The sequence below is a fragment of the Corythoichthys intestinalis genome, chromosome 9 (genome assembly GCF_030265065.1).
Source record: "Corythoichthys intestinalis isolate RoL2023-P3 chromosome 9, ASM3026506v1, whole genome shotgun sequence".
Taxonomy (NCBI): Eukaryota; Metazoa; Chordata; class Actinopteri; order Syngnathiformes; family Syngnathidae; genus Corythoichthys; species Corythoichthys intestinalis.
The window spans coordinates 23,971,102-24,102,201 of NC_080403.1; the positions used below are offsets into that span (position 1 = coordinate 23,971,102).

Sequence of the window (131,100 nt, forward strand, 5' to 3'; positions counted from 1 at the left end):
GTGGCGGGGTGTGTTCCTCATTTCCCTGCCATTGTTTTGACTTCCTGCCTTTTGCTGATGTCACGTTCGGGAAGCGGAGGTCAAAAGAGGAGGCGGAGACCCCTGAGGTGGCGGTGGAGACTTGGGGGAACAGCAAAGCATTGCTGCTTTGTTCACTGTTCCCATCCCTCTTCCATTGATACAGACACTTTCCTAAAGCGCACTTGGGAGGGTACCAGTTGATGAGTCAGCGAAGGTTTGGAAACAAACGGCGGAAAACGGTTTGCTTCCACCTCATGTGCACTCTGAAAAAGTCTCAACGGGCAATGGTTTTAATTAATGATGACTGAGAACATTGTCCAACAACACTGATAACAGTTTGCAGTAGAAATGCAAAACTTGTTAAAAAAAAAAAAAAAAAAAAGTAAGACAAGGATAAAATAAACACCAAATTACACAATATTAAATTGTTTAAATGTTTTTTTTAATTCCCTTACTTAATTAAAAAAACAAAACAAAAACACACACTTAAAATTGCCGTTAATTTACTAAACAAAAAAGTCCATGAAATAAATGACTAAAAATTGTTTATATAATTATTGATCAATTTTAAGTATTCATTTGTTGAATTAAGTTATTTAAAGAATGAGGAAAACCAGTACAAATTTTAAGTAACACATAAATGACAAAACAGTCAATTCAATTAAACTAAAAAGGTCGTTAAATAATTTTTAAAGTTTCTATCTAATAACAGTTCAATCGAATAAACAGAAATTACATTATTGGAAAATTTATCAAATAACTACAAGATAAGATACATTAAAGTAGCATGAATACGAATTCAAATTAATAGTAAATACAGGGAACCCTCACTTATTGCTGTTCATGGGGACCAGAACCAACCGTGTAAAAAATTCAACCCCCCCTTTTAACATACATTTTCTTTGGTGTATACACTATATAATATAATTAGTGTCTATAAAACACGATAAATGCATCTTTACAAAATTAAAGTATGTAGTTTGAAAGATGTAAAAACACCAATAATATAAATAACATAAAATGATGTATAAATAATATAAATAATACATACTGTACACTCATTCTTTCACTATCATATGATACTTTTGTGTCAGTGTACATACATACGTAGATGTTAATGAAGTGTAAATAAATATGTTTTTAGAACTCTTTTACTCATATAGCAAGATACCTATGACAAGATTTTAAAATCCACGATGCGCCGAGTGCGCGAAAGTTGAGCTGCGAAGTCACGAGGGATCACTCTACATTAAATGCAGCCACTAATTAAAACCATCATTCAATATGTGTAAAATCAATATATATCGATTCAACAAGTAGCTCATGAAAAAATGCTGATTTAACTGATGCCACATAAAGAGTGAATATATGTAGAAATCAATTCATTATTTTGAACTTATTTCCTCATCTATGGAGCCATTGTTTTTGTTGCATCTAACTGGGCAAATCAACTTTTTGTCATCGCGCTGGAAAATATTGCCACGATGTGTTCTTCATTTGGACCAATTTTCTCCCTAGCAGTGTGACACCCAATACACACTACACTTGTTATCTGCTGCAATGGTAGTGTCATGCTAGCGGCTGTCAACAGCCTCTGGGTGTTAAGGACATGTGCGTAACACATGCCCGCTGTCTCAAACCAAAGGTGGCAAAACGGTTAACAATCAAGTCACCACCATGGAAAAATCCATTAAAAGTAGAAAACAAACCTAATTATAGAGTAATAAAACATTGGAAGGAAATCCAAAAACAGGAGCTCATTTTCTCATTTCTTAACCGTATTCCTGTCGTGTTTTTGCAGGGAAACCAAAGTGTTTTTGCACTTCACTTCTTCTTTGTGCCTCTTTTCGGTTGATAGAATCCCAATTCTCTTACCTCACGTCGTTGCGCTTAAGTGAGGCCCTGCTTTTCGCCACTAATTGTAGACAGTCAGGAGATGTTCAACAGAGCGTGCAGCTCAGTAGCAATCAAGAGAGAACTAGGCATTAGAGCAGGGGTGTGTAGACTTTTTATATCCAATGTATATATGATTAAATGTAATTTCCATTAACCAACTATGTAGGGCACTCATTGAACTTATAGGCTGCCATTGACGGCGCTTGACGTCTAATCCATTTTGACTAGAGCGGAAAAAGGTTTATTCATCCCTCCCAGTCAAAATGGATTGGACGTGTAGCGACGTCAATGGCCTAGTAACATGAGGATTCACAGCCGACCCTCCCAATTTAAATGAGTTGGACGTCTATCGCTGTCAGTGCTAGGAAATGCATTAAATACATGGAAAAAAACCCAACAACTTTAGAGTGTTATCGAGCGCCATGAATAGGAGTGGGAATGTCTTGTTACCTCACGATACGATACGATTTGCGATACAAAGCTCACAATAACGATGATCTGACGATATGGCGATACAACGATTATCGATACATTGGTGAGGAAATCATTCTAGGATATTCTACAAACAACTAATAAACAGAAAAACAGGCTTCTGCTGCGAATTGGAATGAGTTTATCACTAGTACACGTCCAATCCATTTGAACTGGGAGGGTGGCAGCGAATGAACCTTCGTTCATTCGCTGCCATCCCTCCCACTTCAAACGGATTGAACGTCTATGGCCGTCAGTAGCAGCCAATGCCAGGCAATGAGGTAATTTTGGGCCATTTAAGGTAATTTACATGTTGATTTTGAGTTACTTACTGTTGATTTTGGGGTATTTTATGGGTCACTTCCTGTTTATTTTGAGTTACAGAACAGGAAGCGACCTGGAAATCACCCAAATGATTAGGCAGTGACTTAAACTCAACAAGGAATGACCTGTAAATGAACAGCGAGTGACCTGTAAATGCCCCGAAAATCAGACAGAATGACTGCGAATGCTCTGGTTTCGAATGAACGAGCGTTCCCAGTCTAAATGGATTGGGCGTCAAGGACCGTCAATGGCAGCCTTACAGTTACCTGAGACATCATCATGGTGGAAGATTTTGCTAGCAACTTATTGGTTGCTTTTTTTTTTAAACATTGACACCTTTTAAAAACGATATCTCGAGTCTTGATACAAAGTATCACGATATATCACCATTTCGATATTTTGTCACAACCCTAGCCATGAACATGGTGTATTTTTGCTTTTATTGATTTTGATTGACCTATTTTGCTTCTATTAACATTTTATTAATTGTTATCAATTTATGGCATTAAAAAAAACTACTTTAGAACGTTTTAGCTGGTTGTAATCAGAGTGTGTTAGTTTTTATTAATTTTCATTTTATTTATATTTATTTTATTAACGTTATATACATGTATTTATTTCAGAAATGACAAAAACATATATATAACAAATTATAATAATAATAATAATTGATAATTTATAAATCAAGTGTCTTTAAATGACCGATATAAATCACCTACCGTGTAGAGGTTTAGGTCACTGACTGCCGTCGACGGCGGTAGACGTCCAAATCCATTTCCACATTAGCAAAAGAGTGAAAACCATTTTAAAATGTAAATGCATTACAATCAAATCACCGAATAATTTTCTTTGAATGAGTGTGCTTATCCGCAAGCTAATGGGAAATGCATGAATGAATTGTCAAAGGTCTCCGTGGGAAGTTTCAACCAAATTGCCGTATATTTATCTAACTGTAAATGATTATACTTAAAAGCCAGCGTGGAGTAAGTGCTCATTAGTGTCCCTGCTTTTTTATTTTTAGGGAAGAGACTGTGTGGCTGTGACCTTGCATGAATCGTTACTGTACAGTATCTGCTTCTCATGGATCATGACAAACTTTTTGGAGCGGCTCACTCTGCGGAGGGGAGACGGGTGAATTATTTTATGTGATTATAGTAGCAGTGCAGAGGAAAAATTCAAAACACATAGGATTTGAGTAGTCTACTTGGAAAATTTGGTTGATTTTCGACTGAAGATTGTCGCCCCACTCTCCATCACTTTAGGAAGTCCGGTATGCTATGGTGCACCCCCTTTTTATGCAGCTGAGTGGAACCGCCCAGTGGTGGTTCTTTGTATCATCGCAGGGGGGCTGCTGCTCGTGTCTTCAGCCCGCTAGGAGTCCATCAGTCAGCCTCTTTCTCTGGCAGGACGAAACTGCTGCAAACCGCTAACATACACAAGACAGAAGAGCAGTAATGTGCACGGTTGACTGTTTTTTGCGTTGATGTATTAACAACAAAAAACGGCGGCGTCAATTGTCGTCGGGAACTTTGGAGGGAATGGTTGTCCACAACGCCGGGAAAGGTAAGCGAACCCCGGCGATGAGTTCATTTGGAATTGACTTTTTTACGAGTTTTTGTGTACAAATATTATTTTTATTATAACGCCATTTAAATTACATTAGTTTTGTATTTGTGTAAAACGTCTAATGTGTTATAGTTGTCTGTAATAAATATTATGACCCCTTTATAGGGCGAGTGACTATTTTTGGTAATTAACTCAATGACTACCATTGACAGCGACAGACGTCGTGCCCATTTGAACTGGGAGGGATGGTTACTGTGGTAGCGAATGAACGACGTTCTACTGGTGATAAATTCACAGCAAAATGATTAATACACATAATTGGACGTCATTCATTCATCTTCCGTGCCGCTTATCCGCACAAGGGTCGCGGGGGTGCTGGAGTCTATACTGTACCACCTAACAATGGGCATTGGGCACTGGGGCAGTGGGCGGGGAATACTCTGAATTGCTCAATTGCAGATTATTTTATCTATGCGGTTAATTACTATTTTTATTATTATCATTAAAAAATATATTTCATAGTATTTAACGCATTGACTGCCATTGACAGCGCTACCTGTCCAATCTATTTTGAGGTGGGATGCCAAGTTCTCCCAGAAAAAAATGGTTTGGATCGAGTGCTGTCAATAGCACCCAAAGAGCTAAATGCATAGGCGGAGTTTGACTTTTGGAGCAGGGGGGCCAACATGTTGATGACCCCGAAACGCAGTGTCAGCAATAAAATTAACTTACACGAATATTTATTATAATATATTCAAAATTAGCGTTTTTTTTGTTTCCCATCATTCTTGAGGGGAATTCTAAATCAGGCTGCTTAGGACAGCTATACTTTTCGCCAAGATCGCCATCCATTGAATATGGTATACCCGCTGGTGTCGTGCCAATGTAGTTACCCCCGTCAAAAATTGTATCCCCTGGGCGGAACTAACGCGCTGCACTGATTTGCTTGATTTTTGTATTTTGGTTATGTAGTTATCTCCGAGGTTTTTAAACATTGCCCATCCATCACAAAAACAAAACAAAACTTTTTTTCTGTCGTATAACATAACATACGCACTGAACGTAAAGAAGGCAATGCTTTATTGTTATACTCATAGGATGACCTATAACTGTTATTACTGTAATTCAAGTCCTGTATGGAGTTTCTCCAGTTTAATAAACGTCAATGTCCAAAATATATAACTGTGGTTCTTGTTTGGCGTAAATTAATTGTTTAAGTCTACATAACTCATAACTAATATGTGTGTGTGCACTCCCGCGGCCAGGGGATACAATTTTTGACCGGGGTAACTACATTGGCAAGACACCGGTGGTGGCACTGTTGTACGATTAGCGTCTTTAGTGGGGCAAATTGAAACTGCTCACCATTTTGGCGGTGCTGTCTGGCGTTTCATGGTCCACATTTTCAATGCTTGGTTCATGCTCAATAGTTTTTGTCGCTTTTGAAAGCTTAGGTTTGAAAAAATTACGTATATCTATCTTGCCTCTTCGGTCCTCGGTGGTTTTGGCTAAGCAAAGCAAATGCCCGTCTAAGGTGCTAGTCAAAAATAATTTTGACCCATTATAAAATATCTTTTTTTTTGTTCATTTGATTCATTTTTGTTGTTTGTTTTTTTTGGTTTACAACCTCTATAGACAATATTTTACCGGAAAACTCTTAATTTTAAAATCATATACAGTATAGGAAAGTCAATTACATGCAATGACACTTTTCGGCCCCCAGGGTGGCCTGGCCCCCTGGCACCCTCTTAAAGTCCGCGTATGGTTAAATGAGTACCCTCTGAAGGGTTAAATAAAGAATCAATAGAACAAGTTAGCCAATTTCTTTCCAACTCTATTAAAGTGATGCCTTAGGATACGACTTGAATTAGCAAACTGATGTTAAGTATGATCATTATGCCGGGTAACAGATAGTAAGGAATCAGTGCAGGAAAGTAAAGGGGCATTTGTAGTTGAGAAAATTCCCAAAATTAGTGCTGAATGTGTCAGAAAATTTGCCATTCCAAGTTACATCACTATCAGCCTTGCCAACATCAGGTTAAAAAAAATATGTGTGAGTCGCGTTTGGCATAATCACAGAAAAAAAAAAAAAATTATAATAATATGTGTTTGAAAATTTCGACTTGAGTGTAAATCTATATGACATTTTTAGTGCATGCAGGACGTCACAAAAATGGTCAAGTTTAGCTAATCAACGAAATGTTTTGTAATTCATCAGCAATGAGTATAGTGTGTTTTTAATACAAATATGCACTGTAATTATGACTTTCCTGCCAGCCAACTGTAGGTGAGTGAAAGTCCCGCAGGAACAGTATGACTGTGACGGAAAAACTCCAAACCAATAAAGAACTGCAATAATAAACCTCTCTGACAGCACTTTGGTGAAACATGGTCTTAGTAGCTTGTGCAGGTGTGCCTAATGGTTTGATTATTGACTACACTCCATATACAGTGCCTTGCAAAAGTATTTGGCCCCCTTGAATCTTGCAACCTTTCGCCACATTTCAGGCTTCAAACACAAAGATATGAAATTTAATTTTTTTGTCAAGAATCAACAACAAGTGGGACACAATCGTGAAGTGGAACAACATTTATTGGATAATTTAAACTTTTTTAACAAATAAAAAACTGAAAAGCGGGGCGTGCAATATTATTCGGCCCCTTTACTTTCAGTGCAGCAAACTCACTCCAGATGTTCAGTGAGGATCTCTGAATGATCCAATGTTGTCCTAAATGACCGATGATGATAAATAGAATCCACATGTGTGTAATCAAGTCTCCGTATAAATGCACCTGCTCTGTGATAGTCTCAGGGTTCTGTTTAAAGTGCAGAGAGCATTATGAAAACCAATGAACACACCAGGCAGGTCCGAGATACTGTTGTGGAGAAGTTTAAAGCCGGATTTGGATACAAAAAGATTTCCCAAGCTTTAAACATCTCAAGGAGCACTGTGCAAGCCATCATATTGAAATGGAAGGAGCATCAGACCACTGCAAATCTACCAAGACCCGGCCGTCCTTCCAAACTTTCTTCTCAAACAAGGAGAAAACTGATCAGAGATGCAGCCAAGAGGCCCATGATCACTCTGGATGAACTGCAGAGATCTACAGCTGAGGTGGGAGAGTCTGTCCATAGGACAACAATCATTCGTATACTGCACAAATCTGGCCTTTATGGAAGAGTGGCAAGAAGAAAGCCATTTCTCAAAGATATCCATAAAAAGTCTCGTTTAATGTTTGCCACAAGCCACCTGGGAGAAACACCAAACATGTGGAAGAAGGTGCTCTGGTCAGATGAAACCAAAATTGAACTTTTTGGCCACAATGCAAAACGATATGTTTGGCGTAAAAGCAACACAGCTCATCACCCTGAACACACCATCCCCACTGTCAAACATGGTGGTGGCAGCATCATGGTTTGGGCCTGCTTTTCTTCAGCAAGGACAGGGAAGATGGTTAAAATTGACGGGAAGATGGATGCAGCCAAATACAGGAACATTCTGGAAGAAAACCTGTTGGTATCTGCACAAGACCTGAGACTGGGACGGAGATTTATCTTCCAACAGGACAATGATCCAAAACATAAAGCCAAATCTACAATGGAATGGTTAAAAAATAAACGTATCCAGGTGTTAGAATGGCCAAGTCAAAGTCCAGACCTGAATCCAATCGAGAATCTGTGGAAAGAGCTGAAGACTGCTGTACACAAACACTCTCCATCCAACCTCACTGAGCTCGAGCTGTTTTGCAAAGAAGAATGGGCAAGAATGTCAGTCTCTCGATGTGCAAAACTGATAGAAACATACCCCAAGCGACTTGCAGCTGTAATTGGAGCAAAAGGTGGCGCTACAAAGTATTAACGCAAGGGGGCCGAATAATATTGCACGCCCCACTTTTCAGTTTTTTATTTGTTAAAAAAGTTTAAATTATCCAATCAATTTTGTTCCACTTCACGATTGTGTCCCACTTGTTGTTGATTCTTGACAAAAAAATCAAAATTTTATATCTTTATGTTTGAAGCCTGAAATGTGGTGAAAGGTTGCAAGGTTCAAGGGGGCCGAATACTTTTGCAAGGCACTGTATGTAGTGCAAAGGTAAAGTTAAAACAGGCTCATGTAGGTGACTTGTGCTAATTGCAGAGCAAAGAGAGACAGTCAATTCTGTCCATTCCCATCTGGAGACATGCACTGGACAGCGGTTGGTTGCAAAGTCCTGCTGCTGCTGATTGCTCTACTGCGGGATGTAACCAGAGCTTCGGAACCGAAAGCCACAGTATGGCCGCTGTACTCCCATAAACCTCTGCTTCTGGCATGGAACGCCCCGACGGAGGACTGCTTCCCGCGTCACCGCGTCTCGCTCCAGCTGGACCAGTTCCAGATCGTTGCCTCCCCCAATGAGGGCTTCGTGAAGCAGAACCTCACCATATTTTACAATGACCGACTTGGCCTGTACCCCCACTTTGAGCCAGATGGAACGCCCATCAATGGGGGTCTGCCACAAGTCGCTAGTCTGGCGCAGCATCTCGCCAAGATGCCGGAGGGTTTGGAGAAATACATCCGCGAGCCCAGTGCCAAAGGTCTGGCGGTTATTGACTGGGAAGAATGGCGCCCTCTTTGGATCCGCAACTGGGAGGCTAAGGACATTTACCGCAGGCATTCCCGTGAGCTGGTGCGCCAGAAGAACCCCACCTGGCCACCGGAGCGGGTGTCCAAAGTGGCCCTGCAGGAGTTTGAGCTGTCCGCCAAGAGGTTCATGCTGGAGACGCTGAAGCTGGCCAAGCACCTGCGACCCAACCAGCTATGGGGCTTTTACCTGTTCCCAGACTGCTACAACCATGACTACAGGCGAACTCTGGAGAGCTACACAGGCCGGTGCCCAGACGTGGAGGTGGCTCGCAATGAGCTGCTCAATTGGCTGTGGACAGAGAGCACCGCGCTCTTCCCATCCATCTACATGGGCACGGTGTTGCGCTCCTCAGCCTCTGGACGCCAGTTTGTGAGAAATCGCGTTAAGGAGGGCCTGCGTCTGGCTTCGGCGGGCGACGGTCTGGCACGACCCGTCTTTGTGTACACTCGACCAACGTACATGAACTCTCTGGAGAAGTTGACGGAGGTGAGACATTTTTCACATCATCCAAATTGCCTTGCACTTATCCTTATAAACGTCACTGCTCCTTCCTATCGCTTCTGAACTATGTGTTAACTCTTTCTGACCTTCTGGACAAACAAAACCCGTCTTTCTCTTACTCAGTTTTTCTGTGACCATTTTAAATCTCAGCACTTCATAGAGTCGTATCTTATCAGCAAGTGCAGTCCTTTCCTGTGCTGATATGACAAATTTGTGTGCGGATGGGTGTTGTTCCATTTTAAAAGCTCGCTAACACCATGTTGATGGTTTCCTTATGATCAGGGAATAAATACAGGAACGTCACTTGCGGTAGCAGGTGAAATTTTTTAAATCCCTTGGATTAGGGATGGCTTGTGGGTGAGGGCGATTAATCTGACGTTTGCTTTTTTAACCCTTTCATGTACGAACGATGCTTTTTTTTTGCCACTACAGGGCACCCATTTAAATCATTTGCTGCCATTTTCGGTGCTAGACGTCCAATCCATTAAGATTGGAACGTTCGTTCATTCGCCCCCCCCCAGTCAAAATACATTGGATGTCTAGCGCCGTCAATGGCACTGAAACATGAGCATTCACAGCCAGTCTTCCCGGTTTAAATGAATCACTATCAGTTACATGCAATGTGTTAAATACTACTACTAAAAAAAATCTACTTTAGAGTGTTACTTGGAGCTGTAACTAGTAGGGATGTCCCGATCCAGGTTTTTGCACTTCCAATCCGATACCGATACCGATACCGGCCTGTCTGAGCATGTGTTAAAGTTTAAAGTTATTTAGCCTCCTTACTTAGTTGTCAGACTCATGTTGAAAAAGGTTTTAGTACTCTTGATAACAACTAGCCAGCTGAATTAGGTGAGTTTGAATAACACACAACGGTTGGTAACAAGAAACTGACCTGTTTATTCAGTGACAAACACAAAACATTATAAATAACAAACAGAAATGGCATAGTCCAGGGGTCCCCAACCTATTCCACAAAGGCCCACTGTGGGTGCAGGATTTCATTCCTACCAAACAAGATGACAACAATTTTTTTCCAATCTGGTGTTTTACAAGTGCAATCAGTTGATTGCAGTCAGGTGTGGCTTGTTTTAGCAGAAGCCTCATTGGTTCAACTGTCTCTGCTGGATCAGCTGGAACAAAAACCAGGACCCACAGTGGTCCTTGAGGACTGGGTTGGAGACCCCTGGCATAGTCAATCAGTAAAACGTGCAAATAATATTGTAAACTGTCTTAAAAAAGCAAAACACACAAACAACTTCAATGGAAAATCCCACAAACCCCCCAAGCTATTAGATGCTTTTAATGTTTCGTGCATTAGTTACAAAAATTGTATAAAAAGCCTCTCAGGTTTAAATAAACGACTATTTCAGTATCAAGTTAACATTTTAAAACAGTAAATAAGATACTCAAGTTCCCATTCTGTATCAGCAGCTTTAAACTACATTCAATTCATTTAATTTTGCGAATCAACTGTTAAAGTTGTTAGAATTGCTTTCGTTATTCCATAATTTCCCTTCTGTCTACTTTCGACATGTGAAAGTTTTAAAACTGTTTTGAAGATAGATTCAAGTCATGATTTTGCCGATTTAGGAGTATTTTAGATAAAAAGTTCATTAGGTTCGCTTGGAAGGTTCACAACAGCCTACTAGGGAAGTCTCCTACTTTAAGATGGCGGCTGTTTACTAACGCAACTAGTTTTCAGTCCTTCAATGTTATTTACGCCGTCGAGTCTCCCATCTTGCATCTAGTTCTATATACATATAATATCTATTATCTACAGTAAAACGATGTTGACGTCGTTTGTAGCGGCTGTCAGTAGCAGTCAGGTCTTGTTGTGTTTTTTATCCAGCGGCATGAGTTGAGCTAAAGCCGTGAGTTGAGCATTGACATTACCCGGGTCTATGACAAGCATGTTTACTCTCGGGATGCAATGTGGTCCCTTTCTCATTGCGTCCCGAAGACCGCGCTGTGTATTAGTTCCGCTTTACTTGACATACTGTGTTTCAATAATCGGATTTTGGATGTTTGTGAATCGTTCTCGAATCTTCCACGGCCGAATCGATCGAGGATGTAATGACGGCTGGGCATGTTGTACCGTTGTTCCAAGTGTTGGATGGTGCGTCTTTACTCACGAGAGATACAGTAATTGCTCGTCATCCAGAATGAATTCTTCGGCAATGACTTGTTATTCCCTGGGCTTTGGGACTGTCGAGGGCCAGTTTGTCACGCATAGCAAAAGTTTCTGCCAGTGTTAGTTGCGTAGGACCTTTCTTTTTGTCTTCGGTTTTCTTAACATACTCCTCATATTGTTTGTCGTGGTATTTCGTGAAATGCTTGATTAGGTTGGTTGTATTAAAACTTCTTACAGCTTTACCACCACGCTTGACTTTATTGTGGCATATGTTGCACTCTGCCTCTTCGTCTTTGTCGTCCTTTAAGGTGAAATGATCCCACACAGCTGACATTTTTACCGATGAAGTCTCTCGGTAATTTGGGAGACGGTAATGTAAATGTAGTGTGTTGAAGGTGTGCCGTAAAATGCGGACTGGATTTTAGGGAAACCGGAGCAAAAACTGGAATTGATTTTGTAAATTGGTGCACTGGAAGACCCGGACTGGACTTTGAAAAAACTGGATCGGAAGTCTGGATCGGAATTTTTCCGTGTTGGCCGATCAGATACCGATGTGCATTTTTTTGCCCATATCAGCGTCCGATCCGATCCAAATATCGGATCCGGACATCTCTAGTAACTAGTATATATTTCAGTTTTATTCATTTTAATTGTAATTGTATATAGCGGAAAACACTCAGGTGACTTGAAGTTCCGCTCTGAGACACCCAACTTGGCCAAATTTCAAAATTGTCTTGTATACAAATTACATATGTGATACATCATTGGAAAGTTTAAAATCTCAATTTTTGGGGGAAGAAAATTTTTGAACATGAGGGCATTTAAAAAAAAAAATTAAACAGCAAAACCGTAACTGAAGGTGAGAGCATGAGAAAGCATAATTAAAGACACCATGATTTTAATGAGATATTATCGCGTACTTGCCTTTTTTCAATCCAAAAACTCCATGTAGCATGTATCACCAAGTATCAAGACACAGCTGTGAATGGGCACAGACGGATGTTTGGGGGATTTTATGGGTGAAACATGGTAGTATAACAAGGTTTTTTTTTTTTTTTTTTTTTAAATGTTCTTTGTTTGGATTGATTATTTATCATCTAATATATTGGGGAAAATGTGACAGTAACAAATAAATACAATTAAGCAATAGTATCAGGTAGAAATCCGTGACTTATTTACAGACACCGTTTTTTTCATTGTGACGTAATTTGTTTAAAAGTTGCGAGTGAATAATTTTTTAAAGTCCTTTTTTTTAAAACTAGATATTAGACATCAATTAATGATTCTAAGCTAAAATGACAGACATTTTGAATAATAAATATAATTACTTACCTACTTTTTATGGCTGGGTTGAAACAAAAGCGGTTGCACAACGTCTGTAAACGGGGGTCTCCAGGGTAAAACGGACTTATTAAAAATAATTCGGGGGCTTAATGCGCCATGAATCTGCGATGGCAGCATATACCAATAGACATATTGTTCTAACAAACACAAAAGTTATTTTGGCTTAAATTATAGCAGTTTATTTTAAAGAGGGGTGGAAGAGCAGAAACTGCTTTTTCAGCCTTGTCTGTGTTTTCCGCCATATATATATATATACATATATATATATTATTTATAATAGCGTAGTTATGATATATTTATATCAATTTTAAGCAACTTAATCATTGCTAACATTTAAGTAGTTTTTATAAATGACCGAAAATAGTCACTTGCTCCATAAAGGGTTAAAGGTCTTCAGTGTTATCTTTTGAATAGCTGTCCACTGACCTCTGTCCTTAAAAGAATTAAGGATATAACGTGACACCACATCTATGCAAAGTTTCGCTACAATTATCGAGATCGGCCAATAAAATTGATTCAAATGTCCAAAACTCACCTATACAGTGTAAATTCCATTCTCTTTCATTACACAAAAACAGTTGTCTCTCTACTGAACTGGCAGGGAGCCTGGAAAAAAGAGGAAATTAAAAAAAGCAACAGGAACCACCACCTGCTGGTACTTGATATCAGAGGGTGAGGTCGGATGAAACAAGTATCCACAGGCAAAATAGGAATGGCATATGCGAGTATGTTAATAGAGGAAAGCGGGACAACATGCAACAATAACTTTCCGGCCTTCCACCACATACAATCCCCCCCAAATCTGGATTTTTAAAACTCTTTCACTGACACTAGTGGCTATAGTTGTTCAATCAATTTGAAATTATTTTCATTTTATTTTTTCATTTCGAATAAATTGCACATCCATCGCCATCAATGGGAGCCATTGAAGTAATAAAGAAAGTGCTGCTCTGATATGTGAGCTGTTTTACTAGATGCAGACACTTCTTACACAGTGTCACAATAAAAATATGATTCAATAGCAATGTATTTTATTAACAAAAAATTGAGCGCTTTTAAAATAAATGACTCATGAATAAACTCTCACCTCTGAAACGTTCACAGCGTGTTTTTATAACAGACCTGTCATGATATCTTAAAAGAAATTCCTATATTTGCCTTTTTTGAGCTTTTACCATTTGATTAAGATCAGCTCCTAAATGTAACACATGCATCCGGGTGGCAGGGTGGTGGCGTCCACTTTCCCTAAATGGTCAAAATGAGGGTCAGAAGCAATAGTGATAATGTTTAATAATAGTAATGATAATAGTTTTGGATTTTTCATCGTGTACTTTGATTTTGATTTTTTGTCTCAATTTAAGCTAGTTTTGTGAGTTTTTACAGTAATTTGTTGGTTTTTATTAGTTTTAATTTTTCTTGAAATGACTAGTTTTACTGTTGTTTTCATTAAATTAGTATTACTTTTAGTTTTCATACAATGGGTTATTTTTAGGGTGCAGGATTAAAAAAAAAAAAAAAAAAAGCTTAACTGAAGCTTTAGATTTATTCAGTTATTTTGAATTTTGTCATTTTAACAAAAATAATTAAAAGATATTAAATAAAATACAAAAACAAATTAATCTTTCTTTTCAATCCGTTTTAGTTACCGTAATTTTAACACTATAAGGCGCACAGGATTATGAGCCGCCACCCACCAAATTTGACGTTAAAACGGAATTTGTTCATAGATAAGCCCCACTGAACTATAAACTGCAGGTGTCCTCACTATATTGTAGGTGTCTGTCATAAGACCAAATGAACCACCATGAAGCTTTGAACCAATTAGCTGCAACACTTCATTTCTTCTAGAAGCTTCATTTGGCCATAACTGCTCCCTTGGGGGAAACAGTCAACCTCTGCTGCCACCCGCTGTCAATACTGTTGTTGTCCAGCATGCCTCTTAGCATGCTTTGCAGAGCTACAAATGTAAGCAACAATCCAAATTCATGTTCTGTACTAATTATTTCTTCAGTTACTGTTCTAGTTGTTTCATTAAGTGCTAGGTATGGTATTTGGTAACACTTTATTTGACAGTGGCGCTAAAAGACTGTCATTAGGCATCATAATTATGACATGACACAGTCATGAGCATTAATGAATGCTTATAACAGATATCATTTGGTGTTAACCGGCAAATTATCTTACTTTTGAATGGATGTAAAAGATCCGAGCTGGACATAAATGGATTTAGTGATATCCGTCATAAGCAATCAGTAATGCCTATGATCGTGTCATGTCATAATTATGATGGTCTTATGGCGCCGCTTTCAAATAAAGTGTTACCTATTAACCCAAATAAATCAACAAATAAGCCGCAATGGACTATCAGAAGCAGGATTTAAGATGAAGGAAAAAAGTAGCGTTTTATGGTCCGAAAATTACGATAAATGTGAACACAATAAACTTTAAGTTATTTTTTAACTTTATATCAAAGCATTTATTTATTTCCGTTTTTGTCATTTTGTTAATTTTCATTAACGATAATATCCTTGGTCAGACTCTATTTATTTGAATAAAGGATGATTGATAAAGATTTTTGAAAGGCAAAGCCATTTCCACATCATCGTTTGTTTAACATTTTAATCTGAACATTTTGCCTGTGAAGCCCTTTTGAATATTTTCATGATTTATGGCTATATACTGTAAATAAACCTGATTTGACATAAAAAAGAATCAATTACATCATCATTGCTAATCTGACTGACCTCAAATGTCTTTCCATTTTTGGAAATCATCAAAGCTGAATAAGGACAGCTGGCCACTCATTTGTCAGTTTCTGTAATAACAAAATTGAATTTGATTAATTTACTTAGTGCACACCCATATGTTCCAGAGGGACCTGGTGTCCACCATCGGGGAAAGTGTGGCTTTGGGAGCAGCGGGCATCATCCTGTGGGGAGACGTCGCCTACGCCAGCAACAAAGTGAGCCTCAACCACGCCAACCACGATGCGTGTGCGCTGTGTAAATGCGACATTTGCACAAAATGACGTGATCACTTTCAAGCAGCTGCTCTCGTCAGACGGCTTTCTTCTTCTTTCTCCGGGCGCCACTTCAAAGATGAGCGTCATATGCTAACACAGAACAAGTCTTTGATGGTTGGGGCTTCGCTTGTTTGTTTGGGAGTAAAACCAATGTTCAACCAATCTTGGCAGGACACTTGAAACGGAGAAGGAATCAAACAAAGTTAATCCCACTAGTGGCGTAACTACTCTAATTGTGCTTTGATTTGTTTGGGTATGCGTGAGTCAGTCCTGAATGAATTTTGCCGAGAAGCACTTCTCATCTGTTATCGGCTTTTTTGTGCTCAGAGCGAAGGAATTCATCACGTATTACTTTTTTGTCATCTTCTGGGATATATGGTATGTTTAAATACGTTAAATAGTTACATTTATTCAAAAATTGTGCTCTATGTTAGCCTCTTCAGGCAATTATGATCCTTTTTTGGTAGTGCTTGTGAATAGTGGGGAATACTGTACTGTACTCTGAATATCTTGCAACTTAAAGCATGTCATGTTTCAATGTGAATAACCTATAATTAGGACTGGGCAAAGTTAACAAATTTTAAAATCACGATTAACAGCATGAGCTCCTTGCGATTAATCACGATTGATCACACTACCATACGCTAAGTCTGATAATACATTCAAAAGTCGTATTCAGTATAGCAGAATTTTGTTTTAAATGTATTGCCATACTAGTGAAAATTCCATAGCATTCATTTGTTTTTATTCTTTTATATACCGAATGCATAGGAGGCAAGCCTGCATGTTTAGACCGATTAAAATAATTAACTGTGTTAACTCATAGTTAACTCATAGTTAACTCATTAACTTGCCCAGTCTTATGATTTATCACACCTGGTCTGATACAGTGATGCACTTCCATAATATTCAGTATTAGTAAATTTACGACAAAATAAAAAGCCTCGACATTAAAAAGCAGGAAGGAAGAATAAATAAACTGTATTAGTCTTTATTTTATATTATTTTTCTTCAATGCCAATGATTACTTCCCAGTGTGTAAATCCGCCCCTATGTCCACAAGCAATAACTCTTGTCTTTGGTCTCTTTGCTCTTTTCCAGACCACCTGCTCGGAGCTGGATGCTTATCTCCGGGGTCCACTTGGCAAATATCTCCTCAACGTCTCCACGGCAGCAGAGTTATGCAGCCAGGCTCTGTGCTCTTCCCATGGCCGCTGTCTACGCCGGGACCCCGATGCCGACGTCTACCTGCACCTGAATCCCCTTACGCACAGCTTGCGGGTCGGACCCGGTGGAAAAATGGAGATGGTCGGCGAGCCGGGCCAGACGGACTTTGATGCCGAGTTTCAATGCCAGTGCTACAGCGGCTACGAGGGGGAGCGCTGTCAGAAAATGGACCCTCTGTACCAGAAAGGAGCAGCTTATCGGATCTCAGCGTCAACGCTTCTGGGTGTTTTTTTATTTCTTTTATATGTTGGGGTGCAACATATACTGTAAAATAGGGTTCTCGAAATTTTAGGGGAAAATATTCCAAATTGGAAATGTTACCATTTGATTTAAATCATATTGAATCTTAAATACAGTTGATTTAAAAAAAGTCTATACACCCCTGATCAAATGCCAGGTCTTCTGTACAACTCAATTGATTTTTTTTTTAAAGCGGGGGGATTAAAAATGAATGCATGAGAAGTGGTTGCACAAGTGTGCACACCCTTTATTTTATTTTATTGTAAATCATATTATGGACCCCAAGGTTTGCGAACTACTGCTGTAGACCTACACACCCACACACCTGTGTAGTGCCTTTCAAATGCTGTAAAACACCCAATGACACAAAGTGAATTTTTTTGTGGAGAAACACTGTTGTAAGTCGCGGAGGAAAAAAAGTTATTTTTCTAACTTTTTCACCTAGCAAGAGCTTGCAGGAATGATGGTGTTTACGTTTTGCTCAGTTTCCTGGACCTTGCTGTTTCTCCCAAAGGTGTCAGATTCCCCATTTCTCACGGCGATGAGGATGTTTGCCAAAGGAAGTGTGAGCAGTCGGTGCGTGGACGTCAGTAGCTGTGCTGACTCAAGGCTATCATGTTTTTTGATGAAGGCCATTTCAGTATTTATTTGAATGTACTTGAGCTGTTTTCATGTGACATTTTTGTGCCCTGAATGCCACAACGACTACTAATTTCTTACTTGAGTGAATGAATACCTTGTGAAAAAAATATTCAATACAAGCACAAGTGATGTAACGAGCAAATACAATTAGAATAAATAGATTCACTGACAGAACTGGCTCTTATTTATTCTGCTCTTTATCATTAATTTACATTTTCAAAACTCACAGAAATAAAGATGCAGCACAATTATTATTGTTTATTTTAATGGGTTGTATAATTGTTGAAAAGGTATATCTACAATTATAGCATACATGTAGAGTATATAGCCCTTCAACATTACTGTGACATAAGGTAATAAATTTGAATTTTTATGTTAAAATTCATCTTTTAAAAAAAGTATTTGCGTATATAAGATTTAATTATTAACTCATGATTGAATTATTATAATGGCTGTTGTAGTGTACTGTTTTGAAGAACTTTAACATTTAAAATAATTTTTTAATGAATGAAAGTTTGGTCAAATGAACTATACTAATTATATTTATTATTTTATATATTGTACATGTAAGTTTATCCCCGATACACAATAACATAATAATCTTTTTTTTTAATTTCATCGTAATATTAAAACATATATGTTTGTTTTCTATATGATATAAAATGCTCAAAATGAAAGCAATGGTATTGGTACTGCCAGTGGTATTAGTATAATTGTGACAATCATATAAGAAATACGACCGCAGGAGGGCACTGTTTTTGCACATGGTTTGGCCCCGCCCGTTAGTGTTTTGAATAGCTCCACTGTTATTTTATTTACGTTATATATATGTGGTTGTATATATACACGCATATTAATATCCATTTTAGCATTATTTGATGAATGTACTATTTTACTTCACAATATAATGTACAACCTATTCGATTAATGGAAACCTACCTTGATTCCACTATGTCCGCCCTCTGAAATCCAAAAGACGTTTCCTATTGGCTGTGGCGGCGAAATGTCCAAGAAGGATTTTGATTGGTTGTGCCAAATCCCACAAACTCGCATGTTTTTATTCCGCTTCCCCTTTCCAGTCACAAGACTTTTTTTATTTTTTTTTATTGTTGTTTTCCTTTCCCACAATTTGCCGTGTCAAAGCTCTTAATTTGGTCAATTCCAGGCAGGTAAGTTGGACTTTTAATAAAACTAATAATAGTTTGCTTTGCACTTCGACTACGTTGCTTTTTGACAGCATAAGTGAAATGTCAAAACGACGTGAAAACCTCAACTAAACACTGCAAACGGATGCTTAAATGTTTAAATTCGAGTTTGTATTTCTTGAAATTGAGTTCAGAACTAGAATTAAGTGACAACATGCACTACTGTTGCAACGTACTGTCTTGTGGAAGCCTGGTGAAGCAAGAAACCTCAGTCAAGGCTTCTGTGATTTACAAACTTAGTTTAAGTACAGACTTTTGTCGTATGCTGTGTGAAAATACCACTAAGTCTTGTAATTGGGACGCAGTTTGTAAATTACAACACAAGGCATTTCAGTGATATGGTGATAATATTTAATAAAATTACGATATAAATGATATCACTAAATGACGTGTTGATTTGACTTCCTCATAGACATGAGTGGCCTCCATCCCATCCTGCTGCTGTTCTTCAGCATCCTGGGTCACCTTCTGGGTGTCACCATGTCACTCTCATCCTTCTCCCAGTTGCCCTTTGCGAGCGTGTGGAATGCTCCCTCTTCAGCCTGCCTCTTGAAGTATGGTGTGGATCTGGACTTGGGCACGTTCAGCATCGCCCAGAACCAAAACCAGACCTTCATGGGCGACGACATAACTGTCTTCTACACGGACAAGTTGGGAGCATACCCATATTACAGCCAAGGGAAAGCGGTCAACGGCGGCGTACCTCAAAACACTAGCCTCGACGAGCACCTTAACATGTCTAGAGATGATATCTGCCATTACATACCTGACAGGGACTTTCAAGGATTGGCTGTGATAGACTGGGAGAGCTGGAGGCCCTTGTGGGAGAGGAACTGGGACACCAAGCAGGTGTACCAGGAAGGATCACGGGCGCTGGTCCGATCCAAGCATACTGACTTAAAACCCGCGCAGGTGGACGCGTTGGCACATGATGAGTTTGAAGCAGCTGCCAGGAAGTTCATGGCGGAGACACTGAAATTAGGCCAGAAGGAGAGACCTGGTGGATTGTGGGGGTTCTATGGGTTCCCCAACTGCTACAACTACTATAAAAGTGGCAACTATTCGGGCCAGTGTCCTGCCGCTGAGTCAGAGAAGAACAACAAGCTGGCATGGCTGTGGAACGTGTCATCTGCACTCTACCCTGACATCTACCTCAGCCAGGAGCTGAGAGGACTCAGTGAAGAGGTTTCGCTTTACGCTCGCCACCGCATTTTGGAGGCCCTCAGGGTGGTGTTGCCAGCTCGGCTCGTCATACCCTACGCCACCATTGTCTACACTTACTCGTTCCAGTTTCTCTCACAGGTCAGTAAAAGTCCTTGTATAGGTTTTTCATGGAGTATGTGATTTGACATTTAGCAAAAAAGAAGCAATATTGAAAAATTCCATTATCACAATGGGTGTTGAAGATTTTACAGACTACACTATGCTATTTTTAACAATGCAGGAGCATCTTGTGTACACCGTGGGGGAGAGCGCCGCCTTGGGTTCAGCAGGAGTTGTGCTCTGGGGAGACAACAATTTCTCCAAATCCAAGGTACAACAGTTTCTACTGTATCTGTCCATTCATTTTCTATATCACTTATCCTCATCAGGATGGCAAGTCCCTAAGTGACACCTATATACAGTAGATCAGGGGTCCCCAACTTTTTTGCACCACGGACCGGTGTTATTTGGGTCTTATTTTTTCACGGACCGGTGTTCTGACAAATTTTGCAACCCATCAAAAATTGCAACGATGCGGTTCTGCGCATGCACGTAACGTTAAACATAGCCGCAAAATGCGCAAATGCAGCGATTCCAAAGTAAACACTACAAACTTTCTTGAAAGAAAGGAATATTAACTTACGTTTGATCATGTAGAAAAGTTCTCCTCAGATTCATCCTGCCATGTAAGCTTCACACGACAGCTGCACACCGCGCTCACCATTAACGACTTCGCCTTGTCGTTAAACATTAATGAAGAAGCCCCCTTCACAAAGATACGATGTTGGAAATTGTAGCAAGGTTTTCAACGCTCTTGTCGCGATGTCAGGATATTCCAGAATGACTTTAATCCAGAACCTCGGTAGAGTTGTTGTCTCAAATGTACGTTTAATAAGGTCGCCGTCATTTGCGATCTCTCTGTTTATTCACAAACGGGTCACAAATCCACTCCTTCGCAGTTCTTGGGTCTTCGAGGTTGTAGGCTCATCAGGTGCCCTTTTTGCCGTAAAAATATCCTTTTCGGCGTAAAAATATTTCCAAAGACGTCTGTTTTCCTGTTATCTTCGCTCGTGTGGGGGCTAATTATTTCCGGGAACAAATGTGCTGCGCCGCGGCCTAGTAATACGCTATTATTATGGAGGACAAGCACACATAGATATATTATATTCACAAACAAGATGTACAGGTAGCAGTCCAATCAATGGACTTCTATGACATCATTGTAATCTATCCCGTAGTATTATATCTAGAGTAGACAGAGATATTGGTGTGTTAAGCAGGGGCACAGGGTTAATTCGGCCAGAATGCGGTCGTTATTAAATTATTTTTTTCTTTGCGGCCCGGTCGCAAATGCGCCACGGACCGGTACCGGTCCGCGGCCCGGCAGATGGGGACCCCTGCACTAGATGACCTTTGGCAAGGATACATCCTGAACTAGTCACAATAAAGCACATAAGTACTAACACAAAGAAGTCTTGGATGCTTTTTGAAGAATGAAAATGACAAATTATAAAGAGTAAATTCAGCAAATATACTACCACCCAAGCTTTTTTTAGGGTGGCATCAAACCATTATATACTGTATATATGTATGTATATATGTGAAGAAATGGGACAACTTTACTATCTAAGAATAACTAGTGCTAATATGCTTCTCCAAAATACAATAAAAACGGACTCTTAAGACACTGATTAGCATAATCGCTAACTAGCTTAGCGCTGACTCCGTGCTAAGTAGTAACATCAACAAAACTACAAACAATACAGTTGGCTTCATTTACTCACCTCTGACGGAGGCACACTGGATCTAACACCACAAAAGACAATCCAACTCTCGACACTTGTAATGTTATCGATTCAGCAACCAAACCTGAGTGTAGCGGTGAACTCTCTCACTCTAATCACTGGCACGCGTGCGCGTGCAGCCTCACGTGACACACAAACAAGGACCCAAACGGGACTGCTCATAGCTACCAGCAAAAATCGATTATCAAATTCGTTGGCAACTAATTTATTAATCGATTTATTCGATTAGGTGTTGCAGCCTTAAATATAAGCTAAATATTAGGGCTGTCAAACGATTAAAATTTTTAATCGAGTTAATTACAGCTTAAAAATTAATTAATCGTAATTAATCGCAATTAATCGCAATTCAAACCATCTATAAAATATGCCATATATTTCTGTAAATTATTGTTGGAATGGAAAGATAAGACACAAGATGGATATATACATTCAACATACGGTACATAAGGACTATTTGTTTATTATAACAATAAATCAACAAGATGGCATTAACATTATTAACATTCTGTTAAAGCGATCCATGGATAGAAAGACTTGTTGTTCTTAAAAGAAAAATGTTAGTACAAGTTAGAGAAATTTTATATTAAAACCCCTCTTAATGTTTTCGTTTTAATAAAATGTGTAAAATTTTCAATCAAAAAATAAACTAGTAGCCCGCCATTGTTGCTGACAATAATTACTTACACAATGCTCATGGGTCATGCTCAGCCTATAAAATCAGTCGCACCCAAATGCCAGCAGAGGGCGGCAAAACTCCATAAAACACAACAAGTGAGCGTTTCACTGTGTACTGCCATTTAAATCTCTCTGAGCGGGGCATCTGCGTTAAATGCGTCAAATATTTTAACGTGATTAAATTAAAAAATTAATTAACGCCCGTTAACGCGATAATTTTGACAGCCCTACTAAATATCCCAGTTGACATTTTTTGTTGTCAATGGCAATGAATGAGTTAATATTATGTACGTTTTAATGCACAATAAAAATTAATGTAAGCAATATTTTCGGGTGAGTTTGTGCTGGAGTTATTGTGAATTTTTTTGTTTTGTTTTTCCATTTGGAGGGGGGTTGGAATTTACTAAATAGATTTTAAATAAACATGCTTCTTGGTGTGAGAACATTAAAAAAAAAAAAAAAAAAAATATATATATATATATATATATATATATATATATATATATATATATATATATATATATATATATTGGAAAATATTTTAATAAAGGGCAGAAAGAGATTTTAAAAAGGCACTGCAATGATTTTCTTAAATGATTTTAATGAAAATGTACAATAAATAACAAAATACTGTATGGTAAAATAAAATCATATAAAATATTTATGCTAAACATATTAACATCAGACATACAGTACTGTGCAAAAGTTTTAGGCAGGACACCTGCCTAAAACTTTTGCACAGTACTGTATATATATTTTTTTAATTATTAAATTTCTTAGGATCATGGAAGCTTCCACTTGGGGAAAATATATACATACAGTACATCCTGTATATACATAATATAATAAAAATATACAGTACTGTGCAAAAGTTTTAGGCAGGTGTCCTGCCTAAAACTTTTGCACATTACTGTATATATACTGTAGATATAGATTATTTGAATAGCACATCAAAAAACCTTACCTATCATAGTTATTTATTTTTATGATTATTATTATTTTTATAATTTCTTTATAGACAGATATGCTATCATTGATGAAACATAATAATAAATATTTATATTATGAATTGTAATCTCATACATTGCTTTACATGATATATTAATATGGAAAAAAAAAAAATCACATGAAATATGATGGCCCGCCACTGAGACAAGATTTAACACAATATTGCCATATTTTAGATAATTGGAGTAGCTACAGTACACAACAATTCAGCAATTAATCAATCTAATTAATTAATCGGCAAAAAAAAAAAAAAATCAGAAAAAGAAAAATCGGGCTAAGAGCATCCTTATAACATACCTACCAAATTTCCTTCTGATCTGTGCACAAATAACCGAGAATTAGCCATTTTAATTAGTGTCCTCACCATGAAGATGAGCAAAGCGAGTGACTTTTTGAGCCCTCCCTCTTGGCAGTATATTGATATTTCAATGACATTTTATGGGCCTAAAGGTCCAGTTGTCTGAATTACACGATTACAAAATTGAATTCTAAACTGCTGACCAATGGATTACTCCGGCCAACACCTGCATTGACAGTCACCATTCCGATCAATACTTCATTCCTTCCCCTCAGGCTTCTTGCAATGCTGTCAAGTGGTATATCGACAAGACCCTCGGTCCTTATTTGGTCAACGTGACGTCGGCGGCCGTCCTCTGCAGCCGGGCCATGTGCTCGGCCAAAGGCAGGTGCGCCAGGCGAGACCCCCAGTCACGAGCCTATCTCCACCTTCCTGCCACCCACTGGAAAGTGGTGGCAGAGGAGAGGCCGCAAGGCGGGCGCCGCTACACTGTACTGGGACAACTCAAAGAGGAGGAGGTGACGTTTATGAGGTCCAAGTTTGAGTGCAAGTGTTACTCGGGGTGGGTGGGCGACAGTTGTTCCACGCCCCGGCGTGAGTGAATGCCTATCCAGTAAGCAACGACGCACGTGTGCGCGCGCGCGCGTGTGTGTGTGTGTGTGTCTGTGGATGATCAATTTTCAGTGCCACTTATGGCGGTAGATGTCTATAGACGTCAATGGCAGACAATGTTTTAAATACTTTATAGGGCAGCAATTAATCAAGTATGTACTTTTTTGTCCCCCTGCTCAAGACCTTTGTGTAGAATTGTCCTTGACCAGCAGGTGGTAATGTAGTACAATTTTAGGGAATTGAGTAGAGTCGGAGACTATTTTCAATTTAAGACGTGCAAAAATGGGACACTAGCAATTTTTTTTTTTCACCTTTATGGAACATGAGTATCTGTTGCAGCTGATTTTACTGAGCTAAAGTAACATATTATTCAAGAAGATGAGTGAAAATGAAGTTAGATTCCCTAGTTTAATCAAGTTGTTTATACTCTCGCTCACACAAACACATGTACTTAGTGTTCCCGCAGGTCCTTAAAATGTCTTAACTTCAAAATCTGGATAATCGAGGTCTTAAATTGTCTGAATTTTAATGTAATTGCAGTAGGTACTAAATTTCCAGATGATGCGTTTAATGCCAGGAAAATCCTGTAGTCTGCCGTAAAACTTCTAATGGTGTGTATTTGTTTTGTTAATGGCCATGTACTAAATATGAGAGTTTGGGATTAATATACGTTATACAGCACGTTGCCAGCAACCTCAGTGTACGTCAGCGACTTGATTTGTCGCTATCACGCCATTTCCTGGTTATTAGCAGTTGTAGAGGTGAGCAGGAATATGCAGAGATTGGGAAGTGAATTTAATCAAACATGGATAGGAGATGGTTTATTTTAGAGGTAGTTGTGTTAAGGCAGGATAGGCAAAGCCAGTGCGGACCAAAATGCGACCCTGACGCAGACGAAGTGTGAAGTGATATTTATTTAGCACAGGCAAGGTGTTGTGTGGCTGGCAGGGGAAGTGAGTTTGTGAATGGCTGTGGCAGGTGGCTTCATTCACACAGGAGGCCTGGCTGGGTGGGTGCGTGTCCTGAAGGCGAAGAATGCAATAGTCAATTGTTCAACAACGAGAGTCAAAACTACAGGCTTATTTGACCGATGTACCAATGTTGCTTGATGCCCAGGCCGCTCCTTAAAAGCAGTGGTGATTGCGGACGAGCTGACAGTACACCACACCCAGCCAGCCAAGCTCTAATCATTGCCACAGGTCAAAACAGAAAGTCTTACAATAATAAAAGCCAAAGTAGAGGGGAGTGGGGGCAAGGACCACCACAGGTTGGCCCTTGGTGTCAATAACAACAGTGCCCGAGGGCAGTCGGGATATAACAATATATCGAAAAGGTGATCTATCGCAGTACTTTTTAGCTAGTTGTCAATATTTTCCCACCATTAATCAATATCTCGTTTTAAAAAGGTAGTATCGTTTAAAAATGAATAAATACACAAACAAACTAACCAATGTTTTTTTTACCAAAATCTGCCATTAGAATAGTGTTAGCTCACTAGCTCACATCCAATTCATTTTGACTGAGACTTTTGTGGGAAGTTACTGGTCGTGTTCTGTTCATTTTAGGGAATTTACAGGTTGCTTCCTGTTGATTTTGTCTCTTCCTATTCATTTGGTTACACTCTTGACTCTTGAGTCACTTCCTTTTCAGTACTCAAAATAAAGAGGAAGTGATCTGTAAAGGCCCCAAAAGGAAAAGGAAGTGACCAAAAATCAACAGGAAATGACGTGAAATGCCCCAAAATTAACTCGTTGCCTGGCATTGGCTACCACTGACGGCCATAGACGTCCAATCCGTTTGAAGTGGGAGGGATGCCAGATAATGTTCATTCGCCGGACCAATGGATTACTCCGGCCAACGCCTGGATTGACAGTCACCAGTCCGAACAATACTGGATGTCTACTTGTGAAAAACTCATTCCAATTCACAGCAGAAGAATGAAAATAGTTTTTCTGTTTATTAGTTGTTTTGTTGCATATCCTAGAATGATTTCCTGACAATGTATTGATAATTGTTGTAACGCCATATCGTGAGATCGTTATCGTGAGCAAATTGTATCTTATCATGAGGAACCCAGAGGTTCCGACCCCTTGCAAAAAGACTTTTTCGTTCGGAACAATGGGGGTCTAAGCCGTCGAGTCGCACATGAGAGGTGCAATGAAAGCAGTTTTTTTCATCAGCAGAAATTTATGCGACATGTTTCAGTAAAAGGCTTAAAAAGCATTAAATTTGACTTTTAGAAATGGTGCAAGAACCCTGGTACTGGATTGTACTACAATAGTAAAACCCACTAAAGTGTTAAAAGCCTATGGTTAAAGTATGGAGTTTCCCACTACTTAAAAGTGTTTTTTTTAGCAATTTTAAATTGTTGCATTCTTTTTTTTATGACTGGAAAATGTATACAGCATTTTGCACAATATGTTATTAAGTCAAATTGGCATTTATGCAACTAATGTTAGTACAAAGCGCTGACAAAATGGACTTATTCGGTCAATGTCAATATTTTGATATGTATGATACTTTATTAAATATTAAATATAATATTGAATAGGTGTCCTTGTGAAAGCACCTTCCACAATTTTCAAATGTCTGTAAGCCAATTAGATAGATATTTTTCAAGTGCACAGCTAAAACGATCGGTATCATTGTTGGTATCAAGCTGCTTAGTTGGTTGCTTGCTCACGCCTCGCCGGAACATCACACTGGGCGTGCGTCAAAGTATGACGCTTGTGTTTGCAGGTACTGCTACACATGAATCTTACCAATTATCCCATCCTTTTTCTCCCGCTGTCATGAGTCAGTTAAATTTATTTATTATTTGTGTGCCTGCACCGTTGCAATTGTGTAAATAAAATAATGAAGCAAAATCTGATCATCTTAAATTGGCTGTTATTAACAACAAGCACAATTCCAGAATTTAATGTTCTATTTCATCAATCAATCTGACAAGCAAAGTGTTTGGGAAAGGCAAGGAAATGCATTTTGTATTATAAAATCATTAAATCAATCCTTAAATTAGTATTTGAAATACCAATTACTCATTTGCTGCCATTGACGGCGATGGACATCAAATCCCAGCCCACACAGTTATAATAGATTTGACGTTATCTGCCATCAGTGGCTTCAAATTAGTTAAAAAGTCACTGAAATCTATAGAATGTTGTTTGAATAATTGTAAATTAATCAACCAATATACTAATGAAAAAAAAAATCCATTAAAAATGAAAAATTAAATCACATCAGTACTATAACATCAACGAAAATGTCATCAAGTAAGTAGCGGTTTAATAGTTAATTAAGACTTTCATAAATAATTGTTTAAATATGTGTCTTAGTAGTATTTTTTTCTAGTTAGTGGGTAAAAAAATATATAAATAAACAAAAAATTTTAAATGAATAAAAATAACACAAAACAAAAAAGTAATTTATATTAGATAGTGGGAATTTGAAAGTGCAAAAATAAGTCCAGTCAAACTAAAAAACATACAAAATATAATGTAAAAATAATCATTATAATAAAAATAATAATAATGATAAGAACAAATGAATGTGCTTCATATTTTAAGCAAAAAACGATCCTAAAAAAATATAAATCAATGTGCTTATTATTACTTAAAATTATAAACTCACATTCATTATTGATATTTATTAAATGGTAGCGCCCCAAGCCTCTATGCCAAATGTATGATTGATGTATGATGATGAATGATTTCAAAAATTAATATATTAATAATAGCCCGCAAAAACTCTTTGTCCAATATAACAATAATGAGCCACGTTATCCAGTTTGCACATTTTTCTGCCATTTCTATTCAACCTGGACAGCAACTACGCGGTCATTTGTTACGATTTAGTAGGAATTTAATATCTACACCGAGGTACAGTCAAGCTCCTATCTTACCTGCACTTATCTTTTATGATTTGGTCCTGTGAGTCAGCATTGATGTTATTATGAGGATTTATGTATTAGCATCAAGAAGATTTCTTTGCGTTTGCAGTAAAATGAATACAAATGAATCTCACATCTTTAATATCGTATCAGGGGAAATTAGAATGCCATTTCACGCAAAGGTTTATGATCTTTATTGAAAATCATAAATTGGTGAAGGTAAGCTGTTAAGACTTCGACAGTGTGTATATGCTTTTGTGTGTGTTTATGTTAAGCCGATTGTCACCCATTAAACCTGTTGACGTCAAGCATGTGCCCTGTGGGAATTAATTACTGCGTACACAATAAACACAATAATTCCAACAAATATGATATAAGATTCCTTTACTTTCTTAAGCTTTCTCAACATCCATAGAATATTGTTTTTTTTTCTCTGAGTATGTATACTCCAAATATACTAAATGAAAAAAATGCAGTCTTTATTCATCCGGGGAAAAACGTTATAACCCTTTACCCTTTTTTTTAGTAATCTGCAATAAAATGTGGAATTAAAAAGCAGCAATTTCCTTGCCTGGCACCGCCAGACTATTCTCCCTGTATTTTTCAAGAACTGTGAGAAGAGTCTGGGACCCATCTTCTTTTTGGCCTTTCGAGCCAGAACGAAATAATCCATGCAATCAGATTCATTTATTTGCGTGACGTGTTCTTAACGAGCAACGTCACTCTTGCCCGTTGGAAGTCGTCCCCACAGCAACACCGATGGCGAACGGGAGAGCCCAGACTATGTTCCAATCCACGGTAAATTCAGTTTTAAATGACCACAACACATCGAGACGCTAAAACCAACAGTCGGTCTCGCGCTAGCCATGTTGAATAAACTTCTCCGTTCTCCCCTCTCCTCGTATGTTTATGCCCTCGCGCTAGAGTTTCTTGTCGCTTTATCAACGGCACGTCCGCCCGTCGCTGATTGGTCCACTCCGCTGTCTGTTTGTGTGGCTTGCTCCGCCCTGGGAATTTGATCCGCCAAACGGTCGACAGACTCTGTTGCTGGAACAGCGGTGAGTATGGTGTACCCAGTGGTGGACTTGGCAATTTAGGGGCCTCAGGCGAACATATCCAGGGGCCCTCTTCATGGGTCAGGGGTTAAAAAGGTGAGAAGGGTGTGGAGGAAATATGTTCCGGTACTCTAGGGCTGTCCTAAACGACAAATATTCTCCTGATTATTCAGCCGACTAGTTTTACGATTAGTCAACTAATCTAATAATTTTCTTTTTTTTTTTTTTACTAATTTAGCAATTAAATTTTTGTTGATGCTTATTAATTCACAAAACCATTTTGGAACACTTAAATTTTTTATTAAAGTACAAATAATCATGTAAATAACAATAATTAATCACTAATAAAAAAAAAATGAGGTCAAATGCTGATAGCATTAAGAGAAGAATGGAAAGTAAACAGATTCAGAACACTGACTTTGCCTTTCCAACATTATTCAAAACAATTCTTTAAAAAAAAAAAAAAATCTATCACTATTATTATTAGAGCTGGGAATCTTTGGGCACCTAACGATTCGATTACGATTACGATTCAGATGGTACGATTCGATTCTAAAACGATTATTGATGTACCCCCCCCCCCCCCCTTTTTTTTTTTTTTTTTTTTTTTTAATATTTTGTACATTTGTTCCAAAATTGTTCAAAAATACTCTCAGGCTAAACCAAACTACTATTTCAGTATCAAGTTAACATATAGCAGTAAACAAATATACAAAAATAACAGTAAATAAAAAACTCCAGTCCCCATTCTGTATCAGCAGCTTTAAACTACATTCAATTAATTTAATGTTGTGAATCAACCGTTAAAGTTGTTAAAATTGCTCCCGTTAATCCATAATTTCCCTTTTGTCAACTTTCGACATGTGAAAGTTTTAAAACTATTTTAAAGATAGATTCAAGTCAATATTTTACCGATTTAGGAGTATTTTAGATAAAAAGTTAATTAGGTTTGCTTGGAAGGTTCGCTACAACAGCCTTGCAGAGAAGTGTACTGCTTTAAGATGGCGGCCGTTTACTACGTCTGCATCTAGCTTTTTGTAGATGTGCTGCAAACGCTACCGCTACCGTAGTGCATCTAGTCTTATATAAATGATATCTACCATAACATTATGTGGATGATGTACTTTTGTAGCAGCTTCAGGTATGTTGTTGTATTTTTTTTTTTATCTCGTGGCATGAGTTAAGCTAAAGCCGTGAGTTGAGCATTGGCATTACCCGAGGGGCCGGGTAATGAGAAGCATGATGTTTAGCTACTCTCGCTCCGTTGCTCATTGACTGTGCGGCGCGCTGAGTGTGTTGTACTTCCGCTTTACTTGGCATATTTCAATAATCGGAATTTGGATGTTTGTGAATCGTTCTCGAATCTTCCACGGCCGAATCGCGAATAATCTAAGAATCGGAAATTTTGCACACCTCTAATTATTATAGTATACTACAGTATATAATAGTAGTATAATAATTATAATAATTATTCATTGCCAATCATATTTGTCATAAAGAGTGTCATTTGAAAGCTATTCTTAGTGTAGAATCTGTATTGTGTATTATTTACTCAACATATTATAATATTAATTCTGAAGTATGTTGGATTAACTCCAGAAATCGTTATTTATATGACGAACATGACGTGCTTTTTTTTTTTTTTTTTTTTTAATTTTCACCGGAGGTAAGCTTTACACTCCGTAAAAAAACATTCTTTGTCATTGCTTGTGGTGTCACTAGTAGATTTAAAATTTTTTTCGTTAGCAAATGCTGTTAACCAGCTGTTGAGTGTTATTGTATGACTGATTGGAACTGTACTGCATTGTTTCGCCACAGGGTGTGCTGTCGTGTAAGAAGAAGAAAGTTTAAAGAGGCATTAGCGGCCTGTTCTCAACTTCTCCCTCACTGCACTTTGGCTCTCATCGAGAGCACGTTTGCTCATGTGTTCGAAATAAACGATAGCCGACGTGCAAAGCAGCAAGTCAGCTGTAAAAATAGCGAGCTTAGTGGTGTGAAAAATGCACGAGAGCTAAGTGAAGCTAACGAACAGCTAAGCGGAGCTAAGCGATGCTAAACGGGGCTAAGCGAAGCTAAACGGCGCTAAATGAAGCTAAGCGACTGATACCCAGTCCGTCGTCGGGGAACAGTCCATTGTGTGTGTGTGTGTGTGGGTGGGGGATAATATAAATGCAGCATTCAAATGGCTTTCTTTTTTGTTTTGTTATTTGTTTGTTTGGTATGCTGACATAATTGTACATGATGAATAGTTGGGGGTGCTGCTGGCTCCGGTGGCCCAAGCACTTACTCGTTGGGGCAAAGGCAGCTGGTTGGGGGCCCCCTACTGGTTGGGGGCCTAAGGCGATCGCCCACTTCGCCTGAATAGTAGATCCGCCTATGGGTATACCAGGCAAGCAATTTACCCTACAAACGTCTCATGTAGCCTCTTCTAAAATGCTGAAATTCTGCCAGCTGCTGTTGGATGAGCAACACAAAAGAGTGCACAGTCTTCCGCCTAAGCTGCCAAATTCAAAGGATCACCATATTTGGCAGAGTGAGCACTACCTCTAAGTATGAAACTAGTTATTATGAAATTCCTTTTATGACCTCTGTGACCTTGGCCCTCTTTACCCCAAAATGGGTAATTCGGTAATTAATCAGATTCAGAATATTTATGTCATTGGTACAAAGAGCACAACGAAACTTTGATTGGAACTTCCATACAGCTAAGTTGGTAAAGTGCAAAACGCATATAATAAATACCCTTAAGTGTAAGACCATAAAAAAGAAATATATATATATATATCAGCGCTAGTTGCCAATGTTATTGAATGGCATAAATAGAATTCAGCATATTTTGTCAAAGGTTTTCTTGCAATGCACATTATTGTACTTAGCATTATGCTAGCGCAGGCTATTCAAGGCTTCCAAAAAGGCGATCCATTCCAAGAAGGCGTCATTAAAATTGAAAAGTCACAATAGCAATCCATTGCAATGTTACGGGTCTTTTGTTGATCTATCGTGTTGTATCTCATTTTATGTGCTGATTAAGAGGCTGATAAATGTCTCCCTGAGCATTTCCTGCCTTGTACCCGGCCGTCAAGGGGCTTGTGGATCACAGCCCATTTGCGGGGATTTATCTGTTTAATAAGTGTTGACTGTTGTGCTGTGTGTACTCCTCTGGGCCACGTAATGACTTTTCTGTCGTCACTAAATACCCCGATGCTGAGCCTAAATGGTCTAGCATCCGGCGTCCGTTTCATCCCTCGTTCCCATTAAGATCGTGGCATCTTTCTTCAATTCAGAAGAGGTTTGGCGCACTCGCATAAAAGGTCGGTGGCTTTCGTTCTGTGCTGAAGAACAAGCGTGACACTTGTAACTCCCTCTGAGTTTCTTGAAAGTCTCCGTCCTCCTCTTCGTCAGGTTGGCCAACATGGACACAGGTGCGGCGGTGACCATTCTGGTAGCGCTGATGGTGCTGGCGGGCGTGAGCCAAGGGGTCTTCGTCGGAGGTGCCTCAAACGACTATGAGGACACGACGCCCGGCGAGTTGGAGGATGTGGAAAAACGCTTGATGGACATGGTGAGACAGAAGATCAAAAACGTTATGCATCCACTGTTGGCTGCCATTAATGGTGATGGACGTCCAGGCCGTTTTGACTGAGAGGATTGACAGCAATTATTTGCTGCCAGCCTCTCCCAGTCAGAATGGCTTGGATGTCTATCACCATCAATGGCAGCCAATGAATTAGAATCAAAATACAGCTAAAATATATATATACTGTATAATGGTAAATGGTGTTATACTTATATAGCGTATGTATGTTGTTATCCTTGGGCTTCATTTACATGAATTTTGTTTATATTCTAATCATCTTAACATTCATTATTCATTCTTCAAATATTTAAAAGATTTTATGAAGACATTTTATGGAAAAATATTGTCAACAGTAATAAAAACTAAACGAACATGTGCAGTTTTAGTAAAAGATTGGCTATATCCATTTGTAAATCATTTAAATACATAAAAAACAGTGCATCAAATCAAGTGAAAAAATACAAATTCTCAATAAAAAAAATAAAAAATGCAGTAAACATCCACAAATTCAATGAATACAAATAAAAATACCGATCTAAATTTTTTCCCGGATTATTCAGGAAACACAAAAACTGAAAAGTTCGTGGAATTTTCTATATTTACTCAACGTTTTTTGTAAAAAATGACATTGGCAAAGTCTTTATAAGGTTAAGTTTTTATTTAAATTAGCAAACATAGTCATTTGCCCTTTAAAGGGTTGAAGCGGCGATAGACGTCCAGTCAATTTTGACTGGGAGGACTGGTAGCGATCGAACGAGAACCAAGCATTCATTCAAAATTCAATTTTAGCAGATGCAAAGCCTAAGCAACGCGACCCATGCATTTCAGCAGGGGTATTTATGATTAAATTTGATTTCCATTAACCCCTTATGAAGCGCTCATTTAACTCACAGGCTGCCATTGATGGCGATAGAGACGTCCAATCCATTTTCACTGGGAAGGCTTGCAATAATCATTCGATTGTTGCCAACTCCCAGTCAAATTGTATTGACCGTCTATTGCTGTCAATGGCTATGAAACATGATCACTCAATGCTAGTTATCTCAACTGAAATGGATTTGATGTCTACAACTGTCTATGGCAGTGATGAAGTTTAAAAAAAAAAAAAAAACATGAAATAATCTGTGTTGAAATGGGCCCACATGCAACCCTCAGTAAGAACCTAACAAGGCAGTGCAATACCCAGTGTGTATTAGTAGACGAGATTCCTCAAAATGTGGGCGTGTTTGCCATGTCTTGCCTTTTTTGGGGTCCACCAGGACAGCGGCGCGGACGATCGTCTGCTGACTGCGCTGCTCAGAGCTCTTCTTCTGGGATCTCGCAGAGAATCCCGGAGCTCTGTGCTCCACGAACCACAGAGGTTGGTGCAAATTAACTCATTGACTTTTATTGACAGTGATAGATGTCTAATTCATTTAAATAATTTCTGTCAGGCCTCCCAGTTCAAATGAATTGGAAGTCTATCACCGACAATGCCACTAAAACATGACCATTCACTCATAATTCTCGTCTTTCCGGGCAGATTCGGCCGCTCGTCCAGAGGTCCGATTGTGCTGGATGACCACCACAACTCACCCGAATGGGAGGAGGCGCCCAGCCAGATTTGGAGTATGGCTGTGCCTCAGAGGTTTGGCAAGAAATAAAAGAGGAAACGCCGAGCCAACTGGGCCATAACATCTTGAGGAAAATATCTTGTTTTGTCCATGAAAGCTCACACGTATTTAGCTATAAAACAGAGTTTCAAAAAAAAAAAAAAAAAAAAAAAAAGGTCTCTTTATGGTCACCAACATGATATTAATTATAATTGGACTAAATTTAATACAACAGTTTGTTTTTCTTCCAATAATAATAAAGGAGCCTTCTGGAGTTTTACTCATAAGTGTGCGCAGAATCATTTCATTGATCAAATTGTACCTTAAACACAAAATAAAATATTAGTTTAAAGCAGTGGGTGCGTGTTTTTGGTGCAACCCTTTAAGACAGGGGTGCCCAAGTCCGGTCCTCGAGAGCCCCTATCCAGCTTGTTTTCCATGTCTCCCTCCTTGAACACACCTGAATCAAATGATCAGCTCATCAGCAAGCTCTGCAGGAGCCTGATAATGATCCTGATTATTTGAGTCAGGTGTGTTGGAGGAGGGAGAAATGGAAAACAAGCTGGATAGGGGCTCTCGAGGACTGGACTTGAGCACCCCTGCTTTAAGAGGACACCTTTTTCACCAATCTGCTGTTTTACAAGTGCAATCAGTCGATTGCAGTCAGGTGTTTCTCATTTCTGCTGAAACCTCATTGGTTAAACTGTCTGTGCTGGGTGAGTTGGAACAAAGACCAGGACCCACTGCGGCCCTCGAGGACCAGTTTGCCCACCCCGGGTTTAAAGTCTAAAAAAAAACAAACAGTAGAATTGTTTAGGAAAAAATAAGAAACTTATGAATGATCATTTTTTTAAATAAATACATGTATCCATAGGTATTTGTTGAAATAATGATAAAAAAAATCTTATTTCAACATAAAATGCAGTAAAATAATTAGTAAAAACATAGACAAACCACTGGGCCAGTGACTTTTGAGGTTCAATGGCTCTACTATCAAAACCACTGGCCCAGGTCAACGTGTCAGTTATTGAGACCAATAATCATGAAAAAGGAACAATTTGCTTGTATAATATTAGGTAAATTTGATTAAAAGTACAACAAAACGGTGCAAAAACATGAATCTAGCGCAAATGATTCAATACCAATTCCATAATCACAGCCATAATCATTCCATAATCACTCCAGTTACATGAATAACCCCAAATCAACTCCACTGACCACTTACACATATTTTAGTGTTTTCAGCAAACAAACACGCACAAATAAAAAGATTTTTTCTTGGGAGTTCCAGGGGGAGGCAGACCCGCGGGAAAGCCCTGTGCCTCGGCGGAGCTTTCCTGTCTTCCCCCTACCGCCCGCTGGAAGTCTCAATGGCAACAGTTTACAAGTCAAAGAGATGACGAAGGCAATTATGGCGAACGATTTTCAAGCTGGACTGTCATTATGACGATATTATTATCTCTATAGTCACGCGAATGAATTATCACTTTATTTTCATACCATAGGTTTCATACTCATTAACTTTTCTCGAACTTGCTTGTCTGCATATTTGGGCATTGATCTACACACCTCAGAGTAAACCTCGTTTTTTTGTCTCATCGTAGCCGAACCAGCAGTCGCGCCAATGGGGCTGAAACTTTTCATGTTGGATTTCGCTTTCCCTCAACTCCTCTGGTGACTTTCTCTTTCTCGAGTGGTCTTTTTTCCCTGTTGCTTGGTCGGGTGCTTGGGGTTTCAGAAACATGTCTTGTAGTTTAACGTTAGATGGGTACTGAAATACTGACAATAAATCAGCAGCAGTAATTAGGTTGTGCGCATTCACAGGGGAACAAGCAAAGTGTGTTTACACCCCCAAGTGACATAATTCATACAATTTTTGAGACACGAATGTTTGACCAATTTAAAAAAAAAAACTAGTAGGTGCAGACTTCAGACATGAGCATTTACTGTTTGAGCAGCATATTCTACAATAAGCTGCAGTATGGAATACACAATTCATCCAAAAAAGAGCCTTGAAGCTATTTAATCCTGCTTCCAATTGATGCTTCTTCTCAAATTAATCATAAAACAAAAGTAATTAAACATTGTGTGTGTGAAATAGCAAAACAAGTACTACCACAGTATCTGACTCTGACAACATCCACTCATAACTAAAGAAAATACTATCAACAAGAGTGTTCCTGCAAAGAAATGTACGATTATATTATCATGGGTGATGATGATGATGATGCCTCTCTCCGACACTGAAGAGAGAGAGTGAGCGAGAATGTGTTTGTCACGCTGGCTCTTCCTGCCGCAGAGCTCCGAGCGCGCCAATACGTAGAGTGGGAGGCGTCGGACGAGGGCGGGCCTTAAGAGCGAGCGGGCCAATGCGAGCAAAGGAGAGGCGCTCTCAGCCCGGAGTGCCCTTGTCGTCTCAGCATCGCGATCCACAGAGGAGGCGAGCCGCGCCAGGCAGGTGCTTGCAAGTAGGTCACATTCAAGATTTGGCCGGGATGCCAATAAATGATGCAAAAGTGCACTTTTGAGGATACATTGCCAAGCCCTGACGCTGTACTTGTTTTTTGATTCCTATTTTTACATTTTTGTATTTTTTTTCTTTTTGCTCTTCACTTTCTTTGCAATCCTTCTCACACAGTGGAGTCCTTGTTCTTCCTTTTTGCTCTCTTCAAGGACTGCTGACACTCAAGCACACGCACACAGCCGCCATGGAAACCGGCAGCCCCAGAAAGATCCAATTCACTGTCCCTCTACTGGACACCCACCTGGACCCAGAGGCAGCTGAACAGGTAACGACACTCGCAAGATGTTATGTTTCAGAGGAACTAAGTTGAATGTTTGACGAAGAATTTTCTGAGATAAAAAGTCCTTACCCTTCAGGAAGAACAACATTACAGTTCCGAGGAAAAAAAGTTTGTGTTATTTTGATTTACAAATAAGTTGTGTATTCACAAAGCAAGGGAAGGAGAGTAAAGTAGATTAACAAAAAATGGACAGTCACATAAAGGATTTAACCCCTTAATCCCTGAATGTACACTACATTCAACACAGATACATAAAGTATTAGCGGAATACACTCAGGTGACTTGAAGTTCCGCTCTGAGACCCCCAATTTGGCCATATTTCAAAATTGTCCTATATGCATGTGTGATACATCATTGGAAAGCTTAAAATCTCTATTTTCTGGGGGAAGAACAATTTTGAGCAGGAGGGCATTTTTTAAAATTTTTTTTAAAAATGTTTTTTGAACAGCAAAACCCTATCTGGAGAAGAGAGCACGCGAGAGCAGAATTACAGACGCCATGACTTTAACGAGATATTATCGCGTACTTAGCTTGTTTTGATCCAAAAACTCCATGTAGCATGAGTGTCAAGACACAGTTGTAAATGCCCACAGCTGGATTTTTTTGGGATTTTATGGGTGAAACATGGCAATATAACAAGGGCCGCGATGAACAAATCGCAGACATTAAGGAGTAGTCGAGATTTTCTTTTTAATATATTTACCCCTTTAAACGTTTTTTTTTTTCAATTTTTCTTTGTTTGGATCGATTATTTATCATCTAACATATCGGAGAAAATGCGACAGTAATAAAATAATACAATTAAGCGATAGTTATGTGGTAGATATCTGTGACTTTTTTACAGACGCCATTTTTTTTCATTGTGACGTCATTTGTTTAAAAGTTTAAAATATGCGAGTGAATAATTTTTTTAAAGACTTTTTTTTTTTTTAAACGAAATATTAGACATCAATTAATGATTCTAAGCTGAAAATGACATTTTGAATGATAAATATAATTAATTACCTTAGTTTTATGGCTGGGTTAAAACAAAAGCGGTTGCGCGACGTCTGTAAACAGGGGTTTTCAGGGTAAAACGGACAAATTAAAAATAGTTCGGGGGCTTAATGTGCCAGGAATCTGCTATGGCAGCATATAGACATATTGTTCTATCAAACACAACAGTTGTTTTGGCTTAAAATACAGCAGTTTCAGAGGAGTGCAAGAGCAGAAACTGCTTTTTCAGTCTTGTCTGTGTTTTTCGTCAAGTACATAAAACATAGTATTAGTTAAAAAATACAAAATACAGAAAATTAAATGGAAAATACAGCTACAAATGAGAAAATCCTAATATATATATAAAAAAAAATAAAATAAAATAAGAAATTCTAGAAAATTAATGTAAAGTACAGATTTTTGGGGGGGGATAATAGATTAATTAAAATGGAGGAATATATTTATAATATATTAATCATTTTAATTTTAATTAAAATTTTTATTTTTTTTTACCCGTTTTTATTTTTTTCCATTCTAGTTTCTAGGGGGGTGTCAGGTTTTTGAGAGGGAATAGTATAAATATAGCATACATATTTACTTTAAAAATGTTATTTATGTAAAAAAAAAAAAGCATAATTTTGCTCAGATATGACATGAAGAAAAAAATATTTACTTTTTTTTTTTTTCTAGAAAATTTCACAGTAAAAAAAAAATCTTAATAAAAATAATCATAAATGCATTTTTTTGTAGTGAAAGTGAAAAAGTAACCTTGTCAGAATACCTTCTTTAAAAAAAAAATTCTGGAAATTTGTGTTAAAAAAAAAAAAAAAAAAAAAATCACAAGAATAATGTTACAAAGTTTGTAGAACTATGTGCTAACCCATTTGAATGGCCACTGCTAGCCCTCCCAGTTAAATTGTTTGGACATTGATAGCAGTCAATGGCAGCCAGTGAGTTATCCTTCCCTGTCATATATTCCAGTCACCAATGTGAGCTCCCAAAAAAGACACACATTGCTTTTTCATGACTACTCTGCAGCCAATTAGCTGTCTTCACGTCCAGGATCGTGTGAACAGAATGAAGTGTTCCACCTCTGCACACACCCATGCATGCAAGTCTGTTATAATGAGACACATCAGTATTCAGAAATGTCTAAAACTTGCTTGTGTGTTTGCTTAAGGCGTCAAGTTTGTAAAAGAGAGGGGAGAGGAAAGAAAACCCACAATGGGTGCAATATTATAAGCCACTAGAGAATACAGTGCATCGATATTCTCCACATTAGGTGAATATTCCACGAACAAGAAGGGCCATTCATATTGAATGAACCTTGTATATAAATAGCAGAGATTTTATGAGTGTGCGTCTCATCCGCTGCTTGTGACGTGCGTCCATCCTTTTTGCCTCCAGCGTGACTCAGACTTGGACAGATCACGATATTTAGTGTAGGAAGCTGGCTTGCAGATTAGTGTGTACTATACAGGTAGTGAAGGTACCAATTCTACTACCTAGATTTGTGGTTTCGGCTGATACCACATTTTTTACAAAACATATACAAAATGTTTTTTTTTTTTCCTTTTAACTACTTTTTACTAAATTACTGCATACTCACTTGAATGTAAAATAATTTCTATAATGGCTTGGTTAGGCACTGCTTAACAATCTTAACATCAATTTGTGCCTACCTGGTATGGGTGACAATAAATGACTGAACTTTAGAACCTGATAATTAAAATGCTCTGACAGGCCAAAATGTTTTTGGCCTTAATTTTTATTTGATGTTTGTTCAAAATTTGGTATCAAGTCTGATACGTTTACTAAGTTCACAGTAAGAGCCATTATACAATATTAGCCTAGCTCATGTGCTAATCACTTACGCAGTTTTCCCTACTTCTAACAAAGCTAACGTCTTTATAGACGCTCATGTTAATATTAGTGTTCATAAAAGGTCACATCCTGGCTGGCATTACCGTTTAACGTATATTTATCCACCATTTAAAGAATAGGTCTATACATCGAATATATGTGTTTTTCAACCGGTGAGATCGTCAGGTGTGCCGCGAAAGTCCTAGGTCGTGTGCAGATGAGCGAGGTATTGCTTGTGTTGCGTTCAAGAACTGCTCAGATTTCAAGCTATCAGCGACCTTGCTGTCCGCGACAATGTGGACCCCAGCACGTCTACTGCACATCATTTGGTTAGACTTGTTATGTGTCCATATACTCAAAAGTGTCCTTTTTATTTTATCCATATGTGATGACAGTCAATCCTGCCCCTGTGTTTTATTCCAACACATTGTTGAGAACAGCAAGGGGGCTAATGGCTAGAAATCCGAGCAGTTCTTGAACGCGACACGAGCAGCTATCCAACAGTGCCATGGTGCCAAGCAAGTTTAAATGTCATCTCCAAATGAAACACCCGTCGCTTCAAAACAAGTCGATGGACTATTTTGTTTGCTTTCGTGAAAAACACAGAGAAACAGGCAATTTTTTGGAGAAAAACTACAAAGGTAAATGAGAAAGCTTTCACAACCAGTTACCTTGTTGCTGAACTTGTTGCCAAATCCAAAAAGTACCACACTGTGACAGAGACATTTAATACTACCTGCCTTGCCTGGTACACCAGACTCACCGCTGTTCCAGCTATTGAGTCTGGCCACCATTCACGCAGATACAATTTCCAGGGCAGAGCAAGCCACAGCAAACAGACAGCGGAGTGGACCAATCAGCGACGGGCAGACGTGACGTTAGTAAAATGACGAGGGAAGGACGAGGGACTTGCGCACGGAAGTAAACATACGAAGAGAGCGGAGTTTATTCAACATGGCTAGCGTGAGACAGACTGTTGTCAATGACTCGTGTCGATGTGTTTTTGGTAATTTAAAACTGATTTTACCGTGGATTGGAACATATTTTCGGCTCTACCGTTCACCATCTGTGTTGTTTTGGAGATGACTTTCAACGCGCAAGAGTGACGTTGCTCGTTAAGAACACGTCACGCAAATAAATGAATCTGAGTTGTCGATTGATTTTGTACCTGCTCGAGAGGCCGTTAATGGGCTGGTTCCCAGACTATACTCTCAGTGTTCGAAAAATTCAGGGAGAACAGTCTGGCAGAGCCAGGCAACTACCTGCCTGCAAAGCCATTGTCTGCGAGATGCTCGGCCCTGATGTGGTTAAAGACATTACTCAAGTCCCCCTGTCTGATAATTCTGAGCTTTTTCAGAGAAAAAAACAAAAGAAAAAACAGAGAAAGACTGAGAGCTGTTGAAGAATAAGGATATCGGCTTTGTGTTCATCTAAACAGGCTCAAGTTTCACACTGAGCAAGTATGCATACTGAGAAATTATTTTAAAATTATATATACTGTACAGATAGTAAAACTTAAAACGTGTAAAAACATGCTGTGACTCAAAAATGGTTGAAAAACACTGAATATATGACTGCTAAGTGGGCACGTTCAGTAACACTAAACAAAATAAAAACTTTCCGGGTGGTTCATCGGGGCAACGCCCCCCACAAAAAACACATTTTTTCTTCTTCTGTTGCTACTTCTTCTTCTGCCTTTCTGGTGGCGTTTATCATTGGTGGCCATCTTGGGAGGGGTTGTTGAGAGAAATGGTGGAGGAAATGTTTTGTATTCATAAATGTGTCCTCAGTTGATGTGGAGATAATGCTCCTATTGCTTGTTATTATTGACATATTAACTTTTCGCCACAAGATGGCAGGATGGGATTTAATTGTCTAAAGTGCTACTTTTATTACTTCTTCTTGTTTGACTTTGATGACTTTGATTTGTGGGATTGCCTGTGAAGGCAGCAATGAGAGAGGATGTATCCGCATGTCGATGGAAATTAAACACGCCAAATTTTGGCTAAAAGATAACTTTTTCTCCGTCAAGTCTTCCTACGAATGCAACTTGGAGCTGCAACCACCTCAACAGGTTATGGGCCCAGGAGTCATTCAAAGGTAAAGTCAGTTTCCACCGTGTAGAAGGTCGCGAAGGACAGCGTGCTCACGGACTGCTGATTAGCGGAAAAAGCTAACAAGCAACATGGATCCACGAGGAACAAGTAGGTTACCTCGACTGGCATTTGACGGAGATGAAGCTAAATATGAACTCTGGGAAACTAAAATGTTGGGGCATTTTCATCTAATCGGGCTAAAGAAGACAGTGCTGGTAGGACCAAACACTGAAACCGAGAGAGAAAATGATGAAATGAAAAATGCGGACACGTATGCTAAAATGATACAACTTCTTGATGATAAAAGCCTTTCATTAATAATGAGAGATGCGCCAAATGACGGAAGAAAAGCTCTGAAAATATTAAGAGAATATTATGCTGGGAAGGGAAAACCCAGGATTATAAATTTGTACACCATGCTAACATCTCTTCAAAAGGGAACCGAAGAAAGCATAGTGGACTACATAATAAGAGCTGCGACCGCCATCACAGCATTGCGAAATGCAGGTGAAACAATGGCAGATGGTCTACTTATCGCAATGGTCTTGAAGGGGCTGCCAGAAAGTTACAAGCCATTTACAATTCATGTGGCGCATACTGATGAGAACATGACATTTGCAGAATTCAAAACCAAACTCCGAAGTTTTGAAGAAACGGAAAAGTTAAATGCAGCAGAAACAAGCGACAGAGTGATGAAGACTAAAGCAAGAGCTTCAAAGCAAGCCACAAAAGCAAACGCTCGTGACCGGATCAAAGACGACAGAGTTGGTGTGCTTCAAATGTGGGATCAAAGGCCACCGTGCAAAATCATGTCGACAAAAGACATGGTGTAGTCGGTGCAAAACTGACACGCACAAAGACACCACTTGCAGACGCAAGGAAACACCGGACGGAGCGAGAAAAATTGCTGAAGATGGAGATCCTGACTTCGTGTTCAAGGTGAGAGATGGACAGCCCGACACCAGGCGGCAGGATACACACAGCATCCGGGAACGAGGTCTGATGGTGGACACGGGAGCGACATCTCATATCATCACTGACGAGACCAAATTCAAAAGCTTCCAGGAGACGTTCAAACCAGAGAACCACAGCGTCGAGTTGGCAGATGGTACCCGGTGCAGTGGAGTCGCCCTCAAAAGAGGAGATGCGGAGTGCTACCTGATTGACAATGGATGACATGATAGCTGATATCATGACAAAACCTGTGACAAAGTTAAAATTGAAGAAGTTTGACAGTTATTTTTGGAATTTGACATGTAAAATTTCATTTGGTTGTTAAAAAGGCATCAACATGAGAACAAGTGGGGGTGTTGAGAGAAATGGTGGAGGAAATGTTTTGTATTCATAAATGTGTCCTCAGTTGATGTGGAAATAATGCTCCTATTGCGTGTTATTATTGACATATTAACTTTTCGCCACAAGATGGCAGGATGGGATTTAATTGTCTAAAGTGCTACTTGTATTACTTCTTCTTGTTTGACTTTGATGACTTTGATTTGTGGTATTGCCTGTGAAGACAGCAATGAGAGAGGATGTATCCGCATGTCGATGGAAATTAAACACGCCAAATTTTGGCTAAAAGACAACTTTTTCTCCGTCAATTCTTCCTACGAATGCAACGTTGAGCTGCAGCAATTTGCAATTTGCGATACAAAGCTCACAATAACGATGATCTGACGATATGCCGATACAACGATTATTGTTACATTTGTAGAATATCCTAAATGATTTTTTGACCAACAACTAATAAACAGAAAAACAAGCTTCTGCTGTGAATTGGAATGAGTTTATCGCTAGTAGACGTCCAATCCATTTGAAATGGGAAGGTGGCAGCGAATGATTCGTTCGCTGCCACCCTCCCATTTCAAATGGATTAACGTCTATGGCCGTCAGTGGCAGCCAATGCCAGGCAATTAGGTAATTTGGGGCCATTTAAGATCATTTACCTGTTGATGTTCAGTTACTACCTGTTGATTTTGGGGTATTTTATGGGTCACTTCCTGTTGATTTTGAGTTACAGAACAGGAAGTGAACTGGGAATCACCCAAATGAATAGGCAGTGACTCAAACTCAACAGGAAATTACCTATAATAAATGCCATAAAATGAACCTCAAGTGACCTGTAAATGCCCTGAAAACCCCCATTCTAAATGGATTGGGCGTCGTGCACCGTCAATGCAGCCTTAGAGTTAACTCAGACACTATTATGGTGGAAGATTTTGGTAGCAACTTGTTGGTTCCTTTTTATTATTTTTTTTGAGACATTGACACCTTTATAAAACGATATATCGATTCTTGGCAGGAGCATATCGATAACCTTTTGGGATACAAAGTACCACGATATATCACCATTTCGATATTTTGTCACACCCCTACTAGCCTGATACCGATGCTTGCATTTTAATGCCGTAACGGGACCCGTTACGATACCAGTACTGGTATCGGTGCAATATATCTATGTATTTACCCAATGCTTTTTAATGTACATATATATGTTAGATGTAAATTCAGGCACCATGGGGTTAATTCAATGACTGTCATCAAATAGTTATATAAAAAAGCATACTGTAAATGTATCCGCATTTTAATGCAGAAAAGGTGGTGACTTCATGAAATGCAGTTCAGTGTCTGTCAAACGTGATTAGTCCACAAATACATCTTTAAATTAACAAGTATTACAAATCAGCCCTTGGAATGAATTTTTACGTGTGATAAAGTGCTAATCATTCGGGTATGCTAATCTGACAGAACACCGGGTTTAACACTGGGGGAAGTAATAGACACAAAAGTGTGTGTGTGTCTCCGTGTGTTGCACCACGCTTGACTGCCGCTCTCCAATCTGACACCTCTGTGCTGGTGAATCAGTTAATATGAAGAAGCGCATGTCAATAAAACCTCCCTAAGGTGTGCAGCCGTCACCCCAACAACATCCACACACACACATAACAACACAAAAACAATTCGGTGCACGTTGAATTACTTGGTCAAGTGCAAAAAAAATGCAAGTGTTTGACTTGTCAAATGGTGATGGGTAAAATATGATTTTACAGGGAATGTAAAAGTGAAATCAGCCTTTGATTGTCAAATACGTTTAAAGTGCACCATGCATGTACTCTGTTTAGTATGCAAATGAGATGCAAATAATATCCATCTTAGTGGGAATCGCTTGTGGGATTCATTTTCTGTATTTCAACATGTAGCAGGCTCCAAATGGTTTTGCTTTATAATTATTTTTCCTTTTCAAAAAAAGTAATTGGAGCATATCATACTACATAAAATTCACAGTTTGGAAGTCTTATCGGACATGTTTACAGTCGAGATTGATGTGGCTCATCACTCGTGTGGGCTCATTATCATTTAGATGAGGGTCAACAATTTAGGAAAAGCAGTAGACCAAGATGATAGGCTTCCATATGTTTTATGATGGACCTCCCACCAAGTGAGAGAGTGAGACTCTTTCACATTCTATTATCTTTGTCCTTGAGCGGAATAATATAAAGCAGATTCCTTCAAGGAAGCTTTATTTTCGTAGAAGATTTGAATATGTGAAATTATATACATTCTTTTTGCTAAAATGGCAGATTAGATGGTATATAAATTAGATTACTAGGTGCATTGATGGCGATGGATATCCAATCCATTTTGACTGGGATAGGCTGGCAGCAAACCATTGCTGCCAATCTTCCTATTCAAAATAGATAGGGCGTCCATTGCCGTCAGTCGCGATGAATGATTGAAAGATGTGCATCTCGGCTCTAAAAAATGTCATGCTGAAATTGAAGTCACACGAGATGACAAAAAGTGAATGTCAGCGAAATGGCTGTCAGCAAAATGACATGCGCCCTTTCAGCTATTTTTACGACTCTACTAAACCTTTGACTGATCACATAATAAGCCTTTGACACCTTCACCGTGAACTGTAATTTACTTCATCGACTGTCAAACTATAGTTGTTCATTCGCCTGCTGCGTTTATTATGAATTGGAGAGCGGCTTTGTTTGTAGACCTAACAAGACTCTTGGGGTTTGATTTACTAGGGACTTCGCAAATAGTAGCTGCTAAATTGGCTATTCACTCACTCGAATAGATTGAAGGACAAAAACATTTTTTTTCTTCCACTAGTATACAGTTGTTCAAATTAGGGGTTTGTTATTTGGCGACACATTTTCACATCCGTGGTAAACAATAATAAATCATGTAAAAATGGTTTTTAAGCACTTCAAATGTAATAATTATGATTTGATGATTTTAAACATGTTACTGTCCCACCGAATTATTTTTAAACAGCAATAAAGAAAAAAAAATGCCCGGCTTTATAAAATGCTTCGTTAAGGGAGTCCACTCAAATCCAAAGCAGCTCACTTACACACAAGGAGTTGCCACAGCAACTGTTTAGCAAGTTAAACGATGAGTGACACGTGCGGCACTTTGAAGCTCGGTTCTCTAGCAACATCAAACATCAATGTCTATCAATCATAGTTAACTTTACTTAGCAACTCCAGTGCACTCAGTGGCTGACCAACAACGAGCAAGGAGAGGGAGCTAGGAAGGGAGAGTGAGACTATGCGATCGGCTCGGGATAGCTCGTCTGTTTTTTTTTGTTTTTGGTTTTTTTTTAACTGAGGGCGCGAAGTAGCGAGGGATCACTGTATTACATTAACCCACTCCAAGGTTTAAATACTTTCAGGCCAACCTAAATACGATCCTAGTCTTAAAATCACATAGGGGGTGGTCGTGGCGCAGTTGGTAGCTCGAGTTGTCCTGGGCATGAAAGGGTAAATATGGGTAATGTAAAGCGCTTTGGGTATTTTAACATTGTAGATAAATGCGCTATATAAGTACTCTTCATTTACATAGCTCTAGGCCTACGGCACTACTCTATTTGAACGTTGGTCATTATGGAGCGCTCAGTATTTTCAAGTTGGTCCACTGTGTAAACATTTTGTGGATTATGGTGCTAGACTTTGATTTGAAAGGCACTTTTTAAGACAGAGGGAGGAGTTTTCTGCTTCCCTGCAAAAACAACCACTTTATATGTGTTTTTTTTTTGTCGTCATGAATATAAATAGAACTGCAAAGTGCTGAATGGGTCAATATGCAATCAGGATGTGAGGTTGGCAGCATCCAAAGCAGCTGGAGCTCGGATGCTCACGAAACCTCTTCAACTCCCACTCTTTTGTGCCGCTGTCGTAGTACTCTCTTCGTTGCAATTAAGCTCTATATTCTTACTACTAGCTGAACATCTGTTACTTACATTGATGCCATTTCATTTGCAGTAGCTTCACTTTTATAGCCTTATGGAGCAATTAGGAACTCATTGGTAAGGTTGACAGTAAATGATCATGTTTCAGTGCCATTGACGGCAATAGAGGTCCAATGCATTTTGATTGGGAGGGCAGGGAGAGGAGGCTGGCAGCGAATGTTCGCTGCCAGTCTCAGTATAGTATAGTATAGTATAGTATAGTATAGTATAGTATAGTATAGTAAAAAGAAGGCCTGCACAATATATCGTTTGAACATTGCCATTGCAATGTTCAAACGCAATAGTTCCATCGCAGGACGTGCAATTTTTTTGTTTTGTTTTTAATGTAAACTTTTTTCTTCTTCATCTATGACATGGCTTCCTGGATTCCTATTATATTGACCAATCTTCATCATTCACAGATATTATTATTTGAATTAGGCTCGAGCGTTTACGTCACAGCAGCACGGGATCATGCGAGATTTGCGACAACGCAACCATTGCGGAAGCATCACGGGACATTTAAACTTAGCGGCAACCAAAGATGGAAAAAAGTAAGGAATACTTGCCAGTTCGATACAGAGACAAACTTGTTACCACGGCGAAGGACAGATATGTGAGCAATTTTAAGGATGTGAACAATGTTGACCCTCACGAGCAAGCCGAACACAAATGGAATAAAGATGTCGACAAGCTTCCACCACTACGCGAAATGGACATCATGCTGTATTTAGTGTTTGGTATATGTTACTACACTCATCAGCAATTCCGAAACTACAAATCGCTACAAAGCTACGAACAGTTTTGCTGCGGATGGGTGCAGGAGCTTCACTTTATGACCATAGCAAACGGCAACACCATCTTTCTAGCAAAGGTAGGCAATGTGTGTTTACATTAGTCTGTGACCACGGATGTACAAAACTTTTGCTGCATAAAATGTAGCCTGTGTACAAATTCTTTGCCACTCTCTCACGTCAAAATATTACAGCTTTTTCATTTAGCAACGACATGAATTATGTCTTATGAAGACAATGCACATGTATGCATGCTAGTTGTTTAGCTGTAGCAATAGCTAACAACAGGCCGACTTAGGGCGTAAAGTTACTGAAATTTGCGTAAACAAACGAAATTAACTTACCGGAGTGGAAGTGCATAGAGCAAACTCAGTGTGTAACTGGAGAATCAAACGTTATGCCCTTCCTTCTGATCGAGGCCACCCATGCCATTCTTCGACTTAGGGCGTAAAGTTACTGAAATTTGCGTAAACAAACGAAATTAACTTACCGGAGTGGAAGTGCATAGAGCAAACTCAGTGTGTAACTGGAGAATCAAACGTTATGCCCTTCCTTCTGATCGAGGCCACCCATGCCATTCTTCGACGTTTGGTAAGTTCAGATATGAGCTTTCCCTCGCCTTTTCTCCATGTAGGGATCCGGAAGAAACTCAATGGTGTTCCGTCGAGCTGTACATTCTCCTTTTTCTATTCGATCGGTTGTTGCAATTCTTTACCGCACAATAATTTCCAACCATTTTTAAAGAGCGACCTGTGTTGAAATGCCTCAGTTAATCTTCCACAATGGCGATAGCGGTGGAAACCTCGCGAGTGCCACGTCATACGCTCGAGCCTAATACTAGGGATGTCCCCGATCACATATTTTTGCACCCAAGTCTGAGTCCAAGTCACCTGATTTTGAGAATCTGCTAATACCGAGTACCGATCCGACCGTAAAAAAAAAAAAAATTTTTTTTTACTTTGACGATCACGCTGCTGAGAACAGCCTCTCCCTTACTCAATGAATGAGTTACCACAGCACACTTCAGACTGTGTACCAAGCTCAACAATGATTCACACATTTGTGCCTTTAATCGTAGAGCTACCGAGGCATCTCGGGCAAGATCAAAGCTACAAACCTGTCAACCATCGTTAACTTTATGTACCAAATGCCAGCTGCACTGGTGACCAAGAAAAACAGTTTGGTCCTACTGCTTTTTAGGAGGGAGGGTGAGAGGCTGTATGAACATGAACCAGAAAAACAAATGTATTTTTAAATTAAAAAACAGATCTTTTTCACACGATTCCGATCCTCTGAAAAATGGCGCGATCGGCCCGATTTCCGATCATATGATTGGATCGGGACATCTCTAATGAATACAGTGTGGTCATATTTAGTCAACCAAAGTCTTCCCAAACAGGGAAGTCTGGTGAAAATTCTTCTAGTTTTAATATCGCAATGTATCGCAACCCCCCCCCCCCCCCCAAAAAAAAAATCTGTCAGTTTTACCCAATATCGTTCAGCCCTAGTAAAAAGTTTTTTTTTTTTTTTTTTTTTAACTGAAACTAATAAACTGAAATTAAAACAATATTACAACAAAAAAATAAATCAAAACAAATTGTAATAAATTGAAAAAAGAAGAATAAAGACACAATTCAAATAAGTGTGGCCCATGTGTATTTTGCTCTGGGAATTTCCTTCATTATTACTATTTTTTGTTTTGTGACTTCACATAGCTTAACTCTTTGGCTGCTATTGACAGCAATAGATGTCGATCGCTTCCATCCTCTCCTACTAATATTTGCTTTTAATATAAATTTCCCTCTTTCACTAATTACCACATCTACACACCACTTTGACCTGAGCTGCCAGTGAATTGAGTTAAGCTCATAATAACTTTTGAATAGATGTCCTCTGTAGTGATCACTGTCTCTGAAAGCGATAAGTGCAGAGTTTGCCACCAGTAATGAGCTAATACACTATATACTATAGAATGAACAAAAAATACATTATTTGACGCAGATAAAGGCGTGTAGTTTTAAATAACTCACTTCTCACTTTCAGATTCGGAGACGTCGACCAACACCTGCAACTTTAGTGGCATCCAGCGATCAGTCATCACCAGGTAATAACACTAAACAACCATCTATATTCAGGGGTGAAAGTGGCTAGAATTTCTTGGCGGAACTCTCTGACATGAAGGTCACCACAGAGCCAGAAATGTTAAACCTCTTAAAGAGCATATGACACGAGAAAAAAAGTCTTAAATGGCATTATTATGTGAATTTGAATCATATTTTGAGACGATTCGACTATATACAACAATTTAGCAAAGCACAGATGACGAGAAATTAGTCTTTTAATCTGCTGGTTAGCCACGCCTACCATTATAGGGCTTTAGCGTCCCCAACAGGTGGATGACGTCAGCGGTAGACTGGGCTCATCGGTTTTACTATTCAGCCCATTGAGAGGGAATTATTCAGAACGAGGAAAACGCGACGAAGAGAGCCGCAAAATGTCATTGTTTCTGTCTCTTTACTCCAATATTTTTACAGGATATTCTTTTTATCCAAGTATTTTTCCCCAATAGCTATATAAATGGCTTGAGAAGGACCAGTTAGCCCGTCGAGGGGGAACTATTCACAACGAGCAAAACGCTATGAAGAGAGCGGCAAAATGTCATTGTTTCTGTCTCTTTACTTCAATATTTTTACAGGATATTCTTTTTATCCAAGTATTTTCCCCAATAGCTATATAAATGGCTTGAGAAGGACCAGTCAGCCCGTCGAGGGGGAACTATTCACAACGAGGAAAACGCGACGAAGAGAGCGGCAAAATGTCATTGTTTCTGTCTCTTTACTTCAATATTTTTACAGGATATTTTTTTTTATCCAGGTATTTTCCCCAATTGCTAAATAAATGGCATGGTCATGACAAATAACAGTCTTGTGCTGAATGGAATATGAAATAATAAAAATGCATTTATTCAGGACGACATGGCAAAATTACTCCATAATGGTCAAAACTGTCGACTTCACCTTTACTGTCGCACCTCCCGAACGATATTTTATGACACCTAAATCGGACATATGTCATTTCCCTTCCCCGGCTTCGGAGAATGTAAACAAACCAGAAGGCGTGACAGCTAGCCGACGTGCTAACCCGAACCGAGTGATGTTTCAAAGTCTTCGAAGCGGAAAATCACACATAACTATCCTGGATTATTTGACATGACGATCCGGTTGTCGATTGTCGTTCCACGGAGGAGGGTGGCTGGAGTTGTTGTGCAGCTAACGTGCTGCTGCTAATGAGCATTAGGAGAGCTTTTTACATGCCTATCAATGATCAAACGTAAGTAGTCCTTCATTTAAAGGAAGTTTGTAGTGTTTACTTTGTAATCGCTGTATTCGTATTTGACATAATACAAAACAAGATGTTTACTCACTTCCTCGTAAGTCCAATGGTCCCACAGTAAATATCCACGGTGAATGGGAACCTTTTGAAACTCCAAAAAGGCGCATACGCCTCTCCCTCATACAGAATGATTTTTCTGCAGCCGTTTGGCTGGCGTGATGCGAAAAATAAACGTATTAATCCGTATTATCCTGTATTAATTCTATTTTTATCAATGATTTGCAAAATAAAAGTTAACAAAAACAGCAATAACCCCAACTTCCATCTACTAATTTTTATTTTCCCTCAACTCCTCACATACTAAATGCCATATCTCAATTTTAACTACTTAAGAACATAGGATGTACCGGTAAATTAAAATTGAAGTTAATGTAAACATTTTTTTTTTTTTTTAAATAACAAACATATAAGTAACATACGTTCAGAAAAATAAGTACAAATGACTTATACTATGCAGAGTGAAATGGAATATATTTTGAAGATTGCACAAACATAGACTTTTTTTAATCATAAGGAAACTATTAAGTAGCCTAACATAAATGAACAAATATAAGTCCAAAGTGCACATTGACCGCTAAGATGTTCTGAACCTCCCCATCAGAGCAAATAAAACTAGATATGATAATTAAGCCTCCTCAACTCTTTCGTTGCTCTTAAAGATTTGATCCATTTTATGTTGCATTGCCCTTTTTTTCGCAGCATTTCAACATTTTTTTTTTTTTTTTTTTGCTCTTCCAGAAAACATGCACATTTGAACCAATCAGAGCTAACTACCTCTGCTGATCTCATGTCAGTATGTCAGCCAATTGAACGGATAAATGAGTCCAGGCGTTTTGCTTTGCTGCGTGCATTCGCACATTGGTGTTACTCGTCATCGTCAGACTCAGCTGGGGAAACCTCCATGCCGTCCGTGGAATAAAATAAATATTAAATATTGGTGGAAACGGACTACGCTACACAAGCACTTTATTATGCTTGTTGTTAACACTTGTGTATGTAAATCTGATGTTGGTAGATTGTTTTGTTCTTGGAGATGAAATGAATGTGTGGCAGCTTAGCATTTTTCTTTTAAATAGCGTTTTGACACTTGTCGTCATATTTATGGAATCAATGCACCGTGTACCGGAAAAGCATTTCAGCCCTGAATCTTATTATGGAACTGCGTTCTGGCCCTAAATCTTATACCAGAACTGCGTTCCTGACTGTTCTGGCCCACTTTCACCCCTGTCTATATTACTACAGCACAACCCATTTGAAGTTTTGTCTCTGCTTCTATTTCTTTGAAGATAACTTACTGGATGAATGACGATAATAACGTCAGCTTGGGCGCATGTTTTGTTCAGCCTCATACACAATTCAACATTTTATTTTGACTTGAATCTCTCAGAGCAACAAAAACATTCACGCCTTCTCACATGGGAATATGCGCAACAGCGGGAGAGTTCCCTTGTTGTACTCCAGTCGGCCTTAACCTGCTTGTGTGGGGGGGGGTGTGTTTGTGCCTAACCTTTTGTAGTCAAGACAAGATGTAGCGTGGTAAAAATAGATTAACCAGAAGACAGACAGCAGATTGAAATACAAGGTGGAACATTGGTCACATACTGGAACAGATGCATTGATTGACTAAGCTGTGGGGATGGGGGAGGAAGTGATACCACGACGAGGGGGCGGACGATATATTTTGTGTCACCTAAATCGCACAAAACCCTGCATTATTTATTACACATGCCCCCTGAACCCCCACAAAAATAACACCCTTTAGAGACCCCATTGCAACAGAAGAACAACAAGACAAATGAAAAGTAAAACTAACAAGGAATCTAAAGCATTTCTCCACTACTCAGCCAAGAGAAGTTGAACTGGAGCACCACTCCGCTGCTAAGTAGAGCATCTACGTTGAATAAAGAGGACACAGCAGCTCGTCTGTATTCTCATTTGACTTTGTGTCCACCAGTCAGTCAGCTGGGAGTCCCCAGCCAGTGAGAAAAAGCCTTTCATTAACGGTGTTATCGCCGCTTCTTGGGGGCGCAGATGGGCTCGGGGAAGGCAATTAGAAAGAGATCAATACTAAAGTAGTATTTCATGTTTTTTAACCCAACTAGTCATCTGTACATCTCTTGTTACTGCCACGGCTGCTCACTTTTCCCGCAGATGACATGTGAAGCTTTGAGAGCTCCGATTTCGAGTGATCAGTGTGAGCAACGTTTCGTAATTTGCTCTGTGATTACTTTTTTTTTTTTTTTTTTTTTTTTTTTTTAACATGGTGGTAGATGTCCAGTCCATTTAGACTTGAGAGGGCTGCTAGTGAATGGTCTTGAATATAAAATAATTCATTTGGAAGATTCGATCATGAAATAATGCCTTTACTGCATATTCACATATAACAGTGTTTTTATAACATTTCTTTTAAAACATTTTTTTTAAAGTTTGACTGCTGGTTTTAACTATTTTTTTGGCTAGGGAATCTCAGTTCTTCCTGTCAAGTTCTTGAACTATAGGATCCTGTTTTCTTAAAAAATATGAAAAATGCTTTGTGACTGCAATGTTTATTCAATACCATTACGTATTTACTGTAATTATCGCACTATAAGGCTCACTTGATTATAAGCCGCCACCCACCAAATTTGACACCAAAACGACATTTGTTCATAGATAAACCGCACTGGACTATAAGCCGTAGCTGTCCCCACTGTATTATGGGATATTTACACAAAATTTTATTAACCGGTAACACTTTATATGACAATGGCATCATACGACTATCATAAGCCTAAATGAACCACTATGAAGCTTTGAAAAACTTGGCTGCTAAGCTTTATTGCTTGAAGAAGCTTCATTTGGCCATCACTGCTCCCATTGGGGAGACAGTCAACCTCTGCTGCCACCTGCTGTCAACACCGTTATTGTCCAACATGCCTCCTAGCATGCATTGCAGCGCTACAGATGTAAATAACAATCAAAATTCATGTTCAGTGCTAATCATTTCTTCAGTTACTGTTCCAGTTGTTTCATTAATTGCTAGTTATGTTATTTGGTAACACTTTATTTGACAGTGGCGCCATAAGACTGTCATTAGACAATCATAATTATGACATGACATTGTCATGAGCATTAATGAATGCTTATAACGGATGCCATTTAATGTTATCTCACTTCTGAATGGATGTAAAAGATCTGGACAAAAATGTAGTTAGTGACATAATTTGCTGGATGACACTTAATGACATTTGTCATAAGTTAGTTAGTGTCATGTCACAATTATGATGGTCTTATGACGACGCTGTCAAATATAGTGTTACCTATTAACCCAAATAAATCAACAAATAAGGCGCACTGGACTATAAACTGCAGGATTCAAAATGAAGGAAAAAAGTAGCATCTTATAATCCCAAAATTATGGTACCCTTTTATCGTCAAAGTTGCAAAATTGCGACAAGCAACACTGGTGACTTTTAACAGGCCTGAGCTGCAAACATAGTGCCTTATGTAGTTACTAATTTGGACCAAAAGATGGCAGACCTCTGCCAAAAACATAATATATGCCTTTGGTATAGACAAGTTTCAGAGGTACTTCCGCTTTACTTCCTTATGTCTGCAAGCAACTTCCATTTTAGAATTTCTCCATCCAAAACAACAGTGGTTCTGTAGTAACATAACTCATCAAAATCCCTTAAAAAATTTTCCATTTGGAAATACCGCATCCATCTGCCATCATCACGACAGGGGAGGACAACATGTTCATGAAGGCAGATGTGGAGCGCAGCTCGTAACACCACAAAGACCGGGTGTTTTTGTAGCCATGTTGCCGCTGTGTTATGGAAGGTATGTTCTTCCTATCCCTGCTTTTTCATGTGTCCGGTGCTCAAAAAATACTAAAGCTAAAATCTTGCGCATGAAATGACTTGCTGCCTTTGATAGTGTTACTACAATGATGATTGTAATTATGATATTTGATATTATTTACTACAACTACTGTGGCTGCAACACATGCTATCTGCTGCTAGCCTGTTGCTAATCAGTAAGTGTAGATGGAACAATTATGTCAATGCATAAATACAAGTATTACAAGTTTTTTGTTTGTTTACAGGTGGAAAACGCTGTTAGGCAAGGGAAAATAAGTTGATGTGCCTCACAGCAACAGTCACTGTACGTTGATGGACATACAGTGGGGCAAATAAGTATTTAGTCAACCACTAATTGTGCAAGTACTCCCACTTGAAAATATTAGAGAAGCCTGTAATTGTCAACATGGGTAAACCTCAACCATGAGAGACAATGTGGAAAAAAACAACAGAAAATCACATTGTTTGATTTTTAAAGAATTTATTTGCAAATCATGGTGGAAAAAAATATTTGGTCAATACCAAAAATTCATCTCAATAATTTGTTATGTACCCTTTGTTGGCAATAACGGAGGCGAAAAGTTTTCTGTAACTTCACAAGCTTTTCACACACTGTTGCTGGTATTTTGGCCCATTCCTCCATGCAAATCTTCTCTAGAGCAGTGATGTTTTGGGGCTGTCACTGGGCAACACGGACTTTCAACTCCCTCCACAGATGTTCTATGGGTTTGAGATCTGGAGACTGGCTAGGCCACTCCAGGACCTTAAAATGCTTCTTAAGAAGCCACTCCTTTGTTGCCCTGGCTGTGTGTTTGGGATCGTTGTCATGCTGAAAGACCCAGCCACGTCTCATCTTCAATGCCCTTGCTGATGGAAGGAGATTTTCACTCAAAATCTCTCGATACATAGCCCCATTCATTCTTTCCTTTACACAGATCAGTCGTCCTGGTCCATTTTCAGAAAAACAGCCCCAAAGCATGTTTCCACCTCCATGCTTCACAGTGGGTATGGTGTTCTTCGGATCCAATTCAGTATTCTTTCTCCTCCAAACACGAGAACCTGTGTTTCTACCAAAAAGTTCTATTTTGGTTTCATCTGACCATAACACATTCTCCCCGTCCTCTTCTGGATCATCCAAATGCTCTCTAGCGAACCGCAGACGGTTCTGGACGTGTACTTTCTTCAGCAGGGGGACACGTCTGGCAGTGCAGGATTTGAGTCCTTGGCGGCGCATTGTGTTACTGTGGTCCCAGCTCTCTGTAGGTGTCTTTTATACCGATAATGAGTTCGAGTGGAGCCTCGTTAGACCTCGTTAGAGGAAGTTAGACCTCTTTGACAGCCAGAAATCTTGCTTGTTTGTAGGTGACCAAATACTTATTTTCCACTCTAGTTTCGAAATAAATTCTTTAAAAATCAAACAATGTGATTTTCTATTTTTTTTCCCCCACATTCTGTCTCTCATGGTTGAGGTTTACCCATGTTGACAATTACAGGCCTCTCTAATCTTTTCAAGTAGGAGAACGTGCACAATTGGTGGTTGATTAAATACTTATTTTCCCCACTGTATATTGAGACTACGTCCTTCTACCCGAAGGCGGCCGAGAGGCTGGTGCTGGAGGCGGTGGCTCGCCTAGCGGCGGACTATCAGCTCGATGAAAGTTTGGCGAGGCTCCAGGGCTCTGCTGCCTGATATCACATTCTCATATGCTATTTATCCTAATTTTATAAATAGTGATTTATTGACCTGTTTTGCACATGTCCAAGTGTTTTATTGCGATCAATATCTGAAGGGAAAAAAAAAAAAACATAGTATTTTTGTTTAGATGTACATACCTTGTAGTATTTCCTTCTAACAACAAAATCCAGGTAAGTCCTTCCGCATTCGGCAAATGTAATATAATTTGTAATGTTACCTTATTTTTCGTCACTCAAGTGGCCGATGTATCAATCTATACCTCACATCAACACAGGCTCAAACGTCATAATTTTGTCCACGAATGATGAACGAAGTGATAAGAACAATCATGCAATCTCATCTACGTCTCATCTATGTTGTACTGAATCCATTTTTTGAGATTCCGTGGGTTCTTCTGGCTTGATTTTGCACTTTTAACTTTGTCAACACACTGCTAACTTCAGCTGCAACCCATGAGTTTTTTTTCTAAACCGGAAGTTCGAAGCAGAAATTTTCCAAGATGGCGCTGACCATATTTCGCTCAGGAAACTTGTTTAATGGTCTCTTTATAATTGATTTCCCCTTGCCTACTTTTAGTGCAAAGTGGTAGCAAGGCACCATAATAGCAGCTCTAACTTGTGAAAGTCAGCAATGTTCTTATCGCAATTTTGTGACTTTGGCGCTTAAACGGTTAACTAAACTTGAAACTGGTATTAATGAGGTCCTATTAGCTTAAAATTGAGGGCATTAAATTATTTAATCGAGTTTTCCAAAGTTTATCGACCATAATCAGGATAAATATTAAAGTTGCACCGATACCGATACCAGTATCGGCAGGGGGCACAGATCCGGCCCGAATTGGTGGTATCGGTATCGACGAGTACCAACATTTAGGGCGCCGATACCATCTACTGGCGTCACTTGAGTGCATATGAACTGTCTTCCCCACGTGAGCTAACTTCCCAAATCCCGATGCATGACATCTGTATGTTTTTGTCTCAAATTTACCAAACGAAAATATCATCTTCGTCTTCAATATTCAGGATGTTCACTACAATGCATATCCGCGATGTTACACTGCTTTTCTAACATGGCATTCACAAACGATTAGCATGCGTAAGCTAACGCCCGCTCTTCGAACACCGAGGGGATCAGAAAGGTTAAGACCGTGAGAGACTAAGCAAACTCATGGTTTCATGATGAACAATGAGTGGCAAATTAAGAGCACCGTACTTCAAACTCGTCCTGTTTATGAAAGTCGATTCTCATATGCTGGTGCTGTGCAGTAATGAGCAGAAGTGACTTCTGTGGGCAGAAAACACTCAAGCGGCGCAGCGCGCACACTAGATATCATCAGATAGCAACCTAGATGTCCTATGTTAGATCCCATGCTAACTCTCGCGCGCACACACTAGATATCATCAAATAGCAACCTAGATCTGCTACATTAGATCCCATGCCATTAGCTGCGTGAGCCCAGAGCGATGCCATGTTGTCCATTGATGAATTAGAAACCGCCATGACTGAATGGAAGTTAAGCAGGCCAAATCAATCTATACCAGTGACTATAGATATTGCTGCAAATACTGTTAATTCAGCACATGTTACAGATGGACTCGGACCACAAATAGGATGTTTTGCTTATATGGTAAATATAGCTGCTAAGAGAGCTGCAGCAATCAACAGTGTGCCCCACTTTACAGTAAACAGTAAAGATTGTTCTCAGCACTTATATACAAAATTTCTTCAGATCAGTAAGAAGTGGGCACATAAATATTATGCACTAAAATGCTTGTTTATATGATGGCACTGTTATTTTTGCTTGTTGCCCAAAAAAAAAAAAAAAAATAATAATAATAACAGTTGTATTTTCTGTTTCAGAGCATTAAATGTATTGAATTGTATCGAAAATCGTACCGAACCGTGACTTAATTGTATCGTTGAATCCCTTATACACATATATATATATACAGTATATATATATATTTTTTGCAAACAGTGGTATCGGAATGGTATCGGTATCGGCCGATACTGCACAGCCAGGTATCTGTATCGGTATCGGGCCCAAAAAATGGTATCGGTGCAACACTAATAAATATTGAATTTCATTTTTGTGATCAGGCTTGACATGCAGTGCGGTGTAAAATGTCTTTTTTTAGGAGGGTGGCTTATAAAATTAAAAAACTAGCACTCGGATTTGAAGAACATGCAAATGTCAGAGTAACGTTGACGGAGAAATGAAAATCATTTTCTCATCTCATATATTGGCCAAAAAAGAACCTGTGAGCAATACTTATTTTTATGAATTATTTTCATTGTTGAGTGAATATCTTATGTTTTTCCTGTATTTCATTTCATATATTTTATTTATTATTGACATTTTATGTTAATTTCTTTTTGGGTTTCATGTTTAAAATATTGACTGGGAGAAATATTGTTTTTAAGAGGCATTTCAGCTTCAGTGCTGCTGATTTTATGTCGTTTCGGATTTACCATACCTGTCAACCCGATGCCGTTGGCAATCTTACAAATAGTGACGTATGCCCTTACAAATTGGTGACTAATCTTACAACGTTGTATATAGCGTGCAATATGAAAACAAAAATAAAACTCAATTTTTAAAATAATATGAATTTATTGGTAATATTGTAACATATAACCTGGTGCAATCAAAGAACAATCAATATCTTCAGGTACATCATGATTACTAAAATTTAACAGTGACTTTTGTTATAATTGTATGTAGCACTTTTGGCAATTTATATCATGTCTTGATGGCTGCACTTCATGGCACTTCAGCTCGCAATTCAGTTTGACTTAAAGGTAGTTTGTTAGTGTATCCAATTATAAATTAAAAAGGTCAATTGATAAAATTAACTTACCGATGCAATCTTTGAATCAGGGAACATTTCTTTTGCTAATTCTGAGAAGTGATCAGCAATAGTTGCAGGCAAATTCTGTTTGGCAACAAATTGGTAGAATGAAATCTCTGCTTTCGTCACTTTCCATTCTGCAGACTTCATCTTTATGACCAGTGTTGTTAATCTTACTTTTAAAAAGTAATTAATTAGTTACAAATTACTTCTCCCAAAAAGTAATTGAGTTAGTAACTCAGTTACCAGAAGGTAAGAGTAATTAGTTACTTGGCAAAGTGACTGGTGTTACCTTTGATGTTTTTTTGTTTTTTTTTTCCCAGTTAAAAAAAATAAACAAATAAATAAAACATAGTAACCTTTGCTATGTTTGGAAATCGTTTAGTGTTGTCAATCAACTGTTAAAGTTGTTAAAATTGCTTACCGTTTTTGCATTACTTCCCTTCTGTCTACTTTCGACATGTTAAAGTTTTAAAACTGTTTCATCATTTAAAGATAGATTCAAGTCATTTTGCCGATTTGGGAGTTTTTTAGATAAAAAGTTACTTAAGTTCGCTAGGAAGGTTCACTACAACAGTGCCTTTCTGAGAAGGCTACTGATTTAAAATGGTGGCTGTTTATTAACGCCGCCGTCTGTCATTTCGCATGTAGTTCTATAAGCATTTGATATCTAGGCGGCGATTGTAGGCTGTCGGCTACAGTCAGGAAATATTGGAGTCACCTATGTTAAGTCCAACAGGACAAAGAACTCCTTTTTACCAAGTGCGATTAGGCTGCTAAATTTGCACAATTCTTGGACCGAGAGGCGAAGCTGTTCATAGCATTTTTTAAATTGTGGTCTTTGTTATTTTATGTGTATGTGTTATCTGTTGTTGTGTATCTGTGTGCTCACCTGATGTAAGATAAGTTTCCCCTCCTTAGGGGACAATAAACTTGAACTTGACTTGACTAGCCTAGCATCACGTTTGCTACAGCGTCACAACACTCTTCTCTCGCAGTGTCTGACTTTTCTCACGTCATTCAACCAACGTAGTAACGCATCGTAACACACATTGTCTCATTGCCAAAACGGTGACAAAATCCGAATGGAGAAAAAAAAAAACGTAAGGCACGAAAAACATACAGATTTTGAACGTATGGCGTACACATTTAAAAATCAGTGCTCACTTGTAAAAATTACGCCCAAACCGTACAACTTGACAGGTATGGATTTACTGCATACAATATGTTAATAAAAAGTTAAAATACCCTCACATTTCTTAACTTTTCACTGCGGATCTTTAAAACTACTAGTCAAAAAAAAAAAAAAAAAGAAGATTAAATTTAAAATAATAATGATTATTATTATTGAGAGAACTCCCAGCCATATTATGAATAGTTTGTGTTTGGTTATATGGATGTAAATTTGGTACAGAAGTAACCTTTAGTTTGTACTGTAGTTGTGTAGCAAGAACAACTAAAACATTTTAAATGCTTAGTTTTCCCCCAAAAATTGAAAGTGTGAGTTATGTATGAATATTGGTTGTCCATAATGACCTCGAACCTAATTTGTTGGAGCATACTGCAATATACTGCTCCAATAAAATGCTTTTTTTTTTAATTTATTTTTTTTATTGTTTCATGTTTTGATTGTCATTCATTAAACCTATAAAGAAATCAGTAAAGCAAATATAGTAACAAATAAGTGAATAAATAAAACAATAATTACAGTGTCAAAATATAAAGAGCAATTGAGAAATTAATTGATGTACCAATACGACCTATAATTAGGTGCTCCTTATGTATGGAAATAAACTCGTCCATTACTGGTGCACTTTACAGTCAGGAAAAATATGGTGCAGTTGTACAAAACTAATTTGTAGTTGAAGCAAAAGTAACTTGTATTTAAAGCTATTACTGTATGTTGAGTTGTATATGCGTCCTGAGCCTCTAGCAATACAAATCTTCATTTGACTTGAAGGGGCCCTCCATTTACTGCTATTGATTTCGTGCCACGTCCGTAATTGCACTATAAACCTTGCTGAACTCCTGACTTAAGACCGTACAGAAATCGCAGGTTATAACGTAACGCTTTCATCCGTGACGACCCCCACGTACGTTTGCTGCTTCAGACGAGTGACGAATTAAGAAACCCACCAGCAATCGCTTTTAAGATGGAATAATATATGCGCACTGGCGCGCCGCCTCCGGGACGTATAGGTTGCCGAGCAACAGGGTGGTGTCCTAGAAAAACTTCCCACCGTCTGTGTGCTCAACTCTTTTGGTCACAATTTACGCCCTTAGCTCAATGCATACTTCTTTTTCACTTTGCAACGCTGATGTGTCGAAGTCATGCAGGCCATATTGGAAACTTAAAAGCGGCTCTTTGTTTCCGGGTGGTCTTATGATTATCCACGAGCTCACCACAAAACTTGTGTAGCCTATTTCACTCACCAGAGCATGTCTGCTAGTACAGTGGATAGGAAAAATGTCTGCCTGCTAATAGGAAGTTTTATTTTTTACAGTGAAAAATTAGCACAGTAAACAATATACGAGCCCTATTAGCCTATCACCCACAATCCCATTTGATCAGGGGTGAAAGTGGCTAGAATTTCTTGCTGGAACTCTCCGACGTGAAGGTCGCCACGGAGCCAGAAATTTTATTTATTTATTTATTTATTTCATTTATGTGTGGGGTGGGGTGGGGGGGGGTCAAACCTCTTAGACTATTGAAATGCAAAGGAAACTGTTTTAGCACAGTTACTTCTATAACGCATACAAAAACTGATTTTCATTCAAAATGGTATTTTTTCAATGATTTGCACAATAAAAGTTAACAGAAACAGCAATAACCCCAACCTCCATCTCCTAATTTTTATTTTCCCTCATTTCCTCACATACTAAATGCCAAATCTCAATTTTAACTACTTAAGAACATAGGATGCATATTAAAATTGAAGTTAATGTAAACATTGACTTTTTTTTTTTTTTTTTTTAAATAACAAAGATATAAGTAACATACATTCAGAAAAATAAGTACAAATGACTCATATTATGCAGAGTGAAATGGAGTATATTTTGAAGATCGCGCAAAAATTGGCAAACATTTTTCAAATCATAAGGAAATGAATACGTAGCCTAACATAAATGAACAAATATAAGTCCCAAGTGTACATTGACAGCTAAGATGTTCTGAACCTCCCCATCAGAGCAAATGAAACAAAATCTGATAAATAAACCTCTTCAACTCTTTTGTTGCTCTGAAAGATTTGATCCATTTTATGTTGCCCTTTTTTGTCGCATCAATCCAACAATTTTTTTTGCTGTTCCAGAAAACATCCACATTTGAACCAATCAGAGCTAAGTATCTCTGCTGATCACATGTCAGTATGTCAGCCAATTGAACAGATAAATGAGCCCAGGCGTTTTGCTTTGCTGCGTGCATTCGCACATTGACGTCACTCATCATCGTCAGACTCATAACTGCAGCAGCTGGGGAAACCTCCATGCCATTCATGGAATAAAATAATAAATATTGGTGAAAACGGATTACGCTACGCAAGCACTTTATTATGATTGTTGTTAACACTTGTGTATGTAAATCTGATGCTGGTAGATTCTTGGAGATGAAATACATGTGTGGCAGCTTAGCATTAAATTTTTTTTTTTTTTTTTTTTTAATATAGCGTTTTGACGGTTGTCGTTATATGTTCGGAATCAAAGCACCGTGTACCGGAACAGCATTCCGGTGTTCGGCCATTCCTTACTACGCGGCGAAACGTCCTACACAATGCTTAGGGCACTTGCGCATGCATTCACACGCATGCGCACATCGGTTGGAAGCGGCGAGTACTCACTATTTTTGTTTTTATTTAGTTATTTAGAACCTTTTCACAGCCTCAAAGATACTTTTTGCATGTATTACCCTCTGATACTTTTAACCATTGTGTTTTTTTGTGTTAGCTTTGAAGCAGTTGACCACATTAGTCGAGTAGCGTATTTAAACCGTCCTTATTTGATATAACTACATTTAAGTATTTTCTGCAGACATTTTTCTAGTACCTTATTCCTGTATGCATCTAAACAAAACAAGTTTAGAGCGCACGGTAGTACTTTAGGTGTCAAATTCGACTAATGTAGAACGTTTCGCATATTTTGGCAGAACACCGGCCCTGAATCTTATACCGGAACAGCATTCCGGCCCTGAATCTTATACCGGAACTGCGTTCTGGCCCTGAATCTCATACCGGAACTGCGTTCCTGACCATTCTGGCCCACTTTCACCCCTGCATTTGATTAACATTTACAACAGCAAGTTAGATCGTTTTTGAATAACTCACAGCACATGCACAGTCAACATTGTCATCCATTGCAAAACAGCAGTCTTCAAATTTCAGCCTCGCTGAGGATTACAATACGAGAGCAGACCCCGAATTAAGTAAAGTTCAGCAAACATACCATATTAAGAATGAATTGTTTTATCTCTGATGTAGTATTGGGCCACTTTCTGACTTTTCATTATGTAATGACGCTTAAAAACTAAGATTGAGCTGAGTGAAGAAGTGAAGATACAGCAGTCCATCTAATTTTTCCGGGCTAACCTAAAGTGCCTGTGACAGCATAAAAAAAAAAAAATTAAATAGCATTATTATGTGAATTACAAATCATATTTTGAGACGATTCGACTATATACAAAAATTTGGCAAAGCGCAGATGACGAAAAATTTGTCTTTTAATCTTCCGTTTAGCCCCTGCCTGTCATTATAGTGCTCTAGTGTCCCTAGCTGGAGGATGACATCGGCAGGGTCACGATTTCATCTTATTTAGAATGCAGCCCATTGAGAAGGAATTATTAAGAACGAGGAAAATGCGACAAAGAGAGAGGCAAAATGTCATTGTTTCAACCTCTCTACACCAATATTTTTACAGGATATTCTTTCTATCTAAGTATCTTTCCCCAATTGCTAAATAAATGGTATGGTAATGACAAATAACAGTCTTGTGCTAAATGGAATATGAAATATTAAAAATGCATTTATTCATTAAGACATGGCAAAATTACTTCATAATGGTCAAAACTGTCGACATCTTGCACCTCCCGAACGATATTTTATGCCACTGGAATTAGTCCGGCTTTTGTCATTTCCCTTCCCCGGCTTCGGAAAGCGTAAACAAACCAGGAGGCGTGACAGCTAGCCGACATGCTAACCTGAACCAAGCGGCGTTTCCAAGACTTATTTTCGCTTTTCGAAGTGAAAAATCACACAAAACTACCCCGGATCATTTCACACGGCGGCAGGGTTGTGTTCACAAGTCGACAGCAGCTCTTCGTTTCCCTGCTGCGGGTAGGAGAGCTTGTTTGCCGGGGAAGTAGCTGGAGAATGGCCGACGTCGAAGGAGCACGTTGCTGCCCGAGCCCAACCCGAGGATAGTGGTCTATTGCCAGGCACACGTAGAGGGCAGAGGGGGCAGGAAGTCTGGGCGATATGGAGAACCGCACGAGCATAAGTCGAGTATAGCGCTCTCCCGGCCGGCACGCGAAGATGACCGACGGGGGTGTGCGACAAGCCGCCGGTCGTCGGCCGAGTGGCATTCTCGGTGGACAAGGAGCATTGTCAGCCACAAAATGCAAGCCACCTCCGTATTAAAATGTGTGCCATGATCCCAGTATTCGACATAATACAAAAACACAATGTTTACTCACTTCTTTGTAAGTCCAATGGTCCCACAGTTGTGGGACTTGTTTTGCCCAATCTCGGGGTGAACCGACAACATTATTTTTTATAATTTTGATATATTTTTTATGTTCACACGACAACATTGACACGACACTCCCCACAACAAAGCAAACACCAACACCAAACATGAAAAATAAATATAACTAGTGAGCACCAAACGAGCCTGTGTTCCCCACTATCATGATGAGTCAAAGTTCCACATTATACCCTTTTTTCCCTGTAAGTCAGCCACTTCCCCCAGTTTTCCCAAAACAAATATTCCTTTATCTTTAACCTATATGTCAGCCGTTCCATGTCAAGTATTTCATCCACTATTAGCAGCCATTGATCATATGTTGGAGATTGAGTTCTTAACCAGTTCTTTGTTATGGCCTTTTTCGCAGCCACAAGGAGAATTTTCACAATGTACACGTCCCTTTTGTGTATGACATCCCTCGAAAAGTCCCAGATATAGTACCTGGCAGGATTTGGGAATCGTGTATCCCAACATGTCACAGAGAGCTGAGTGAACCTTCTCCCAGAATGATTGAATATTGATGCACGTCCAAAATATATGTGTATGTTCTGGATTCATGCCATTGCATCGTCTCCAGCAATATTGTTGACTATTCATTTGTTTACTTTGAATTTTGGGTGTGATGAAATAACGAATTAAATTTTTCCAATTGAATTCCTTCCATTTAGGAGATTGTGATGTTGATAAATGTGATCGCCACATGTTGTTCCATTTCTCCTCCGGTATCAGTTCGCCCAGCTCTCTTTCCCATTTCATTTTCACATATAATGTTGACTCAGTAACAGTCTCTCTCAAAATGCAGTATATAGTTGACACAATTTTGGGGATAACATTGTCATATAACCATACCAGCATCTGTATTATAGGGTGCACATTACCTTCACGTATCTTAACCTCCTTAATATAGTAATCACGTATTTGCAGATATCTAAAGAAGTCTTTGTTAGAGAGATTGTATGTATTTTTTTTAGTTCTTGAAAACCTTTTATTTCTCCCCTTTTCACCACTTTACTTATAGCTGTAATTCCTTTATCTGTCCATATCTTAAACCCGTCATCCAATTTTCCAGGCATGAATCTATCATCGTATGATATCCATTTCAGTACACCAATTTCTTAGTCTATCTTTAAAAGCTTCACTACAGAGTACCATACATCTAATGTAAAGGACACTACCAAATTGCCAGCTTGATCCTCGTTTCTTTGAGTTAGGTTTTGGATTTGTCCGATTCGTGATTGTACCGGGTACTTCTGTGAGAAAACTTCTATATCCTTCCATTTTGCCTTATACACCTCATTACACCAACAGACCAAATGTCTCAACTGTGCCGCTTGGAAATAGTGTTTCAAGTTTGGAAGCGCCCACCCACCTTTATCTTTACTTATTTGTAATGTAGTGTACCTTACTCGTGGCCGTTTCCCTTCCCATAAAAATCGAGATATGGACCTGTCCCATTTGAGAAATTGGTCTTTTGGAACATTAACAGGCAAAGACAAAAATAGATAGGGTAGACGTGGCAAGATATTCATCTTTACCACGTTTACCCTATCACTCAGTCCCAGTGGGTAAGTAGACCATCTTTCCATGTCCTCTCTTATGGTTTTATCTATTTGTGAATAATTACTTTCATATAATTTTGAAAAATCTTTAGTTATATTTATGCCCAAGTACTTAATTGATTTTGCATCCCAATTTATTTGCCATTTCCTCAATTCTTGAGATGGTAAGCTGTTGAACAAGAAGTTGGGTTTTCAGTATATTAATTTTATAACCCGAAAGCAAACCAAAAGCTTCTAGCATTTGTGTAAGGTATAAAAAGGAGTCATTTGGATTCTTTAAATAAATCATAATATCGTCTGCAAATAGACTCACTTTATGTTCTTGACCATTCACTGTCACCCCTTCTATTGATGTATCCTGTCTAACCATTTGGGCCAAGGGTTCTATATACAAAGCAAATAGTGTGGGGCTAAAACAGCAACCCTGCCTAGTCCCCCTTTCTAGCTGAAATCTTTGTGACAGTGAACCATTTACTTTTATTCTTGCTGTGGATTTACAATAAATCGATTTGATACATTGGCTCGATCTAGCATTAAAACCAAATCGCTCCAAAGTTAAATATAGAAATTCCCAGTTGACCCTGTCGAACGCTTTTTCTGCATCCAGACTGATTAAAGCTGTTGGTATTTTATCCTTTCTTATTTTTTGTATGATATGTAGCGTTCTTCTAACATTGTCATGTGTTTGCCTATTTACAACAAACCCACACTGATCTTCGTCTATCAGATCTGGTAAAAATGTTTGGAGCCGGTTTGATAAAATTGACGTATATAACTTGTAATCTATATTCAGAACTGATATTGGTCTATAATTTTGACAATAGTCCTTATCTTTTTGTGGCTTGGGAAGAACTGTAATAATTGCTTCTGTCCAGGAAGGGGGGATTTTTCCCTGGTTTAGAGTCCAATTAAAAGAGTCACATAACAGGGGTGTCAATTCCTCCCCGAATGCCTTGTACCATTCTGACGGGTAGCCATCACTTCCTGGCATCTTATTTGATTTTAATTTCCCAATTGCTTTTTGAATTTCAACAGTTGTAATCTCTGCTGTTAGTCTCTGATTTTGTTGTGTGCCAATGGAAGGTAGATCTAAGGAGTCAAGGAAGGTCTTGACAACAGTCTGATCTAGTGGAGATGACAGACTAAAGAGTTTTATAGTACTCTCTAAAAATAATTTCTATTTCTTTTAGTTCATATTTGAATTGGTTTGCTTTAGGGTCATATATCATATTAACTGTTCTTTCAGCCTGTTGTTGACGGGAACTTTTTGAAACCCAAAAAAGCCTCACACGCCTTTCCTTGGGGCAGCAACAAAACCCTTCAGCACATTTGGCTGGCGTGACGCGAAAAATAAACGAATAAATCCGCAAAATCAGATCAATACGCTGTCCATCTGCATGTTACAAAGCAATGCTGTATCGTGAGATGCTGACCCGGGTGACGCCACATTCGCATTCATTGTCAACCCGAGACTGGAGCCGGAAGTCACTCATTTTCATGGCGCAGGATTAAAAAAATTGAATAAATAAAACGATTGCTTCCACGTACATCCAAGCGGTCCATTTCATTCAGGAGCTTAAAATACCGTGTGAAATATGAAATAAACATGCTTTACTTTAATGGAAAACTTAAATAAAGTGTTGGAATAGCATCTTTATATGTTTCTCTGTTCATCTTGTTTGTGTCTTACAGAAATAGACGAAGACCGTCTCCCTAACCAGCTGTACAAGGTACTTTCCATCACAATGTCTGTCCCAGAAATATAATTGTATAATTTTTATGAACCCTTTAGGGGACAATGGTCAATACAGAGGACAGCTATTCAAAAGTTTTGATGCTTAAGAATATGAGCAAGTAGCTATTTTTGGTCATTGAAAAAACGGTGGGGCAAAGTATTTAGTCAACCACCAATTGTGCAAGTTCTCCGACTTGAAAAGATTAGAGAGGCCTGTAATTGTCAAATTGGGTAAACCTCAACCATGAGAGACAGAATGTAGAAAAAAACAGAAAATCACATGGTTTGATTTTTAAAGAATTTATTTCCAAATTAGAGTGGAAAATAAGTATTTGGTCACCTACAAACAAGCAAGATTTTTGGCTGTCAAAGAGGTCTAACTTCTTCTAACGAGGCTCCACTCGTTACCTGTATTAATGGCACCTGTTTTAACTCATTATCGGTATAAAAGACACCTGTCCACAAGCTCAGTCAGTCACACTCCAAACTCCACTATGGCCAAGAGCAAAGAGCTGTCGAAGGACACCAGAGACAAACTTGTAGACCTGCACCGGGCTGGGAAGACTGAATCTGCAATAGGTAAAACGCTTGGTGTAAAGAAATCAACTTTGGGAGCAATTATTTGAAAATGGAAGACATACAAGACCACTGATAATCTCCCTCGATCTGTGGCTCCATGCAAGATCTCTCCCCGTGGCATCAAAATGATAACAAGAACAGTGAGCAAAAATCCCATAACCACACGGGGGGACCGAGTGAATGACCTACAGAGCGAGGACCACAGTAACAAAGGCAGTAACACATTGCGCCGCCAGGGACTCAAATCCTCCACTGCCAGACGTGTCCCCCTGCTGAAGCCAGTACACGTCCAGGCCCGTCTGCGGTTCACCAGAGAGCATTTGGATGATCCAGAAGAGGACTGGGATAATGTGTTATGGTCAGATGAAACCAAAATAGAACTTTTTAGTAGAAAGACAGGTTCTCGTTTTTGGAGGAGAAAGAATAGTCAACCACCAATTGTGCAAGTTCTCCTATTTGAAAAGATTAGAGAGGCCTGTAATTGTCAAATTGGGTAAACCTCAACCATGAGAGACAGAATGTGGAAAAAAAAACAGAAAATCACATTGTTTGATTTACAAAGAATTTATTTCCAAATTAGAGTGGAAAATAAGTATTTGGTCACCTACAAACAAGCAAGATTTCTGGCTGTCAAAGAGGTCTAACTTCTTCTAACGAGGTCTAACGAGGCTCCACTTGTTACCTGTATTAATGGCACCTGTTTGAGCTCATTATCAGTATAAAAGACACCTGTCCACAAATCAGTCAGTCACATTCCAAACTCAACTATGGCCAAGACCAAACAGCTGTCGAAGGACAACAGAGACAAAATTGTAGACCTGCACCAGGCTGGGAAGACTGAATCTGCAATAGGTAAAATGCTTGGTGTAAAGAAATCAACTGTGGGAGCAATTATTAGAAAATGGAAGACATACAAGACCACTGATAATCTCCCTCGATCTGGGGCTCCATGCAAGATCTCACCCCGTGGCATCAAAATGATAACAAGAACGGTGAGCAAAAATCCCAGAACCACAGAACCTAGTGAATGACCTACAGAGAGCTGGGACCACAGTAACAAAGGCTACTATCAGTAACAGAATGCGCCGCCAGGGACTCAAATCCTGCACCAGACGTGTCCCCCTGCTGAAGAGAGTACACGTCCAGAACCGTCTGCGGTTCGCTAGAGAGCATTTGGATGATCCAGAAGAGAATGGGAAGAATGTGTTATGGTCAGATGAAACCAAAAAATACATTTTTGGTAGAAACTAGGGCTGTCAAACGATTACAATTTTTAATCGAGTTAATTACAGCTTAAAAATTAATTAATCGTAATTAATCGCAATTAATCGCAATTCAAACCATCTATAAAATATGCCATATTTTTCTGTAAATTATTGTTGGAATGGAAAGATAAGACAAGATGGATATATACATTCAACATACGGTACATAAGGACTGTATTTGTTTATTATAACAATAAATCAACAAGATGGCATTAACATTATTAACATTCTGTTAAAGTGATCCATGGATAGAAAGACTTGTAGTTCTTAAAAGATGAATATTAGTACAAGTTATAGAAATGTTATATTAAAAAGCCTCTTAATGTTTTCGTTTTAATAAAATTTGTAGAATTTTCAATCAAAAAATAAACTAGTAGCCCTATTCTGTCCTCAATGTGTGTGAGTACACAAATTGACAGATAGCGAACATAAGTTCCAAAAAGAAATCAGACGGTGTGGCAAAGTTGCATGGGCTTTACTGAAGTCATCTCTTTTTGACAGGAGCACGTTTCTTGTTTTTCTGTAAAACTGAAAATAACAAGGCAATGTGTCAATAACTTGCATAAATCACAAAATAACATAAAATGTACACACACGTGTCCATTTGAGCAGTAGCACTAGCCAATTAGCTCACAAGCATCTAACAATGTAACTGCATTTCACCATATATGTGAACAAATTCAAATACACATCATCAATAACTATCTAATGCTCATGAATATGAACAAAGGAGGAATATAACTCACAAGCGATGCATGTATTAGACACAAACAGTGTGATGGGGCTATGAGAACTGCCACTGAATACTGGATGCGGACGTTAGCTGGTCTGAAGAGCACTGTCTATTAGTGTGAGTTCGCATCGACATATAATCACGTCAGAAAAGCGCGCCGAAACCCAAATAATCAGCTGCACTGAATCGCCAGCAGAGGGCGACATTACGCCACATAACATATGCAAGTCACACCCAAGCGCCAGCAGAGGGCGGAAAAACTTCATAAAACACAATCAACAAGTTGGCCTTTCACTGTACTGACATTTAAATCTGTCTGAGCGGGCCTAATGCGTTAATTGCGTCAAATATTTTAACGTGATTAATTTTAAAAAATTAATTAACGCCCGTTAACGCGATAATTTTGACAGCCCTAGTAGAAACACAGGTTCTCGTGTTTGGAGGAGAAAGTATACTGAATTGGATCCGAAGAACACCATACCCACTGTGAAGCATGGGGGTGGAAGCATCATGCTTTGGGGCTGTTTTTCTGCAAATGGACCAGGATGACTGATCTGTGTAAAGGAAAGAATGAATGGGGCCATGTATCGAGAGATTTTGAGTGAAAATCTCCTTCCATCCGCAAGGGCATTGAAGATGAGATGTGGCTGGGTCTTTCAGCATGACAATGATCCCAAACACACAGCCAGGGCAACAAAGGAGTGGCTTCGTAAGAAGCATTTCAAGGTCCTGGAGCCATTCTCTAGATCTCAAACCCATAGAAAATCTGTGCAGGGATTTGAAAGTCCGTGTTGCCCAACGACAACCCCAAAACATCACTGTTCTAGAGGAGATCTGCATGGAGGAATGGGCCAAAATACCAGCAACAGTGTGTGAAAAGCTTGTGAAGAGTTACAGAAAACGTTTGGCCTCCGTTATTGGCAACAAAGGGTACATAACAAAGTATTGAGATAAACTTTTGGTATTGACCAAATACTTATTTTCCACCATGATTTGCAAATAAATTCTTTAAAACTCAAACAATGTGATTTTCTGTTTTTTTTTTTCCACATTCTGTCTCTCATGGTTGAGGTTTACCCATGTTGACAATTACAGGCCTCTAATATTTTCAAGTGGGAGAACTTGCACAATCAGTGGTTGACTAAATACTTATTTGCCCCACTGTATATATTTACTTAAATATCAGCAAATATATATTTACTTAAATATCAGCAATTATCATTATGGAATTAGAAATAAATATACTGTATGACTCATTATTGTATTTTATCAATTTTGTATGATTATGAATAAATGTAAATATTAATACATTGTTAACAAAAACTAAATAAAATTAAAATCAATAAAAACAGAAATATACACTGGTCAAGGACTCAAGTAACACTCTAAAGTTCATTTTCTTTTTTCATTGTATCTAACTCATTGCATGCCAGTGACAGTGATAGATATCCAATTCATTTAAACTGTCTGTGAATGCTTATTTTTTAGTGGTATTGACGGCACTAGACGTCCAATCCATTTTTACTGGGAGGGGCAAATGAAGGAACGCCCCTCGTAGTCAAAATTGATTGGAGGCCTCCTATTGGTTAACAACCCCCAACCCTTTCCTTTCGCTGCTTTCGCCTAATAAATAAAACATAATGAACAACCACAATGGGAGTATATCAGATTCCCATGTGACACATTAAAACGGTTCAGATTATAAGCACACTCAGATCCCTATTTTCCGTCTCTAAGCAACTGAGCAGGACAGGTACGATTGGACTTTTAGCACCGTCAATGGCAGCCAATGAGTTAAATGAGTTACCTATAAAGGTAAAAACAAAGGGTAATTGGTCCATGAAAGAATTAAAAATAGAATATATTTGCTTTAATTTTCAAGGCTGCTTTGTTAAACTCTCCTCGACAACGAAGAAAAGGACAAAAGGGAACGCCTACCATGAAAGGTGAGTGAGTGTGTGTGTGCCTGTGGTATCCATGGTGATGCACCTCATTGCTTTCTGAACAATACCTCACAGGTAAGAATTATTGACATGAATCATCAGTGAGAAATACAAATGCGGATTTCTCTGTTAAAGCTGATTAAAAAGTTGAACAAAACAGCAGCCAGTTTCAACTTGAAATTGCTGGAAGCGAAATTTGAGGCGGTATTAAAATAAAATTAAAAGATATTCGACTTAACTTGAGGATTTCTGTAATGCCCTAAACACGCAGACTAATTAAGTCGAAAAGTATCGCTGGCGGGATGTTTATCTTGATTTTTAGTCACAAAGCAGCCTTTAACCAAATGAGTCAGCATGCTTAATTCCCACTCCGAGGTGATTCAGAGTAATAGTATCTCGTTTCAAGCATCCCCCTCGTTGATAATCACGAATGGGTGTTAATACTGTTGTATAAATTCTTTATAAAGCTTCTAATGTTATTTTTGATTTACTAGATGTCTCATCACCTCTCCATCTGTGACTCCCCGTGTTGATCCTTTCTCCTCCTCGTCACTCCTTTAACATTCACTCAGAATCCTTCTCCTACTGTGTTATCCTTGATCTTTCTCCTGTGCCAACTCCCAGAGCTGCAGTTTCTAGTGGAGCATCACCTGTACAGACAGCAGCAAGGGGGCACTGACGAGTGCTCCTCCGAGAGCTGCCTGTCGGACCGGCCCAGCCCCGAAACGGCCGTCCCAGGAGAGGAGCTCCCAATGGATGACGAGGCCACCGCCGAGGCCTTTGAAAAGCTGCGCTGTCAAATGGAGGGTATGTAAGGAATAAGAGGAAAAAATACTACAAGCTGGATTTGGGATTTCGCAAAATTGTGTGGAAAAATAGTTCAGGGTATTATGCTCGTGGGCAGAGAACCTTAAAACAGGCACATGAGATAGCGAGGGTAGGAATTAAAGCTGTTTATTTGTCACAGAGCCAGTGGCGTGGAGAGCCTGGGCGAAGGTACCATAAACAAAAGGTGTAGACGAGATCCTAGAACAAAGCAAATACCGTAGGTCGATGATCAGATGAGTCCCCACAGAAATATTACCAACGCGAGAAGACACTAACAGTGAGCTGAAAGAGACGATCCAGCGTCGTGGTAGAGCTCTGGCTGGCTTATATATACCCTACTCACCAACGTCACAGAATGACGTGTCGCTGTATCCGGCCGCCATATTGTCTTTGTTTATCTGTATTCTCAATGGTTTCAATTTGTCGTGCAATTCATGGACGCCCCGGTGCTTTCAGACGCTGTAAACTCATTGGACGCGTTGCATAAAAAGGCGTTATGTGGAAAAGCTTCAGTCTATCCATTCGCCAGATCCGTATTTGATGCCTAAATCGATATTTTTCGACCCGCTGTCTTCGCCCTCTCTGCCTGACATCTGCTACCCTGATATCTACAACTATCTTGTCCACACAAAATCAGCCTATTCTCACGAAAGTTTGAAAAACTTTAAGAGCAGCACTCTAAGCAACATTACCCCGTGTGACCCTTTACTTCCAATTTTCTAAAATGGCGACAATCAGAAAAAAAAAAGTTGACTGCGATGGCCGAGGCTTCAAGGATAGGTGGATATTGGGACTATTTCTTCAATAAAACACGCAACAACTGTGTCTGCCTCATTTGCAAAGAGACAGTTGCTGTTTTCAAAGAGTTTGATGTGACGCGATAATGATATTACCGAACAAGACACGCTCACATGTACGACAACATTACAGGGAAGATACGCAGCGAGAGATTATAGCAACTTGAAGCTAGTTTAATTTCACAGCAGCAGTATTTCGCAAGAGCCCGAGTGTCGAAAGAGAACGCCACAAAGACGAGACTGTTGAAATTATGAATTAAAAAAAATAATAAAGCAAATGTGACACACAGAAGGGCTTGCTAAAATTTGTTTAAATATATTGTTCTATGTAAATCAGCCAAGGTAGCCCCCCGCATTTTTACCACACCAAATCCGGCCCCCTTTGCAAAAGGTTTGGACACACCTGTTTAACTGATGATCCGTAGACGAGGCCAGCTTCTTTCACTTGGTACCAGCTAAATATTATTCAAAATGTAATGATGGTGGAAGAAATAAGCATCTTGAATTTGAAACTGTATATTGTCGGCGATTCGCCTCGCAATGATGTTAATTGTGGTTGTCAGCCCAAAACCCTCTAAATGTATATTAAATGCATCTTACCAGATATAAAATGACTACTACATAATCTGTGGTAATCGTTTGGAGCCCAGTTTTCTCGTCGAATTGCAGCAGTCCATCTCGCTCTCCTCTCCGGGTCTCTCGGAATACGGTAGAACTTCAAGTCTCTCCGTCTATCTTCTCTGTTATTGCAACCAACCGCCACACACGCCTTCACCATTTTGATTATTAATGTTAACGAGCAGAAAAACATGCCATAATAGGAGGAATTTACGTAGCGGTAATGCGTCAACACGACGAGTTGACGGACAATATGGCGCAGAGGCGTGGTTGTGACGTCACGTGAGTAGGGTCTATAGACTGTTGATTATGATTGACGACACTTGCTATTATTCCACTCGTCAGGTGCTGGTCCTGTAATGGGATGACGGACGGACACACATACTTGCCCAGTCCGGGGCCTGACACTGAGTCATATTTGGACACTTTCTCTTAGGTGTTTGACAGAATGTTACAATTTATTTATTTATTTTTGTTATTATAAGGGGACAGCAATCGTCCCATAGAAATTCATGTAGAAGTCTGATTTCTTCACTGTTGAGTTTGGAAAAGATAACACCATCATTTTTACACAGCAGTGCTAAATAGTTGATCGCATGCTGTTGCTAATCATGAAACCTGTATGAAACAAAACTTTTGGCAGTGTTGGAAAAGTTCATTTTCAAGTTTAGTTCCAAGAAAATTAAATAAAGTACATTGTTCCAAAAATGAACTAGTGTATAGTTCTTTTATTTTCACCCAATTTATTACTGCGAGTTACGTCACTTTAAATTTTTGTGTGATTGAATTATTGTATTACTATTTTTTTTTTTTTAATTATTATTATTAATGTATGTATATGACTCATTTGTCCAAAACAACTTGTGTCTTAAAGGTGCAATAGTAGTACAATTTAAGTGTGTAAGTAAGTAAAACGGGATTCTTTGCTCTGCTCGACTGTAAAATCCTGCCGGTTACTTCCTGCTGATTTTTGGTCACTTTCTATTTGTTTTGAGACTTTTCCAAAGCACTTCTTATTATTTTGGGACACTTCCTGTTGATTTTGGGGCATGTCAACCTCACTTCCTGTTAATATTGGGTCACGTCCTGTTGATTGAACAAAAAGACAGAAAAACTTAAGAATCAGTCATATTCCAAGGCCATATGAAACATTTGCTTAACTGCACATACGTTAAATTGGTTGATAAATGTGTCATTTCATGCTTAGCTCATTCACTGCCAGTTCTGGTCACAGAGTATGTGGTAGTTAGTAAAAGAAGGAAATTTATTATGAAACCACACTCTGACGACAATAGACGTCCAGTCCATTGTGACTGGCAATCAAAACGGATTGGACGTTTATTGCCATCAATGGCAGCCAAAGAGTTAAAGAAAAGGGGTCTAAATACATTATCATTTACAATGTTTATCTTCAATATTTGTAGTTTTAATATTGTCAAGTCACATAAAAGAACTGCAGTTAAAGTTAAAAAAAATGATTTAAGTTTGTTAAATGCTTTTAATGTGGAACGAAAACAAACTCTTTAATTTTGAAGCAGCTTGAGAAATTGGTTTGAACTGAGAGGGCAGGCGGCGATTAATTGGACATATATCGTAATCAAAGGCACTAAAACAAGATTATTCACTGCCATCCTTACATTTTTCCATCCTTATTTTAAACAATGGCAACAGTTTCATTCATTCCTACTGGAAATAGACTATGATCAGCTTGCTCTCATGATAAATGTGTTGGTATCTCCTGCTGCTTGCACAGATGCTGCGTCCTTGCTTTAGCAACAAAGAGCGTGCGTTGGAGCTCCATCTCAGGTTCACTAATTCACTTTAATAGCAGGTCACCAGATGGTCACACACACACAAACCCACACAGTAACCGAGCTGGCTTAATGCATCGAAAGGACTACTGTGTGTCTCTCGGGCCAACATCGGCAAAATATAGCAAGGGTTACTGCATCAGATAGTGCAGTAATGTGTATTTCCATGATGAGTTGGCCATGTGCCCTTTTGAAAACACTCAGCATGAGTAAATACAGTAAGATGTGCAAGTAAATGTCAGACAGGATTGATCGAGCATATAATGTGTGCCTAATGAGCGGTCAATTATCTTGACTCCCGTTCTTGTGTGCTTGCAGCAGCGTTCTCCAGGGAAAGTCTGTCAGAAGCGGCTGTCGGCGGGTCGCAGCGACCCCTCTCGAAGGAGGAAGACGATCGCTCCGGGGTGGCTTTGTCAGATTCGTCATTGCAGCACAACAACGTGCATGAAGGTAAATATGAGGGGAATATATTGCCTATGCAGGTACTGTGTGTATGTAAGGCGGTATGTAATGTACATCCACCCAGCATTCAAGCGGTCAATTGTAAATATCAAATTGAGGTACACTGATTTTTTTATGATGTAGCAATTAATTTCTTAATACAGTACAATAGAAAATATTTAACAGGATTTATTGAAAGTATCATGAAATTTGCTCCGACATTTAATTAATATTCAATAGCCGCATATATCCAGTTTCATTCTTAATGGGGAAAGACAACACCTTTATCATGTCCATCTTAGAGGAAAGATTCTTGTTTAACGAGTTGAAAGAACACAGAATTTCCTTTATCTGATGAGTAAAAGTGGAGAAAATGTAAATAAAAGCCAGTATATCCAGGAAGTGCTCACCGGACATGGAATAGACATTTTATAAATGCTGATACCATTTTAGCCAATCGAATTTAAGTATTCCAAATTACCCGCCCTTCCTCATTATGTCATTAACACCTGTTATCACATGCACCTGTGCTCGAGTCTATCACTTTGAATGCGTGGGTATAATTGGCATCACAAAATTGAGCTGTCTTAAAAATTCAACATTTTCATCCTTAAATATTTTGAGCTACTGTCTTTTACATGAAGTACATTTATGTTAATAGTAGGTGATCAAGAGTTCTATAATAGTATTGCCATTTTGCGCCTAAAATTGGTTAATGAAACTGAAAAGGTATTTATTCTTATTTGTTTTCTAATCATTAGTTTGGTTACATAATTGATTTGTTTTTCTTCTAAATAATACCAATGATATGCATTAGTAAAATAAACAATTCCATGTACCTATTAAAGCTTTTTAAAGTTTACATTAATACAATGGAACATTACATATTAGTGCTTTGGAACCCACGTTTTTGCTTTTCACAGATTTTTTTTAATTTTTTTTTTTTTTATAGGGCAGAGGAAGCCAACCTGTGATAATTTGTGGTGGTATTTTCTTGCTTAGTCCAGAGAACCTTGGTTTAATTTTTCATTTGAAATGCAATTATTATGGCCATTATGATGAGTGTACTCCAGAGGTTGCGCTAGACATTTTCGTTGTCTGTCATTTTGACTGACAGCGTCATAAAAATCCGGTCATAATCTATTTTTACCCGTCACTTAAATTTTTTAAATGATAATGATGACATATTCAGTAGTATTTAGTTTTCATTCATTTTTAATTAATATTGTAACGCTTGCTTGGCGGCGAAAAATTAGACACGGAAGTCGTGGTATTTTTCACTCTCTTTTTACTCTGCTTACCGCCAACAACACCAACAAAACAACAACTCCGCCCCCAAAGAAAAAGAGGCAACTATATAGACCCCAATCACCAACGTCACACAATGATCTTAATTGTGGTTGTCAGCCCAAAATCTTCTAAATATATATTAAATGCATCTTACCAGATATAAAATGACTACTACATAGTCTGTGGTGATCGTTTGGTGCCCAGATTTCTTGTCGAATTACAGCAGTCCATCTCGCTCTCCTCTTCGGGTCTCTCAGAATACGGTAGAACTTCAAGTCTCTCCGTCTATCTTCTCTGTTACTGCAACCAACCACCACACACGCCTTCACCATTTAGATCAGGGATCCCCAAACTACGGCCCGCGGGCCGGATACGGCCCGCCTCCATATTTAGTCCGGCCCCCTGAACAATACCAGAGAGCATTTTGATTTTTTTTTTTTTTTTTTTTTTCTCAATAGTGTTATTTATATCCTGGCCTTTTCCTGTGAAGAACTCAGGGTTATTTGGTTATTATCTATTTAATTGATAATTTTATTATTATTTATTATTATTATATTATTACTTTTATTTTATTTACTTTTGTTCCGTGAAGAATCCAGAAAGGGTTATTTAATTATGGCTTTCTGAAAAACATTTAGGCACGCCAGCAATCGTCACATTTTTTCTGTTACAAACTGACCCCGGCCCCTCATCAGAGAAGGGAAAAGTTATGTGGCCCTCACAGGAAAAAGTTTGGGGACCCCTGATTTAGATTATTAATGTTAACGAGCAGAAAAACACGCCGTAATAGGAGGCATGTACGTAGTGGTAATGTGTAAACACGACGAGATGACGGAAAATATGGCGGCTCCAGTCAGGGGGGCGGAGTTGTGACGTCATGTGATTGGGGTCTATACGCAGGCGGCAATCTAGTCCACCAATTGGATGACGCGTTGGCACACCGGGTGCACCAATAAGAACCTCGCCTTGATGTGTCAATCACGGTGCCGCCGCCAGACCCCGGTGACGCTACAATATTCTGACAGAATAGCCAACGACGTCATGCATTAAGAGAGACAATAGCTAATTAATATGCTCACTCGCCACCCTGTGGTCTGGGGTGTGAATTGCAACCTGTCAAAATGACGGACGGACTTCAGTTTTTTCCGTCACCGTTTTAAAAAAACCGGTCAACGACGGAAAATATTCGGTTAACGCGACCCCTGGTGTACACTGCAAAAAGTCTTTCTAGTAAAAAAAAATTAAAAAAAAAAAAATATATATATATATATATAACAATTTATCAACTAAATTATAAATTTGTTTTCCATTTATTTTTTGAAGTTTAATATTTTTCTAAGTTTATTTTATTTAGAATTATATATATATTTTATTAATCGAGGATTAAAATATTTTCCCCCCCTAAAATCAATCCTTCAAATAATTCATTCGTTTTTTTTTTTTTTTTTATATATGTAACTTTTTTTATTCCCTATCGCGAAATACATGTGGGCAACACTAATACCACAATTAAATGTCAAATGGTGGCTGCAAAATATTGTCCCGTTGGCCCCAACTGGCTCCTTTAACAGCAAATTTGAGACCCCTGTCCTATATGAATGTAATCAAAACAATCCAAATTTGTGCATGAAATAGTAAAAAGGTAGCACTGCTATTAAAGTTCTCATGTTGGAGAGCTGATACATTTTCCAAGTATCTCACAAAATGTGTTTTGCAGACATGGAAAAGTCCTCCAAATGTAGTACAATTGTGAGCAAAGTGTTTGACTCTTATAAAGCAATAAAGACACTTCAAGTTAAATAACTAATACTTTGGTAAAAAAAAAAAAAAAACATCCATATGAATAACTGTTTCTTTCTAGCACTGCATTATGTTTGTCAATCCAGTGTCCTATTCCCCTGTTGTCACATTGTTTTAACTTGTGTGCCAATACCATGGCAACAAACCCAAAGAAAACTTGATTAACATTCCCAGCACTTCCTCTTTTAATGCTGAGAAAACCTTTTAAAAACGAGCGCTATTGTCAAAAAACGTGTATACTGTAAACCTCTGAATACAGTTGAAACGTCTCCCGACTGACTGTCATGTCCGTCTGTATTTTCCAGACACAAAAGCGGCGGCGTTCAGCAGCAGTCAGCCAGCCGACGACAAAACAAAAAACGTCGGCCCGGGGACGGAAAATAAATATTGAAAAAAGAAGATAACAAGAATGAATTCAAGCGCTCTTGTGTACACCACAAATGCTGCTCCTCCTACCCAGCCGCCCCCAAACAATCACGCAACGTTGTGATTGTGTACAGCCACATCAGGACAGTCCTTTAGGGCCTTAGTTACTAGCTGCAAAACATTCATTTATTTTGTTTTTGCTTATATAACACAAATCTTCCCCATATTGCTAATTGGCTGCCATTGACGATGCTAGACGTCCAAGACATTTTGACTGCGAGGGGTGAATGAACGAACGTCAGTGGCAGTCAATGTCTATGTTTACATGGACACATGTATTTGGATTAAAAGTATGATCGGAATAAAATGCTTCATGTACATACCTACTTTGGAATATTCTAACGCAAGCAAGATCATTTCGATCTAGATCCTATTCTGAACGAGAGGAGTGGATTATGTCGATTTATAATCGGATCGGCACGCATAGAAACACTTATTCCAAAAGTTCGGAACAAACCGTCTTTACTGCGCATGTCTGTAACGTCAGGACATGCATTTCTGTTGTTCCCGGAAGCTAGTAGAACCATAGTGAGCAACGGGAGGACCTTTGCCTTTTTCGCCCTCTTTTTTTCACATTATGGCCACATATAAGAAAGCTGGGTCTTCTAGGTGCTGCCAAAAGAAAAGCAATTGCTATAGAAACAAAGTTTAACATTGTTACGTACTTCCTTAATCTGAGTACATGTAAGGCCGTGACTTGAGTGGAAGAAACACTTCTTTATTCAGTGTGCTTCTCATCACATGTGCACACGACTCATCACAGAGGTTCCTTTTTACTGTAATACCACACCCACAGGGAGTGCACAACTATGGCAACGGCAGTGTGACTTAAATATGTTACAAAAATCATTAAAAGACCTGAGAAAGGAGAGACACCAGCAAACATCAGCAAAGATATGCTGCATTAAGTCCTAAGTCATTTTGTTAATGCGAAAACGCCTTGCTCGTCCAAATGTTAGAAAAATGGGGAAAATATGTGAAATAACGCTAATATTTAAAGTAGAAATGGACGGAGCGATGTTTTGCGGACACAGAAGTCGCTACCGCTTCTACTACTACGACTATTTCCGTTTTTTTGGTCAATATACGCATATCAAATTAATTGGTTCTGTCCAATAGTGTAATGCCTTCGTGTCCATGAAAACAGTGCATCTGATCATAATGTTAATCCAAATGCTGAAATTTTGTCCATGTAAACGTCGCCAATGTCAAAACACTCATTTAAATGTCATATATGTGCCATGACATCGAAGCAATAACATCGCGTTTGTACTTTTAAGAAATGTATCACTTTGGTAGAAGTATCATTTTACCATTCTGACATAAGTAATGAAAAAGGGAAGATTTTTCAAAGCGATATAGTTAATTGTGCTTTGAATTATGCGTTTCACTCTTGAGTTATGAACCATGTCATTGTACATTTTAAACTCATAAGTCGAGGTGCCACTGTATTGCTAAAGTTCGGTGTACAGTAATTTCCTTCTTTTGCATTATTCAAATTCCAAATGTAGTAAGGATTTTAATTGCTATTTTATTACATGTGTTTTGGGTATTTCTAAAATCAGTCCATGATTAGTTTTATCACATTCTTCCATTTCACATCTTTATTAAATATAAACACCTTGCATGGCAACATTAGACTAGCTTTACTGTGCTATTTTTAATAACACACCAAGCAGATAACACTGGGGAACACAATTTATGTTGAGTTAGTTAAAAACGACTGTCAGAACTACTTTTTGGGTGCAGAATCCAAAACTGATATCTGTTTTTGCCTGGCATGTCTTTTTTTTTTTAACTACTAATGCCCATTTTCTAAAAAAAATATTTTAAAAATACTGTAATTAACATGCAGCTGAAACACACATTTCATTTTTTGGGTCTCACTTTCTGAAGTCAAATTAGATAGATCGATGGATAGATAGATTTCCTTTATTGTCATTGCACAAGAAAAAAACACAGCAGACTTAACCTCTCCTTTTCAGGTCAGGCAACATTACAGAAATATTTACATTTTGGTAAATGCCACATAATGAGAGAATTTTTAAACAGAATTTTATAGTTTCTTTGGGGTCAAAAGTTTACATACATTTCATTACTATCAAGTAGCATAATATAAAATCATCTGAGAAATTCTCATTATTGTAGCATTTAACAAAATCAAATAATTTCACGAGAAGAAGCAGATGCTTTGTCTGATTTGACTTCAGACAGTCAGACAAAAAATGAAATGTGTGTTTTTGCGGTGTATGTAATCTTGAGGCTTCAACTGTATATTCTTATTTATATACAGACCGGGCCAAAAGTTTGGACACACCTTCTCATTCGTGCATTTTCTTTATTTTCGTGGCTATTTACATTGTAAATTCTCACTGAAGGTAATAAAACAATGAATGAACTAGACATGTGCCGGTTAATGGTTTCAAGGTATACTGTGGTATGAAAATGTCATGCTTTCAAAACCGCAAAAAAATTTCCGTCATACCGTCCCTAAGGTATTAGCTGTATGTCCCAAAAATGCATGGAGAAATCTTTCGCTTGTAGCTGCAAGGCTCAACCCTCCCCTACCGGTTGTTGCTTATTGTCAGTGAGTCAGCTGTGCTACACGATGGCTGGAGGAGGTGAAACTCCTGACCCTTTACCCCCATTGAAGAATAATGAAATCGCTAGTATGGGTGTACTTATGCTACAGAAAAGTTACATACGGGTGCGGTTTGGAATAGGAGGGCCATCCGACATGTAAAACATTTGTGCGGAAGGTGGCTGCCGAGGAGGCAATACCTCCAATTTGATTTTGCATTTATACAAAATTAAAGGTTAGTAAACACTGTCATGAATGTTTCCCACCAGCTACGAGAGTTAACTCTAGTGTGTATAGTGTGTCTAGTGGTGGTAAAACATGTATTTTTTTTTTGTCTCTGGCTACTGTCTGTGATGCATTGAATGAGGTGTGTCCAAACTTTTGGCCTGTACTGTATATAAGTTCAAATATGAACAAACAATGAAATTTGAGAGAAAAATGCCTTACTGCAATTTGTATTTAGCACCTATGGTTTTACAAAGGATATGGCTAGTTGTGTGCAATTAGTAACAACATTGTAAGTAGGTAAACAAACTGGACCTGCTAAAAAAAAAAAAAAAAAGATTGAATCAGCAAGCCAATTTTAGTTTTAATCAGCATGAAATCAAACTCAACAGAATTTTTCATAAAATTGTTCCAGTTAAATCATTTTTTTTCTAAGCAACCAAACCATTTTAAAACTCCTCTCGTTGAACTTAATATGTAGATTGTGACAATCCTTCCAGACGCTTAATAAACTACAGTACATCACAAATGGAAAGGAAGTTAGCCACATGGATCAACCTCAGAATGCCAAAAAGTACAAAAAAAAAAAAAAAAAACATACACAGAAAAACAGACAATTAAATGTTATTTTGTGTATTTATAGATTCTGTTGTGTTTGTCCTGTTTAAAATGCTAATTTAACTCATTTGTTCCAAGCTTACTTGAATTGATTACATGGCTTATCAAAAATGTGTTTGATACAATAAAATGTTTTAAATTGGTGATGACTTGTGGTTTATTACAACAAAGAAGACAAAGTTGCGAGCGCCACTGGCCATGTGGTTCATTGAGGGTGACTCCCCTAAAAATAGGCCTCTGCGCTTTAATAATTCATTGAACTATGAGCCGGAAGCGAGAAACACATATATCTTTCATAAACATAGTCGCTTATATGGAAGTGCTGTGTGGCAACTTGACTTATTCGCTGCCATTGACGGCGATAGACCAACCCATTTTGCATGTGAGGGCTAGCATCGATCATTCACTACCGGCCGTTCCCAGTCAAAATGGATTGGACGTCAATCGCCGTCAATGACAGCAAATGTGTCAAACTTTACAAAAAAAAAAAAAAAACACGAGACAAGCTGGTTGCTCAGTAAATTAATTTAATAACATGTTCTAGCTATAGCACAACATGGCCAGCATGTTATACCATTACACAATTAAATATGATATTAAAAATGAGACAGTATAACATCATTGTGGTTTTGTTACAAATAGTGACTCTCAGTTCAACATACAGTGTTATTTATACCGGAATTGTAAAAAGTTAGTTTTTTGTTTGTTTGTTGGCATCCTGCTGGGATTTGTGCGTCTGCTCCTCTGTTGCACTTCTCTGCTCTCTCGTCACTTCTGAGAAGCCTACAAAAAAAGCCATCAAAAGTAAAAAAAAACAGCCCGATTATCAGTACGATTATCGAGATCATGCTGAAAGTACCATTAGAGCCTCCGTCTTTCCACTTCAGCTTGTTGTCGTCGGTATGCCGCGTCCACGTGGAACGGAAGCTGACCAGCTCGGCAGTGATGTGAGCCAGACTCCATTGTAGGCCTCTGGAACTCTCCTTCCACACGTTGCTGATATGCAAATGCAAAGATACCACAGCATTATTGAAGGTTAAAATATTTTTCCAATTTCATTAAATGTCTCGTTTTTAGATTTAAAAAAAGTTTTTTTTTTATGGTATTTGTTTTGTATGTGTTCTGATTAGATTTCCTTTTCCACCTGTGGTCGTCAGCAACTTAAGTTAACCATCTTGTGCTGACCAGGTGTTTATTGATGACTCGTCAACTTGTAAGTAGTTTCCTTAAGCTCCACCTGTAACCCTTCTCTCCATATGGGTTTAATTCATAGCAGTTTTACAGGGCAAAGACTGAACTTTAAAATAACTGATAACAGGAGAAGAAGAAGAATATTCATCCTGAGGTATGCAGACTTGTATTAAAGCTAGTGAAGGGTTTGGGTTTAGGGTTAGGGAGTTAGGTTAGGAGATAGATCCCTCCGATTTGAGAAGGGTAATGCACTGGCCATCCCTCCATAAGTTGTCTGGAAATGTGCCAGCCAGAAACGTTTGCCATATAAGGACCTGTTTCCATTCATTGTTCTCCATTTAGGGTCTTTTTTGTTCGTTCAAGTTGGTTTTATTCTGTTGTAATTTGTCTTTTTTTAATGGAAAAATATGAAAAATCCCCCCAAAATGAATAAATCAAATCAAAATGGCCAAAAATAATTAGTGTGCCCGACGACGTTTCAGAAATCTCTGCTTTCCTCAGGTCGATGGCACAATACGACTCTTTCTTATCAATTTCTATTACATGTATGGTATTTCCACTTTGTAATTGTTTACAATGAAGTTCACCTTACTGTGTCTTGCTTGCAATTAATTAACTTCACTGTTTTGTCTGCCTTATATAGTTACCTTACTTGTACCTTTTTTGTCTTATTTATTTTTGTTTTATTTTATGTCACTTGTTTTTAACTTATTGTTAATAGGGGTTTTAACTATTTTAACTACTTTTTATTATATTTTTAACCTTTTATCACATAATTAAGTTTTTTTAGATATGATCGTAAGATATTAATTTTCATTAATATGTAATTTAGGATGTTTAGTTCTTTCATATAATACTATATACAAGTTGACCTTTTAACTTTAGTTTTTAATATTTTTTTTAAGGCTTTTAATGTGTGTAGTGGATTTGGGGTTATGGGGTGTGATTTTAGGGTTAGGGTTTAGCGTTAGGATATGAATTAGGGTTTGGGGTTATGGTTAGATTAGGCTTGTGTGTTGGGGTTAGGATATGAATTAGGGTTAGGGGTTAGAGTTAGGGTTAGGTAAGGCTAAGTAAAGTCTTGTGAAAACCTTGAGGCTTTTTTTCCTGTGAGTGACACAAGCTTTGCAGCTTTTGTATTGTTCGCCCATTTCCATTTTATTTATTAATTTTTTTTTAAATATCTTTTTTTATTTTACAAACCCCAATTTCAAAGGTGTTACTTTGTGTATAATGTATTTAAGTACACTTGGATCACTGTGGCTATGTTTTTGGCCTACATGCAATAACTAGTATAACTCAAATTCCATCCCAAAACTAAATTTTCGTCTTCGGTATCGGCGAGTACTAAGAACTAACGTGCCGATGCTGTGCAATATGTACTTTTTGAGACCTAGTTTGTCGCCCTTCCTAAGATGATAACGGATGTCCAATCTTGGGGCGTTAAATCATTCTGTGAATTTAAATCAGTAGTAGATATCCATTCAACAGCATATTCCTCTTGTCTTTACCAAAAGAAAACATTAAATTTCATTACAATTTAAAACGGCTATCACAGGATACTTGAACTTTTTCATTTTTATTATCCAAATGTGCCTATTGTAACATCACAATATGTAACAACAAAATAGCTTGAATATTCTTGTTAATTTAAATGTTATTTGACAAATGTGCACTTTATATGACGTCATTATTACCGCACTGCACTGACACTGCATTGCATTTTGGGGAATCGTCAGGCTTTATCTTTGAGTTAGCGAGGGTTTAGTTAGTCGGTGGAATAGATTTCAAGAAATTCCGTGTAGTTTATTAGTTACAGGGCTACGAAGTGGCTAAGCTAGCGCGAGTCAATTAGGCCATCTTGGTATGCCAATAAAAAACAACATATGCACACATGTATGTTTTCAGGATAAAGTTATTAAAACTTGCACGTCAATGATTGCAGTATGAACACCAACATTTGTAATCCAGAAGCTCTACTGAAGAGCAGGGCGGAGTGATATCACATCGTTTTTTTTCCATATCTGAATTTTTATGTCGTAGCAAGCAACACGTAACCAGTTTATATTGTTACTCGTTCTTCATAGGGAATTTGTGGAAACTTTCCTTTGGCCAGCTCCTCTGTATGTTTCCACAGTATCTAAATGTACGTTTCGCCATATTGCCGGCCGTCAATTAAACTCAGCAGACTGATGCTGCATTCAGGGAAGGTGGGAGGCCAGTTTCCAACCACCGATATGGTAAAACAGGGGTCCCCAAACTACGGCCCACGGGCCGGATACGGCCCGCCTCCACATTTGGTCCGGCCACCTTAACAACACCAGAGAGCATTTTGATTTTTTTTTTTTTTTTCCCCCAATAGTGTTATTTATTTCCTGGGTTTGTTTCTGTGAAGAACCCAGAGAGGGTTATTTCGTTATTATCTATTTAATTAATAGTGTTATTGTAGGAAAGCTTCATTGCATTGCTTTAGTTTAATTGTTACTACGCTGGCCCTATAAGAAAAGCGACGCAGGCACGAGTCACTTTCTCTCCTCCCATTTGGCGCGCACGAGTTACTGTCTCTCAGCCCTTCACTGCCAGTGTACACGAGTCACTTTTTCCTCCTTTCACTGCCTGCGGTTCGTTCCTCAAGCTGCTGTCCTGTTTAGTGGCAATCCAAGTGTTGTGTGTGACTGAGAGAGGTGGGTATATTGCAGAAGTGTGCCTTGGCTGTGCATAAACACGTTTGGCAGATGAGTTACCTGCTTAGGGTCCCTTGTATTCGTTAGCCGCCACGTGCTAGCCGCTAGCGCTAATCGCTAATGCTAATCGTTGGCCCCTTTGGCTCCATGGTGGAGGCTGAATTTTGTTTGTTGTCAATTCACTTATCTAAATTGTTATTTTCCTGCTTAATGTCTATGCTTATTATTGTGAATGATTAGCATTGTATGCATTATGTAACCAGTGTATTTTATTTATATTTAATGTTCCTGTCAATTTAGATATGTTTGTAATACAGTATATGTTTATAGGTTATATACTGTATATTATATTACTGACATGTTATATGGTTATCTTGTATTCACATAAACCACAATACAACAAAATAAATCTCATACTCCTTTCATCATCATTAAAGGAAACAAATCCTGAACGTCCCCTGTTGATTCTCTGACTGGAGTCACAACTCCATAGTGTCGCCGGCTTTATACAGTACCACACACCCACAGAGGGATTCCCAGTCAAATTAACCCTCTTTTTCAGTTATTATTATTTATTATTATTATTAATATTATTATATTATTTTATTTACTTTTGTTCCGTGAAGAATCCAAAAAGGGTTATTTGATTGTGGCTTTCTGAAAAACAATACATTTTTATATTTAGGCACTCCTGCAATCGTCACACTTTTTCTGTTACAAACTGACCCCCCAGCCCCTCATCAGAGAAGGGAAAAGTTATGTGCCCCCCCACAGGAAAAAGTTTGGGGACCCCTGTGGTAAAATATCATTGGAACGCCTCTACTATTTGATCGCTTACAAGACGGCAGGTTTCCTGGAGGTCAAAATGTCTTTTGATGGCCAAAATAAAAAACACAACTTGTCGCGATCGGCCATCTTTGCTGTTTATATTCGCTTGAAACACTTTGAGGTCTCTACTGGTACCCTCCGATTGGGATAAATCCGACTTCCCACGTTTCACAAATGCAGCATTAGGACGAGTGGCCGAAGCACTCCTCTCGTGGTCATATTATGCATCTAAAAAAAAAAAAAAAGTCCGGCAGAATGAAATGAATTACGGCAGTTTGGTGTGACAGTGTTTTAGCCACAGGGGTGTTTTAGAACAATGATCTGTGTTTTGAATTTATTTGACTATTTTGGATCTGTTCGTAGATCTCTAGCGTTTTTTTAGTGGCGTGCTAAGTTGGCGACATTGACTCGCGCTAGCTTAGCCACTCCGTAGCCCTATAACTAAAAAATTACACTGAATTTGTTGAAATCAATTCCACCGACTAATTATACCCTTGCTAACTCAAAGATTAAGCCTGATATAAAAAATCCTGAGCTTCCCCTTTAAGTAAGGTGGTAGGGAAAGGTTCAAAGGGAACTTAGGGGTCATGAGATTTAGCAAAAAGAACTTTACGGGGTTTTGCGGAATGCAGAAATGAAGAAATTTTGTGATGACATTCTCCGTGCGTGATCATTTTATCCTTTTTTCTGATTGGTTTACAACTCTAGATTGTTCATGCATGTAAACGGATAATTCCAAATGTCTAAGAAATTGTACAGCAACATTAACTACATTATTGACTGCACGTAAATGTAGCCAATGATTTAAACAAACTTTTCCTGCTATATCCTATTGAATGTTCAACTCCACAAACTGTATTTTCATTCATTCATCTTCTAAACCGCTTATCCTCACGAGGGTAATGGATGTGCTGGAGCCTATCCCAGCTAACAACGGGGAGGAGGCAGGGTACACCCTGAACTGGTTGGCAGCCAATCGCAGTAAACTGTATTTCGCAAATCCCAAATCATTTGATGCCAGCAAGCTCCCCAGGTTTTATATCTTCAAACACATCAGACTCCCCTACTAATAGCGCACACAGCCTGGTGTTGTACCTGTGTCTGTTGCATGGGTCCAGTGGGCCCGGGTTCTCCTCCACCAGAGGAACGACTATCTTCTCTGCCATGTCCGTCAGGAGGGAGAATGTCGGGTACACGATAAAGTCGATAAAACCTTCAGGAAAGATAATTAAGCTGATGTTATCAAGGTAAATTGAAGAGTATGGTGCTTTTTGACAGTGCATTTATCAGACGTACCGATCTGGGACTCTGCCACCAGGGTGGTTTTTCGATCACACAGCGGCGAGAAGGGCAAACCAAGCTCCGCCTCTCTATCACCCTCCCCATGTTAGAAAAGAGACAAGAGCAGATATCTTAAAAGGCATCCCACTCAAAATAACGACTGCAGCCTTATGTCAGGGATCTAAAGTGCTTGTTTTTTTGTACAGTAACAGAAAAAAACCTAAACAGATTTTTAAAAATATATATAGTTCCGAAAGAGAAACACCGAGGAGGCACAGTACGCCTCTTCTTTTTTATTTTGGACCAAAAGCAGCACATAACACACTGACAAGAATGGCCCTTCAAGGAAGACACAGCAAATGATTACTAAATGTGAACGGCACTTTCAAGTTGTATACAATGTATATTCGGCCCACACAAATATTACATCAAGACAATGATGAGGTGGAAATCAAGGGATGTAAATAATCATTAATTTTCTAATATTTGTCATTTTATTATTTCATTATCATTTATTATAATTATCATTGATTAATATTACAGTGTCAATTGTGTGTTTATTTTTTTAAAGCCTTAAATCCTCAAAACAAACTCTACTTGGAGTAACGAGTAAAAAAAGTCATTGGAGATAAAATGTGTGTTTTTTTTTTTTTTTTTAATGCAGCCAATTATGAGTAATGAGGAGGACCCCCCCCCCTCCCCCCCCCGAATTAAAATTTCAATTTTAGAATGTACCTACCAAATTTCCTTGTGATCTGTCCTCGAATAACGTCGAAGTAGCAATTTTAGTTGGGTCATCACAAAAAAGAAAACAAGAACAAAGTGAGCTTGCACTTGAGACCTCCCTTCGAGTGGTCTAAAAAGTCTTAAGGTTAAGATTGAAGTTTTAATGCTACGAAGGACAATTACCGTATTTTTCGGACTAAGTCGCAGTTTTTTTTCATAGTTTGGCTGGGGGTGCGACTTATACTCGAGCGACTTATGTGTGAAATTATTAACACCATATTATATCATTTTATTTCACATGTTATTTTGGTGTTTTGGAGTGACATTGATGGTTTGGTAAACTTGTTAGCATGTTCTTTATGCTATAGTTACTCTATCTGAATAACTCTTAATAGCTATGTTAACATACCGGCAACGTTCGCATTTCGTTGTTCATGCATCATGTAACATTATCATACTGTACACTTATTCAGCATGTTGTTCTTTATTGTATTTTTATTTTAAATTGCCTTTCAAGATGACATATCTGTTCTATGTGTTGGATTTTATCAAGTAAATTTCCCCCAAAAATGCGACTTATACTCTGGTGCGACTTGTATGCTTTTTTTTTTTTTTTTTTTTCCTCTTTATTGCGCATTTTTGGGCCGGTGCAGTTTATACACAGGTGCGAATTATAGTCTGAAAAATATGGTAATTATATTACTTGAATCTTTGTTTTTCTGAAAGAATTATGTCAAAATGAGATTTTTGAGTGTGAAAAGAATACAAATTAACCAGGCATGCATACAATTATGTGTAATCATGGAGGAACAAAACTGTAATTTTATAAGAATAGATTATTCATGGATGATTGTTAAATAGGATTGAAACTCATTAATAGATAAAAGCTGACCCTGATGTATGCAGGCTTGTCTTTCAAGGGTAACTAACGCAATACATTTTTTCATGGGGTAACATTGCTCGACATAGTGGCGCCCTAAGATTGAGGGCAATGATTTTAAATAATAATAATAGCAATACTATGTGCAATACATGATACTATGTGCAATATTCAATGCCTTCATTGTCAAACTGCTGCTACTTCACTTCGATTATTTGCACTGCCAAAGCATAGGACTACCTCAGACACATCTTGTATTTATTTAGATTTTATACTTTTATACTTGCAAGTCACTTTAGAGATTTTTACCACAATTTCATTGTACAACTGTATAATGACAATGAAGGGCAATTCTAGTCTAGTCTAGGCTAGGCTAGTCTAGTCTAATGTGACATTTGATTATATTATATTTTATTTTATTCCATTCCATTGTGCAGAAAGCCTGTATGTTTTCTCTCCTGTTCCGGTGTGTTCAACATGTATGTTGCTACGGTCGCCTGATGGATGCGCCCCACCTCCTGCTATATGTCATCTGCAATTGGCTAATAGTCCCTCACCTTCCCAAGTGACCTTGCACAAGACCAACAGTAGATGATGAATGGAAGAACTGACTTTGGAGTCTTCTGTCATGTTCCTACCTGCCTGAAGAACTCCTCCATCAGGGCTTTGGTCCATCTGGAGTGAAGACACCATGGTTTAGATGGGTGGCTGATATCAGCTGTGTGGAGTAACAGAGACAACGCTTTGGACTTCTCGATCCTATTTGATAAAAATTAAAAAATGTGTTATTTGTTGTCTCACAAAAATTCCTGAACATGCATCACATTACCGTTCTTGTTGCTGAAGACAGGATTTCATGGCTTTTACTTGGAGAAGGTGAGAGGACATGTCAGTGGAGAGCACCATCTCAATGACCAGAGAACGTAGCTCCCTGTGGTTGCACAGAATAATTAATTCGAAGTGCAATTGTCTTGCCTGTAGATAACTTACTGTGTTAAATCGGATATAAAGTACACACTGAGTATTAAAGAAAAGCTTTTTGAAAATAAAAAGATTATTTACATCCACTCCTCTCGAGTCAAATGAATGAAGATATTCATTTGGTCATTCTGTAGAAGGCGGAACGCTGCGCTCAAATGATGACTTTCCTGCACTGATCGATCGTTGTAGATCAGTGCAAACTCGGACCTGACGAGACAGAAATATGCTCGTGAGCAGGTCAACTGGATGAGTTGATGGACTTCTGAGTTTTTCAGAAATACAAGAGTGTTCAGATCATTTTTTGTGGGGGTTACAGAGAACACCAAACACTTCATTTAAAAGCTTTGTTTAGGACTTTGTCATTTTCCAGCTAACTCTGTAGCCAACCTTATAAGCTCCACTGTATTTAGTTGGTCATCTAAAAAAATGATCCACAAATAATCCAAAAGTTTTTCCTGCGAGGATGGATATATGGCCTTTAAAAATATCGATCATGTGAAGATGTGTTTGTGTAAGAATTTAGCCCTCTATAAAAGAACACACAGTGTATTTAACATCCCTGACTTGAACTCTTAACAGGATGCTACGCAAATAACCTCTTTTGTTAGAATTTGGCTGGGTATAGAGTAAGTCTTCCAGGAAAAACGGCTTACTTTGTGTGGATGTGAAAGTTATTGGTGGTCCCCGTATGCTCGTAGTCGTGAATGGCCGCGGCAAACAGTGAAGCCATCACTTCCAACTCTGTTAGCCAGTGCTGTTTGGGACACACAGGAATTAATCAGAGGAGCAATTAATTATCTAGCAATCTGTAGTAGTCTCTAGTAGGTCTTAAATGTTCAATTCTTCAAAATTTCAACATGAGGAGTCTTGACTAGGTCATAGTTGCTCTGTCATGGTTGTTCCTAGGTCTTTATTCTTGACTTGCTCCCACCCAGGGTCCCCCCAGGATTGATAAATCTAAATTCAAGACTTTTAAGACCTTTTTTAATGCTATTTCAACAGAAAATGAATACTTTTCTCGCACCCTTTATGTAGATCATATTGAATCATATTAAATAAATAAAGCACTGAACATCAAATTTAACCTGAATTACTAAGTGTGTTTGACAAAAGAATGCACATATATTGAAGATACAATTAAAACACATTTAAAGTAACATTATAAAGTCTGTCAGAATTTTTTTAAACACACACACGCACACAATAATTATGGACAAAAAGAGGAGGAGGACAGGACTCAGACCAGCCATCTTCTGTAACAGGCTAGCCGCTAGTGCACCTGCCAAGACCCCAGTGAACATGGCTAACTCTCGAGTTAAAACGGCGAAATTCACATTCATTGGAAAGGCAAACCGAAATATTTAAGCAGGTCCACTGCCTTCGCATGACCCATAAACTGCAACCTAAAGTATCTGGATGTAACTTGAGCCCCTATCACATACTCCAAAACAACGGGAATATCGCGGGACTTAATCGTGCAGCAGTTGTGTGTGAAAACAATTTCCCGTGTCGACTGACATGGGAAGCAGTGTGCGTGAAAGCAAGCGTTAAATTCCCGGGTCACAGCAGATAGCTGATGACTTAAATATCATAGCGGCGGCCGATGTAACTTCCTCCCTCTTCGCAGTAAGAGGAAAAGTGGTAAACAAACATCGCAATTATAAACATAGCAAGCTGGAAACAGCTAAACTAAACTGAAAACATGACCAAAATTAAAATGTCAATTGTTACGTCGGGGCGGGCCAGGGTTCTTTCTCGCTAACTTTTTGACATAACTATATATTAATGATGTAAAAATGATAAAAAAAAGAAGGCACTCTATGGTCACTGCAGAGCCAGAGCGTGCCTATACGCCCTTTTTAATCTTCCCCTCTGCGAGTCCGCAAAACTGCATCTGTTTATTTATATTTAACAAACTTTTCCAGCGTTATTTTTTTGTGTAAATAAATTTATAATGATCATTAAAATATGTAGTCTATTTAAACATTAAGAAAATGTGCGTTTTTTTTCTGCCAACTGAGAATTCGTTATATAAGGCTTTTATGCAGACATCGTCACAAATGTTATCACACAAAACGTGGGTCAGGCTTTAATACCCGCGGACCAGTTCGGGTCAGGCTGGACTTTTTAGGCCCGATTTTACCTCTATCTTAAAGTCTTGATGAGCTTAAATTGGCTGCTGTTACGAAGTCAGGAATGCTCCTTCCGTAAAAAAAACACGATTTGAGCAACATTATGTTTAACAAACTTTTCCTGCGTTATTTCATTGTGTAAATGCATTCATAATGGTCATAAAAATATGTAGACTATTTAAACATTAAGATAATGTGTGTTTTTTTTCTGCTAACTGAAAATTTGTTAAAAAAAACAGTTAAGACATCGGGAACGATCACTCTGGAACAAAACGCAATATGATCAACATTGTGACAGCCGATGCCGACCAAAAATGACGTAATATCCGAAACAGATCACCAATGGACTCATTTGAAGTATATGAATGGTGGTCTGTTTTGGTGTTCAGAATCCACAATACTTCTGCCTGCAGGGTTTTCGTTCCACCGACAAACAGACGCATTCCCGATGCAGAGGTGGATGGTTTCTCCGTTTTGCCGTTTGTGGTGGTTTGGCACGCACGAGTTGCATTTCGATTTGTAGTGCAGTGCATCGTAAAAATTCTATACGTGATCTTCGTTATAGATTAAAAAAAAAAAAAAAAAAAAAAAAAAACTTCATCACAGATATCATTTAGGTTGCACTGAGATGTTCTTGAAAATTAAGACCACGGTGAAAAAATTCCAGACTTACAACAGCTAATTTAATACTTTTATTACCTTTAATAATGGAAAACTAAATCCAATGCTTTTTTAATGCTTTTAATAACCCGCGGGTACCCTGCCACCCCTTTAAGGTTTTGACTAGGGGTGTGACAAAATATCGAAACGGTGATACATCGTTATACTTTGTATCCCAAAAGGTTATCGATATGCTCTTGACAAGAATCGAGATAACGTTTTAAAAAGGTGCCAATGTTTAAAAAAAAAAAAAAAAAAAAAAAGGAACTAATAAGTTGCTACCAAAATCTTCCACCATGATAACGTCTCAGTTAACTCTAAGTCTGCCATTGACGGTGCTCGATGCCCAATCCATTTAGACTGGGAACATTCGTTCATTTGAAACCAGAGCATTCGCTGTCATTCTGTCGGATTTTCGGGGCATTCAAAGGTTACTTGCTGTTCATTTACAGGTCATTTCCTGTTAAGTTTGAGTCACTGTCTATTCATTTGGGTGATTCCCAGGTCACTTTCCTGTTCTGTAACTCAAAATGAACAGGAAGTGACCCATAAAATACCCCAAAATCAACAGGAAGTAACTGAAAATCAACAGATAAATGACCTTAAATGGCCCAAAATGACCTCATTGCCTGGCATTGGCTGCCACTGACGCCCATAGACGTTCAATCCGTTTGAAGTGGGAGAGATGGCAGCGAATGAACCCTCCCGGTTCAAATAGATTGGACGTCTACTAGTGATAAACTCATTCCAATTCACAGCAGAAGCTTGTTTTTCCTTTTATTAGTTGTTTGTAGAATATCCTAAAATGATTTCCTGACCAATATATCGATAATCGTTGTATCGCCATATCGTCAGATCATCGTTATCGTGAGCTTTGTATCGGAAATCATATCGCATCGTGAGGTACCAAGAGGTTCCCACTCCTTGATTTGACGTTAAGTCCTTTAAGTCATGATCTTAAGCTTGACTTGCTTTTAACTCATTAACATTCAAAGTTTACCACTAGCCCAGATCGCAACAGCAGGCAGTGCATCGTCTGGGTGACGTCTGCGGCATGAACGTGGCTGTGGTACGGGTTGTTGTGTTTGCAGTATCCTCTCTCCACAGCAGACAGGAACAGCGTCAAACTCGAAATGGGGATCTAGAACAAATGAATTGATTGAGGCCCTTTTCAAATAGTCTTTACTGTCATAAAAAGAAACCTTGTGTTGTGCAAAGAATGAAAAACACAGAAAAATCTAACATGATCCATGTGTCTTACTGAAAATACAATAAACACACGCAAAAACATTGATTGAATTTCTGTCCTGTAAACAATTTCCAAGTGTCATCTTTTGTTATCCACCAAGCAGTACACATTTGTTATGAATTGATCGGTACGGTATGTGATTTTTGTGTCTGATATTTGTCATGGTTACAAGGAAAGGGGGCTACGGTTGGTCTGATTTGAAAATGTGGTTTCATATATTCTGGATGATGAAACTCAATGCAAAAAGGACCTTGAAGCGACTGTTGAGCTCATATCTGGTCACGAGTTCAAAGAAGAGAGTTTGCAATGCGTGATCTGAGCTGGCCGCGTTCAAGGCAAACACGTCAAAGCTCCAGCGGTCAACGTCCTTTGGAGAGAGATTGCGAGACGGGATTATTGATATAGCCCGATATATTGCACAAAACGAACAACCTGACGTATTCTGTGCCTTACCCTCAGACAATTTACGACAGTGGCGGGCTGGTCCGGCATGGCGGCCGAGTAGGCCCTCTTGAACATCCTGGAATAAGGCAATGTTTATGTTGAGTTCACTTGAAGTTCATATGCTGAGACTGTGCAGCGAGCACATCTCTGGAGGTGTTTATATAAATCCTCTGAGTCTCCGTACACTTTGCTGAGGATGTTTTCAGAGGAAAAGGAGGCCAATGTTTCACTGTCCAGTGAGGTTGTCGAGGTTGTTTGAGGAAAATACTGTATGGCCTCATGATTGTATATAAGTAAAAACACATCATCGTGGTAGTATCGTACCTCTCTACGAATATCCCCGCCTGTACCGCGTGCACAATGCTTCGAAACTTTGGCTTCTCGTCCGACCGCCGCCCCGACTGTCGTACCCTGTGAGTGAATGTTGACGCCAGCCAATCCGTGACCTCTGCAGGAACTCCGTCAGACTGAAGCTGGTGGAGGTCATCCTCGGATTCCAAGCACTGCCTAGAATACAAACACAGACATTGACAGTCTGTTTTAATGACCACGCAATACTGCTGTTATGAGTCATTTCTACCTGGTTCCATCCAGATAAACAGCCTCCAGCAGTGACGCTGTCAAATCCAGATTCTTTTTAATGTCCTCATAGTCAATGTCTTTGTCCTCCAGCTGCTTCAAAATGCTTCGGAGTCTGAAACCAGCCATAATGATTCAATTTTTGTGACAAACAGAAATGGTGATGTCATGTGGGAGCGTGGCTGGTGAGAGGTCAGCATGCTCTACAACTGGGGTATCCAACTCCGGTCCTCAAGAGTTCCAATCTAGCTTGTCTTCCATGTCACCCTCCTCCAAAACACCTTAATCAAAGATGAGCTGATCATTTGATTCAGGTGTGTTAAAGGAGCGAGACATGGAAAACAAGCTGGATAGAGGCTCTCGAGGACCGGACTTGCAGACACCTGATCTAGGGCAGGGGTCCCCAACTGCCGGGCCGCACAGAAATACGTAATAACTTATTAACGACTGCATTCTGGCCAAATTAACTTTGTCGTGTGCCCCTTAACACACCAATATTCCTGTCTACTCTAGATATAATACTACAGGACAGAATGTCGTCATAGAAATCCATTTATTATACTGCTTGCAGTACATCTTGTTTTGAATATCTACTGTATGTGGGCTTGTCCTCGATAATGATGTATGACGTAGGGCGGTCTCATCAAATTTGTTCCCGGAAATAATTAGCCCCCACACTAGAATGACTGAAAAACAGACGTCTTTGGACAGATTTTTTACGGGGAAAAGGGTACCTGACGAGCCAGAAGATGAACCTACAACCTCGAAGAAAACAAAATATATGCTACTTCCCAATCACTAGAGACCCACGAACTGCGAAGGAGTGGATTTGTGACCCGTATGTGAATAAACAGCGATTCGAGCATGTCTGTGCAAGAGGAATATCAGCTTATAGAGATCGCAAATCACGGCGACCTTAAACGTACATTTGAGACAACTCCACCAAGGGATTAAAGTCATTTCGGAATATCCAGACATCGCTAGGAGAGCACTGAAAACTGTGCTACAATTTCCAACATTGTATCTTTGTGAAGCGGGCTTCTCTCACTCTCCCATCGCTGGACCATCTTGTCTAAACGAAACAAGCTCAGGCCTCCCACTGATTCAGCGGGTGAGATGTATTTTCCCTGCACTTAACACGACGGGGCTAAAAACAAATGTTATTTTATATTTGCTGTATTTTTCTGCCGCACATTGCCGGTGTTCTGACAAATTTGGCATGCGCGTATTGTTAAAAATGACCGCGAATGCAGCGATTCCAAAGTACACACTACAAACTTTCCTCAAAGAAAGGAATATTACCTTACGTTTGCCATGTTAGCTGCACACAACAACTGCACGCAGCTCTCTCACTTAACGACTTTGCCGTGTCGTTAAGCATTAATTTACGCCGTTTTCGTGTTGCACATGTATGTTTATGATGTAAAAAGTTTTTTTGCATCGTTGGATAACATTGAAAGTCCAACTGAGTATAACAGCGGGCTTTTTTCACCACCACAAAAGCTTTAGGAGCAAAATTTTATATGGGTGCAAAATTTGACAGAACACCGGTCTGTGGAAAAAAAGCCCCAAATCACACCGGTTCGTGGTGCAAAAAAACGTTGGGGACCCCTGATCTAGGGCATTCTCTTTGCGGGCTTCCGAACTCCTGGAATGCCCCACACAAAGAAATTAGAGACACTATCTCAGTAAAAACGCTTAAATCTTGACCTCGTACCTATTTTTAAACGCTCATATTTCATGAAAAAAAAAAAAAAACCTTACCCCCTCATACTTGGATTTCAGCCTGTTTTATTGATTCTTACCCTCACCCCACATCCTTTGGTTTTCTGAGTTTTTCCTTTCTTGAAGCAGGAGATGTTGTTATATATGAGGACCCGCAAAGCCTATTCACTCTTTTGTTATTAAGAGGTATGCAAATAAACTTCATTTGAGTTGACCTCTGTTTGATTATATTGGCAGCTCTACTGGATTTACAGATTAACACCACCTGGGTGGCTTCTGGGAATTGCTGGTCAAATGCCTTTGCTGTAGTTTGTGTGCTATGCTGTGAGATCGTTTTAATAAAGAATATGTACCTTGGTTCAATAAAATTTGTTAAATGCAACCCTAGCATAGATGATAAGAAATAAAACATCCAGACCTTCACTCTTGAGGCAGACGGCTTGGGAAGTTAAATCTGTTAACATGCAATAAATTAAAAAAATAATTTACCATAAACCGTATTCAAATTAGGCCAAATGGGAGAAAACCTATTATAATTGTATCACTTGAACCCAGTTTAAATCCAGTGACATTGGCATTATGGCAATTTTTTTAGGTTTAATGTGCAAGTTGATGTTCACGTGGGGGAAATGAGGTCTTTGTGAGAATTCATTTGGAAGCCATTTCATGCCAAATTGTCCCAAGGAGGGAAAAAAATGCCTGTGGCAAAAAGGGCAATGTGGCTGCCAATCTTTCCATGAGAGTAAACTTCCTATGCTTTGGCTCTTACGTAAGGTCAACTTGTTGAAAGTGATGTTTTGAATTTAAGCCAATATTGTCACATGATAAGGACACAATTAATAGACTTTGGACATTTTGCACCATCATTATTTGCAAGCTGCATTGGTAGTCAACGTAGTCATTACTGTTACTTTAATGAACATAAATGGCAGTAAAAAAACCTGGTATTTCTGTTGTCAAAAATGTCCTTTGGAAAAATTATCAACATTTTTGCCTATTTTCTCATATGTTACACCTCAAACCACTACTCAAACGTGAAAAATGATTAATGATTACATGCCCTTCCTTATTATGTCATCAAACCCATCATCACATCTACCTGTGTTCAAGTCTGTTAGTGTGTATGTGCGTGGGTATAACTAAGGTAACAAAATGGCAGCCCTCGTAACCGGGGAATATTTTTGCGTTTAAATATTTTTTGCTACATTATCACAGGACAAACAAAATCACAGTTTGCGTCATAAAATACTTGGAGCAAATATCCCTGACATGAATATTATTCATACTAGGTGTTGGCTAGAGCTTTAAAATATTCAAAGTACAGTACTCCGGTGGCTATATCTAGCTTGGCACTGGCTGTTAGTCAACGGTCTGCTTTTGCAGATTACGGGGAAGCGCAAAAACTTTGAAAACTCACAATTTATGATTTTTATTTTGCCATTGACAGCACTAGACAGTCAATCCATTTTAATTTGACTGGGAGGGGCAAAGGAAACATGAACATAGTCTTCATAGTTCAGATGAATTGGCCATCTATTAACATCAATGGCATATAATACTGTCGGGTGTGAAAAGGTCAACTTTAAAGTGTTAGTTGGGGCCATAACCAGTGTGTATTTGCGTTTTTGTTCGTTTTAATTTTATTAATTTAGTCTTTGTCACCATTGTATTAATTTATAAATGTACATATTATGTACATAGATATATTTAATTATTAAAAATAATAAAAAATACAATGATAATTTAAAAAATGTATATCTGTTACGGCTCACTCCTCCTCACCTTCACATTCTCCCCACTGACTCTGCTCTGCACACCTGTCACCAATCACCACACCTGCCTCCACTCCACAATCAACCACCTGCCACTATAAGAGACCGGTCTGCACAACATTTGGCGCCAGAGCTTCACCTCACCACGCATGGTAAAAGTACAGGCCTTCCTTTTGCTCACCTTGCAACTCATCTGTGCTTATTTTTCCTCAACAGCAATACTGAGCCAATCCAGCCTTCCAGCACATTCAAGAAAACTGCAGAGCCACCACTTCTCACCAATTTTCCTTTGTTTAATAAACACATCTTGGACTTTGGATTTCTAACTTCTCTTTGCTGTGCTTTTGGGTCACACCGTCTTGCCACCATAACAATATCATAATGATAATAGCTAATGTATATATATTTTAATGACCAAAAATAGTCACTTGCTCTATAAAAGGTTGACGGTCTTAAAGCAACACTTGGAAACTTTCCATTTTTGGTCGACTTCAGCGATGATGGTGGACAAAAGCGGTAGTGTTTTGCCTTAAGGAAGAATGTGTTTCCCATGAGGACCAGCACTGCGTTTCCCATGAGGACCTGCGCACACCCGCACAGTGTCGTAAAATCAATCACTCTACCGGTTTGCTGCAGATGGATTAAACAATTTTTTTGTTTCCAGCGGCTGTGTGAAGGATAATTATTACTAAGGTAATGAATCCAGTTGTGGCCAAACAATAACATATGACGGTTAGCAATCATGTGGCTTAGTTTGCCACCCCGCCCCCCACATCCACCCCCTGGAGGTGGGGCGGGGGGGTCGTCACGCCAGCGAGTGAAAGCCGGGCCAATGTTTATTCTTTATATTGTGGTAGCCTCCCTTTTTTCCTTCATCAGACAAAACTTTTGCCTCCCTTTTTCCTTCATCAGACAAAACTTTTTCTCTCTTGTTGCTCTGCAATCATTTCAGAATTTGCGCGAAGTTGTTCGCATCGACTTCCGTCTTTACAATAAATGGGGAAAGGGAAAAGTGACGTATACCGTAAAGCAGTTAGCATATTTGTAGTTCTTTTTTTGTGTGGCAGGGTTCCTGCCACCCTCCTCAGTTATTTAGTGCCGGTGAAAGCGATACAGACTGCCTCAAGATATTAAAAAGGTGTCATTCAACTAGTTTTCAGTCAACATATCATCACAAATATTATGAAGATATTTCACAAAAGTTGAAAAGTTACCTAGTGTTGCTTTAAGGGTCAACTTTTGAATAGCTGTCCACTGTATTAGGCACAGTCCCTGAAAGGGTTAACTTAAAAGACTTCTTGAGGGTTAATAAATTTTACTGCGTAGCCTACGTTCTTACAATGAATAAATTCCCAAAGCTTCAACAGGTTTGCTCTGGTGTTCATGAGAAATTTCATCCTCTGTTTACATTAGCAGATTTATTCTCTCACACAGATTTATTAGACGTGACGGGAGTTTCTTCCAAATAACGGACGACTCTTCCCCTTCTATCGTCTCCCCCGTGGCATTTGTTGAAGCAATGCCAGACAACGGCGTGTGGCCTACTCAGAGGCGGGTACGCTGCAGGCGGCACTCGCAGCTTTTCAAGTGTTTATCACACTGGCACGATCTTCATAAAGCTGTTGATCCAAAATAGCAAGCACACGAATGGCAGCGCTCATAATCTTTCCCACTGACTCCTTCTTTTGGGTTTTAGCAGCCGGGGGGATGTTTGACAGCACTTTTTCCCCGGAAATGACTTGTCAAGAGCTCTTTTTATTTATAGAGATGAATGACAAATCTGCTTTCTTGACTTGCTGTACACAGTGAATTTTCACTGTTACTACTTGACTGTAAGCTGTATTTTTCTAAAATACTGGTCATGGCAACAAACTGAGTACAAAGTGTTGTAATATAGTATATACTTGGCGTATCAATTTTAACAGGTATTTTAACAGGGTTTTCTATTTCTCTCAAGCTGCTCTGATTAAATTGTTAAAAAGTAAAAGAGTTTTCAGCTTTGGATTTTGTATACAATTGTTATTTATTTTTTTGTCTACATTTCTTTAAATATTTTTATTTTCATGTACCCCCCCCCCCCCCCCCCCCAAAAAAAAAAAAAAAAAAAATTAAAAGTGGGGAATGAAACATACAGCCTGATGGCCAATTGTGGCTTGTGGACCATTATTTTGCGGCCCTTTATTTATCATCAAATTGTGGTATTGTTTGTCCTGTGTGTATTTTGCCAAGAGCAATAAAAAAAAAAAAAATAATAATTTGGCCATAAAAAAAATAGCAATAATTTTAGATAAAATTAAATATTTAAAGAAATAGGTTGTGCTCTGTGACTGACTAGCAACCAGTTCATGGTGTACTCTGCTGCTGCCCGTTATTAGCAAGGATAGGCTCCGGCAGCCCCACGACCCTCGTGAGGGTAAGCGGTTCAGAAGATGAATGAATGAATAATTTTAAAAAATGGTCTTAAGTAAAAACAATAAACACATACATAAAAAACCCATATACTAGTACATGTATGGGTTAGGACTCTAACCAGTTAACTACGATTAATCCCTTACAAAAGATTTAACGAGTTCTAAAACAAACATACAATGCACAATTTTCCAGTACACTGATTAAACTGATCCATGCACACATTGACTGGGCGGTGGTTACAGAGATAGACAAAATCTAATTGGCACGTTTCATCAAAAAAAAAAAAAAAAAAAAACGGACCGGTGTGATTTGGGTCTTTTTTTCACAGACCGGTGTTCTGTCAAATTTTGCACCCATATAAAATTTTGCTCCCATGGTGATGGGCCTACGTCATATGTTATTATCGAGTCCAAGCGCACACAGATATACAAAACAAGATGTACTTCTAACAATCCAACCAATGCATTTCTATTACGACCTCCTATCCTGTAGTTGTATATCTAGAGTAGACAGGGATATTGGTGTGTTAAGCGGCACAGGCCAAAGTCAATCGGCCAGAATGCAGTCGTTAATAAATTATTTATTATTTCTGCGCGGCCCGGTGCCAAATGCACCGCATTTGGTCGTTGGGGAAGTCGCATTGTGTTGTTGGGGACTCCTTGTACGTATATATAACTTGCTATCGCCTTTATTTTATATAATTTACCCAAGAAACTATGGGGCCATCTTGTTGAAAAGATACGTCAAAATATGTCTTCAAATGAAATTAGTGCGTGGTGGAATAAAGTTCAGGGACCACCTAAATTACAAAACAATTGTTGCCAAGGTTACTTGGAGTTTTGGGCCTCTTAAATGACCACTGATTCTGTTTCTTTTGTTTTTTGTATCGTTTAACTGTCTTATAAAATGGCATTTCAACTTCATATGTTTTCAGGTTTTGCCTAGATAATTGTTTTTCAACTGCTTTGTTCGTGAAGAACAGGAAAAGCCACATCAGTTACTTTGCTGATTGACTAATTACCCTTACAATGAGGTAACTGGGTTAATAACTCGATTACTTTTGGGGAGAATCAATTTTTAACTGTAACTAATTACTTTTTTAAGGTAAGATTAACAATACTGTTAATGGCTCATTCATCCACTAAAATCCTTTCGAAATTAAAGCTTTTTTGGACATATTGCTACATGATTAATCAAGATAAATCAATTACAAAGTCCGTTATTTCTTTTTTTGGGGGGGTGGGGTGGGGGTAGTCCCACCCCTAACATCTATGTATTTAAAATGTATAAATAATAATAATAATTAAAAAAAAAAAAAAAACTTACTTACGGTTACTCTCACTAAAGTTTGATTTGCACATTTAAAGAATAGATTTCCTTTCATATGCTCAACCTGCTGGGCCAAAACTGTTGATATACTAGGTATACAGAATTATGAATTAGCTATTTTATACCATTCATCAATTGGTTTTCCAATTTTTTGTTTCATTTTGAACTTACAGTTCCCCAATCAATGATTAAAGTGCCTATGACAGCCAACAGCATGTTTATTTCATATTTCACATGGTATTTCATGCTCCCGAATAAAATGGACCGCATGGATATGTGTGGAAGCGATCGATTTATATATTCAATTTTTGAATCCCGCACCATGAAAATGAGTGACTTCCTGGATTGAGTAGGAATGCGAATGTGACGTCACCCGGGTCAGCATCTCATAATACATCATTGCTTTATAGCATGCAGATGGACTGTGGATTCAGCTTGTTTTGTGGATTAATTTGTTTATTTTTCACGCCACGCCAGCCAAATGTGCTGCAGGATTTTGTTGCTGCACCAATGAGAGGCGTGTGAGCCTTTTGGGATTTCAAAAAGTTCCCGTTCTGCAGAGATTGGCCCAAACAAGTCCTATAACTGTGGGACCATTGGACTTACAAGGAAGTAAGTAAACATCTCGTTTTGTATTATGTCAAATACTGGGATCATGGCACATGTTTTAATAAGGATGTGGCTTGCATTTTGTGGAGCTGACAATGCTCCTTGTCCACAGAGTAGGCCACACGGCCGACGACTGGCAGCTTGTTGCACACCCCCCTCTGTCCTTTTCACGTGCCTGCCGTGAGAGCGCTATACTCGGCATATGCTCGTGCGGTTCTTCATATCGTCCAGACTTCCAGCCCCCTCTGCCCTCGTCGTGTGCCTGGCAATAGACCACTATCCTCGGGTTGGGCTCGGGCAGTTACGCACTCCTCGGCCGGTTTGTCCGGCGGTCATTCTCCAGCTGCTTCCCCGGCAAACGAGCTGTCCTGCCCTCAGCAGGGGAACAATGAGCTGTAACTTGTTCACCGCCGGGGGGTTGCCGATCAGTGAAGAATATAGACAACCCAGCCGCCGTGTGACATGACCCAGGTAGTTTTGTGTGATTTTTCGCTTCGAAAGGCGAGAATAAGACTTGGAAACGCCACTTGGTTTGGGTTAGCATGTCGGCTAGCTGTCACGCCTCCTGGTTTGTTTACGCTCTCCGAAGCTGGGGCAGGGAAATGACATAAGCCGACAAACTCCGATGGCATAAAATATAGTTAGGGAGGTACAAGAAGTCGACAGTTTTGACCATTATGTAGTAATTTTCACATGTACTGAATAAATGCATTATTAATGTTTCATGTTCCATTTAGCACAAGACTGTTATTTGTCATGACCATAGCATTTATTTAGCAATTGGGGAAAATACTTAGAAAGAATATCTTGTAAAAAATTATTGGAGTTCAGCGATTCAAACAATGACATTTTGCTGCTCTCTTCGTCGCATTTTTCTTGTTTTGAATAATTCCCCTCAGAGGGCTGAATTCTAAATCAGAAGAAATTGTGACCTTGACGACATCATTCTCAGCTGGGGAATCTAGAGCACTAAAATGACAGGCAGGGCTGATTAAAAGATTAATTCTCGTCATCTCGTCATCGATTAGGCTCAGAAATGTAATACCGTGTAAATACTTTGACCCTTATTTGACACCCATGTGGCTAATTTACAGCTTAACTGTCGCTTCAGTTCCTTTCAGCAGGCTAAAAATATCTATTTTCATCTAGCTGCTTCAGCACAGGCTAATATAACTTAATTTAGCATTGCAATATATATTTTTTTAACAATTTCACCACCGTTGACGGCGATAAGCATCCAATCTATTGAACCCTCTCAGTTCAAATGGCTTAGTCATCTATTGTTGTCAATGGTAGCCAATGAGTGCTACAGCGTGGGGCATGTTCTTTTTTTATTGGCCCACAGCAGTGTTGGGAATAACGCCGTAACGGGGTAATCTAACTAATTATTTTTTCCGCTGTTACAACGCTGTTACCGTTACTGACGGTCAAAAGCGGTGCGTTACTTACTCTGAATAAATTGAAGAAACTACCAGCCGTAGCGAGTCTACTCTGCTCTGTTTATTTGTCATCCAAGACCTGGGGTAAGTTCAGGTTCGAGAATAGCGCTCGTGTTTTGTTTTGTGCTTTTTCTTAGCAAAGATATACCACACAGGACGTGATGGCACTCTGTTTCTTTAGTAGCATATATAACTTCAACATTAACACAAACGTACGGCTCTCGGCAGGCCGTGTCTCTAACTCACTCCCGCATCATGTGAGCAAAACAATAATGGCGCCGTGTGCACTTTAGGGTGCCTCCGATAATTCTGTATCAGAATATTACAGCACTTACACGTACTTCTTATGACTCCAGGCTGTTTGTCCCTGCTCATTCAATTAGACAATGCTTTCCAAAGCTTGCTAACGTTTCTGTGTTTGCTACACCTTAATGCTTGCCTCGTTCCCATCCCCCACTTTCAGCCAGCAAGAATGCTGCTTCCATCTTGAGGACGGCAGACGCTTTGGGGGGGATGGGAGGAGTAAAACGACGAGGCTACCTGAATGCACCACCTGGATAGATGCGATGGACGTGATTGTGATTGGCTGAGGGTTAGAGTCATGTGTCATGGTAAGCCAATCAGAGCTGGTGTTTTCACACACAAACCGGAACAGCGTATACGGCAAACACACACACGCAAAACAGATGCAGAGGGATATGATGGCAAAGCATTCTGAGGAAAATTTGTCCTTTATGAGGTGGAGATATAAACACTGTTTCAAGTCAAAATACTTGAAGTAGAGTAGGCTATGTCTACTTGACCAGTTGTCTCAGGTTGTGAGAGTTAGATTTAATTGATTAAACTCACTTTATATTGTTTACTGCTGATTGTTATTTTATTATATTGTTTACTGTTTATTTTTGTTGCACTTCAAGTGTAGGATAAATCTGTTGCTGGTGAAATAAATATTACAAGGTTCTACAACACAACTACCTGTCTGTTCTTCTCTATTCAACTGACTCGAATACTGCTCAGAAAATTTGAAATTCTTTGACGTACAACAACTTCTTTTTAATGTAACGGAAATAATTATTTTCCCTGGTAACTAGTTACTTTTACTATAAGTAATTTCGTAACTAACTCAGTTACTTTTTGGAAGAAGTAGTGAGTAACTATACAGTAACTAATTACTTTTTTAAAGTAACGTGCCCAACACTGGCCACAGCAAAGTTGAATATAGCCTGCAAAAGAGGCTTGAGTTCAGCCTAGATTCTGTTGCACTTCTCAGTTTCAACACGAGATGGAGCTGGTCAGTTAAACGGTGCCTCACCGCTCCCTCAGGAGTGATACGTTGAAACTGCAGAATTTCAGGTGGTGAATGAGACCAGTAGTCGCAGAGTAGTCCGTATGAGTTTTTTTGTCTTATGATTTATAAATTAAGAAGGTCATTATCTTAAAAACAACTTAAAAAGACTTGATATTTCAGGTGGTTTATCCTAACTTTTTAAAACCCACTCCATTTTCGAAAAGCTGCACCAGTTGTAAAAATCTATAAAATGAGTGCTTAAAGTTGGCACACAAACATGCAAAGAAAAAAAATTTAAAAGTCGAAAAATCTATGTTTAAAATTCACACAGGAAGGAACAAATAAAACACAATTAAGAGACAGTTGAAAATAAAGAAATTAGCCTTGGTGAAATGCCATGATGAAGATTCAGAGTGACATTGAAAGATTTGGCCAGCTGTATGTGCACATATAAATATATACGCTGTACGGTATGACGATATATGTCCTCGTGTTAACAAATTACAGTGGAAGGATTTCAAGTTGTTGGCCCCAACATCCTTCGATTTTTCTGAAAGACGCCCTCTGTGAAAAGATCCCTCAATGGTTAGGGTTTACATATACATACTGTATATACATACATATAGTTTGGACACCTCATGCCCTAACGTGATTTTTTTGGGAGGAACATTAGTTAAAATATATTAGTTCTCTAATATAATTCTCTTCAGTTGCTAGGCCTCCCAACTTCTCACACATATGCACGTACCGATGAGGAAATGGTTAATTTTATTTGTGGATCATTTATTCAAAATACCTAAAATATGGAAGAGATCATCCTGTGTCACCGATGCGGCCTTTACTTCTAATAATGAAATGCTACAGCATGGAGTTGTGTTTGCCAACAGATGCAAAGACGTCAATGCGCTAACCAAAACAAGAGCCACATGCGGCATCATCATCTGTGCAGCTCATTTCCTCTCCCACAAAGCCACGATGCGAGGAAGTCAAGTGTTCCTGTAACAACTGGCAAGTGTCGTGGCGGCTAAGTATAGTCAGACTAGAGATTACAAACCATGCCATTAGTTGTTTCGTAGAACAATCAATCATTTTGACATGCCCTTCAAAGACAGTAAGTTCTAATGGTTTTCAAATTTTCCATTCAAAAGACTCCAAATGTTCTCCAATCTTACCTCGAGATGGGCATCTGCAGACGTTTCTTACGGATTCGTACCATTTCAGCCATTCTGTGTTTGAGCTGTGCCCTGTTGGACCCCAGAGTTTTCCCAGCAAACCCAAACAAAAGTGCAGGAAAAGGAAGGCTTATTCTAGAAACCCCCCCAAAAAGTTCTCCAAAGCACCAACACAAAAAAACTTGTGTGTCCTGAGACAGACTTGTGTTTCAACAACTCTCCCACCCACTTCTGGGGGGACTTACTCCACTTCACTCTGATTGGTTGGATGAACCCAGACTGTGGCAGTGTGTGTGCTTGAGTGTGGTATGAGCATCTTTCAGTTTGTGTGCACGAGTGTGAATGCGCTGACCTCACTGATGAGGTGTTGACTGCGAGCCTTTCAAGCTGCGTGTACTTAAATGCCGAATGAGATTTTTCCAACGCTGCCGCGAATCAGGGAGACACAGAGACGGTCTTTCACCACCATCGGTCCAACCCGCGCTCATAAAACAAAGCTTGTCCTCCTAAGGCACCCACAACAGAGCAGCCACTCTTGGTGCTCATGATCGGACTGTTTTTTTCTCCCTGCTTCAATTCTTTCAAAAGTCAATCGTATTTCAATACTGCACAGTATTACAGTGGGGCAAATACGTATTTCAACCACCAATTGTGCAAGTTCTCCTACTTGAAAAGATTGGAGAGGCCTGTAATTGTCAACATGGGTAAACCTTAACCATGAGAGACAGAATGTGGGGAAAAAAACAGAAAATTACATTGTTTGATTTTTAAAGAACTAATTCCAAATTAGAGTGGAAAATAAGTATTTGGTCACCTACAAACAAGCAAGATTTCTGGCTGTCAAAGAGGTCTAACTTCTTATAACGAGGTCTAACGAGGCTCCACTCGTTACCTGTATTAATGGCAGCTGTTTTAACTCATTATCGGTATAAAAGACACCTGTCCACAAATCAGTCAGTCACACTCCAAACTCCACTATGGCCAAGACCAAAGAGCTGTCGAAGGACACCAGAGACAAAATTATAGGCCTGCATCAGGCTGGGAAGACTGAATCTGCAATAGGTAAAATCAACTGTGGGGCAACTATTAGAAAATGAAAGACATACAAGACCACTGATAATCTCCCTCGATCTGGGGCTCCATGCAAGATCTCACCCCGTGACGTCAAAAGGATAAAAAGAACGATGAGCAAAAATCCCAGAAACACACGGCGGGACCTAGTGAATGACCTACAGAGAGCTGTGACCACAGTAACAAAGGCTACTATCAGTAACACAATGTGCCGCCAGGGACTCAAATCCTGCACTGCCAGACGTGTCCCCCTGCTGAAGCCAGTACATGTCCAGGACCGTCTGCGGTTCGCTAGAGAGCATTAGGATGATCCAGAAGAGGACTGGGAGAATGTGTTATGGTCAGATGAAACCAAAATAGAACTTTTTGGTAGAAACACAGATTCTCGTGTTTGGAAGAGAAAGAATACTGAATTGCATCCGAAGAACACCATACCCACTGTGAAGCATGGGGGTGGAATTATCATGCTTTGGGGCTGTTTTTCTGCAAAGGGACCAGGACGACTGATCTGTGTAAAGGAAAGAAGGAATGGGGCCATGTATTGAGAGATTTTGAGTGAAAATCTCCTTCCATCAGCAAGGTGAGAAGAAGATGAGACGTGGCTGGGTCTTTCAGCATGACAATGATCCCAAACACACAGCCAGGGCAACAAAGGAGTGGCTTCGTAAGAAGCATTTCAAGGACCTGGTGTGGCCTAGCCAGTCTCCAGATCTCAACCCCATAGAAAATCTGTCAAGGGAGTTGAAAGTCCGTGTTGCCCAACGACAGCCCCAAAACATCACTGCTCTAGAGGAGATCTGCATGGAGGAATGGGCCAAAATACCAGCAACAGTGTGTGAAAAGCTTGTGAAAAGTTATAGAAAACATTTGGCCTCCATTATTGCCAACAAAGGGTACATAACAAAGTATTGAGATGAACTTTTGGCATCGACTAAATACTTATTTTCCACCATTTTTTGCAAATAAATTCTTTAAAAATCAAACAATGTGATTTTCTGTTTTTTTTTTTTTTTCCCACATTCTGTCTCTCATGGTTGAGGTTTACCCATGTTGACAATTACAGGTCTCTCTAATATTTTCAACTGGGAGAACTTGCACAATTAGTGGTTGACTAAATACTTATTTCCCCCACTGTAACTCCAGAGGCCTTACATTATATATATTTTAGTACCAATGGGCTTTAGAGGTTGTGTTACGATTTGATTATGGTACTCATGTTGTATTGATTGAAGTTAAAAGTTCAATCAACAGCCATAGGGCCACGGGAGCCCTTACAAAATTCACCTGAGTTCCAGAGAATAGTACATTCGTTCTTATGAATTGTATCCAAGCTGTCACAAACTGAGCTTGAGAACCTGCCACATAGTACACCAGAGAGCAGTTGTTCTCCAGCTTTTGACAGATAGTACCACCTCTAAAAATATGGCTCTCGAAGTACCACCAGAATGACCAACATTGAACTACAGAGTGTAGGCTCAAGTGTTCATGTGTTTACTCCTCTCCAAATGTACCGTCATTTTCGGACTATAAGCCACTACTTTTTCTTCATTTTGAATCCTGTGGCTTATAGTCCGGTGCGGCTTATTTGTTGATTTATTTGGTTTAATTGGTAACACAAATAACAATCAAAATTCATGTCCTCTGCTAATTGATTTATTACTGTTGCAGTGTTGTCATTAATTGCTAGTTATAGTATTTGGTTACACCTTATTTGACAGCGGCATCATAAGACTGTCATAAGACCGTCATAATTATGACATGACACTATCATTTACATCTGTAGCGCTGCAATGCATGCTAGGAAGCATGTTGGAAAACAACAATGTTGACTAGAGCTGTCCCGACTAGTCGACATGTCGACGTCATCGATGACGTAAATGTGTCGACGGGCAAAACATACCGTCGACAGGTAGTGACGGGTTAAAAAAACATTACATGCGGATAAAGTTTAGAATGGCAGACGCTCGCGATACAGGCGGTTGTTACTGGCACCCCCAAGGGGGCCGCTGTTATTTCAATGTGACCGGCGTTGTTAGATGGAGCAAAGAGGAAGAAAGTGGGCGAGCAAGCAAGAGAGAGGGCGCGAGATCGGCGAGTTGGAAAAGTGCGCGGGTAGCGCCGAGTTGAGTGTTTTTGCTTTGGTCAATAAAAGTATCCTTAAAGAGCCATCCGACGCCTCTCGGTGTTTGCACGCCGCCGCCTTCCCGAGGAGGAAATCGGACGAACCCAGACGAGCCAAGTGAATCGCCGGTGAGGAGTTGAAAACACCGCCAATTTCCAAAAAGGGCAGAGATGGTAACACGTGAAAGCGGCATAAAGCCAAAAAAGCGGACCAGAATAGCCAGAGCCTGGAATTATTTCAAGGAAAATATGGAGGATGCCACTGTGTGTAATCTTTGCTAAACTGAGCTCGCATATCACGGTAGCACGCCGGCTATAAACGAACACTTGGAGCGCCGTCACCCAAGTATAATTTTCGAAGACAGCAAGAAACAACAAGCTAGCGGATTGTAAGTCCATACAACTCTCTAACGATTTTTTAAATGGAAGTTGCCTTTATGTGCGTCGTATCAACGCGCATTTTTATTTAATAAAATAATTAATATAATTATATATTTTTTTAAATTATTATTAAATTTATTAGGATCATGGAAGCTCCCACATAGGGAAAATATATACATACTGTATATCCTGTATATACATAATATAATAAAACATATATATGGAAACACCCCTGGCCTGCTTACTGTAATCCATGACTGCACTAATGCTAGGTATTTAATAGTATAATGTTTTACATATAGTAGTATACTATAAAATTAATAATATATACTTAATTTTTGTTACTGTGGGTATGTGTGCCTTTCAGTCAAAATAATTGTAATATTTCAGTGTGCCCTCTGCGTTATCTTCAGGTTAAAACAAACAAAAGTTGAACAGTTTTTCCCCTCCCCAAAAAATGTGGAATGCACACCGGAAAGAGCATTTGAGCTCACACAAAGTATTCTGAAAATCATTGTCCGGGACATTGCAATTCATTTTAACATTTAGAACAATATAGACAATGACATACCGCAAAAAGAGTAAGAATTGTTTTGACTCCTGTTAAAGGGGATGTTGCGGCAAAGGGGGTGTGAGACATCAATAGAACCATTATGCGCCAAGATAACAAATATTGATAAAGTTAACAAAAAAATCAATCACATTAATGAGCAATTATCGAAAATAGATCGAAAATGACGAACATTACCGAAAGTGTTCCGGAAACAGCCGAGTGGGGCGGCGACGTCACGACAAGTGATTGAAAGTCGAGGCGGAGCTAGGTGCCATTGTTTTTTAACGACGAGAGAGTAGCGTTGGGGTTTGTTTGACCAAAACATCACAACAATGGTTCAAAACTGCTGTGCTATGTGGTGTACAAATAGTTATTTATCGGAATATAGTATGCATGAGTTCCTGAACGCGAAAAAAAAAGCTGGACTACACAGAAAATGGGTAAAGTTCGTCCGTGCAAAGAGGGCTAATTTTCTAGACACAGCCTCCGGCACGCTTTTCTGTGGTGCGCATTTTCCAACTGAAAGCTTCTCGAACTATGGACAAGAGAAATCGGGTTTTGCTAAAAGATTGCTGCTCAAAGGAGATGCGGTGCCGACATACAGGCACAGCCACCTAAATGTCCCGAGATATCAAGAGAGAGACGATGACTGCTAAAGGAGGCTAAAGCTAAGCACAGGAGGGAGCAGGCAAGCTCGAAATGGCCAGAGTGAGTACTCTTTTATAATAATAATAAAAAAAAAATGTCACGCATTGGATACAGGACTCGACACATGTATAAATTATCGTTCGTAAAATATATAGAACAAATCCTCTGATCCCGTTCATATTTGTGTCTGTTGACAGAGCGAAAAGCTATGATAGCGCAATAAATGATAATTATTCTATGCATTCCTTTATTTTGCAGTCACGGTGTATCAGCTTCACAAAAAGAAATGCAAAACAAATCATTGGTGTTTCCCACACGATCTGCTGCCGATGTTTCATCAGTGTCATTGCTCCCCTCAATGACCGTTTAATTACGCTGCATTGGCGTTCGTTTGGGCTCAAATTGGGAACCTAAAACACCGATTAAAGCTTTGTAACTCTCCTCGTCACCATTAGATGAACATTCGTTACGTCCTTCTACGTCGTATTCATTGCTGAAACTAGAAACGAAATTGTCTGCCATCATCGCCGCCATTCAGTATTAAAGCACTGAGCCTTTTTCTTGTTGAAGAAACAGCCCTCACTGTCAATTCTGAATTCTCTTTTATTGACAACGAGCGGTGTTTCTTCATGAGGGAACCTGGAATATGTGCAGGACGAACACAATGCATCAGCATAAACAGCTCAAAACACCCCTAATTCTCCCCACACTAGAAGGAATTCTATTGATGCAGACAGGCCCTGCCCCCCTAGTGGCCGGTGGCACTCTCTTCACTTGTCGTGACGTCACGCACACAATCTGCCAGATCTCGGGCGCCGGTCGTTTTAGCTTGACAATCGAGCCAAATTTCTCTCATTTTCTTGTGTGTAATTACACGAAGTGGCATGATATGAATACAAAAGGCATGCGTTTATGGATAAATGATGGAATATCAAAATTTTCCCAGGGCGCTACATCCCCTTTAAAAAGGTGAAGTCACAGTGTTTCCGTTTACATTTTTTTGCACCAGTTTAATGCCAGCAGCATTTGACCTCATTGTTTGTGATTTATTATTGATATTTATGTTATTTATTTATACGTTAATAAAGAATTTAGGTGTTCCAAACTGTTTTTTTTTTGTGAATTAATAAGCTTTAACAAAAATTTCATTATTAAAATTACTAAAAAAAAAAAATTAAACAAATTATTAGATTCGTCGACTAATCGTAAAAATAGTCGGCTGACTAATCGGGAGGAACTTAGTCGTTTAGGACAGCCCTAATGTTGACAGCAGGTGGCAGCAGAGGTTAACTGTCTCCCCCAAGGGAGCAGTGATGGCCAAATGAAGCTTCTTGAAGCAATAAAGCTTTGCAGCTATTTGGTTCAAAGCTTCATGGTGGTTCATTTGGTCTATCACAGTCGTATGATGCCGCTGTCAAATAAAGTGTTACCGGTTAATATCTGTGGTGTAGATATCCCACAATACAGTGAGGAAAGCTGCGGCTTATAGTCCAGTGCAGTTTATTAAATTTCTGTAGTTCACATTAAAGTGAATACAAATTGTATTTGAATAGATGTTTGGCCAATAAACATTCAAAATGATTTTTTTAAATGCACACATTGAAATATTATGAAATTACAATAAATACACTGAAAGCATTATTGGGGGTCATGACTACAGTTTCTTACGCTTTTTATTCATTTTAATTTCAACAAAACACAAAAAATGACCCAGAAATGAACCAGTATTAACAGCATGTGTCGAGTTCAAATATAAATCCATCCAAAGGATTATTACAGTTTTGCCTCAATTGCTTTGGTACGTTTCACAGATCAGAATTTTTAAAATTCTCAAAACGACTTGTTCAATCCTCACAATATGTCGCACAAATGGCAAAACAACATGGATTACCTGCAAAAGCCACACAAAAATATAACATAAATGCAAAATTAGAAATGGGAACATAAGACAATCGGCACACTAATGTGAGTCTGGCGATCATACACTTGACATCTCTATGTGGAGAAAAATTCTATGGGATTAAGGAATGGGGAGTACAGTGGTTGGAACTTCATTACCATTCTGTTGTGGGTTGCAAACCATGCCCTGATCATGTCGGCGTGGTGGAAACTCACATTGTCTCAAACTATTACAAATTTTGGCAGATTAAAAGAAGTTATGCAAAATAAGTAATGAAAATGCTCAGAAATAAGCACACACATGTTGACATATTCTGACATGTTCATCCATTTTTCATGTAAAGGCATATGCAATGAAGTAATGACTAGATGTTGTGGGTGGTGAGACTATTTAATAGAGACCCCTGATAATCCATTTTGACCATCATGGCAGCTGCAACTGATAATGTAGGAAACAGCAGAGAATTGTACAAAATCATTTGCCTGGATGCACAAAAACATCTGCAACTTGCTCAAAGGAATGAGAAACGGCTTTTTTGATGTGCACTAGTAATACGATGTTGTGATGATTGAACAAGTAGTTTTGAGAATTGCAAGTCTGATCTGAGAAAAGTACCAAAGCAATTGAGAAAAACTGTAATATCAAGCGGCCCAGAAATGTCCTAAAATTAACTGAAGTCCTCCAATACCAACAGAAAGTGCCATGGAAGCCCCTCCAAATCTATTAAAAAGCGGCCCCGAAATGCAACAATGTCAATAGGAAGGAACCCGATAACAATGGAAAGTGACCTCAAAATATCCATAATTAACAGGAAGTGAACCAATATCAACAGAAAGCTACGCAGAACAGAAAAGGCCCAAAATCAACAGGAAGTGCCTCGGAATCAACAGGAAATAACTGTATAATGTCCCAACAATCAGCAGGAAGTGAACTATTATCAATTGTAAGTGACCCAGAAATACCCTAAAATCAACAAAAAGTGACCCGAAATCAACAGGGAGTGGTCTACCGGGTTTCACTCACCAGCATGAAAGGATTTTCACATTACAGTATTTCTCCAGAAACTGCATCGAATAATAATAATGTTAAAGTTGTTTTTAGATGACCAAAATAGTAACTTGCCCTATTAAAGCAAAGCAAAAATAGTTGTATAGCACAGGTAATTCAATGTGCTTAAAGAATTAATTAAACTTTTCTGGCGTTGAAACACCAAAGCCACTTAAGCATTCAATACAGTTAGTACCCATAGATAGAAAACAAAAATGACAAATCTGCACAAATTGACACAAACTCAGCCCAAAAAATTCAACCCAAAAACAAACCATATCAACCGAGCTCCTAAAAAGCACCAGAGCACCCCCAGGGGTGCCGATAAAGTACAGTGGGGAGAACAAGTATTTGATACACTATCAAATACTTGTTCTCCTCATATATATATGTATATATATGTATATCCGAGTCCTATATAAGCACACCCAAGCGTTCATCACTGTTTGATCGTTTGGGAGCGCGATAAAGCAAAACTGATTTTCATTACAAGATTTTTTAGACGATTTGGGGCATAAGCCAAAGCCGTTAAACTAAAAAAAACTATGAATAAAGTTGAAGTAATTGCCTGATGGAAAACTTTTACACAAGTAGGAAAGTTATATTTGGCAAAAGCTGAAAAAGAATAACAACACAAATTGATAAGATCAGTTAAGGTTGTTAAACACATCCTTAACACCCCTCTCCTATGTTTGATACCCATGTGTAATCTTTTTATGGAGTTGGAACAGCAATGTGACTGGGGAAAGCCCCCGCTTCAATCTACCCTCATTGCTGGTACTGGTTTGGCTCCTGGGTCAGACTCACTCTCATGCTCCCATGCTCTTTGACATGGCATGACATATGCCAAAAATGAAAAAAAGTCACATTGACACAACTGGAAGCTGGTTTTGTTTTGACAATAAGCAACCGGTGATGTCGAAGCGGAAAAAATACTTCTGGGGTGATCTGGGGTGTCCAAATTCATTTCTCTGAGAAATCAAAGGAAGCAAGGGCCAACTTGAAATCCTTTCACTTTCAGTTGTTAATCAGAGGACTAGAATCGGGTAAAAAAGATTTTTTTTTACATTATTATTATTATTATTTTTTTCGATATGGTGGAAAACACAAAAAAAAAACTTGAAGTTCCGCTCTGACACCTCCAATTTGTTCAAATTCTAAAATTGTCCGATTTGCAAGTGTGATACATCATTGGAAAGCTTAAAATGTCAATTTTTTGGGGGAAGACAAATTTTGAACAGGAGGGCATTTAAAACAATTATTTTTTTTTTAAACAGCAATACCCTAACTGGAGGAGAGAGCACGCGAGAGCAGAATTAAAGACGCCATGATTTTAATGAGATATTATCGCGTACCTACCTTGTTTCGATCCCAAAACTCCATATAGCATGTATCATGGAGTGTAAAGACACAGATATGAATGGCCACAGCTGGAATTTTTTGGGATTTTATGGGTGAAACATGGTAATATAACCAGGGTCACGATGCAGAAATCGCAGACATCAAGGAGTAATCGAGATTTTCATTTTCATATATTTACCCTTTTAAACTTTTTTTTTTTTTTTTTTCCCAATTTTTCTTTGTTTGGATCGATTATCATCTAAAATATTGGGGAAAATGCGACAGTAACGAAAAAAAATACAATAAATGAAAGTTATAAGGTAGATATCTGTGACTTTTTTACAGACGCCAGTTTTTTCATTGTGACATAATTTGTTTAAAACTTATATGCGAGTAAATAATTTTTTAAAGTTTTTTTTTTTTTTTAAACGAAATATCAGACATCAATTAATGATTCTAAGCTAAAAATGACAGACATTTAGAATAAAAACTCTTAATTACTTACCTTCTTTTTATGGCTGGGTTGAAACAAAAGCGGTTGCACGACGTATGTAAACGGGGGTTTTTAGGGTAAAACGGACAAATTAAAAATATTTCAGGGACTTAATGCGCCATGAATCTGCTATGGCAGCATATAAACATATTGTTCTATCAGACACAGCAGTTCTTTTGGCTTAAAATACAGAAGTATATTTTGTAGAGGGCTGCGAGAGCAGAAACTGCTTTTTCAGCCTTGTCTTTGTTTTCCGCCATACACATTTTGTTTAAGTATCGAGTCATAGGCTGCCATTGACGCCAATAGACATCCATCCATCTTGACTGAGCGGACTGGCAGCGATCATTCACGGTCGTACACAATTTCCTACATTGATTTTAACATGATGTCAGGTTTTGACCACTGAGCTAAAGGGGAACTGCTCTTAAAGTGACTACCGCCATCTAGTGTTAGCGTTGAGAAGTGCAACAGAATCCAGGCTGAACTTTAGTTTCTTGTGCCGGTCGTATTCAATAATATTTTCATAATTTGCTGCAGGCCAATAAAAAATTGGCCAGCAAGATGCAGTTGGCCCACAGGCCGTAGTTTGAACACATTAAATGAAACCGTGGAAGTTGTAACCAGTTCTACATGTATAGCTACAGGGATTGAATCGAAATCTCTCATCAACCGTCATAAACCTATCCTTAGTGGAAACTTGGGCACCTATTGATGCGAGTTTGATTACAATTCAGAGGTTACAATTCCATTATAAATTGATTATTGATGCCCCACCCCCAGCTTTTAATGTTTTGTACAATAGTTCCAAAATAAAAAGTTAATTAGGTCCGCTACAACAGAGCCTTCCAGAGAAGTCTACTGCTTTAAGATGGCGGCTGTTTACTAACGCCGGCAAGTCTGTCTGTCATTTCGCATCTAATTCTCTATATATTTGCTAACGCAGCAGAGTCTGTCATTTCGCATCTAGTTCTATATCAATATGAAATCTGCCGTAGCATTATGTATCCGTAGTTTGTAGCAACTGGGCGTTGTTTGTAGCGGCTGTCGGCCGAAGTCAGGTATTATTTGTTTTTTATCTAGTGTGATGAGCTGACTGTGTTTTAGTTCTGCTTGATCTGGCATAATTAAATAATAGGAATTTGGATGTTTGTGAATCGTTCTCGAATCTTCCATGGCTGAATCGCAAATAACCTAAAAAGCCGAAATTTCGCACGCCTCTAACCCTTACGCTATTCATGTTACCCTTTTCTACATCTTCTTTTAATCCTTTAACCAGAGTTGTTAATCTTACTTTAAAAAAGTAATTAGTTACAGTTATGAAATACTTCTACCAAAAAGTAATTGAGTTCGTTACCTCAATGTAAGAGTAATTAGTTACTCGGCAAAGTAACTGACGTTATTTTTCATGTTCTACATGTTATTACATGATCCAGTCTATAACATCTTTCATATCAAATATGTTTATATTAACTGATTGAATCGAACTGTCTTTTTCATTCCTCCCAAAAAATACATAGGTCACCCTTTTTCCATTAAAAAAAAAAAAATCATCTATATAAGAGTGTAATGGTATACAAACTTTCAATTGCTGTGAGGGAAAAAAGCCTTTTTCCTGTTGTACTGAACCGTGACTTGTGTGTACACCCCTAATATAAACAGATATATTTTTCAACATGCAGGTGTCAGGGAGTGCCGGGCGGGCAGATGTGTGTGGACCCGAACTCAGGAAAATTGAGGCGAAGCAGATAACGGTGCAAAAATGATTTAATTAAAGCCAACTAAAAACAAAGTACAAAACAAAGGCTGTGGTAATCAAAAGATAGCACTGAGGCAAACAAAACTATCACTAACAAAGACTGCTTTTCAAAAACTTACACAGAACACGAGGGCTTGGAATAATGCTGACCAGACCATGGAGGTGGACATTGACGATGACGCAACAAAGACTGAAAAGAAACTGGGAGCTTATATACACACACGCTGACAAAGGGTAACGAGACAATGAGGAACAGATGGGTGACACAGGTGGACGCAGATTGGAGGATACACAAGGAGCGGTACACCAGGTGAAATCAATGGCAATTACAAGGACACACTAGGAGGGAATCAACACAAAACCTAACAGTACCCCCCCCCCCCCCCCCCCCCCCCAAGGGACGGATCCCAGACGTCCCGAAGAAACAAAAAGTCCCAAACACTTTGAAAGCAGAAGGTTGCTCGGAGGAGGGAGCAACACCAGCCCGTCAGGGCCAGTCGGGCGGGCGTCCAGGACGCCAGACATGGGCTGACCGCAAGGGTCAATCTGGAGGGCATCCAGGACGCCAGACGTTGGGCGACCGCACAGGCCGATCAGGCGGGCGTCCCAGACGAGGCAGTGCTCGGTCGTTCATGCCGCCAGGCCGCGGCAAGAAGCGGGGAGCAGCATCGTTCGGGGCGAGGGTTAGGAACTTCGGAGTCTGCCGGCGGAACAGCAGCGGTGTCGTCGGAGTCGTCGGCGTCTGCCAGCGAGACAGCAGCGGTGTCGTCGGCGTCTGCCGGCGGGACAGCAGCAGTGTCGGCGTCTGCCGGCGAGACAGCAGCGGTGTCGTCGGCGTCTGCCGGCGGGACAGCAGCGGTGTCGTCGGCGTCTGCCAGCGGGACAGCAGCTAAGTCTGCTTGGAAACCAGGAACTGAGTCTGCTTGGAAACCAGGAACTGAGTCTGCTTGGAAACCAGCAGCGTCGTCTGCCGGCGGGACAGCAACGGAGTCGCAGGAGTCTGCTGGCGGGACAGCAGCAGTGTCGCAGGAGTAAACAGGAGCGGTCGGCGCAGGCACAGGACTGCGGGGAGTCGGCGCGGGCACTTGACTGCGGGGAGTCGGCGCGGGCACTTGACTGCGGGGAGTCGGCACTGGCACGGGACTGCGGGGAGTCGGCGCTGGCACGGGACTGCGGGGAGTCGGCGCAGGCACGGGACTGCGGGGAGTCGGCGCTGGCACGGGACTGTGGGGAGTCGGCTCGGGCACTGGAACGGAGGCCAGACGGCGAGGCGCCGGGACGGGGACTTGGCGACGAGGCGCCGGACATCGGCGCAGGAGACGCAGGTAAGGCTTGAATCTCCCCTCTTCTATCTCTCTAGTTGTTTTGATTAAAAAAAAGAATCACACACGGATTATGGATACGTCATTCAAGAAAAGTTTAGGGCAACACCCACTTGGTGATGATAATGCACACTGAAGAGGAAAACAGTCCATTATTTTCAATTATTGTACGCACCTGAACGCCACAAACTGTTTGTAAAAAAGTGTCCCGAGTGTTTAACATGACGCTCGCCATGCTAAATGCTAATGCTAGCGAGAACGTGAATGCTATGCTAACGCTTTGAGCCACCTAACATCGCATTTGCAACGGCGTCACAACCCCTTTCCCCTCCTCCCCTCTCCCGCTCTGCTCTCTGCATGTCTCCCAGACATCTCTCGTCATTCAACCAAAAAGTTGTAACGCACTTCTTCACGTCCTCAGTAATGGTAACGGCGTTGCAAGGATGGGAAAAGTAATTATTAGCATATACTTCATAATATATTGACCGGACACGGGGCACGGGGCCGATTAATAGGGGGCCTATCTCCGTCAAAACTGAGTGAGTGGAAACACAGACAAAGAACTTTTTCGTTGAAAATTATTGTGAATGAATGCTTAAATCCCTGAATTCTTTATAGATATAGGCTTCTAACAGTCTCGATTCTAGGTTAAAAGCAAAAAATCGGGCAGTTAGCATTTATTTTACGTAAATATGTCGAATGTGCTGCTAGTCTTTAAACCACTGTGGTGCCACCTTATTACCACAAAGAGCTTTTTACGTTGAAAATTCTTAAATTCTTTATAGATATGAATGTAAAACTGTCTCGATTATTGGTTAAAAGCAAAATACGGGGCAGTTAGCCTTTATTTTACGTAAATATTGCAAATTATGACGCCAATGCCTTAGCGGATAATTTCTCCCATTGATTTTTTTTCACAACGTTTCAAAATGCATGCATGGTATGAAAAATATAATAATTACCTTGAATCCTCAAACAAATTACTCCTGAGGCAATCCTTCCTTTTTGTATACGGTACAGCTTTCGTACTTTTTCAACTTAAATCCGGCGTTGCGTTGGTTTTAAGAATTACTACGACCGACTGCGAAGCATTACTTAGCCTTACCTGAAGCTGAGGTTGAGCAGGCCCCATACCGTAGGCGTGGCGCAGGGTCTGGCGGAAGTGTTGTCAATATATAATGAAGTCTATGTTAATTAGATTACTCACTACTGACAAAAATAACGCCGTTAGTAAAGCCGTTATACACTAACGCCATTATTAACAACACTGCTTTTAACATTCCCCAATTTAAACCCTTAATTTATAGAACTAAAGGGACCTTGGATTATCTCTGAATGTAAATATGATGTCAATATTAAAATAAACCCACTGTAATTTAGGAACATTTACGCAAATATGCATTGTGGCTTGACGTGGCGACATGCCTAACCCTTTATTGCCAAATGTATACATTTGACACACCGAAAATTTCATGATTTTGAGACATTTCTTTTTGAAAAAAAAATGATGGATGCAAATCAACACATGCATCTGCAGGTTCCATGAAAAAAAAAAAAACAGGATTTAGCAAGGGTTAAGGATATTACAGCGCTTATTACACATATTCATTTTGACTTTTTCTCTTTACAAATTTGAAAAAAAAAAAAGGTTTCATTAGGACCTTATTTTTCAAATTTTGGGATTCTCTGATAATTGCCTCATGTTGCAGGTATTTAAAGAGCATACGACTGTAGAAAAAAAAGTCTTAAATAGCATTATTATGTGAATTAGAATCATACTGTATTTTGAGACGATTCAACTATATACAACAATTTAGCAAAGCGCAGATGACGAGAAATTTTAATCTGCCAGTTAGCCACGCCTACCATTATAGGGCTCAAGCATCCCCAACAGGTGGATGACGTCAGCGGGAGACTGGGCTCATCGGTTTTACTATACAGCCCATTGAGGGGGAATTATTCAGAACGAGGAAAACGCGACGAAGAGAGCCGCAAAATGTCATTGCTTCAGTCTCTCTACTCCAATATTTTTACAGGATATTCTTTTTATCCAAGTATTTTTCTCCAATAGCTAAATAAATGGCTTGAGAAGGACCAGTCAGCCCGTCGAGGGGGAACTATTCACAACGAGGAAAACGCGGCAAAGAGGTCTGCAAAATGTCATTGTTTCTGTCTCTTTACTTCAATATTTTTACAGGATATTCTTTTTATCCAAGTATTTTCCCCAACTGCTAAATAAATGGCATGGTCATGACAAATAACAGTCTTGTGCTAAATGGAATATCAAATAATAAAAATGCACTTATTCAGGACGACATGGCAAAATTACTCCATAATGGTCAAAACTGTCGACTTCCCCTTTACTGTCGCACCTCCCGAACGATATTTTATGACACCTAAATCGGACATATGTCATTTCCCTTCCCCGGCTTCGGAGAATGTAAACAAACCAAGAGGCGTGACAGCTAGCCGACATGCTAACCCGAACCGAGTGATGTTTCAAAGTCTTCGAAGCGGAAAATCACACATAACTAGCCCAGATTATTTGACATGATGATTGGGTTGTCGATTGTCTTTGCAGATCGGCAAACCGCCCGGCGGAGAGCAATTTACATTTCGTTCCCTGGAGGAGGGCGGCTGCAGTTGTTGTGCAGCTAACGTGCAGCTAATGTGCATGAGGAGAGCTTTTTACATGCCTATCAATGATCAAACGTAAGTAGTCCTTTATTTAAAGAAAGTTTGTAGTGTTTACTTTGTAATCGCTGTATTCGTATTTGACATAATACAAAACAAGATGTTTACTCACTTCCTCATGAGTCCAATGGTCCCACAGTAGTAGGGATTGTTTTGGCCAATATCCACGGTGAATGGGAACCTTTTGAAACTCCAAAAAGGTGCACACGCCTCTCCCTCATACAGCAAGATTTTTCTGCAGCCGTTTGGCTGGCGTGATGCGAAAAATAAACGTATTAATCCGAAAAATCAGCTGAATCCTTAGTCCTCGTACACAACAGTACGCCTTCACCCGTACACGTCACAGCGCCCTCCTCCTCAATGCAAGACCGAAGCTGGAAGTCACTCATTTTCATGGCGCGGGATTAAAAAAACTAAATAAATTTAGCGATCGCTTCCACACACATCCAAGCGGTCCATATCATTCAGGAGCATAAAATACCGCGTGTATTATGAAATAAACATGCTTTTTCGTGTCACATGCACTTTAAGGGCTAAAGAATGGTGGTTGGGGGGAGGGAAGTCTGGGTTTCCCTGCTGAAGCTGCTGCAACTGCGACCTGACCTCGGATAAGCGGGAGATAGTGGATGGATGGATAGATAATAAAATTGGAAACTTGAACCCCTCGACTAAAACCGTATTGACTCACTGACAAAGCACAGTATGTGACCCGTGGTTGCCACAATTCATGCGCATATCTTTACTCATTTCTACCTCAATCTCTGAAAATACCCAGGCTGGTACTTAACTAGCACAGCCAGGGAGCTGTGTGCTCATCTGAACACTTCATTTATTCTCTCAGTGAATTCATAGAAAGGGTAATGTGTTAGATGCTTTATGAGGTTTAAATAGGTACAAGTCGAGATGTTCACACATATTTTGGTGATGATCCTGCTAAGCTTTTGTACATTATAAGTACTGTATGAGAATAAGTCACCCGCTTCTGTTAGGTTTTGTATTTGTTTTCTCCTAGTGTAACTTGTCCCTGTGATTGCCCATTGATTTCACCTGATGTGCCTTCTCCTAGTCTATCCTCCTGTGCTCAACTGTTCCTTGTTGTCTCGTTAACCCTTGTTTGCGTGTGTGTATATAAGCTCCCATTTTCTGTTCACTCCTGGTTGCGTCATTGTCTACGTCTATGTCTACGTCAATTTCAAGTCCGGTCCAAGCCCTCGTGTACCAGTCCCTCCGATTTAAGTAAGTTTTGTTTGAATCTTGCCCTTTTGATCCTCAGTGCTTTCAGTTGTACTTTGTGTTTTTGTTAGATATCATTAAACGTTTTTTGAGTTCACCTGCCTTGCTGCCTTTGTTTTCCTGCAATTGGGTCCACACAACCTGCCTGCCTGCCCGCGTCCCTGACAGCTTCGTTACGATAAGATTCATTCATTCAACATCAATTCTTTGGATAATGAAACAATATTTGCGATAGTACAAAGGCTGCTAAGATTTGAATTTTAATTACATTTGATCGATTTATTACCAATTTATGTACACATTTAACAGAATTAGTTCCATTTTAATCTGAAACAAGAAAATAATACGAAGCAATTTTGATCTTTTTGACACTTTAGACATTTTGGTATTTGAGCCATTTCTTTATAGACAAGTTTCCAAGGTTCAGTACTTCCGTTTTACTTCCGTACGTCTGCTCGCAACTTCCGTTTTAGAATTTCTCCATCCAAAACAAAAGTGGAGCTGGAGTAACATTACTCAAAAAAAAAAAAGACTTAGAAAAGACAATTTGGAAATACCGCATCCATCCACCATCATCACGACAGGGGAGAACAACATGTTCATGAAGGCAGATGTGAAACCAAGTTCGTGCCACCATAAAGACCGGGTGTTTTCTTAGCCATGTTGCCGCTGTGTTATGGAAGGCATGTTCTTCCTATTCCTGCATTTTCATGTGCCCGGTGCTCAAAAAATACTAAAGCTAAAATCTTGCTTAGAAACTTGTTGCCTTTGATATTGTTATTACGATAATGATGGTCATTATGATTATCTTTAACATTATTTGCTACAATTACCGTATCTGCTGCTAGCCTGCTGCTAATCAGTACGTGTTGGATGGCACAATTACGTCAACGCATAAATGCAAGTGTTACAAGTTTTTTGTTTGTTCACAAGTGGAAAACGCAGTTAGGCAAGGGAAGACAAGTTGATGTGCCTCACAACAACACTTACTGTACGTTGATGCAAATATATCGAGACTATGTGCGTTCTACGTGGTTGGGAGACGGTGGCTTGCCTCGCAGCGGACCAGGTCGATCACGATATCCAACTACGAGTTTTTTAATTGCAGCAACTTTACACAAGATACTCTATTGGAGCTGGGATTACCGAGGACAGCGGGAGAAAGCCAGTCTGGAGGCCGTAATGTCGGGTGAAAGTTTGGCGAGGCTCCGGAGCTGTGCTGTCTGATATCACATTCTCATATGCTATTTTTCAAATAATTGTATAAATTGTGATTTATTGACCAGTTTTGCACATGCGCCTATCGTTTTAAATAAAACAAGTAATGAAATCTTGTTGTCCAAATGTTTTATTGCGATCAATATCTGCAATAAAAAATAATGACATACTATTTTAGTTTACATGAACATACCTTGTAATATTTCCTCATAAAAACAAAATCTGTCACCCCCTCTGCATTCGGCAAATGTAATATTAATGTCTCCTAATTTTGGTCACTCAAGTGGCTGGTGTATCAATCTACACCTCACGTCAACACAGGCTGACAGGTTGTTATAATTTTGTCCACGAATGATCAACGAAGTAATAACAACAATCATACAATCTTTTAGGTATATCCTTGGATTTAAATCACATCGTTAACTTTTTGTCTGCAGCTGGTTGCGATTTAAGGCGTATGGCGATTTAGATCCACACTGGCGCTTTGAAGCTGGAAGCTGTTCAAAATATTCCACTTCAAACCATATATATAGGCGCTTCCAGGAGTTGACGCACAGCACAGAAAGTCTCGGAGTGTCATCTATGTCGTGCTGAATCCATTTTTGGAGATTCCCTGGGTTCCTTTGGTTTGATTTTGCAGTTTTAACTAGTCAACACACTGCTTAATTCAACCGCAATTCATGTTGTTCATTCTAAATTTTCCAAGATGGCACCGCCCATATTTCGCTCAGGAAACTTAACTATAACAAAACCGCAAATCTAAAAATGACTATGTCAATCATTGCTTAAACAATCGCTACTGTGTACTGATCCTATCCCTAAAAATTCCAGTGACTCCACTGACGTCACACCACTGAAAGTTAAAACTAGCCTAGACAATTCCGTCAATACAAAAGAGGGCATTTTTATGTATAGCTCACAACAAAATTGATTGATTGATCATGAACTAATGAATGCAGATTTCATTTTTCTAAGCAAAAATTGCATTAGGTGATTTTCTTTTTTGGAGAAATGGACCGTTATGCCAGAAAGACCCTTTTAATTCCAACCCTCTAATCCAGACATGTCCAAAGTCCGGCCCGGGGGCCAAATATCATCCGGCCCCCAGCCCCTGTCATAAAATCAATAACGTCTGGCCCGCACACAGACTTAATAAATTGGCCAGCAGTACTGCATATGAAGTAGCTTACACACTAAATGCTGCTCCTCATTTACCCGCTAAATGGCAGCAGCACTCTAAGCAACATTACCCCACGTGATCCTTTACTCCCAATTTTCTAAAATGGCGACAATCAACCGAAAAAAAAAAGAAAGTTGACTGCGACCGCCAACGCTTCAAGGATAGATGGAAATTGGATTATTTCTTCACTAAAATACGCAACAAACTGTGTCTGCCTCATTTGCAAAGAGACAGTCGCTGTTTTTATAGAGTTCAGTGTGAGGCGATATTACCAAACAAGACATGCTAACATGTACGACAACATTACAGGAAAGATAGGAAGCCAGAAATTGAAGAAACTTGAAGCTTAATTTTACAGCAGCAGTATTTCGCAAGAGCCCGAGAGTCGAAAGAGAACGCCACAAAGGCTAGTTGCGAGATTGTTGAAATTATTAATAAAAAAAAAAAATTATAAAGCAAATGTGACACAAAGAATGGCTTGCTAAAATTTGCTTAAATATATTGTTCTACGTAAAGGATGTCAGCCAAGGTCGGCCTCCCACATTTTTACCACTCCAAATCTGGCCCCCTTTGCAAAAAGTTTGGACACCCCTGCTCTAATCTCACTGTAAAGCTGAGAAAGCGGTGTGTAATTTGATATTCACTTATCTCGCCCTATTTTGCTGCTGAAGAGGCAGCTTGTCAAAAACCAAGACTTTTTCTTGCTGATCCAATTGGCTGTTGATGGATGCGTCCCAGGAAAAGTACCTGCCCTTTTCCACACAGCTGCTATTGGCTCGCTCCCTGATGGATCGGTTAAACAAAGTGAAAATTGAAATGAGCCATCTGGCGGTCAGGTTCTCCCGTTAATCCTTAAAAAATGCCCTTTTGTGTCGGATCATAAATAGATCCATTCCAGACTTTATTGGGTTTCAGTGCTTAAAGCCGTAACCAAGTTTGGATACAAAGTCTTTGGTTTGTGCATAATCCTGTTTACAGACAGACGTACAAACAAACGGAGACCTTCTCCTCCTTAGTTCTTAAAATTCCAGAGAACACTCGCTTTCTAAAGAATCGTTCAAATTACAGGTTGGTAACCTCTTCCCCACTATTCTCATTATTTCAGTTTACTTATCAGCCTATCCTTCCCTTGAGGATGACTAACGCACACCCTTTGATCTTTTCAGGAAGAAATGTGACTCCGTGACACCATAAATCATGCAGAAATGTTGCAAGTCCCCATATGGGAACTTCACTTCCTAGAGGCCTACGGTGTAGAGGGGCTTGTGGGGTGGTCTTTTTTGTTT

The 131,100-nt window shown here is 39.1% G+C and overlaps 5 protein-coding genes across 11 annotated transcripts; 4 read left to right on the forward strand and 1 right to left on the reverse strand.

The window, feature by feature from the left end:
* Positions 1 to 3,733: 3,733 nt before the first annotated feature.
* hyal2a (hyaluronidase 2a) lies at positions 3,734 to 18,176 on the forward strand. Of its 2 annotated transcripts, XM_057847007.1 has the most exons (6): positions 3,734 to 3,982; positions 4,119 to 4,275; positions 8,418 to 9,390; positions 14,732 to 14,848; positions 15,756 to 15,845; positions 17,007 to 18,176. In XM_057847007.1, exons 3-6 carry the CDS (start codon positions 8,461 to 8,463, stop codon positions 17,400 to 17,402), a joined length of 1,533 nt encoding a protein of 510 aa, XP_057702990.1. In that variant the 5' UTR covers positions 3,734 to 3,982; positions 4,119 to 4,275; positions 8,418 to 8,460; the 3' UTR covers positions 17,403 to 18,176. The 2 variants fall into 2 exon arrangements, with proteins under 2 accessions (XP_057702990.1, XP_057702991.1); XM_057847008.1 differs by lacking the exons at positions 3,734 to 3,982; positions 14,732 to 14,848 and having other exon boundaries at positions 4,077 to 4,275.
* An 869-nt stretch (positions 18,177 to 19,045) lies between these two features.
* hyal1 (hyaluronidase 1) lies at positions 19,046 to 29,075 on the forward strand. Its single transcript, XM_057846925.1, has 4 exons — positions 19,046 to 19,183; positions 19,632 to 20,521; positions 20,664 to 20,753; positions 24,484 to 29,075. Exons 2-4 carry the CDS (start codon positions 19,634 to 19,636, stop codon positions 24,808 to 24,810), a joined length of 1,305 nt encoding a protein of 434 aa, XP_057702908.1. The 5' UTR covers positions 19,046 to 19,183; positions 19,632 to 19,633; the 3' UTR covers positions 24,811 to 29,075.
* Positions 29,076 to 30,393: 1,318 nt separating this feature from the next.
* On the forward strand, positions 30,394 to 35,307 carry npffl (neuropeptide FF-amide peptide precursor like). Its single transcript, XM_057846926.1, has 4 exons — positions 30,394 to 33,075; positions 33,167 to 33,326; positions 34,601 to 34,701; positions 34,864 to 35,307. The coding sequence occupies exons 2-4, from the start codon at positions 33,177 to 33,179 to the stop codon at positions 34,982 to 34,984; spliced, it is 372 nt and encodes a 123-aa protein (XP_057702909.1). The 5' UTR covers positions 30,394 to 33,075; positions 33,167 to 33,176; the 3' UTR covers positions 34,985 to 35,307.
* A 220-nt stretch (positions 35,308 to 35,527) lies between these two features.
* Positions 35,528 to 85,615, forward strand: LOC130921584 (protein phosphatase 1 regulatory subunit 1A-like). 6 transcript variants are annotated; one of them, XM_057845650.1, is made up of 8 exons: positions 35,528 to 37,486; positions 37,607 to 37,722; positions 50,751 to 50,811; positions 69,475 to 69,512; positions 73,977 to 74,040; positions 74,662 to 74,844; positions 78,410 to 78,541; positions 81,928 to 85,615. In XM_057845650.1, exons 2-8 carry the CDS (start codon positions 37,642 to 37,644, stop codon positions 82,011 to 82,013), a joined length of 645 nt encoding a protein of 214 aa, XP_057701633.1. In that variant the 5' UTR covers positions 35,528 to 37,486; positions 37,607 to 37,641; the 3' UTR covers positions 82,014 to 85,615. The 6 variants fall into 6 exon arrangements, with proteins under 6 accessions (XP_057701633.1, XP_057701632.1, XP_057701631.1 ...); XM_057845649.1 differs by having other exon boundaries at positions 35,528 to 37,401; XM_057845648.1 differs by having other exon boundaries at positions 35,528 to 36,607; positions 37,233 to 37,722.
* On the reverse strand, positions 85,238 to 111,076 carry LOC130921583 (dual specificity calcium/calmodulin-dependent 3',5'-cyclic nucleotide phosphodiesterase 1B-like). Its single transcript, XM_057845646.1, has 14 exons — positions 110,854 to 111,076; positions 99,109 to 99,222; positions 98,853 to 99,035; positions 98,538 to 98,604; positions 98,335 to 98,451; positions 97,836 to 97,976; positions 94,697 to 94,797; positions 94,125 to 94,250; positions 93,892 to 93,993; positions 93,701 to 93,821; positions 91,472 to 91,553; positions 91,271 to 91,388; positions 86,332 to 86,468; positions 85,238 to 86,255 (listed from the first exon to the last, which is right to left on the reverse strand). Exons 1-14 carry the CDS (start codon positions 110,904 to 110,906, stop codon positions 86,164 to 86,166), a joined length of 1,554 nt encoding a protein of 517 aa, XP_057701629.1. The 5' UTR covers positions 110,907 to 111,076; the 3' UTR covers positions 85,238 to 86,163.
* Positions 111,077 to 131,100: the final 20,024 nt, after the last annotated feature.

What these genes read in the sequence shown, in the direction of transcription:
- hyal2a (XM_057847007.1), top strand. Translation starts at nt 8,461, where the DNA reads ATGCACTGGACAGCGGTTGGTTGCAAAGTCCTGCTGCTGCTGATTGCT. An exon ending in CTCTGGAGAAGTTGACGGAG is followed by an intron (nt 9,391 to 14,731) that starts GTGAGACATTTT and finishes CATTTCTTCTAG; the next exon opens with AAGCTTCATTTGGCCATAAC. An exon ending in TCGCCTACGCCAGCAACAAA is followed by an intron (nt 15,846 to 17,006) that starts GTGAGCCTCAAC and finishes GCTCTTTTCCAG; the next exon opens with ACCACCTGCTCGGAGCTGGA.
- LOC130921584 (XM_057845647.1), top strand. Translation starts at nt 37,642, where the DNA reads ATGGAAACCGGCAGCCCCAGAAAGATCCAATTCACTGTCCCTCTACTG. An exon ending in GGGAACGCCTACCATGAAAG is followed by an intron (nt 74,041 to 74,661) that starts GTGAGTGAGTGT and finishes GCCAACTCCCAG; the next exon opens with AGCTGCAGTTTCTAGTGGAG. An exon ending in GCACAACAACGTGCATGAAG is followed by an intron (nt 78,542 to 81,927) that starts GTAAATATGAGG and finishes TGTATTTTCCAG; the next exon opens with ACACAAAAGCGGCGGCGTTC.
- hyal1 (XM_057846925.1), top strand. Translation starts at nt 19,634, where the DNA reads ATGAGTGGCCTCCATCCCATCCTGCTGCTGTTCTTCAGCATCCTGGGT. An exon ending in CGTTCCAGTTTCTCTCACAG is followed by an intron (nt 20,522 to 20,663) that starts GTCAGTAAAAGT and finishes TTAACAATGCAG; the next exon opens with GAGCATCTTGTGTACACCGT. An exon ending in ACAATTTCTCCAAATCCAAG is followed by an intron (nt 20,754 to 24,483) that starts GTACAACAGTTT and finishes CCTTCCCCTCAG; the next exon opens with GCTTCTTGCAATGCTGTCAA.
- npffl (XM_057846926.1), top strand. Translation starts at nt 33,177, where the DNA reads ATGGACACAGGTGCGGCGGTGACCATTCTGGTAGCGCTGATGGTGCTG. An exon ending in AAAAACGCTTGATGGACATG is followed by an intron (nt 33,327 to 34,600) that starts GTGAGACAGAAG and finishes GGGGTCCACCAG; the next exon opens with GACAGCGGCGCGGACGATCG. An exon ending in GTGCTCCACGAACCACAGAG is followed by an intron (nt 34,702 to 34,863) that starts GTTGGTGCAAAT and finishes CTTTCCGGGCAG; the next exon opens with ATTCGGCCGCTCGTCCAGAG.
- LOC130921583 (XM_057845646.1), bottom strand. Translation starts at nt 110,906, where the DNA reads ATGGCTGAAATGGTACGAATCCGTAAGAAACGTCTGCAGATGCCCATC. An exon ending in AGCTCAACAGTCGCTTCAAG is followed by an intron (nt 97,977 to 98,334) that starts GTCCTTTTTGCA and finishes CATTTGTTCTAG; the next exon opens with ATCCCCATTTCGAGTTTGAC. An exon ending in AACTTTCACATCCACACAAA is followed by an intron (nt 94,251 to 94,696) that starts GTAAGCCGTTTT and finishes CTGTCTCGTCAG; the next exon opens with GTCCGAGTTTGCACTGATCT.